The sequence below is a fragment of the Vombatus ursinus genome, unplaced genomic scaffold (assembly GCF_900497805.2).
Source record: "Vombatus ursinus unplaced genomic scaffold, bare-nosed wombat genome assembly UNPS02007344.1, whole genome shotgun sequence".
Lineage (NCBI taxonomy): Eukaryota > Metazoa > Chordata > Mammalia > Diprotodontia > Vombatidae > Vombatus > Vombatus ursinus.
This window is the reverse complement of record NW_020947122.1, coordinates 5,852,850-5,997,028: the sequence shown is the minus strand read 5'-3', so window position 1 is coordinate 5,997,028 and position 144,179 is coordinate 5,852,850. Positions and strand designations below refer to the sequence as shown.

The following is a 144,179-nucleotide window of genomic DNA, read 5'->3' as shown; positions in this document are numbered from 1 at the left end:
TTATTTATTTATTTATTATTAATTTTTTTACGCAATTGGGGTTAAGGGACTTGCCCAGGGTCACGCAGCTAGTAAGTATTATGTGTCTGAGGCCGAATTTGAACTCAGGTCCTCCTGACTTCAGGGTTGGTGCTCTATCCACTGTGCCACCTAGCTGCCCCCTTTTTACTTTTTTTCTCCCTCCCTCTCACCCCACCCTAGAGAAGGCTACTATTAGACACAAATATGTATTTATGCAAAACTATACTATATATATTTATATTTTTCAGTTCTTTCTCTGGATGTGGATAGTATCTTCCTTCTAAGGAGGATATGTCCTTTGTAGTTGATTTGAATATTTATAATACTCAAAATGACATAGTCATTCAAAATTGTTCTTATAACAGCATTGCTGTTACTATATACAACATTCTCTTGGTTCTGTTTATTTCACTCTTTATTATTTCATGCAAGTCTTTCCATGTTTTTCTAAAAATCAACCAGTTCATCACTTCTTATAGCATGGTAATATTCCATCACAATCATGTCCCAAAACTTGTTTAGCCATTCCCCAATTGAGAGGCATCCTTTCAATTTCCAGTTTTTTGCCACCACAAAGAGAGATGCTATAAATATTTTAGAACATATAAATTCTTTTCCTTTCCCCAATACCTTGAGAAACAGACCAAATAGTGGTATTGCTGTGTTAAAGGGTATACACAGTTCTATAATACTTTGGGCATAATTTGAGATTGCTTTCAAAGTGGTTGGATCAGTTCACAGTTCCACCAATAGTGACTTAGGGTCTTAATTTTTCCACATCCCCTCCAACATTTGTCAACTTTCCTCTTCTATCAGTTTAGACAATCTGATATGTGTAAGATGATGTTTCAAAGTTGTTTTAATTTGCATTTCTCTGATCAACAGTGATTTAGAGCATTCTTCATATGACTACATACAGTTTTGATCTCTTCATCAAAAACTACCTGTTCATATCCTTTGACTATTTATCAACCAAGGAATGACCCATATTTTAATGAATTTGACAAGTTCTTTATATATTTGAGACATGAGACTTTAATTTGAGAAACTACAAAATTTTCTATTTTTCTTCTAATCTTGGCTACATTGGTTTTATTTGTACAAAACCTTTTTAATGTAATGTAATTGAAATTATCCATTTTAGACTTCATGATGCTCTCTATCTCTTATTTCTTCATAAATTTTTCTCCTATGCAGAAATCTAATAGGTAATATGTTCTAGTTCTTCTAAATATCTCTCTTTATATTCAGTCATGGATCCATTTTTACTTTATCTTGGTAAATGGTGTAAGATATTGGTCTATGTCCAATTTCTGCTAGACTGTTTTCCAGTTTTCTCAACAATTTTTACTAAATAATGAATTCTTATCCCCAGACCTTAAATCTTTACGTTTGTCAAACACAAAGTTACTATAATCATTTGCTATTGTGTATTGTATGTCTACTCTATTCCACTGACCTATCTTTCTATTTCTTAGGCAGTACTAGAGAGTTTTGATAATTACTGCCTTATAGTATAGTTTAATATCTGGTATTGCTAAACCGTCTTCCTTTACATTTTTTTCCTTACATTAAATCCTTTGATATTTTTGACTTTTTGTTCTTCCAAATTAATTTTGTCATTTTTTTCTAGCTCAGTAAAATTATTTTTTGGTAAGTTAATTGGGATAGCATTGGATAAATAAATTAGTTTAGGTAAAATTATTGTTCTTATTTTATCGACTCTGCTTACCCATGAATAACTAATATTTCTCCAATTATTTAAATTTTATTTTATTTGTATACAAAGTGTTTTATAATTATGTTCATATAGTTCCTGAGTTTGTTTTGGTAGGTATATACCGAACATTTAAAGAACAATTAATTCCAATACTGTATAAATTGTTTGAAAAAAATAGGTAAAGAAGGAGTTCTACAAAATTCTCTCTATGACACAAACATAACTTTGATACCTAAACCTGGGAGAGCAAAAACAGAGAAAGAAAACTATCTACCAGTTTCCTTAATTAATATTGATGAAATTTTTAAAAATAAAATGCTAGCAAGGAGACCACAGTAATATGTCACAAAGATCATATATTATGACCAGGTGGGTCATAGCTGAGTTATACCAGAAATTCATTGTACTAGAAATGCATGTCTGTTTTAAAATTGGGAAAAAATGTAAGCATAATTGATCGTATCAATAAAAAAAACAACAAAAATCATATGATTATATCAATATATGAAGAAAAAACTTATCACAAAATTCAATACCCATTCCTATTAAAAATACTAGAAAGGATAGGAAAAATGGAGCTTTTCTTAAAATCATAAGTAGTATCTATCTAAAACTAAGATCAAACATTAGTTGTAATGAGGATAAAATAGAAACCTTCTCAATGAGATCAGAGTTCATGAAGCAAGGATGTTCATTATCACTGCTATTATTCAATTGTACTAAAAATGGTAGCTATAGCAATAGGACAGAAAAGAAATTGCAGGAATTAGAATAGACAACAAGGAAATAAAACTATCACTCTTTGCATACAATATAATGGTACACTTAGAGAACCCTAGAGAATAAACTAAAAAACTAGTTGAAACATTAACAACTTCAGCAAAGTTGCGGGATATAAAACAAACCCACATAAATCATCAGCAACTGACAAAATTCAACAGGAAAAGATAAAAAGAGAAATGTCATTTAAAATAACTGTAGACAATATAAAATACTTGAGAGTGCCAAGAAGAACCCAAGAACTATATGAACACAATTACAAAACACTTTTCATACAGATAAAGATATATCCAAACAAATGGAGCAATATTCATTGCTGAAGGGTAGGCCAAGCCAATACAATAAGTTATAATTCTACCTAAATCAATTTACTTATTCGGTGCTATACCATCAAACTACAAAAAAAAACATTTTATAGAGCCAGAAAGAATCATAACAAAGTTCATCGGGAAGAACAAAAGGTCAAGAATAGCAAGACAATCAATAAAAAAAATGAAGGTAGGTGGCCTAGCAGCACCAGATTTCAAATCATATTATAAAGTGGTAATCATGAAAACAGTCTGGAACTGTCTAAGAAATAGAGTGATGGATCAGTGATATAGATTAGATACACGATATATAGTAGTAAATGACAATACTAATTTAGTGTTTGATAAACCCGAAGGTCTAAGCTTTAGGGGCAAGAAATCACTATTTGACAAAAATTTCTGGGAAAAATGGAAAGCAGCCTGACAAAAACTAGACATAAACCAACGTCACATCACATCACATACCAAGATAAGGTCAGAAAGGGTACATGATTTAGACATAAAAAGTGATATCACAAGCAAATTAGAGAAGCACGGAAAAATTTATCTGTCAAATCTATGGATAAAGAAAGATTTTGTGACCAAACAAAAGATAGAAAGGATCATGGGAAGTAAAATGGATAATTTTGATTACTTGAAATTAAAAAGATTTTGCATACACACACACCAAAAAAAAAAACCCAAAAAACAATGCAGCCAATATTAGAAGGAAAGCAGGAAACTGGGTGGGAATTTTTACAGTAAGTTTCTCTGATACAGGCCCTACTTTTCAGATATATAGGGCACTGACCTAAATTTATAAAAATATGAGCTATTCCCCAATTGATAAATGATCAAAGGATGTGAACAGGCAGTTTTCAGAAGAAAAAACCAAAGCTATCAATTGTCATATAAAAATGCTCAATCACTAATGATTAGAGAAATGTAAATTAGAACAATTCTGATGTATCACCTCACACTTATCAGATTGACTAATGTGACAGAAAAGAAAAATGACAAATGCTGGAGGGTGTGTGGAAAAATAAGAATACTAAAGCACTGTTGGTGGAGTCGTAAACTGGTCCAACCATTCTGGAAAGCCCCTTAGAATTATATAGTCAAAGGGCTACAAAAAAGTGCATACCCTTTAACCCAACGATACCACTACCAGGTCTGTATCCCAAAGAAATCAAAGAAAAAGGAAAAGTACTTACGTGTACAAAAATATTTATAGCAGCTCTTTCTGTGGTGGCAAAGCATTAGAAATTAAGGAGATGCCCATCAACTGAGGGATGGCTGATTGTGATGGAATACTATTGTGTTATGAGAAATAATGAGGGGGATGGCTTCAGAAAAACCTGGGAAAATATATGAATTGATGCAAAGTGAAGCGAGTAGAAGCAGGAACACTGTACACATTGACAATATTGTAATGATGATCAATAGTGAAAGACTAAACTTTTCTAATCAATACAATGATCTGACAGTTCCAAAGTACTCATGATAAGAAATGCCATCCACCTCTAGGAAAAAAAAAAAACCCAACAACTTTGAATAAAGATTGAAGCATATTGTTTTTCATTTTCTTTATTTTTCTAGCTTTTTTTCCCCTTGCAATATGGCTAATATGGACATAGGTTTTGAATGACTTCATAATGAGTGTCATATTCTTGCCTTCTCAATGGGCGGGGAAAGGGTTAGAAGGAGGAAGAGAATTTTGAGTTCCAATTTTTTTTTAAATGAACATTAAAAATAAATTAAAAAAAAAGCAAAGCCTGGATGACCACTTGTTAGCTGTGCTCCAGTGGGAATATTTGTTTGGGGATAAGTTGGGCTAGAATCCCCAACTCAGAGACTCTGAGTGAAGAAGTGTCAGACACAATTAAGAAGTTGAAATCAGAAGAAGCAGCTGATCTTGATCATGTAGACAAAATCTTGCTGAATATAGTATAATGTTAAAGGCACTTAGGGATTCAGTTTTAAGATACATCTAAAGGATTTCAAGAGAAGGAAAAAAATTATAAACAGCGCACACCTTGGAGGGGAGAAGAAGAAAGACAATTGAAATTATTTCAGCAACTGCTGACTAATATGAAATTTTTTCAGTGCTCATAAAATCTTTATGAGAATGGTCTATGAGGGTATTTTGGTGAAAATAGTGATGATTATCTCTAGCATTTTTATCAATGACTTAAATAAGAACATGGATGACATGCTTTATTAAATTTTCAGATGACACAAAGATAGGAAGGAAAGTCAACACAGTGAATGACAAAGTCAGGATACAAAAATATTTTGAGTGGCTAGAATACTGAATCAAATTTTTCAATTTTATTTTTTAACTTATGTTTATATGACACTCAAAATGCTTTAAAATATTATCTCATTTAAATTTCATTCCTTCTTCCAAAAACAACAATATAAGGTAGATATTTAGAGATGAAATGATTAAAATTTGAGAGTGTAAGTGACTTATCCATGGTTACACACAGCTAGCAGTTGTCAGAAGTGAGCTTTGAACGTCTGTTTTCCTGGTCTACCATTCTATTTGAGGGTCTGACACCTGGCCCACACTACTTGAAATTTCAGCAGAACCAGATTAAAATGGAATTGAGAAATAGTTAACAAAATATATAATGATACAATAAAACATAATGTTAACATGTGATTTACTAAGTCAAGGCACACCTGCAGGGCTCCTTATATATGTTTTAGTAGGCTCATTTCTTTTGAGTTTACCTCTACACTATGTCACACCACCAAAACAAAGAAGGCATTTAATAAGGATATATGTAAATTCTTATACTTGAGTTCAAACTGTAACTTTCACAAATATAAAAATGAGGAAGAATGGCTAGATGGAAGTTCATCTGAAAAAGATCTAGCGTTTTTATTGGACCATCTCAATATGAGCCAGAGTGTGACATGACATCTAAGAAAGCTAACATAATCTCAGGACACTTTAAGAGAAGTGTAGTATCCAGGACTAGGGAGGGTGATTATTCCCTCAATTGAGTAACCCCTTGTCAGATGAGGTCAAAAGTAGGACTACCTCTTCATGTGTGACTGAGGTAAAGTGAAGATGTACATCATGGCAGAGCTTTATGAAATAGGAAGTCAAGGTATTCCAGGGTATATCAGTATGCATATTGAAGTCTTCAAATTGGTGGGCAGAGGTAGCGATTAAGAGGAAAACTGTGAGCCAGAAAGTACATTCCTCAAAAAAAGATGGAGAATTACCTGGAAGCCAGGATGTTACAATAACAAGGATATGGACATGCCGATAAAGACTGAGTGAACCTTGAAGAGGAGAATATAAGCTGTCAGGGGTAGGGCTGATGTGGCTAGGGATGAGTATAAAGAGTGTGCTGGGACTGATATCTACCATGATCCTCTTTCCTCTATGTGAGTTAGGCTAGTTTTCCCTAAAAGGTGACAAAGCTCTCCCTGGGACTGGATTGGTCCATCGTTTACATGGCTTCTTGGTAACCCTGGCTGTATTGTCATAGCTTCCTGATCATCTAAAAGCATAAAAAGGCCTACTCTTGTGAAGTCTAAGCCCTTCAGACTTGGTTATGTCCCAGGTCCAAGGGAATCACATCACACCTTGCTCGGCTGACCAGACTTCCATAAAGAAGTAAGGCTGGGGTGAGGACAATGGGGAGGGCAGCTGCATCTCCCCAAGCCAAAAGGCATCAACCTTTCTATTGCTATAGCTCAGTTAACTGGTCAGTGACCTACAAGGGCCTCATTTACTCCCAGCATTGAACCTGAACTCGCAGGGTGCTAGCCTGAGTCAGGCCCACCCTTAACAAAAGGAGGGAGAAGATTTTTGTCTCCATATCTGGAGACTGAATCATGGGAACAAGGGAAAGAGGAAGTGAGAATTTAAGCACTATTGGATAGGAGAAGAAGCAGTCAATGCAGGCATCCTAGAATGGCTTATCACAGCATTAGCTGTAGAGGTCAGCAGTGTCAGCTTACTGAGACTCTTGCTGCAAACACTGAGCAGCTTGGGCTGTGAATGGCAGGCAGAAGTAACAGGGAATTTGGCCAGGTGTCCAGATCAGTCAATAATTGATGAGCAGGTCCTGGACAGATCTTACATTTTATGCTCACTTGATCGCCTATCCCAATATAGTTAGGAATGTGCCACACACAGAAGATAACCCATAAGTGTAGCAAACATTTCTTCTGATCTCAAATTTCCCAGAAACACAAACCCTCTGGTGCTTTGGGCTTCGTGAGGCTCAGAATAACTTATAGTTTGTAGGATCATTGATTTCAAGTTGGAGGGAACCTCAGGACTTTTCTAACCCAATACCATTTTACAGATAAGGAAACTGAGGCAAACAGGATTAAGTGAGTTGCCCAGGGTCACACAGGATATAAGTATCATAACTAGGAGGTGGACTCAGGTCCTCTAACTCAGCGTGGTACAGTAGAAAAAAACACTGATCTCGGAGTCAGAGGATCTGGGTTTGAATCCTAGTTCTATTAATTACCTACCTGTATGACTTTGAGCAAGTCACTTGCCTTCTATGAACTTTAGTTTTCCTAATAGGCTAAATGAGAGGGTTGGACTACATTATGGGTATCAAACTCAAATAAAAACAGAGGCTACTAATCCATAAGGATTCCCGCAGGCTGCAAATTAACTTAGAAAACCACATATTAACATTATCTATATTCTAGTGCATTTTCATCTATGTTGTTAACTATTTCCCAGTTTTAACTGGGTGGGGGCAGTACTTGACACCTCTGGATTAAATGACCTCTGAGGTCCCTTCAGATCTGACTCTATAATGCTATGACTCTAAATCTGGCACTGGATGAGCACTCTAGTGAATGAAACCCTGGAAGTTTCATTGACTTCCACTTGGTACTAGATTCATAGCCTCATCTCAAGATGGTGGAGGACAATGTACAGCAAGAACTTCGATGTCTTAAAGATTCACTGTATCACATTCCCCTTAAATTTTCTTTTTCAGGCTAAATATCTCTAGACCATTCCACTGATCCTAGTACGACATAGATTCCAGTTCTTGTACCATTCTGGTTGATTTCCTCTTGATGAGCCCCAGTCCTTCCTGGCCTGTTTTTCCATGTCCTTTCAGCTCTTAGGTACTTACTGCTTCCTGATAATTACTTCTATATCTTGGTCTCTCTGGGCAGCTTGGAAGCAGGAAGAATCATCTTCCTGAGTTCAAATCTGGTTTCACACACTTACTGACCGTGTGACCCTGGGCAAGTTACTTAACCCTATTTGCCTCAGTTTCCTTATCTGTCAAATGAGCTGGAGAAGGACATGGAAAACCACTCTAGTATCTTTGCCAAGAAAACCATAATTGGGGTTGGGTACAACTGAAAAATGACTGAACTGAACTTGGTTCCCCTCTGTTCTTTGGTATTTTGTTCTCTCAGCTCTTGTCTTTTTGGTTAATTTCTGATCTGTTGCTTGCTCCAACCCTTACTTCTCATGGATGTTCTGGACCTCCTTACTGGTTGCAGCTCCCCTCCCTGATATCCGTAACCCTTGCTATCTATAGCCCTGAGCACAGACCCACAGTGGGCCCTCTGATACAGCCGGGTCAGGAGCTTGGGATGCTGAAGAGTTGTAGATGAACAGGGACAGAGCTGCTGTTCACAGTGGTAAAGGGTCAGTTTACTCCATAGTTTTCACTGCCATGGTAGCAGCTAAAGAAGGCTGTGACTGATTGTAGTTTGGTGGCATATCTTGAAGTGCCAGAAAGAAGTAAAACCTTCAGTATATGGAAGTTGCTGTAATGGGGGTCTGCAACATGTACAGTATACCTCAGATGGTATCTATCCATGAGGAGCAGTTAAGTGAGCTTGTTTTAGAGACAATTGCAATAATGAGGAATGAAGTGCCTTGAAGACACTATGGATATACATGGACATTTTGTCATGGCTTCTGGCCAGCTTACCATGTTTTGAAGAGGAAGCTCTTTGATTGGCTGCAAAGGTTATTAGCCTTCAGCCAAAGGCCTATCAGTGTTATAATCATGTCTTCTTTGCCTCTGTCAGTGACTCACCCACCTATGGCATCTGGCAGATCATGCTATAGGGGGAGGGACTGTGGGACCTTCTCTCTTCTGAGTGCAATATACATGCTTGACATACATGTTTGTTCCTTTCCCTTTTAGGAGAAGGAGATTGTACCTCTGTGTAAAGTTTGGAAGGTTCAGAGAGAATTCCAGCACCCTAGAATTCCAGAGTCTGGGTTCCAGAGACAGTGTAGCATTGATACCCCAAGAAGGCATATCAGAACCTTCAGAACCCTAGCCCAGTAGTAGCTATGAAAAGGATTCATCCAGCAGTGATGCCACCTGTGGATGTGAACTTGATGGGACCAATGCCATGTAAGAACTGAGCTAAGTGTTGAACCTATTCCCCTCCAGAGAATGGGGTAGTCTAGGGTTGAGAATACCTTGAAATATTGGGGGAAATTTTTGTGTGTTTGTTCTTGTTATATCTTTGAAATAAATATCCCTGGGGGGCAGAGCCAAGATGGCTGAGTAAAAGCAGTGACTTGCTTGAGCTCTCCCCCAAACCCCTCCAAATACCTATAAAAATGGCTCTAAACAAATTGTAAAGCAGCAGAACCCACAAAAAGACAGAGTGAAACAAATTTCCAGCCTAAGATAACCTAAGATGGTTGATCGGAAAGGTATGTCACACCAGGCGGGAAAGGAGTACAGTTTGGCGTGGGCGTGCAGGCCACAGGGAACCTGGAGCAAGCCTCAGAGGACTGAATCGCTGGCAGCTGTGTTGGTTTCCAGACTTCTCAACCCATGAATGCCAAAAACAACTTAGATGGTCAGTGAGAAAAGTCTGTTTCTGCAGTGGTGAAAGAGAAGCACGGTGGGGTTCTAGCCCTAGTCCCCAAGCTCAGCCCCGGGGCGACGGCTGCCTCCTGAGCTTCAACCCCACAGACTGAGGGGGAATTGAGTGACTGATCAGAGGGGGATTGCAGGGATCTCTCTGATGGTGCAGGATTCTCTTGCTTTGTCCTTGCTTGGATCTGGGTCACAGTTCTGGGTGACTGTCCTGGGATAAGAAGGAGTGCTGGTGTGGTGGGGCTTGTAGTGGCTGTGGAGAGGAAATCCTCCTCACAGTTCCAAGACAGAAAAGAGTGCTTGTGGTCACTCATAGACCACAGCACAGGCCAGGAAAGGAGTAATCACCTTGCCCTTGATCATAGCACCTTGGAAGAACTGAAAATTTACAGGTCCCTAGAAGTATCTCTGAAAACAGCTGCACAAAACCCCTGAAGCTTGGGACAATACATTCTCCACACTGGAAACAGACCCCTACCTTAACAAAGAGTTTATAACTCAAGTAATTGGCCAGGATCATGAGCAAGCAGTGCAAAAAGAGTCAGACTATATTATCTTACTTTGGTGACAAAGAAGATCAAAATACACAATCAGAAGAAGATAACGAAGCCAAAGCTCCTACATCCAAAGCCTCCAAGAAAAATATGAATTGGTCCCAGGACATGGAAGAGCTTGAGAAGCAAGTAAGAAAAGTAGAGGAAAAACTGAGAGTGATTCTAAAGGAGATCCCCTAAAATACTGAAGAAGATAACACCTTAAAAATAGCCTAACCCAAATAGCAAAAGAGGTCCAAAAAGCCAACGAGGAGAAGAATGCCCTAAAAAGCAAAATTGGCCAAATGGAAAAGGAAGTCCAAAAGCTTACTGAAGAAAATACTTCCTTAGAAATTAGAATGGAGAAATTGGAAGATAGGGACAATTTGAGAAATCAAGGCACTGTAACACTAATCCAAAAGAATGAAAAAATAGAAGAGAATGTGAAATATCTCACTGGAAAAACAACTGACCTGGAAAATAGATCCGAGAGAGAACTTAAAAATTATTGGACTCTCTGAAAGCCATGATCAAAAAAAGAGCCTAGACAAGAAATGATCAAGGAAAACTGCCCTGATATTTTAGAACCAGAGGGCAAAATAAAAATTGAAAGAATCCATCAATCACTTCCTGAAAGAGATCTCCAAAGGAAAACTCGTAGGAATATTGTAGCCAAATTCCAGAATTCCCAGGTCAAGGAGAAAATATTGTAAGCAGCCAGAAAGAAACAACCAATCAGGATAACACAAGATTTAGCAGCTTCTACATTAAGGGACCAGAGGGCATGGAGTATGATATTCCAGAAGGCAAAGGAGATAGGACTACAACCAAGAATCACCTACCCAGCAAAACTGAGTATAATCCTTCAGGGTGAAAAATGGTCATTCAATGAAATAGGGGACTTTCAAGCATACCTGAGGAAAAGAACAGAGCTTGAACAGAAAATTTGACTTTCAAATACAAGACTCAAGTGAAACATGGAAGAGGTAAACAGGAAAGAGAAATCAAAAGAGACTTATTAAGGTTGAACTATTTACATTCCTGCAGGGAAAGATGATATTTGTAACTCATGAGTCCTTTGTCAGTATTAGGGTAGTGGGAGGGAAAAAAATTATGTGTGTGCATAGATAGGGGGCACAGGGTCAGTTGAAGATGAAGGGGTGATATCTGGAAAATAAAATTAAGGGGTGAGAGAGGATTATACTGGGAGAAGGAGAAAGGGAGAAGTAGAATGGGGTAAATTATCTCACATGAAACAGGCAAGAAAAGGCTTTTACAGTGGAGGGGAAATGGGGGAAGGTAAGAGGGAATGAGTGAATCTTATTCTCATAGGATTTGGCTTAAGGAGGGAATAACATACACAATTGGGTATGGAAATCTATCTTACCCTATAGGAAAATAAGAGGGGAAAGGGATAAGAGAGCAGGGGGATGATAAAGGGGAGGGCAGATTAGGGGAGGGGATAATCAGAAGCAAACACTTCTGAGGAGGGACAGGGTCAAAAGAGAGAATAGAATAAATGGGGGGTAGGATAGGATGAAGGGAAATATACTTAGTTTTTCACAACAGGACTACTATGGAAGTGTTTTGCATGACTACATATTTATAACCTGTATTGAGATGCTTGCCTTTTCAATGACGGTGGGTGAGGAGGGAGGAAGGGAGAAAATTTGTAACCCAAAGTTTTAAAAACATGTGTTAAAAATAAGAAAAAATTAAAAAAAAAATAAATGTCCCTTTGGAAAAACTAAGAGACATTAAGTGATTAAATGGAACTGAAGTGCTAATAGTTAGATTCTAACAATGGTGGGAGGACATAGTCATGGTAGGGGGGCTCAAACCAATGGTAGTATAAAAGGGACATCCCATATCCCCTTCGGGGTATTCTTGAACCTTGAAGGGCAGATATAGCATCATGGTTCTGGGAGAGAGAATCAAAGCATATTTACTTCATTAGTAAAAGATATTGGCCTTATTGTGGAGAAAGCAGAGTGAGAGGGCAGAATGTGGTGAAAAGCATAGACTATAAACAAGTTGATTCTGTCATTACTTCTCAAAAGGGTGGGTCATGGTTTCCTTAATTTTCCAAATTAAAATACCCATTTCTAACTACAATTTGTATATACATGTTGTTTCTCCATATTTGAATAGAAATTCCTTGAGGTCAGGGACTGATTAACTTTTATATTGGTATTTTAGAACCTAGCACAATGTTGAGCAGAAAAAGTCTTCTTGTATGCTTCCATTCATTTATTCATTCATTCATTCATCATAGGGTATGAGGAGATTGAGTATAGAATAGTGGAAGAGGCTGACAGGTGCAACTCTCTGAGAGGTGGTAGTGGAGGCCCCTTGGCCTCGAGTTTCCTTCCCTGTTATGATATTTTTGGTGCCTGGGTTTTCACAATGTTGGTGCTGACCTGGGTTGTTCCCCACTCTGTCTACCAACACAGACCAGTGCAAGAAATAAGTGAGAATGACATTGCAGTCACAGATCAGTCTAACATAGTTAATCTAAACTGCATTAGCCAAGTGTGCTCCAAGTTCCTGTTCCCAGAGAAGCAATGTCATCCCCATTGGGCAGCCAAACAGCTGGCTTGCACGGATGGTGCATGAGGAAACTGGGGAGGTAATAGCTGACATTTATAGCTGACATTTCTGTTGTGTTTTGTCATCCTCCTGCTCCCTTTGGCCTGCTCCTCTCTGGTTATGGCTTTCATCAAAGGCAGTGGAACAGAAGAAGAGGGGGAGTGGCAGAGTTTGGGAAATCTGGTGCTAAGAGGTAATGTCAATGAGAAAGGGGAGAGGAACGGAGATGTCACTCTGTGCCAGCCCAATGCTTGGCCTGGCCCTGCTTGAAGAGTTATACGGTGCCCCTCCCAATCCCCCAGAATAATAAAAAGAATCGCTGGCATTTCTATGGCACCTTAAGGTTTGTATAAGCTCACTTGAACACTGAAATAAATTAGTGGGAGCCTTCAAATAGCAACCATGGTGGACCCTCTATGATTCATGGCTCATTAGACATTCCTGAAAGAAATGGTCTAAGTCAACTCCCTCCACTTCCTTCCCACTCAATTTCTTTTTCCCTGAGATAATCTGGTTTGTCCTTCATTGCACTCCTTAACCTGTTCTCTCTAAGAGATCATCAATGAAATCCTTATCTTCAAATCCAGTGGCATTTTCTCCATTCAAATTTTTTTGACCATTCTGTAGCATTTAACACTACTGACCTATACTTTCCTTATTAAAATTGTCCTCTCCCTTAGTTCAGAGGCAACTAGGCGGTATAGTAGATAGAGTGCTAAGTCTAGAGTTCAGGGCTAAGAACAGTTCAACTCTGGTCTTATATACTTACAAGTTGTGTGACCCTGGACTAGTCACTTAATCTCTGTCTGCCTCAGTTTTCTCAAACTGTAAAAGGTTTGGCAGTGAAGGGAAGGAAAAAGATGAGCTAGTAGGTACATAGGTAGAAGGCTTAAGCCTTTTTTATGATTAGGGAGGCCTTTTCTAATCCCACCTCCCACCTCACCCTCTACTGCTAATCTCTTCTGTCTAAGACTATCTTTTATTTACTCTGTATAGACTTTGTATGTTATTTGCATGTTATCACCCTCATTAGAAGATGAGCTCCTTGAAGAAAAGGACCATATTTTTTCCTTTCTCTGTATCCTCAATCCTTAGCACAGTGTCTGGCATACAGTAGGTGCTTAATAAATGCTTATTTTCTTCCTCTTTGCTCATTGTTGCTTGACTAACCAAGCCAGACTTATCTGTAGACAAATAGGCAGAAGTATAGAAAAAGAGATTGAAGACACATGAGAAAGAAGTGGTTACATTGGAGCAAAGTCTTGGAGGAGGCAGGAGGAATGGGAACGAGGACACAGTATAGAAGGATTAGTTTTAGGAAAGAATTGAGATACCTCTCCTTTGAGAAAGCTGGGCTTTGAAATATTTATACAATTTGAATGCAGTGATGTCAAACTCAAATAAAAATGGAGGCCACTAAATGGTACAAAAGGATCCCTGTGGCCACATCCTGATCCACATGTTAACTTTAGCTATGTTTTATTTTATTTTTATTTGTTTTGTTAAATATTTCCCAATTACATTTTAATCTGGTTCAGGCCACATTCAGGAGTATTATGAGCTACATGCAGCCAGAAGAAAGTGCATTTGACACCTTTGGTCCATAGCATCTTTGTTTTCCTTTTGTTTGTTTTTTTAAATTAGCTAAGAGTTTTTCTAGTTTATTAGTCTTTTCAAAAGACCAGCTTCTCTGTTTGTTTCTTAACTCAACTTTTGTTTTCAATTTTGTTTATTTCTTCTTTGATTTTTCAGAATTTATGTTTATCTGTTTATTCTGTTTATTGTCAGAGGTTTTTTTGTTTTGTTTTGTGTTTTGAACGTGATAGGTGAATGGAAAAAGAACTAATATTGATTCACTCTTCCAAACATCTTCTCTTTACTGCTTCCGTGTTGATTTACTTACTTTCCTGTTTTCTGACAGTCTGGTCCTTGAGGCTGTGCTAGCAATTTAGGAAAAGACATGTTTTTTTAAAATTCTGTATAAAAATTGTGGGCTTTGTAAGTAAGCCAGCAGCTACCCCTCTCTCCCTTCTAGAAGCATCATTACAAATTATCCAAGTATCCTTATCTTAAATATACCACCTCATAAAAAAGGGAGGCAAAAACAATCATCTCAGAGGAGGTTCTCAGGGGTCCCCTCTATAGAAGGAGTCAGGTTCTCGAAGAAAATGGAATTTATGTCAAAGAAGCCCACATTATAACAGACACTGATTGGCTCTCTTCCAGAGAAAGGTGCTTCCAAGAAGGAAGAAGACTGGAACAAGACTATTCTGTCATCTTTAGAAATGTTCCCCCTCCCTTCACATCAAACAGAGGGTTTCATGAGAGGCTTCCCAGAACATCCATCACAGACTGAAAGGGACCTCAAGAAGTCACTTAGTCCTTTCTTAGGGAAGGCTCTGAATTATCCCAAACCAATAACTGTTTTTAATCTTTTACCCTGCCCCCTCAGCCCCCATCCTAAACTCCTAGAGAAGGAGTTCCACTGTCCTTCCAAACATAAAAGTTCCTCCCCAAACTTCCAGGAACGAAGTACATTAAAATTCATCTTATTATTTTGCATGCAACAGACTTATTTGCACCACACAGTCCAACCTCCTGCCTGCATTGTCAAATAGGGCTTAGTGGCAAGGTGGCATTTGGGGTTGGTGAATGAGATGTCCTACTGCGTGGAAATGGACAAGTTCCTCCTAAGCTGTTTCTCAAGCTTCTATCAACCAGGGAAGAATGAAGGAATAAAGTGAGGTTGTCTTAGAAAAGAGGGATATCTTGCTCTCGTCCTCAGACATAGCATTTTCTCTACTCTTTTTTTTTTTTGTGAGGCAATAGGGGTTAAGTGACTTGCCCAGGGTCACACAGTCAGCTAGGAAGTGACAAGTGTCTGAGGTCAGATTTGAACTTGGGTCCTCCTGACTCCAGGGCTAGTGCTCTATCTACTGCGCCACCTAGCTACCTCATTCTCTAGTCTTTCTTACCCTGGCCCCTCACATCCAATCAATTACCAAGACCCCATTAAGTCTTCTTTTATGATATCTCTTCTACCCATCTCTTTCTTAAGATTCTGGTGGTTACCTCCCTCATCTACTCCATGCAAATATTACTGCTCTTAATTGATCTCACCTTCTTCAATCCCTTTCTTTTCAGTCTGCCCTCCTTAAATACTTGATCATACATTCCCCTATTCAAAAACTTTTAATGGCTCCCCATTGCCTACAAGATCAAGTTTGAATTGTCAAGGCCATCTAAGATCTAAATCCAATATATTTTTTCCATCCTTATATCCTGCTAACCATTGCTCCTCTCCCTAACTCCCTTACCCTCTTCCACTTCAGCTGGACCAGTCTACTCACAATCTTCCAGATGTGGCATGAAAATTCCTGCTCCCATGCCTTTACACAATACATTGCTTTCATCTAGAATTTCTCTCTCTTCTTCATTCATTTTCCAAGGATCAAATGAGGAGCAAATAAGATAGTATTCGTAAAGTGCTTAGCACAGTGTCTGACACACGGTAGGTGCTTAATAAATGCTTCTTCTCTTCCTTTCCCTTCCCTTCTTAGCTTCTCCCTAGAGTTCTCCTTGATCATCTCAGCCCACAAGGAGCTTTTCTTCCTTTGAAGTCCTAGAGTGCTTATTGCTTACATTCTTCATTTACCACAACATATTGTTAGCTCTCTTTCTATGCGCATATTCTTGCAACTAGATTGTGGGCAACTGAAAAGCAGGCCTGCACCCACCTGATTTCATATTTCCTTGTGTTCTCTTCTGTACCTAACCTTTAATATAAGGGGCTCAGAAGAAGTGTTTGTTTATTGTTTGTTGATTGCAGTGTATATGCAGTAGATGCTTAATAAATGTTTGTCAAGCTGAATTAAGTTAAATTGAATTGAGTTCATCCTGAGGACCTAATAAGCATTTTAGTAAAGGAGACCCACCTTTCCCTAAGAAATGATCCTGGGCTGCAAGATGTAAGCCCAGGCCTGGCTTCCAGCATCTGAGATAGCAATTGAAAACATATGGTGCTTTGGGAGCGGTCATTTCTTTTTCCTTCTTGCTAAGAAGACCTTTAAAGCCCTACTAAATATGTCAAGAAGCAGCAATGAAAATGTCAAGGAATTGTAATAGTGCTTATTGCAAAAAAAAAATCTCATGTTGACAAAGCCCTAAATTAAAAAGAAAAAAAGAAAAGAAAAACCACCAAGGGCTAATTTTAGATTTGTTTTTTTTTCCCTTTTAGTTAAAATAAGAAAAAATAAAAACACCACTGAAACCCTACTGTGCAAAACCTCTTAGTCATAGCTCCTAGGCAATTTTGGAAATTGTTGTTTTTTGGTTTTTTTTTTTTCCTGTAGAAGCAATTCTAACTTTTAAGTGACTGCATCTCAACAGCCTGGTTGAATCAGAAGGCAGAGAGAGCCCAGTGGATTGGATTGGATGGGACCAGGTGGGACAGGATGGAGAAAAGATAGGGACAGGGAATGCAGATCACAATGGGGAAAGAATTAGGGTTCGCTATTGGGAGGAGGGATTAGGTCTGACTTTCTCCTCGGACTAAATGCTTCTTCTTTCTCAAATCTCTCCAAAGTCACTGTTTTTCCACGCTGCTAAGAAGGTGAATGGCCATTCCTGGGCTGTCTCTAGCTCCCCACCTACTAGAATGCCTGGTCTTTGACATCAGAACCATATTCAAAGCAATCAGAGATGACTCAGAAAATGCAGCCCAGAGACTGCACTTGGGAAATCATTCACAGGCCTAAATGAATTCTGAAAAATAAAGACTGTACTTTCCTCAGTACTCAGGGTAACAGCTCAATTCTCCAAGGGGAGGGCAGGAAAAAAAGAGGGAAGGAGAGAGGGTAATTGTTTATTACCTTTTTCTTCTCAGGAGAAATCTATAGCCGTTTCAGCCCCCAGGAGCCACTCTAGGAACTGAGCCCCCTTCCATACCCCCACCAGTTATGAAGCCTCTCAAAGGCTTCACCTCCAGAATTCTCTCCCTTTGAAAAGCTGTTCTCCTGTGTCCCTATTTGCTGAATACCAAAAGTGCTTTGGCCCTCGAGCAATAAAAACCCTCTAGAAGGATACATACATGGATATCTTGTGAGAAACCTTTTTGTCATTGTTGTCATTGTATGCCAAGCTAAAGAAAATGGATTTCCCCTGCTGAGTCTTCATTGAGAATTAAACCACAACGAGACTTTCTTATAACAGTCATAACGCAGAAATCTATAGCACTGTAAGGGTTACAAAACTCTTCCCTCAGAACAATCCTATGAGCTGGGCAGTACCAAAAATATCAGACCCATTTAATAGATGAGAAAACTAAAGCTCAGAGAGGTTTGCCTCTCTGATTTGCCCACAGGCACATAGTTAATAAGTGATAGATGAGGGGTTCAGAATAAGGTCCTGGGGCTCCAAGTCCAGAGCTCTTTCCACTAAATCATGACACCTCTCCCATGCCGATCTTATCTTTCCTTCAACACCCAGTTCAAATTCCTTTTCTTCCATGAAGGCTGCCTTGGCTACTTTAACCTATAGTATGCTCTCTATTCTCTAAACTTCCATAGCAATTACTATCTTTTCATTTCTCATGTATCATACGCTGTCTGGTATTGTTAGTTTGTTTTTCATATGGGCATTTCTTGGCTTCCCAAAGGGATTTTAAGCTCCTTTGGGTCAGTGACCATATCTTCTACATCAATGTATCCCCCATGGCATCTAGCTGAATGCCCTGCCCAAAGCAGGCTCTCAGTACATAATTATAGGAGATATTTTTTTTAAAGGCTCCTTTGGCTACTGTAGTCATCTAATAAGACAACAAAAATAATTCCTCTCTTGGCAGCTCAAAGCTAACCCAGTTCTTATTCTGTGGCTACAGAGTTATAACAGAAAGTGCACAAATATATAATTATCATATAGATATCATATATAATATATATTATCATATATAGATATATGATATCATCATTAGCTTCTGACACCATTCTCCTCCAAACTGGACAGTCATATTATGGGAATGTTAGGCTGGATAGGCGCTTAGAAGATACTGAATGGAACTCCTTCATTGAGGAAACTCAGGCCAGAATAACTCACCCAAGGTCATCGAGCTACTTGTATAGCAAAGTTAGGATTTAAATTTGGGCTTTCAGATAGCCAATCCTATTCTTTTCCATTCTACCAGGCAGTAGTTTGACCTCCTCTATCCTTTGAGAAGGCATGAAACTGGTGGTTTACAGTTTTAAGAAAAGGCCAGTTACACACCATTAGAAGAAAAAAGGGAAAATAATTGTCATCATACAAGTAAAAAAAGCTCTCAAGAATGGTTCACCAGAAAAGTCCATTAGAGTCCTGATTCACATGAATGACTAACCAGGGTTTCTTCCGCATGTCCATGATTGAACTATCACAGTGAAGGCCTTGAAGGGGATGGCGAACAGTATCAGGACTCTTCTGGAGGGTTTATTTCATTCCATTGCTTAGGAGCCAATTTGTTTCTCTGTTATTTTCCTGTGCAGTGAAGGATAGGCAGGGGTAAAAGGAAGGAAGAGTCAGAAACCATCCTTTAAATACCTGCCCTTACCTCTTGCTACTTGCATAGAACCAGTATGGCAAAATCGAGAGTCAGTCAATAAATATTTTTTACGCACTTACTCTGTGCAAGGCCTCTGGGGATTACTTGTTGTTCAGTCATGTCCAACTCTAGATACTGTAGCGGTTTACCATTGCCTTCTCCAGCTCATTTTACAGATGAGGAAACTGAGGTAAACAGGGTTAAGTGACTTGCCCAGGGTCATACAGCTAGTAAGTGTCTGAGGTCAAATTTGAACTCAGGTCTTCCTGATTCCAGGCCCACATGCCATCCATGGTACCACTGAGCTGGGGATTACAAAGAAAGGAAAAAGAGAGTCCCTGTTCTTTAGGCTGTGGCAAACTAATGGGGGAGACAATGTTTGAATAAGTATGTACAAATAAATCATAAAGAGAAAAAAATCGTAAATCATTAACTGAGGGATCAGAAAAGGCTTCCTGTAGAAGGTGGGATTTTAGCTGAGACTTGGAGTTAGAGGACCTGGGTTTGATCTCTGTAGTATCTCTGTAAGGATCTCTGATACTATTTGTGTCACCTTAGAGGAGTCATTTAACTTGTCCTTGTTTTTCTTTTATCTGTAAAATGATAAACGTTATATTAGATGATCTCTAAGGTCCCTCCCCACCATAACTCAGTGTGGTACGGTGGAAACAGCACTGATGATAGAGCCAAACAGCCAGGATTAAACTCCTCCCTCTGTGGTGGGTGACCTCAGGCAGGTCACTTAACTTCCCTAGGCCTCAGTTTCCTTATCTGTAAAATATGGGAGTTGAACTCAGTTGCTTCTGAGGTTCCTTCTACCTCTAGCAATAAGTCTCTATTCCTCTCCATTTTTTCCATACTTCAAACCCTGAGGCAGCATGCATTTTTAGTATTTTCCCAGTGGCTGTTGAGATAGCTTTGGTGATTTCTTATTGGGGTGAATTTGATCTTCATCTCCATATTCTCCCTTTTGACTCCAACCGATGTCAATACTGACTCATATTTCTATAGTGTTTTAAAATTTAAAGAACCATATTCTCTTAATGAACCTGTAAGATAGATTGTTCAAAGATTATTGACCATTAAACAGATAAGAGAACTTAGTCTCATAGACATGAAGGTCATGTCCAAGGTCATACAGCTTGAAAGTGTCAGAGCCAGGATCTGTATCTGAGTATCCTGGTACTTGGTCCTGCATTTTTAGCACTATACCATGCTGTTCATGGTATGATTGTACCAGTCTTTGACAGCTCCATCCCTAAAAATTCTACCCCAGAAATCTTACCTCCTGCTCTCCATTTCTATAGGCTACTCTTGTGGTGATTTCTTAGGCCTACTAATCAGTGATAGCTTCACCTTAACAAGTATAGGGGATAGAATGCTAGGCCTAAAGTCAGGAAGACTCATCTTCCTGAGTTCAAATCTGGCCTCAGAGACTTACTAGCTGTGTGATCCTGGGCAAGTCACTTAACCCTGTTTGCCTCAATTTCCTCATCTGTAAAATGAATTGGAGAAGGAAATGGCAAACCACCCTAGTATCTTTGCTAAGAAAACCTCAGATGGAGTCACAGAGAGTCAGACACTACTGAAACAATTCAACTAGCTGTGTGACCCTGGGCAAGTCACTTAACCCTGTTTGCCTCAGTTTCCTCATCTGTAGGATCTCTTTGATCCTAAGCATCTTTTCCACTTTCATCCAAGATGGGATATCCAGGCTAGATCACAAGGGGCTTGTTTTCAGCAGTAGCAGAAGCAACTTCAAGTCCTCCATGAATGATCTATGTGCTTGGCCCTGAACTGCTCATGTCTCTCCTGACTGAGACAGGCAGCAGACAGATGGTTGGACATGGCTGGACTTGGCATCCTGGGTGAACCTCAACAGCCTTGCCTGCCCCCAAGTGCCCAGAAAGTGCCATCTTATAGGTATGATGCCTCAACCATGTCAAAACCTCATCCCACTTTTTTTTTTTTAGGCAACTGGGGTTAAGTGACTTGCCCAGGGTCACACAGCTAGTAAGTGTAAAGTGTTTGGTCTGAGCCAGATTTGAACTCAGGTCCTCCTGACTTCAGGGCCGGCGCTCTATCCACTGCACCACCTAGCTGCCCAAATGAATTTATTTTTTTTTTTAGATTTTTATTCAATTGGGGTTAAGTGACTTGCTCGGGGTCACATAGCTAGTCTGTGTCAAGTGTTTGATCTGATGCTGAATTTGAACTCAGATCTTCTTGACTTCAGGGCCAGTGCTCTATCCACTACACCACCTAGCTGCCCTCCACTTTTGTTACATGAAGTATTCCAGGACCTTTTATTAAAAATGAGATGCTAAAGGCGAGGCTTATTAAGGGACAAGGGCATTGGAGCATGCAGAGGCTGTTGGTAAGGGAGGCAGCAAAAATCAGTGTCCACAGTGCCCAGCCTATGAATAAAAAGTCTGGATTCTGATTCTTGCTGGTCTCCATTTGCTCTTGATTCCTCCTTCTCCTCATTATTAGCTTTTGGCTATCTGCCTGTGGGTTATCAATCCCACCTAACAGACATTGACTGAACGCCCACTGTGTGCAAATTGCTTCATCAGTAGCAAATTTTAATTCCCTGTAGGCTTCCTCCTGCTCCGGGAGAGTTCTGGGTCTCCTTTTCCTTTGGCCATGAGGATGGTGTATCTTTGAGGAATGCAAATTTCAACATCATCCTCAACAAAATAAAACTAGGAATTTTTTTGCACATGCAAATACAAATAAGTTTTGAATAATCAAGTATTTGGGATTTGTATTACAAGTAGTATAAGTGTCACCTCGGTTTCACAGGTGAGGAAACTGAGGCTTGGAGAGAAAAAGTGCATTGCTGGGGAATCTCATAGCTACAGGGCATAGAACTGGGACTGGAACCTAGGGTTATCTACATTGCTGCCCTTTTTCATTAGACTGGTGGGGTACAACACATTCATCCACAAAATCCTAGTTAATTTTAATCAATTTAATTAATTTTTAGGTTAATTTTAACCTAAATTCACCAAGGGAAAGAACTGATGCATGCAAAGATAGAGAAACTTGTCCAGAGACACAAACTAAATCAGTGAGTGGGAAAGCAGACCCAGTTCTTTACTATGCCCCATGCCACTTCAGTATTTAGTAGTAGTTAGACTGATAATTATAGACTCTCAGAGGAGGAAGGGACCTTGGTGGCCCAATTCTCACCCAACCAGTACCTGAACAAGAATACCCTGAAGGAGATAAGCAACAACCGGTCACTCCAATTTTCCTGAAAGCCAACAGTGAGGGGGAGATCCACTACCACTTTCAAAGGCCCATTTCACTTTGAGATAGCTCCAATTATTAGAAAGTTTCTCTTTACTACAGGCTGAAATTTGCCCTTAAGCAACTTCCACCCATTGATATCAGTTCTGCCTTCAAAGACCAACAGAGCAAGTTTAATTACTCTTCCAAGTGACAACTCTTCAAACACTTTGAAGATGGCTTTGATGTGCCCCAAGTCTGTCCTCGAGGCTAAATACCACTAATTCCTTCCACTGACCCTCTTATGGTCTGAACTGGAGACCCTTAACCAATCTGCTGACTCTCCTCTGGACACTCTCCAGTTTAATGATGTCCTTCTTAAAAAAAAAGGCTGCCCATAAATGGACACACAACTCCAGATGTGTTCTAACCAGAGCAGAGCACAGGGAGACTATCTCTTCCTTATTCCTGGACACTTTGCCTATTCCAATGTAAGCCACAGTTGAATTAGCTTTTTAGTCAGTCATGTGGCATTGTTGCCTGGCATCACAGAAAAGAATTTATCTGGACTGACTTTAGCAAAGCTCATCTAGTCCTGCTAGATTCCTGGAGGTCAAGGTCAATTTATGGGAAAACTATGTTGATTGGTATTGACATTTAGTGACTTCCTGATGGCAAATTATGATGAGAAAAGTTTTGTCCATTTTGCTGTGGCTTGTTAAAAACACAAGTGCTAAGGATAACATATAGTGCTCAATATAAAATGCACATGAGAAATATGGACAGAACCCTTTAGAAGATCAGTAATGTTTATAATGTATCCAGTCTCTTCTTGAAGATCCTGAGTGGTGGAAAACTCACTATCTCCCAAACTAGCTCATTCCACTTTTAGATAGCTCTTAACACTTAGAAAACTCTTCCTTACATCCAAATGAAATCTGTGTGTGTATAAGCCATGATCCTAGTACTTCCCTTTGCAGAACAAATTTGTTTTTTAGAGTAGCCTGGGAGTCACCTTGAATTCTCATGTAGGCATTTTAGGGTTGCTCTGGGTTACCAACACACCCCTTTAGGGCTCAAAGGGCCAAAACCAGAGAAAAGTAATGGAGCAAGACCAGGAAGAAGGCTCTTGGCGTTGAAAATAAAGAGGAAACAGTCTGTTTTTAACATCATTGTTGCTGCTATTCGCTAAATCTTTTGCACCTGTTGTGGTGTTGAGGTTCACTTTGCTGGGCTCTTGTACATATTAGTTAGTCTTTCCCCTCTTGCCTAGATCATATTCCCCAGACTCTTTCAGAACATCAACATGTCATGTTGACCCCCCCACAGCAAAAGGCATCTGTGAAGTGATGATTTCAATCAATAGGAAGATATGGTGATACGTTATTAAAACTATAATTCATGTAGAAATCTGCAGAACACATCAATTCATAAGGCAAGTTATGCCTGCACAAAGTATCAAGATTAGCACAAGTGCAATAAAGGAGTGAGAAATTATATAATAAAGGTAAAATGCTAATGCTCCCAGATGTTTCATTCAGCCTGAATACACCTGTTAGTAGAACACTATGTGCTGTTTTTGTCCATTTCTCATGAGTTAAAGAAAACCAGCTATGGAGTTCAAAAAACAATTTTACACTTAAAAGTCGAGGGAAGTCCGGCTAAATAACAGTTCAAATGATATTGAAAAGCTGGAGAGTGTCAATCTATCGAACAATTAAAAAGTATTTATTAAGCATCTACTTTGTGTTCCAAAAAGCTGTAACATGTGTAGCAGCTACACCCCAGTAAAACTGTCTTTGCAGAAGGGCTAAATCAGATTGAGGGCAATCAACAGGCCTCAGACCCATTGGTGAGATAAGGAGATGTCTACCCCAAGCATATGAAGACACCCGACCCCGCACCCCACCTCAGGGAATGGGAGGATGAGCACAATTTGTTCCAACTGCCATGAAGGTGGCTGAAGCAGATGCTGTGGAGTGTTTAGAACTTGATCAGACATGGGAGATGCCAAGGCCATCCTCTGTATCCCAGGCCATTACTGGTTGTCTTTACTTTTGTTTTGCCACTGGACTTTGGGGACTCAGGAAGAGAGTGAGGCTGATAACTGTGCAACTCTGCCTCACTTAAATCCAATTTTCTCATAAGTCAAAACATCATCCATGATGTCATTGGTCTCTTTGAAATGAAGGACGAACAACAATTCTGTTCCAGGCACTGTGCTAGCTAATGTTTACACAAAGACAAAAATGAAACAGTCTCTGATTTCAAGGAACTCACAGTTGTTTAGGGGAAGCAACATGTACACATATAAGTATATTATATAAGTTGCATATTATCTTGTATTACCATATACACATATGCATAGTAATAGAAGATAATTTTGGAGGGGAGGGCAATAGTGATTGTCCACAGAAAGGCAACCAGAATGATGAAAGACCTTGAGATAATGACCTATAACAATTTACTGAAGAATGGACTTAGATTGAACAAGAGAAGGTAAAGGGGGAACATGACAGGTGTCTTCAGGTATCTGGAGGACTATTTATGTGAAAGAGAGATTAGACTTTGGTTCCAAAGAGCCGAAATAAGGGCTACAGGTAGAAGTTGCAGAGAGGAAGATTTTGTTCCAATTAGAGTGGTCCAAAATGGAAAGGGTTGCCTTCCAAGGAAATAGGTTCCCCTTCTCCATAATCTTCATGTGAAGGCTAGATGACCACTTGTTGGGTAAGAAGTCTTCTCAGATACTGTTTGGACTAGATATCCTCTGAGGTCCTTTCTCACTCCAAGAGTCTGTGATTTTGTATTCTTTTATACTATACTTATTATACTATACTATATACTATACTATACTATACTATACTACACTATACTATACTATACATTTGTCATATTCCTCATATAAGACTCTGAGCTCTACATGGGCAGGAACTGTGCCTTATTTTAACTTAACTCCTCTCCCAGCAGAGAGGCAGCTTGGTGTAATGGACAGAGAGCTGGCCTTGGACCCTGGAAGACATGGGTTCGTGTTCCACGTCTGACACACGTTGACTATGTGACCCTGTGTGACAAGTCGGTTGACCCCTCGGGGCTCTAGGCATCTCTCTAAGTCTATAATTGCCAATTTGCTTTGGTAGAGAGAGTTTTTTTACCCAGGATTCCCCATGTCAGTGAAATCACAGGTTCTCTTCCTATCCCTATCTTCTTCAGCAACTAGAACAATGTTCTATTCACAGCAGATACCTAAGAGGGATTTGTTGAATTGAATAAAGGAAAATAGAGGATTTCTTAGCTAATAAATTGTGATTTGTCACCAAAAGACGTTAATCTGGCTCTCTATTCTTCCTATCTCCTCCACTTTCCCCATCCTTAATTTTGAATACTTGATGATATAAATCCTTCAGGCTGATTGTTCAGTCTGACAAAAGGAAGATGCACTAAGGCATGATGTTCTCTGTCTGGGGGCGGTCTGATTGCCTTTAGCAAAGTCTGCAGCACTAATACCACTAAGTGCTCAGCAACCAGCAGAGGGCTTTGAACTCCCCTATCTCCTGTGTCCAACCCAGGCCTTAAAATAAACTCAAATTACACCAGAGTGACTGATGGATTCTTAAGAGCATGACTCACCATCCTCTATCCTCAGCTCTCCTCAGCTAGAATTATAATAAGAAGTCTTAAGTACTGCTGTTTTTCTCAGTCATTAGTTCTATGTCCCTTGGTTTTCAGGTTTCTTTATTTCATAGAAGCTCAGGGACCATTTTTTGTTCCCTTTTTGGTAAAGCATGTTATTCCTTGATTATTAGCATGTATACTGCCCCAGATCCCAATCACCATCTCCATCTTCATGGCCTACAGGGCTTTCAATCTCAAGCTCACCCCTTTCCTATAGAGTCTGTTCTTCCATAAATGTTTTCATGCCCACAGCATGACTGCAGTGTCCCTAGTTTATCCCCTTTCTGACACCTCAACAGATGTTAAAAATATAGGAACTAGGAGCGAAGTATATTTATATATGTAGTATGTTATCTTGCATGACTATATACTTTATATGCATAGTAACAGAAGATAATTTTGGAGGGGAAGGCATTAGTAGTTGTCCACAGGAAGGCAACCAGAATGATGACAGACCTCAAGATAATGCCCTATAACAATTAATTGAAGAATGGACTTAGACTAGACAAGAGAAGGCTAAGGAGGAACAGGCTATAGGTAGAAGTTTCAGAGAGGAAGATTTTGTACTAATTAGAGTGGTCCAAAAATGGAATGGGTTGCTTTGAGAAGAAACGAAGGTGAAGATGGTGGTAGGAAGCCTTAACTCATATCACCTCTCACCAAATTTATTTGCCATATTTAAAGCCCTCTACAGTCTGGCTTTCATCTACCTTTCCAGTCAAATTTTATATTACTCCCCATCATGCTCTCTCCATTCCAGTCCAACTGATCTGCTAACTGTGCCCCTATAATCTTCCCTCTCCCACTAATATCTCTGCAGTAATGGTCTTCTGGGCCTGGAACGTACTCCCTCCTCACCTCTGGCTTATAGAATGCCTCCCTAACCTTCAAAGGCCTGCTCAGGGGTCACCTCCCACAGAAGGCCTTTCCTGATCCTCTCAGTTAATAGCACTCTCTCTCCCTTGAAATTCCTTTGTGTAGACTTTGCATTTATTTACCTGTGCACCATTATATGCTCTCCTCTCCTAGAATGTAAACTCCTGGAGGCCAGAGACTTTAGTAACAATAGCTAGCACTTATATAGCACTTTAAGGCTTGCAAAGCACTTTATCTCATGTGATCTTTACTACAACCTGGGGAGGTAGATGCCATCATTAGTCCCACTTTACAGATGAAGAAAACTGAGGCAAATAGTGGTTAAATGACTGTGCAAGGTTACACAATTAGTAAGTGTCTGAGGCAGAATTTGAACTCAGGTATTCCTGACTCCACTCTTTATCCACTGAGCTACTTTTGGCATTATGCAAAAATGTCTCACACCCTGCTCTTAACTAATGTTCATTGAATTGAACTGCTGAATTGAAAGGAACGGGCCCAACAGACAAATAAGGTGGATAGATCCAGTTGTTCACTGCTATTCCACTTGGCTCACTGCCTCAGTATCTTCTGCTTTTGAGAAATACCATTCTCCACTTACTTGGTCTGTTTCTCCCTTATCTCCGTATTTAAAAAAAAAATATGACTTGCCTTTTTGCCCTCTTTCCTTTATTTCTCACATTTTACTAATCCTGACTATAAACAGCTGTGATGGGGTGGAGGAAAGGACCATTTCTGCAACGTGTATTGCTAAATGTCAGAACGATTCAATGAACTACCCAATTTGGGGATCCTGCAAATTGATACCCCCATTTGCATTTCAAATGATAACATACAATGAACAACTTAAAAATTTATATGGAATTGCTGGGTCTTGCCTACCACAATAGTAAGAAATGAAATCTATTTCTCCTTTTAGAAGCGATGACCATATTGGCAAACACAATGAACCCAACACTTCATACAAAAAGTGCCAATTATTGTCTGGATGACCTTAGGCCAATTATTTAACCTCTACGAGCTTCAGTTTCCTCATCTATAAAATGAAGATCATAATTACCATTCTACCTACTTCACAGGGTTGTGATGATTAAATGAAGTACCCCCCCAAACTATTGTCCTATATCTCTCCTCCCCTTCACTGCTAAACTTTTAGGAGTAGCGTATTCACGCTGCCTTCACTTCCTAACCACCCACTCACTTCTCAAGCTCCTAAAAGCCTGATTTCTGTCCCTACCACTCTCCTGAAACTGCTCTCTCAAAGGTCAGCGATGACCTCTTATTATTTGCCACATCCAATGGGTCTTTCTTAAGCCTCATCTTCCTAGACCTTCCTTGATCTTTTTGTAGCACTCGGCATTTTTTAATTACATAATTTCAGGGGTAGGGGGACCTCAGAGACCATCTCATCCAACCTATATTCTCAGTCCAACCCAATTCTCAGAAGACCCTTCTAACTACACCACAATAGAGGTTATTCAATCTCTGCTTAACGACCTTCATTTTTGGGGAAGTTTATTGGAGCCAGCTCATTGGGCTGAGATTCTTAAATTTTGAGTGTGAGTAGGTACACCTTGGAAATCAGCAAATACTCCAAATCAGGACTTGATTTATTATTTTGTCTATTTGCTTTGCCTATGAGCATTATGTCATTTAAATATTTGATAAGTATGCCATTTATGTCTTCAGGTCATTGATCAAAATGATAAGTAATATAGAGCTAAGGACAGAGTCTTTGGGCATTCACAAAACCTCTATTCCAACTGACATTGAATGACTAACGAAGTTCCATTGGGGTCCATTCATTCAACTAATCCTTAATTTATCTCATTATGCCATCTATCCTCAAGCCTGTGTAACTCTTCATCTTCTCCAAAATGCTATCGTTGGACACTTTACCTACACTCTAAAAAAAAAAAAATCTAGGTAGCATACATCTATAACAATCTGTCAGGTAAGTAATCCTGCCACGAAAGGAAATGGTGTTAGTGCCTCATTTCTATCTTCTGGCTTCCCTAGCTTCTTTCCAGTCCCAACTAAAATGTTATCTTCCACAGGAGGTGTCTCTGGATCCTTCTTAAAGCTAACACCTTCCCTCTATTGATTATCCTCAATTTATCCTGTCTATAGTTTATTTGTACATAGTTGTTTGCATATTGTGTCCCCCATTAGACTGTGAGCTCCTTGAGGGAAGGAGCTATCTTTTGCTTTTCTTTGTATCCCTAGTACTTAACACATTGTGCCTGGCACAAACTAGGTCCTTAATAAATATTTATTGACTGACTGACTATTGGTCTGGCATAATCTACTCCTGATGAACTCATTCTGGCTCATACTAATAAAAAACCCATTAATTTAATTAATAATTCAAAAATTTTCCTGAAATTGAAGTTAAATTCACCACTCTATAACTTGAAAAAAAATCTATCCTCTTCTTTCACCCTGGGGACAGCAAGTTGCTTATCTCTAATACTGCAGCACTTTTTCTATCCTCCACCATTTTTTAAAGATCTTGGACTGTAGGTAGCAATTCTTTCAGAAACCTGAGATATAATATCGTTAGGCCTGGTGACTCATTCCCCTACAGTGTTTTAAATTAATCAGTTTCAGATTGTCCTAGTCTCTGTGTCTGTGAGCCTACAGAATTTATTTGACTCAGATCTTCTACTGAATTTCCATTCCTTTGACAGAGGCCTCCCTCATCCCAGGACCCTCCTCTATGCCATAAGCTTCAGTTTTTGTCCCTCCTGCTTCAATCAAGAGTGTGTGCTCTATGTGGGGGATATCAGCAGCAGAGGCCCCTTCATACCAACAGTCTGTTCTAATTAGAACCTGGAGACCTACTGACTCTGCCAGCTTCTCCACATACTTTTTCTCCTCAATGTCTAACAAATTCCTACCTCCTGTTCCTCTAATCCCTGTGCTCAGGAATATCCACTTGTCTTAAAAATTTCTCTCCCCTGGTTGTTCCTGTTCAGTTATGTCTGACTCTTCATGACCCTATTTGGGGCTTTCTTGGCAAAGATGCTGGTTTGCCATTTCCTTCTCCAGTGGATTAATGCAAACAGAGGTTAAGTGACTTGCCCAGGGTCACGCAGCTAGTGAGTACTGGTGTCACATTTGAACTCAGCTCTTCCTGACTCCAGGCCTGGCGCTCTATCCACTGAACCACCTAGCTGCCTCCTAATAGTGACTTCCAACTTTTTTTTCCTCCCCTCAGGCTTTCAGTTCTACCCGTAACCCCCTCTTTCAGCAAATAACTTTGTCTACTTACTAAGAGGATCAAGTCACCCATCATGAGCTTATTCACCTCTTCTCTTCTACATCTAAAAACCTCTCTATGTCTTTATATATCCCCTTTTCCTTTTCTTCTTTCTCTGTGGAAGAGTTGGTCAAGACTAATCCTTCTATTTGTGTCTTCGGTGCTATTCTCTCCTATTGCTTGTGGGCTTTTGCAGTTTAGATCATTCTCTCTCTCTCTCTCTCTGTCTCTCTCTTTCTCATTCTCCCTCCACTGTCTTCTTCAATTTCTCCCCATCTAATGGTTCATTCATTGTTGCCTACATTCTTGAGTCTTTTCTATTCTTAAAATAACCTTCCTTTGACCCTGCCATACATTCAAACTATTGTCTCCTCTCTATCCTCCATTTCACCAATAAACTCATAGAAAGATTGATCTGTGCTGTTTTCCACATTCTTATCAACCTTTCACTCCTTAACCTCTTGCAGTCTAACTTCCAACCTCACTACTGTACCGAAACTTCCCTGAAACTTCAAATAATTCTTATTTGCTAAATCTGATGACCTTTTCTCAGCCTTTCCCTTCTTTGAAGTTTTGGCACCTCCTGACACTAACTGACCCCCTTCTCATTCCTCTCCCTTACACGTCCTCCCCCCTACATACACTGCTTGGCTTTTCTCACACTGCTGTGTCTTGGTTCTCCTTTTTCTGCCCACTTCTTCTCAATATCCTCCCTTCAGTATACATTCTTTCTCCCTAAGTGTGGCCACCTTTCAAAGTGCTATCCTAGACCTCCTCTCTTTGAACATTTCTTCTTGGTTGATCTTATCTGTTCACATTTTCATTCCTATGCAGGTAACTCCTCTTATCTACCATCTAGTTCCCATCTCTCCCCTGACATCCTCACCTTCATTTGTCAAGCTATTGTCCATCTATCTCTACCGAGATGTCCTGCAAGCCTCTCATATTCAACATGTCTGAACTTACACTCTTTCCTACAAAATCCCCCAACCCAACTTCTGCTTTCCCTTTTATGGCACTACCATTCTTCCATCACCCTTGCTTAAAACTCAAGTCATCTTTGTCTCTTTCCTCTTGTTCTCCTTCTTTCTCATTTTCCATCTGATCAGTCACCAAATCTGAATGGTATGACTTCTACAATATCTCTTCACTCATACTGTCACCACCTTAGTTCAAGCCCTCATCGCTTCTCATCTGAACCACTGTGACATAGACTTCTAGCTGGTTTCCTTGCCTTTACTTTCACCCAAGAGTGGGCTGGTAAATGCTTAACAACCAGTTTTGCCCTACCACTCCCCACCCCCACAATGTACCCATTATGCACTTTTTAAACTTAACCTACATTAAGTATATTAAATTCTATGTTAAGTAATCTATATTTTCTCTAACACTTTCTTAAGTCTAGATATTTGACAAAAAAATAAATAAATCAAGCCCTGATTTGTTTGTCCTGTCGTGGTTTTCAATTTTTGAGATATAAATGCTCACACTGAAAATTTAACAATCAGCTCTCCCTAGCCAGTATGAACTGGCTCTGCCTTTGCAAGTCTCACCCCTCTACAAGAGAGCTGCCAAAATAATATTCTGAATGCAAAAGTCTGATTGTTTCATTCCTATGCTCGTGCTTCACTAGCTCCTCATTACCTCATTACCAGGGGATCAAAATATGAACTCTTATGTCTAACATTGAAACCCTTCCAGGACTGACTAACCCACCCTTCCAGGATGATTTCCCCAACTCCACTTCCCATGTGCTACATTTTATCCAAATTGAACTAGGAGCTGGTGTTCCCATGTTGTCCTGTGCTCTTTCCCCTTCCTCCATTCCCGTAGCCTCTCTTCCTTACCTGGGGTGCACCTTCTCTTCATTTCTCCATCTTGACATCTTTCCCTTAGAGGGCCAGCTCAGGTGCCACTTTCTCCATGAAGTTGTCTCAGACATCCCCACAGCTAAAAGAAGCCTCTTCCTCCTCAAAACTCTTAAATCATTTGGACCAGAAATCACTTTTCCTCCTATAATATGCGGCCTCATTTACATATTTCTGTATGTGGTATTCCCTCCTCACATTAAACTCACTCTTTGACAGAAAATGGCAGGGCATGGGGCAGCTAGGTGGTGCAGTGGATAGAGCTCTGGCCTTGGAGCCAGGAAAACCTGAGTTCAAATCCAGCCTTAGACACTTGGCACTTACTAGCTGTGTGACCCTGGGCAAGTCACTTAACCCCAATTGCCTCACTAAAAAAAAAAAAAAAAAAGGAAAAGAAAATGGGGCAGGGACTGGATTTGTAATTTCATTGGTATAGGGAGTTCCCCTTACTAATGAGGTCTGCAAATTCTCTGCAACTTATAGATTTGGAGAATTGCCTAGATCCCTGAGAAGTTAAATGACTTGGCCAAGGTCATTCGGGATGTGTCAGAAATGGGACTTGAACCCAGGTTTTTCTAATTTCAAGGCCAGCTCTCTCTCCACTGTGCCAAGCTGCCTCTCCTCTAATAGAAGGCAGTATGCAACTTTTTACCTTTACATTTCAATGCCTAAAGCAGTTCCATGCACAGAGTAGGTGCTTAATAAGTCCTTGTTGGGTTAAAAATGAATATACATGAAAGTACCTTGTGAACAAGAAAGTTCTATAGAAATATAATTTATTAATACTTAGGTTCTAAAACATGGGGAAATAAGAGACACAGTCTCTGCCCTCTGAAGGGCTGTCTGAATGCAGAGCACATGGAGAAAAGATGTGATTCTTCCTTCAATGTCACATTCCTGGAGCCCCACCCCACCTAAATTCCTTAATTTCAAGCACTGTTGAGAAGCTGCTTGGCTAGATGCCCTGGAGAGAAGAAAAGCTGAACTTGCCCCCTCACTTAGTTCTGCCCTATCTCCCTGCGTGAACATGTCTGAGTCAATAGACTTCTTTGCTTTCCTTAGTTTCATAATATTTAAAATGGGGCTAATAATACTCAACCTCCACTGGCCTCAAAGAAAGGTTAAGAATTAATGAGTCTGAGGAAAGGCTTTGAGCTCATGGGATGAAAGGTGAGGTGTGGTTATCAAGAAACAAGCGGCAGCACCACTGCATTTTTTTTTTCAACTTTTTGCCATATCTGTGGTAAAGGAGATGTCTCAAAACCTTATTCAAAATGATTAGTTTAAAAGTTCAAAATTCAGGCAATTGAGTTATTTGATGATATGTACATTTTAAAAAAAATCTGGTAGTTTGTTTATATTCAACTTTTCATTTATTTTTTTTAAATTATTAGGATGCCCCAAAAAAGATGAGTTATGAAGAATACAGCCATAATACAGCCAAACTATAGATGGAACTGACAAGATATACTCACCCCTTCCCATATACTCACCCCTTCCCACTGGTATTAAAAGGAAAGGCCACTTTTTGAAGGAAAGGGTAGCTCAGCTGTGGAAAGCCAAGTACACCAATATACTGTGGATATAGCCATGCCTTTGTCCCAATGTGTTCTGTGAAGTTTGGATTCAGTCAAAGGACCACACTTGGAGGACCTAGATGGCCACATGGAGCCTTGAGGCGAAGGTTCCCCACCCCTGAATCATTGTGGAAAGCAATTTGAAAGCATGCTTAAAAAGTAATGAAAAAGTTTACACCCTTTAACCCAGAAATTCCACTGAAAGGAGGTTGGAAAAATCCCAAAATATTTACAGCAATATTTGGGGGTGGGGTGAGGGGGTGGGTGGGTGTGGTATCAGTGAACAAAGAAGGCTCCAATAGATTCTCTAATGAATAAACTAAAATTGTGGTACATGAAAGTAATGGAATATGATTGTACCATAAGAAACAATTAACACAAAGAACTCAGAGAAGCATACCTGGAAAGACTTATATAAAGTGACGTAAAGTGAAATAAGGAGAACTGGGAAAACAATAAACATGATGACTCCAGCAATGTAAACAAAAACAATAAACAACAACAACACATAGAAACATGCACTGTGTAATCGTCATGACCAAGTTATCTCCAAAGGAGAAATGACAAAAAAAATTTTTGTAGCAGTAGGGGAATATGTGTATGGAATATTGAACATACTTTCTGACTCTGTAGTTCAGTTTTGCAAAACTGTTTTTTTTTTCTTTCTTATTTATTTGTTGTTACAAGAGATGGCATTGTGGATAGGGAAGGGAGAAGACATATTTGGAAATAAAGAAAATCCCAAAACAAAAGATAACAATACATTTAAAAATAAATCTACACGGATTGGTGAGGTCCCTATGTATCCACATCAGTCTCTTCAGCCAGCACCTTCTTTTCATCTTCAATTAAAATATTTCTCTTCTTATCTGCAGAATTTCATTCTTGAGAACAGTCTATCTCTCCAAGTTTCCTCTGTAGAACTTTAGGCTATAGAATCCTACCACACCATAATCAGGGATGCATGTCAGACTCTGGCGAGCTTTCCTTTTCTCCTCTATGGCAAATTCTAAGATGGAGTGGTCGTTTACCCACAAGGCTCATCTCATTTAGACCCAAATATCCACTTCCTTCTTATTGGTGAGAATCAGGCCTAGCATAGAAGTTCCCTTTGTTGGTTTTTCCACCTTTCAAAGAGTGACATAATCATTAAGGCAAGTCAGGAAATTATTAACTGTCCTGTTTTTAGTAGAGTTCTAGCAGATATCTAGATAACTGAAATCCCCTCTCACTATCCTCTCATAGCTCCATGATGGGGTTGTGATCTGTTTCCCAAACATCCCAACTATCTCCTCTTTCTGTCCAGGTGATCTACAATCTGATCTTGTTTCTGTTTCTACCTCTGATCTTAAACTGAATAGCCTTTACTATGCTTTCCCTGCTCTGGTACATGGATTTCCTTTGTGACTATTTATCTTCTTAATATACAGTTCTTCTCTGTACTTGACCTCCCCTGACACTCACTACCTTTTACCTTTCTTATTCGTTTTGAATAAGGTACCTACTTGAATTGATATTTCCAATTCAATCCAACAACAAATTCAATTCAACAAATGCTGAATTTACTGAGAGGGCCACATATAGCCTCGAGGCGGAAGGTTTCCCCACCCCAGAATTATTCTGGAAAGCAATTTGAAAGAATGTTTAAAAAGAAATGAAAAGGTTTATACCCTTTAACCCAGAAATTCCACTGAAAGGAAGTTGGAAAAATCCCAAAATATTTACAGCAATATTTGGGGGTGGGGTGAGGGGGTGGGTGGGTATTATTGTGTATTATTTATTTTGTGTATTATTGATTTTGAACATTATATGAAAGAACTATACTCAGATCTGGGAATACAGACAGAAACAAAAACAAAAATCCCTACCCCTAATGATCTTACATTTGATTAAGGGATACAACAGGAAAACAGAGAAGAAAATACAAGATAATTTGAGTAGGAAGGGTGTATCCATAACTGAAGGGTTCAGGGAATCCTTTGCATAGGATCTGAACTGGGAAACAAAAGAAGCTACTGTTATATTATCTTCACAACTACCTTGGGGAGGTAGGTGCTATTAGTTTTATAGTTAGGGAAACAGAGGTTAGGTGACTAGCTCAGGATCACACAAATAGTAAGTGTCTGAAGCTGGATTTGAATTCAAGATTCTAGAGCTGCAGGTGAGAAAGAAGCACACTTCAGGTAGAGAAGATAACTTATGGAGGGACAAAGAAGCAAAAGATGGAATGTTGAGGTCAGGTAAAAATAGAAAGTAGGCCAGTCTGGTGGAATGAAGAAGGGAAATAATGTAAAGTGAGTCTGAAAAACTCAGCTGGAGCCAGATTAGGAAGGGCTTTAAATTTTAGACTGAGAGAGCTTTGAAGATTTTTGAGCAGGGGAGTGACACGTTTAAATCTAAGATTTAGAAAGATTGTTTTGGCAGGATAGATTAAAGAGGGGAGATGTTGAGAACTAGAAGACTAATCACAATACCTATTGCAATAATTCAAGTAAGACGGGATGGGATATGGGGTAGGGAGAGAGAGGAAGATAGTAAGTTCTGTTTTGGACACAATCATAGAATCTCAGAACTAAGATGGCCTTGTTTGTGAATCTCTCTGTGTGAAGAGGGCAGAGAGCAGGAAAGGACCTCAGCAGGCTTGCTAGATCACCATTTATACAGTTTATATAGGTCTCCAGAGTTAGTGAAAGCAATGTCTCTATGCAAAAAAAAATCTCTACACTAAATGCCCTCTTGGTGTCTTTCCTCTCTAACTCCAGCCAGCTCTCTTCCCACTTCCCTCCATATGCCCAGATTCTGTCTCCTAGAGTCAGGACCAATCTCTTCTACCTTCATGAAATCCTGTAGCATTTGTTATTCAGTTGGTCAATAGTGTCTGACTCTTCATGACTCCATGGATCATAGCATGCCAATACTGTCCATGTGTTTTTTGTTTTTTGTTTTTTTGGCAACTCAACTCTCAACTGGCTCCAGGAAGATATAGCATGGCACAGTGGCCACACCTCAGAAAACCATCTCAGCAGATGGGCTCAATTAGGGTGAAGGTAACCGATGGGCCACAAACCTGTTGCTAAGTTAGAGGGGTGTCTACCTCAAGCATGTGAAAATTTCCCTCCATAGAGGACAGATGAGAACAATTTGTTCCAATGGCCATAAAGGTAGCTGAAGCAGGCTCTATCAAACATTTAGAGCTTGGTCACACATCAAAGACACCAAGATCTTCCTAGGCCATCACCAGCTGTCTTGACTCTTTTCTTGCCACTGGACTTTAATGACTCTGGAAGAGAGAGTAAGGCTGACAACTTTGTGAAATTCTGCCTCACTTAAATCCAATTTACACATGGGTCAAGACATCATTAGTCCTCTTTGAAAATGGAGGACAAATGGAGGATCTTCATCACTACCATTGAAAAGAAGGGAAGGTCTTCTGAAGAGAGAGATAGATTTAGGAAGTGTACAGCTCATAGCTCCTGGACAAGCAGAACTCAAAGGGTTAGGTTAAGAGGAAGAAGAAATTAGAAAGAAGAGCTTTCCATAAACAAGGGGCAGCCAGGGGAAATGCCTGAAGTTAAGAGATGGAGTGTTTAGAAGAGTGTGTGGTGGGAAGTAAGGTCTAAGAAGCCTAGTTAAGGTAGGAAGTTAAGGAAGGAAAAGGCCAAATAATGAAGAGCTTTAAAAGTCAAACAGGGTCCTGGAGGTAATAGGGTAATCGGAGTTTATCAAATAAAATGATAACATAGTCAGATTGGCACTTTAAGAGGATCATTCTGATAGTTGAGTGAGGAATGAAGAGAGACTTGAGGCAGGGAGATCAAACAGAAGGCTACTGAGATAGTCTAGGAGTGAGGGGGTGAGGACCTATACCATTGTGATTCCAGTGTGAGAGGAGAAAAAGGGGGACATAGGTGAGACATAGCAAAGATGGAATCAACAGGACTTGGGGGCAGGGGAAAGAGAGAAGTGGAGAATGACACCTAGGTTGTGAGCCTAAGTGACTGGTAGGATGATGGTGCTCTCTACAGTAACAGGGTAGTTAGGAAGAAAGGACATGGTGGGAAAGATAATGAGCTCAGTCTGGGACATGTTAAGTTTACGATATCTATGAGATCTACTGTTCAAGATGTAAGATCTGAAGTTGCTGTTCAAGAACCAAGAGATGTTGTAGATACCACCAGAACTGTTGTCAATGAAAAGAGATTCTGTTAGGAAATTCTGGTACCTTCCCAGCTCCTCAGTCTTCATCTCCTAAAGTGACTGCTAACTGGTCAAGTATCTACCATTGGAAGCAGCAGACAGAGCATCAAACCACAGAGATCTCTCCACCTTTCTACAGATACCCACAGAGATCTCTCATTCATCAAAGAGGGAGAAAACAGGATGAATATCTCATTGTCTATTTTAAATGAATTATACAAGTGAGTCACCCTATCTTAGGTAGGACCAAAGAACTAGGCCCTGCCAGTTGAACCAAGTTAGTCAAAACATCTTAATAGATGCCTAAGTGGTCCTTCTGTGTGTTAACTGGATAGAATGTTAACCAACAAAAGAGGGAAATTGTGTTAACTAGTCCAAAGGCACATTGACCCAGGCTATGTCTTTGCAGGAGATGTAACACTATCCTGAAGAAGGGGAAAAAGATGGCAGTAGCAGCTGTGCACAAAAGCAATAGGCATCAGACAAAGGACAAAAATACTCTGTAGAGCAATGTCAGTGGCACCACGATGGAGGAGTTCTACTTCAAGCCAGGAACCATGCCAACCATAACCAAGGAGCATCAAGGCACAAACTCACTGTGGGGAAGAGGAAACTCAGATCTTGTCCCTCAGTGGTACTATTCAGTTCAGTGCAGAACCAGGGAATAGGTAATGATTTTTTAGTGATCCAGAGTGCTTTTCCTGCTTAAGTGGGGTCCTCAACCTCATGGGGCAGCTAGGTGGCACAGCGGATAGAAGACAGGGCTTGGAATTAGGAAGACTCATCTTCATGAATTCAAATGTAGCCTCAGACATTTATTGGCTGTATGACCCTGGGCAAGTCATTTAACCCTGTTTGTCTAATTTCCTCATCTGTAAAATGAGCTGGAGAAGGAAATGACAAACCACTCCAGTATTTTTGCCAAGAAACCCCAAATGGGGTCATAAGGAGTTGGACATGACTGAAAAGTGACTGACCAACAAACTCATGGTGGTTCTATAAGTCTGGAACAACTGTGTGGGTCCCTGGGGAATGTGGATGACACTAAAGAACATTTTCTTGATTGTCTATTAACTCAAGTCCATCCTAAATTCTTTGTTGTGTGTTCATAAAACTTGGTCTATGCCCCATGTCTTTGCACCCTCAGTTGATTTCAAGATAAACTGAATACCCCTAGGGAGAAGCTAGAAATTAGTCAAATTCAGACATTCCCAGAGATGAGGGCAACCATGAATCCAAGAGTATTAATTATTGAGGAACCTCTAAGATATGAACTTGGATCCATGTAAATCAAGAACTTTGGTAATTGTCTACATTGCCAAAGGATCCATGATTTCACAGATGTGAGTACTCCCTCCAATTATACTAAGTATAGCCCATCAGCTTCTTCTTATCCTGTTCATTTCTTATCTATGTCATCCTCCCAAAATCATCCACTAGCTCCACTTAATGCACTAGAAGATTTCTTCCAGGTCTTCTAACATTTCATGAGTACCGATGGGTTATCTGTCACTCTCAATATGTGACCAACCCGACCTTTCCAATCATACTTTCCCCGACTGACACGCCTTATTCTCCTCCTCGCATGCAAGCGATCATTGGTTATGTGCTTCAGCCTATGTGGTCCTATTTCCACCTCTCATAAATCTCTTCATTACCTACCATGTGTCTCTGGACTGCACTGGGAAAATTGTGCAGCACTTGTGACAAACCCAAGCTGCTGTCTGACAGAAATGTTCTTCCAGTGATATCATTTGCCTCTGAGTCATGTAATTCCCCCAGCCTCTAAAGAACTAAGATTGTAGAGAACCCAAAGAAACCTATGAAAAGGCATAAGTTGTAGCATATTACTAGTAATGAATTAAATTATCTACTTAATAGTTCAGGGAAGGAAAAAAAAAATTGTTGGTCTTTCGTATGGTCTATCCTGAAGAGTCAGTTCTAACCAGGAAGCTTGGTGGACTTACAAGAAACTTGGGGAAAAAACTGTAGTAAGTAACTGGGTAAACAGCCCAGCCTTTAGATTCCCATTCAGGTGACTGGGGCTTGGCTAGAGGGGTGACATTTACACATTATCCAGTAGCAGTTTTGTATATGGGAAGACAAATGAATGACTTTCATTTTGTCCCCTTCCCCATCCTATTGCCTTAGACCCTCATTTAGGGAGATAAGCATTTCACATTCTATTGATACCTACCCCTCCTCTATCCACCCACTCCCTCACCTGGGTTCCTCAACTCCACTCCCAAGGGCCCAGGAGGCAGGGTGCTGTTAATGGAAAGAGCACTGAGTCACAAGACCTAGCTTCAAGTTCTTGCTCTGACAATGACCCTGGGCAAGTTGCTTAATCTTTCTGATTCTCAGTTTCTTCATCTGTAAAACAGTGATAATGGTAATTCTTGTATTACTCCCCTCCCAAGAATGTTTTCGGGAAAAGAGTTTTGTCAACTGAAAAGTGCTATAGAAGCACAGGCTATTATTACCCAAATCACTAAGTGTGAATCGGTTTGGGGGGGGGGGGGAAGGGTCATCCAGGGAAGGTCTCAGCCAGTCTTGGCTGAGATTTTGGAGGGGGCAGTCTCATGTGGCTTGCAGAGACATACATAGCAGAACGTGAGGCACACCATTAACTATTTCAGGATTTTCTAGCATCATACTGTGAAATACCATAATGGTCAGCTCTCATTGAGATTGCGACCTTTTTTTTTTTGAAGACTTCATAAAGCATAGAGCAATTTAATGGGCATAAAGAGATTCACAAAATGTTAATAAAACTAATGCAAATTCCAGCATAGCTTTTCTCTTACCACCATAAACATTTAGAACGGAGAAGAATTCTAACAAACTTTACCACAGCAAAAAATAACTACTATAGATAACTGTATGTCTTACTCAAGTTTATACTCTAGGACCTTTTATGTAATGGATAGGTAACGAACAATACGGCAATACTTTCCCAGAGATCTCAGGACATTCAATCAAACGCGATTCGGTAGCTACGTTCCTGCTCCTTGCGACGACTCTCGAAAACCTTTGATACCTCTTCCACCTTCTGCTGCAACAAGACTGAATTTTGATCAATCCACTGAAGCGAATCCATATGTGCATTCAAAATTCTGCAGATCTGTTGCAGCGGGTCATTGGTGTCAGGAGGCCCTCCAGACATATTCAGGTGCTCGGTGATGTCCTTGAGGTCTTGGGCCATGCTCTTCAGTTGGGCATCTATATTCTCTGCTAGTTTATAAGTTTTCTCTCGCTCCTCATCTGCATGCTGAAGATAGATGGTCCCACTCTGCTCCTTCATGGCCTCCTCCAGAGGGGCCAGCAGGTCCTCCAGTTCTTTCTGCTGTGACAGGATGAAGTCTAATTCTTGGTCCAACCTTTTCTGATCCAGCTTCACTTTCTCTGCTTCTCTGTGCAAAGAAGTGATCTTCTCACCATTCTCAATTAATGTCCGGTCCCACGCATTCACCTGGGTGGCCTGCTGAAGGAAGTGTTTCTCCTGGTCCTCCAGTTCGAGACTCCATTTGTTGATCAAACTTTCCAGCTGAGCATAAGTCGTCACGGGGGTATGGGATGAAGGAGTCTCTTGATCCATGGTGAGCTTGGAATTGTGGTAGTGGAGGGCTCTAAGCAGCACAGGTGGTAGGGACGACGGCAATGCCAGGTATTGTCAGTGGCTTTAGATTCAAGGCAAAGCCCAAGGTGGAAGCTGAAGTGGTAGCAGTGGTAATGGAACTGGCTACACTTGTTGAGCCAGGATGTTTTAGTCTGTGAAATACTTTCAGAATTTCCTAGCACTATACTGGGAAGTACTATAATATTCAACTGTCACTGAGATTCCAGCCTTTCCTCAAACTCCATGCACATCCCCAAGTAGAGAAACTTTTCTTCACTCAAAAATTGCCCAAAGTTCACCCCTTCTGCAAAGGAGCTGCCACTCAGTACAGAAGCACAGAGACCAAAGAAGAGAGAAAAGACTGGCCAGGGCCACATTCGAATTCATGTGGCAAGATTCCAAACATCTGTTCCATGGCTGGCACTCACCACTTATTTTGCATGGGGAACAGAGTCCATATGTAGGTCATTTTTTTCCTTTAAGTACCCAGGCCTGGAGAAGATGCAGTCTATTTGTCCCTATTGAATTTCAAAACTCTTCTTGATCCACTTACAGTGAGTCATATTCTGGCTCCAAAGAACTTCGTAAGACAGCACCCCTGACTTAAACAGAGTGGGAGAAAAATCTAGCTAATTAACATAGATTTCATGGCATTCTAGGCATGGACCTGCTACACTGAATTTAACAAACATTTATTGAGTGCCTACCAGACTCAAGGTGATGCCTTGGAGGAAAAAATAAGAGAACTGACACCCATTTTTCCCAAACCTTTCTCCAAGGGTTAGTCCAAGTTTAAAGCCAAGATTCTAGTAGCCTGATGTATTTTCCACTCCGTCCCTGTCCATTCTCAGTTTCCCCTTGGAGCTAAAAGCGTAGGCAGGCTGACAGGCAGCTCTTCTTACAAGGCTCCCTCTCCTTCCTCGAAGACAGACTCAGAAGAAGTTGGCTTGGTAACCAAGTATCTGAAGGTATCAAATGAAAGAATTTATTACCAGTTTGCAATTAGGCATGCAAATGGGGAGGGCAATGGAGGAGGGAAAGTTGGAAGATGAAGACAGAGCTGGGTGGGGCCTAAGATAAAGGAATTCCAGAGATAATCCCAAAATCTAATTTTAGCAGACAGTCATCCCTTCCCCTTTCTCCCAGAGGTCTTTTATTGAAATTGATGAAGAGTGGAACTGACTGCTTGGGGATTAACTTACTCTTTTATCTGGATTCCCTTCTGGTGACTGGTTGTTGTTCAGTTGTGTCCAAATCTTCATAACCCTATTTGGGGTTTTCGTGGCAAAGATGCTGGAGTGGTCTCCCATTTCCTTCTCCAACTCATTATACAGATGAGGAAACTGAGGCAAACAGCATTAAGTGACTTGCTCAGGGTCACACAGGAAGATGAGTCTTCCAGACTTCAAGCCTGGTACTCTATCCACTGTCACCAAGCTGCCCAACAGCAACAACAAAGCTGAAAGAAAAAGGAAAAACAAATTAGCAACAGTAATAATCCTTAATAAGATGGACGGTCTCTGAATGATTAGGAATAAACTCTCTTAATAATATAATAATAATCGGGCAGCTAGGTGGTATAGCGGGTAGAAAGCTGGGCTTGGAGTCAGGAAGACTCATCTTCTGAGTTCAAATCTGGTCTCAGACATTACTAGCCGTGTGACGCTGGAGTCGTACACGACTGAAATGACTGAACAACAACATTCAATGTTGTTGTTTGTCCTTTGTTCTTGAAGGGGACCATGACATCAGGGAAGTGATCAGAACCAGGAGAATACAAGCTCCATGAAGACAAGGATTTTGTTCTGTCATTGTTTTCCAAGCACATAGCAGACACTTAATAACTACTTATATGAATTGTACTGAAATGAACCTTTTCACATTCAAGATGTCTCACTATCTTCCTTAAACTTCAATTTTCTCCCAACTTCACCTACCTCACTCTAGGGCCTGAACCCAGTTTATCAGCCATTTCATCAATAAACTCTTTACCACCCTGAAATCTCATCCTGTTCTGACTCTGACACTTCTACTAATGACTTTGTCCTTGGTTTTCTGGCTTTATAGCACAGGCAATAACTTCAGCAGGGCAGCTGGGTGGTACAGTGAATAGAACTAGAACAGTAACTAGAGTCAGGAAGACTCATCCTTCTCAATTCAAATGTGGCCTCAGACGCTTATTAGCTGTGTGATCCTGGACAAGTCACTTCACCCTGTTTGCCTCAATTTCCTCTTCTGTAAAATGAGCTGGAGAAAGAAAAGGGAAACCACTCCAGTACCTCTGCCAAGAAAACCCCAAATGGGGTCATGAAGAGTCAGGCACAGCTGAAAAACAACTCAACAACATTAACAACAAAACTAACTTTAGTGATAAGCTCTGGTGTTCTTTTTTACATAAACGATATTTAAGCTAATAAAAATTTTTTATTGTTTAAAGCAACCATTTATGTCTGTTACATTTTCACACGAACATGCTGGTTTGGTTTACACCAATCCCTAAATGTGGATCACCCGCAGAGTCTGTGGGAGCTGAACGTTACTGGAGAATGTCATTCTATTGATGGCATCCCGGGTTCACAACGTTGAGATCATTCTTGACTCTTCCCACATCCTCAATTCCCACATCAAGTCATAGGATCATTGATTTAGAGATGGAGGGAACCTCTGAGGTCATCTCATCCAAGCCCCTCAGTTTTACAGAGGAGTAAACTGGAGCCCAGAGTGGTTAGTTGACTTGTGCAAAGTCACACAGGCCTTAAGTGATGAAGGCAGGATCAGACTTTTGGAGGCTTCTAACTCCAGAACCACCCATAGCCTTTCCCCTCTCTGGATCACACTGCCTCTCAGGAGATAGCCATGTCTTGTTGGCTCTACCTGTACACAACACCTCTCACATACGTCCTCTTCCCTCCATTAAAATAACCTTCACCCTCCTTCAGGACTCTAACCTGGACTATTTACAAAAAATTAATTGGTCTCCCTAACTCCAAACTCTTTTGTCTCCAATCCATCGTTCACATAGCTGCCAAATTCTTATTCACAAAACACACATTTGACCATATGTTCTATGAAGCCTGAACGTGAGACGAGGACCCTGCAGGGAGTGGCACAGAGTTCATCTGTCAGCTTTTGCTTTCTACCAGTGGGTTTGTAATACCATGCTTCCCCATGGTAGGTATGGCTTCTGACAAATTAAATCCTAGCCCGGCTTATGCTTTAAGGAAGGAGACCACAAGGGGCTTCCTGGGCAGGTCAGGGTAAACAAGCCCAGTCCTTTGGATACTCGCTGGGAAAGAGCACGCTGGCAGCAAGTGCGGAACAATGCATCAATCACGCTTTAATAAGGCACAGAGAGTATAGAGGCAGACTGCTCGGGGACAGAGTAGGGAATGGGCTGGGAGACAGAGGTAGACAGCAAGGGAAATAGATGGGGGAGTGAGAGGGCCACATAACTTCAGAGAAGCCTTGGGAGCCATCTGGCAGCATGGATCCACAGCACTTAGAGGAGTGCTCAAGGGGCAGGGTTTTGGGGGTTCTAGTCTTATAGGGTTCCAGGAGGGGGGGCAACTAAGACTTAGCCGCATCACCTCAAAGTTGCCTCATGAATATATCTTTTTTTAAGTTTTACTGGGCATGTCTATAGCTTATTTATAGCTTGCAGGCTGAGGGTCTTTTTATGGGGGCCAGTTTCTCTTTATTTAGCACATATAGTTTCTGGATACGGCCTTAATTAATTTAGGAAGCAGCTTTGATCACTTGCTTCTCTGTTTTCTCCTTACACTCTTAATTACTATTTCCTATTTATTGTTACTTTATACTAGCTCTTACATACTCATTTCCCATATTACTGGTGGAGTGGTGGTGGGACCACAATAGACACAATTTCAATGCACTACAAGGTCATAGATTTCGAGCTGAAAGGGATCTTAGAAGTAATCTAGTCCAATCCTCTCATTTTACAAACGATGAAACTGAGGCCTGGGGAGGCTAAATAACTCTAGGGTCATACAGTCCAAGGTCACACAGGTAGTAAATATTTTAAACCAAGGTCCTCTGATTCCATAGGCAATGCTTTATCTACTATAACATACTATCTCCCAATGCTATACTCCCACTAAAAAATCTTCAATGGCCCCTCGTTGTCTTTAGGACAAAATACAAAATCTTCAGCCAGACATTTAAAGCCATTGACTAACTCTCCCCCACTTCTATTTCCAATTTTTTCCTATTATACTACTTTATACACTGTACATTCCAGTCAAACAGGTATTCCATCTCCATTTCTATGGTTTTGCATGTGGTCCCCATTTGTGGAATTCACTGTCTCCTTACGCCTGCTTTGTAGAGGCCTTTGTTTCCTTCAAAGCTCCATACCACTTCCTGTGTGAGGCCTTTCTTGATGCCCCCTATTATTAGTATTCTCTCCCTCTTGAAATTGCTCTGCAGTATTTTGAATATACTTTCTTGTGTATACATTATTTCCCCCAAACATAACCTTTTTTTTTGGCTTGTTTTTGGTGAGGCAATTGGGGTTAAGTGACTTGCCCAGGGTCACACAGCTAGTAAGTGTTATGTGTGAGGCCGGATTTGAACTCATGTCCTCCAGACTCCAGGGCTGGAGCTCTATCCACTGCGTCACCTAGCTGCCCCCAAAACATAACCTTTCTGAGGAGTGAAATTATTTTGTTTTGTCTCTGTTTCTCCAGCACAGTAACCTGTAAGCACTTAATTCACTTAATGGTGAACTGAATTCATGACACCAATTTGGATTCACAGATTTTTCTTCCTTTGCACCCACATCTATTCGGCTGCTAAGTCCTGTAGCTTCTTCCTTCAAGATACCTTCTGGGTACAAGGAGCTGCCATAATATAGTAGAAAGAAACAATAAAAAGAGAGCTCTCTGCTTCTCTTGAAATATCAGTTTCATATCTTCCCTTCCATTCCCACTGCCACCAAGCTAGTCCAGGCACTCATCGCCTCAACCCTCAACTTCAGCAACAGCCTCCAAATGAATATTCTTCTCTCTACACGATTGGTTTTTAACCTGGCATACATGAAGTTTGTTTGTTTGTTTTATGTTTTGATGACTATATTTCTGTATAACTTATTTTCTTCTTAATCTTATGGATTTTGTTTTGTATATTTAAAAGCATTATTATGAGAAGTGGTCCACAGGCTTCACCAGACTGCCAAAGGTGTCTTTTTTTTTTTTTTTTTTTTGCTTTTTAGTGAGGCTAAATCGAGGTTAAGTGACTTGCCCAGGGTCACACAGCTAGTAAGTGTCATGTATCTGAGGTCATATTGAACTCAGGTCCTCCTCACTCCAAGGCCGGAACTCTATCTACTGTGCCACCTAGCTGCCCCCAAATGTGTCTTTGACACAAAAAGTTTAAGAATACCTGCTCTACACAAGCTTGTGATCTGATTTATTCTTCATACCACAGCCAGAGTGACTTTCTCTATTTAAAAAAAAATAGTGGTTTCTTACTGTCTACTAAGAGTACAGACTCTTTAGTTGGATTCAGGACTTTCCATCATCTGACTACAATTCACCTTTCCAACTTTATCTCCTACTATTGCTCTCTTAAAAAATTTTGACTTTCGCCAGTTTAGTATAGTCACTGTACTCCAAATGTGCTTTGTATATTCTTGATTTGGGGCCTTTTCACACCCTGGTTCTCTCATCTATATAAATGTAACTTATTCTTCAAAAACCAACTCATGTCCTGCCATGTCCATGAATCACTTCCAGAAAACCCATGGTTAGTCAGCTTTATAGTATGGTTACTGATTCTAATCAATCAAGTGTTTATTTAGCATCTACTATGCGCTGGGTACTTTTCTAGGTTCTGAGGCTACAAAGACAAAGGTGAGAGTCCCTGCCCTCAAGGAGCTTACATTCTAGCCAAAGGAGACAACATGTCCACAGACAGACATGTACAAAATAGATATAACATAATCTTGTAAGGAAGGCACTAGCAACTGACAGGTAATAGGAAAGACTTCATGTAGAAAGTGGTACTGAGCTAACTCCTGAAGGAAGATGGAGATTGCAAAAGGGTGATTTGAAGAGAGAGTGCATTCTAGGCATGAGGGAGAGCCAGTGCAAAAAGCATGAAGAGAAAGGACAGAGTGTCACATATGAGGAATAGTTAGAAGGCCAGCTTGGCTATACTGGACCATTCATGGAGGGGAGTAAAATGATAATAAACTTAGAAAGTTAGGTTGGAGTCAGGTTGTGAAGGGCTATAAATGCCGAACAGTTTATATTTAATCCTAAACTACTGGAGTTGATTGAACTGGGGGGGGGGGGTGACATGGTCAGACCTGAGCATTAAGATAATCACTTTGGCAGCTATGTACAAGATGGATTGGAATAGAGAGAGTTACCACAAGGGCATCAATGAGGAGGCTATAGCAACAGTCTAGGTGACAGATGACTGGGATCTGGACTAAGGTGGTGGCTATGTGAGTAATGAGGATACATATATGAGAGATGTTGTCAGGGTAGAAAGGGCAAGGTTTGGCAACTGCTTGCCTATATGGGTGAATAAGAGTGCAGAATCAAGGATGACACCGAGGTTTCCAATCACAGAAATAGGGTAATTGGAAAGAGGCAAAATTTTGGAGCGAAATGAGTTCTGTTTGGGGCATGTTGAGTTTGAGAAGCCTATGGGACATTCATTTGGAAATGTTTGACAAATAGCTGGTGACACAGTACTGGAAGAGAGGAGACAGTGTAAGGCAGGATAAATAGATTTGGGATACCATACTATAAATGCAGTATGAATGAACTGGAATTCAGAGGGTTCTGTTAACCACAGTCCACAAAGCCCTTCCTCACTCAGTTCATTGCCTTTTACAAGTCAGCAGGCTAAATCACTGCCTTTGCAAAAGCGAGAGATTTTAAAACTGATTTAGTCACAAAAAAATAAACTAGCAGGTGACTCTCATTTTTTCCTCTGCATCCTCTGGTGTGAACGAAGAAGCTTCCAGATTATACATGCCTCTTCGAGAATGAAGGGCAAATAACAACACCCAGGGACAGATGGAAAATAGGGTCCCTGCCCTGTAGGAACTTACAGTCTAAGGAAATAAATGAAGCCTTCAGAAACATTTCTAGTCTTATTTCAAATGATGCCTTCTAGGTCAAGACTAAGGGATCTGGTTTCTTTTCTCATTTTTACTGAGCTGAAAAGATCTCCAGGGTGCCTTCTGCACTCTTCCATGGCAGAATTCTAAGACCTGGGGTATATGAAGACTGACAGTCCTCTGGTTTTAAAAGCCAGGTGATGGAAAGGAGACTCGGGATTGCTAGATTGCTAACTCTGATCATCTTAGATCAGTGCAATCAAAACCTCCAATTACACCTGGGTGATTTAATCAACTCCCTGTCAAACACTGGCTGCAAGTCCTCTGATACTGTACAAATATAATAATTACTGTGCCAGCTTGCAAGAAGATATCATTTCACCGAGTTAGAAAAACACATTCTGTTGTCAATTACCAGCAACCAATTTATAAGCCCCGAAACAAGCAATATTTTTTAATTGCTGCCTTTGTGTGATTATTACAAAATTACTTCCGTTATGAGGTATTAAATCATCTCAGTGGCATGGATGGAGAGATGGGGAAGTTTTTAGTGTGCCCTTTTCTGATAAAGCAGGAGTCAGAGCAGATTCTGCAGAGCTGGATTTTTTAAAAAACATCTCTCTCTCTCTCTCTCTATATATATACACACATATATATATATACATATATATATGTATATATATATATTTTAAAGCACAACAAGGTTCTCAACTATGTAGAAACAACTTCAGACCAGCATGAACTGATCAGTTCCAGGGCTTTAGGTGGCCGAAGCAACGTAGATTTATTTCAGGCACGTTACTTTATAAGAGATCAACTCATTCAAGTTTGCTGGGATCTTTCCAATGCTCTGCTTCCCAAATTCAACTTCTGATGAATTGGAATTTGCCATTTTTCCAAAACCATTTAGGGAAGGTATTTAGACCACATTTGGGTTTGTCTGCTTCAGCTGACGCTGTCCACTCATGTCACTGAGGCTTTGTCTTTGAACATCTGAAAACTCCCTGCCCACATTCCCCAGTCCTGGTTCCTTGTCCATACAGCAGCAATCTGGCACCCTGGCATCCTCTGGCCTGCTTGAGATTCTTCTTCCCTGGATGTGAAGGGATTGTGGGATCTCCCTGGTGGCATTTTCTTTGAGCACCTCCTGGGGAGAGGCAAGCTTATTGATACCAGGCTCCAAGTCCCTAAGCAAGACCCTATTTCCATGATACACCCCACCCCCAGTACTCCAGGTGACTTTTCCCTCTCTTTTGACCCTCCTTATCAAAATCTGATCTCAGAGGCCTCTTTCATGCTCAGATATAAATAATTACTAGCCCCTCCCCCAGGAATATCTGCATTTTAATAGGAACCAAAGCCTTAAATTAATGGGATTAACTTACAGCCATATTTTTGGCATCTGGTCTGAATATTTTAGGGGTTGGAGTGGGGAGTCATCATAGCTGAATAGGATCATAGATTTAGAGCCATAAGGGACCTCATAGATCACCTAGTCTAATCCTTTCATGTTGCAAATGAGGAAACTGAGGCCAAGATTGGTTGAGTGACTTGCCAAGTGGCACATCAGTAGTGTCAGAGCAAAGATTTGAACCCATGTTCTTTGACTCCAAACCTGGTGTTCTTTCAGTTGTCCCTGTGGGATAGTGAAAAAAACATTGGCATTAGAGTCATAGAGGCTTATCAGTTACAACCAGTGTGATCTTGAGGTCTTCAGTGCCTCCTCTTAGTCACGGCAAGTCTTTATAAAGCAAAGCAGTTGAAATAGATAATATACAAAGTCCTTTCCCATAGGAACATGGTATAAGTCACTGATCCATCTGAGAGATACTGGGACATTAATCAGTGGCATCCTCTAACATTAAAAGGTAACTTGGCGGAGTTGATAAGAGTACTGGGCTTAGAATTAGTAAAATCCTGCCTTAAACACTTATTAGCTGCAGGACTCTAGGCAAGTAATTTAATTTCTTTCAGATTCAATTTCCTTATCTAGAAAATGGAGATAAAAACATTATCAGCCTCACAGGACTGGTGAAGGAATCAAATGAAATAATATATTTTAAGCATCTTGCAATCTTAAAACACTATACACATTATTATATTATTTTTAATAGAATGACAGTTAGTCTGGTACAATCGAGAGAGAACTGACCTTAGAGTCAGGAAGACCTGGGTTGAACCCCCTCCTCTGACACATCCTGGCTGTGTGATATGGATCAAGTCACTTGAATTTTCAGTGATCTGGGAAATTCTGCCTATATGTTGAAGAGAAGGTGCCTATCTGTACTGGTAGAGGGAGTTTTCTCTTCCAGGGACTACCTCTATCAATTACATTATGGGTCCTGGTTCTATTTCTATATTAATGTTATTGTTCTTTTGTTGTTTCTGTTAATATTATAAGAGCAGCCCCAAAGGGCTACTACCAGGGATGGACAGTACGTGGCTACTGTGATCTAAACCCCACCAACTACAGCCACCCATCCCAGGTCACACTATCTCTCCTTCAAAAGAGCTGGTAAAGATGTCCCAAAAATATCATTTAGGGTCTTCTCTCCCTCTTTAAACAAGGTCATTAGTGGATGTTGCCCCAGTAAACTAAATCTCTTTAAAATACAAGAAATGTCATTCATTCACGAAACCATTTGCTAAGTGCTTATTGTGTATGAAGTACTATGCTAGCCCCAGGGAAGGGTGCCCAACATAGCGCCTTCTCATTCTTTCAGCAGAAGGAGGAGATGAAGGTCACTTCTATCACTGGCAGAAGTAAATTCAGTCTTCCTGGTTTAAAAGTCAGAAGACAAGCTGGAGGGATGCGAAATTCTCCCTGGCCATCTGACACTCTGCTGGAACCTTACCTTTGATCTTCCTTTGATGGCATGCGCTATTTGACCTCAACCTTAAATTGCTGTTTACATGAACTATTCATGAGCTCCTTCTGCTTCTGGGCCCTGGGACTCTATTTTGTTAACTCAGTACCAACCTTATCATTATACTTTGAACAAGTTTATTGCTCTTCTCCCTAAATATTCCACTAGTTCCTGACCTAAGATTCTGTTAGAATGTAAACTCTTTGACAAAATGGCTTATTTTATTCTTTGTATCCCAGGGCCTTGCACACAGTAGGTGTTTAATAAACACTGGCTGATTGATTACACCCAGAGAAGCTTCAACCTCCTGTGTCATGAAACCTAACTCTTCACTTTCTTGGTAACTCATTGCAGTCATGGAGGATTCCCAGGTGCCTTGTGCTACAAGCTTGGCTTATGTAACAATAGTTCAGCTGGGTTAGAGTCAAAGGTAACTAAGGCATAAATTCTACTCATGACTTTATAATCTAGAGCCCAAGTCAAGACATCACCCTCGTAATATCATTGGTACTCTTTGAGAATGAAGGATGAACAACAACAATCTCGAAAGATAAACACAATGCACACATAAGTTCTGCACTTCTAACTATTATCAATGATCAGTTCCTTAATTTCGTCTGGTTGTAGCCCCAGACTTGAGTAAAACACCTCTTTCCTACTACAGCATTATTTGGTTGTTCATGATTTTTCTATGGGAGTGGCGTCAAATTCAAATAGAAATGGGAGCCACTGAACTATACATAAGAATCCCTGTGGACCACACACTGACTTAGAAAACTGCATATTTTTTTTTGTTGTCATTGTTAATACATCAATAATTATGATCAGATAGGAACTATATTTTTATCTGGCTTTGGCAGCACTTGGGAGTGTCATGGACAGTTTGCAACTGGGGCTGCAGGTTTGACATCTCTAGTCTAAGGTATCAAAAGCACTAATTAAAGATAAATCATTGTCATTACTTCTGACTCCTCTGTTTTCACTGTTAGTATAATAGAATGAGGAGTAATAATGACAATGATAATAAGAATAATTAACATATAGTGCTTTAAAGTTTGCAAAATGTCTTACATGCATTATCTCATGGGAACTTCATAAGAAATCTTAAATTACCTTAATGTTGAACTAGACTAGTCCAAAGTTGGACTAGAAGTGATTCAGACTAATAAGGAGGGTCCAGTTATTGAAGTAGAAATGATTGGAGGCTTGGAAGGAATGGCCACTACTAAATTTTGTCATTTCTACTTACGCATCTCTGGCATCCAATCCTTTTTCCCTACTCACACCATGACTACCTCATAACTCATAACTTTTCTCCTAGATATTGCAAAAGCCTCCTAACTGGTCTCTCTGCTTCAGGTCTTTCTGCACTCCAGTCCATCATACACACTGCTGCCAACCTAATTTTTCTTAAGCAGATATGACCAAGTCACTTTCCTACTCAATCAATTCCAGTGGCTCCCAATTGCCTTGAGAACAAAATAAAACCTCCTCCATTGTTTTTCAAGTCTTTCACAGCCATACCTCCCACCTACCTTTTCAGTCTCATTGTATCCTCTTAGATCAAACCAAATTGGCCTTTTCTCTATTCTTTATTCTATTTCTTGTCTACATGACTTCGCACTGGCCATCCCCCAAAGCCTCGAATGTACTCCCTCCTTATCTCTGCCTCACAGAATCTCTCTTTTCCTTAAAAAGACAGCTGTAGCATCACCTTTCACATGAAACCTTTTCTGATCTACCTCCTCCCCAACTGCTACTACCCATCCTCTCAAACAACTTTGTATTCAACAGCTTTGGATTTCCATTTTTACTATGTTAAATTTACTCTGAATGTTCTTATATTTGTACTTCTTGTCTCTCCAATTAGTATGTAAGTTCCCTGAAGTAGGAATTGTTTCATTCTTCATATTTATATTCCCAGAAGCTAGCAGAGTGCCTAGTACATAGTAGGGGCTTAAAAATGCTTTTTAAAAAATGGATTGATTGATAAGCTGGGGAACACTGAACATAGTTTGACACAGACCCCCAAAGATTAAAAGACAAGATTGCAAAGAGTTCAGAGAAATTTTTGGTATATTACCATGGTCAAAGACTCTATAGGCAAAGACACCTCAAAAGAGAGTGGATGAACTTAAGAAATAAATTCTGATACATCTACATTCTGGTCAGGAGAGGGGATTGTCAAAAATGACTGGTGTGGATAATAGAAGCTAGATCTGCCAATCCAAAACTTTTTAAAGACATGCCCCAAACATAAAAACAAAGGATGAATACCAAAAAAGTATCATTAGGATTAGGTCAAGAGCATAAAAGCTCTGAAAGGGGCAAGGCTTGAGGAAGATAGCATAGGACTTTTTTAATGCATTTGGAGGGCAAAAGGAAGAACAGAGAAAAGGAATGGCCCTGATCTGAGGGCAAATGGAATAACAGATGAGAGAGAAAAGGTAGAATCCCTCAACTCACATTTTATTTCTCTCTGTTCAGGAAAAAGATCTTCAGACTGGAGGTTTTAGAACAAAAAATGGACAACAGGGAATTGAAACTCCAGATCAGAGAGGAAATCACCTCACTTGCCTCAATGAATTCACATCACCAGGCCCAGGACAACTAAACCCCAGAATACTCAAAGAATTGTGGATGTCAGGACAGATTTATGAAAGGGATGGTTTGTGAGTCCTCAGAAAGGGTGACAGTGATCATTAAGAGATGGTATGGATTTAGGAGCAAGTCAGAAAAACTTGATTTTCTTTTTGAAAGGATTACTACACTGGCAGAGGTAGCTCAGTCTGTTTTGCTACAACACTCGTTTTGAAAATTCAAATTTGTTCCAAAATCATTGACATATCAAAGGAAAATTTGAGCATAACCTGAATTGTGTTTTTTATGTGAGATTTCTTCTGTAAGAAAACAGTGATAATACAGAAAACTGCATCACTTCACAATAACTTCCAAGCACATCTCTTCCAATGTCCACTTCTGTAAATAAGCTTCAAGTTTTTTTTTCAATGTAAAGTGTCACATTTATTGTATATTTTCTGGTGCAGTAGGAGCTTTTGGCAAAGGAGGACAAGTCTGCACTTGCCTTCCACCCCCTTCAACCTTCCACCATGGCTATGGCTACACTGCACATTCCTAGAGTTGCAGACCATCAAGGAGGTGACATCACCATAATTTATTGTAGTATTTATGTATTTCTTAACAATTTAGCAGGTATAAAATTATGCTATCATTTTTATTGGGTTCCTCAAAGTTTTTGAGCGCTGTGTCCCTAACCCCATTTTCCCATAAGCCCTATGATTTCTATTGCAAAATTTTGCATAACCTGGTGATTTTTAGTAATACATGTAGTGATATATAGCAGAACTGACTGTAAAATGAGGATGCCATAGATATTATGTTCCTGTATTTATGCAAGGTATTTTTTAAAGTCTCATAATATCTTTACGGATAAAGTAGAAAGATATGAGGCAAATGATAATATAGGTAGGTAGATCTGGAGCAGGTTAATTGACCAAATATAAAGAGTGGTGATTAACAGTTTGATGCAAACCTTAAGGGAAGCTTCTACTGAAAGATCCCCAATACTCTGACCTTAGTCCTATTTTTAAAATCAGTGACTTGGATACAGTCAGCAAAATAATGTTTACCATATTGGCAGATGGTTCAGGGAAGGAAGGGACAGTTGGGTGAAAGAATAAAATTCTAAAATGATTCATCAGCTTAAAATCTAATTAGATGAAGTCTAATAGGAATAAATGCAAATAAAGTCCAATACTTGGGTTCAAAAAATAAATTTCATAAGTAGATGATGAGGGGAAACCATGGGTATTTTTGGACTGTCAGCTCAATATGAGTAAGTACTGTAATGTCGAAGCCAAAAAATACCACTGAAACCTTAAGTTGCATGAATAGAAAGACAGTGTCCAGGCAAAGGGCAATGGTGCTCCATTGGGCTCTACTCTACTTAGACCACAGATAGAGAACCATATTCAGTTCTGAGCATCATGTTTTAGAAAGAATATTGACTAGCTAGAATATGTCCAGAAGAGGATGGCCAAGATATAGAAGGTACTGGAAATGATGGCATAAGAGGATCAATTGAAGAAACTAGGGCTACTTAATGATGGAGAATAGGATGTTCCAGGAGGACATGATAGCTATCTTCAAGTATTTAGAGGATTATCATATGGTCCAAACAAGAGGCTAGATGTCCATTTGCTAAAAATGTCAAATTATTAGGTACTCTTGTTTCAGGTATTTGCTAGTCTAGATAGTCGCAGGAACTTTCTAGCTCTTAAGATTTTAAGAATTCCCCAAGGCATTGCTTATTTTAAAATATTTGGACTCCCTTGACAGATCTCAGTTTTAATTTGAAAATCAACTTTTTAATAAAAGATAGCTTAAAAATATACTTTGGGGGTAAGAAAAAAATCCCAGCAACTTAGTTAAAATAGCCTGGCAACACTACTTGAGGCTATAAGCAGCCCCGGCAAATTTGTGAAATTGGCACTGCTTCTCTCTCGCCCCCTCCCCCACACTTCCCTTTTGAGAGAGGCAGCATGGTGTGGTACAAAGTACATTGGGAGCCAGAAGACTTGATTGCAAGGCCCAGTTCCAGAATTCCATCCTTGTGTGATCCTGTGTGAGTAGCCTTTCTCAGGCAATAATGGCTTTCCATAGGGCCCCACTATCCCGGGGAACACGTTTGCATTTTAACAGGGGTCTTCGTGATTTAACCCAAAGATAAAACTAATGGTGAGGATTCCAGGCTCCTGGAAGGTCCATTATTCAATTCAATCATACAAGCATTCATTAATCACCACCTATCTCCCTGGTACTGGGGATGCAGAAGCAAAATTTCACTCAAGGAGCTTAGACTTTTCTGGGGGGAAAGGAAAGAATATAGTTAAGTAAATGCAAAATATATGCAAAATCAATACAAAGTAATTTGGAATGCAAGTAAGGATAAGAGCATGGCCCTTGTAGGGGGGTGGTACTTGAATCTAGCCTTGAAGGAAGCTGGGGGATAGAGATACATGTGAGTAGAAGAAGAGAGGGGCTTGGGAGACTCTGAAATCATACTAGGCAGGCACCTGCCCACTCAGCCTGGGTTTAGGTCTGGTTCTGACTGACTTGACCATCAGGTAAGAGTTCTGAATTTCCACAGGGCACATTCTATATTACCTCAGCACAGCTGGCTTATTTTCTGTTTGAACCAGCAGCCATTAAAGTAGAAAATGAACATGTCATAATGAGCATCCTCTGCCTACTCCCATTCCTGTCATCTCAGTGTGTTGCTCTTAGGACCATTTGTGCAAACAGCAGGACCCACTGGCTGGGCTGAAGCTGCACTGACTGGACAAGTCTCCCTCTGAGTAAAGACCTCCATCCTGTGCCCCGGGCTAATGGAAGCAGCTGCTCTGAGGGTGGCTCAGGGCCAGTGCTCGGGATAATGCCCTTGAAAGTCCTCCTCCTCCCTGTGGAGAAGGAATGAGAGGGAACGAAAATAAATTGCCCTTGGTGGACTAATAAAACTTGACAAAAAGTCTTCCCAACATCATAGCATATTTGATGATTCATGGGGCTTGAAAAGCATTACTAGATTAAAACAAGCCCTGTTGCTCCAGGCCCCACGGTGTTCATGCTGAGGTGGTAATGGAATCCTAGAGATGGAGAGGAAGGGATCTCTGAGGTCACTGAATCCCTCCCCCTGTCCTCTGGAAGGATAGCACTTCCCAGCAGGATAGATCAAGACGATTACTCTTATCTTGTTCTTAAAGACAATGAAATATGGAGAGGCTTAAAGTCTCAAGAATTAATGCTAGAAGGGAACTTAGAGGCCATTTAGTATAAGCCTGTTATTTTACAGATAAAGAAAATGAGGCCCAGATGGGTTAAGCATTTTTACCAAAGATCATATAATAAGTAATAAGTAATAAGGTAATAAGTGGCAGGGTTGGCAGCTGAGATTTAAGACCATCAGGTATTCCGACTCTAAATCTAGTGGAAATGTATGTGTCTATATACAGACATATGTGTGCATATATATGGTAAATGTCTATATGTGTGAGTGTATATGTATGTGTGTGTGTGTGTATATATATATATATATATATATATAAAGAGAGAGAAAGAGAGAAGCAGCATATACATATATACTCTATGTTGAAAGAAAGAGAGAGAGAGAGAAAATGGAAGGAAAACCAGTCCAGACTATCTATCTACCTATCTATCCATCCAACAATATCTATCTATCTATACTTTACAGACCATATATACAGTCTGGTGCTGCTCACATTGCACTTGTCCAGCATACATTTTAGAGAGCTGCCTGGAGGTAATGAGAGCCTTTATCTAGTAGCCTTACTCCAATGCCGGAGGATTTTTCTCCCTTATGCTACACCACCTCCTCTTCTTTCACCTATATTAGCCTCTCTGAAACTTAGTCTTACCCACGCTTACTTCATATTTCTCATCCTGAAAATTAAGGCTTTTTTTCCTCCTCTATTCATCGATGGGAAAGTGAAATCACTGATCCTCATCCTATTTATTCTAACCCTTCACATCCCTTGAGACCCTCACAATACAGCAATTTTCACTGTATATATAATTTGAATTTAACCCTATTTCCCAGGCAACTGAAATTCACAGTATTTTTTACTAAGGTCACACAACAAGTCTGTACATTGCTGGGCAACGTGACAACTTGTCCACATACAAGTTGCTATTGAACTTAATTAGCAAGTGTGAAAAAATGTCCCCTTGTAAATCCAGTTCACTGCACTAATCCATTTTCTGAGGTGGGGGATTAAGCTGTCCCCAAAGCCTCATCAAGCAACTGTAGGGACATTTATTGCTCCAAGGTGCCTGGGGTGGGAATGAGGAAGACAGTAGTAACAGTAGCTAATATCTCTTAAAAGCCTACTGGCTGTTGAACTCCTGATACAAAGAAGTATAAAAAAGTCTTTGCCTTCAAGGGGCTGATATTCTGGTTAGAAGATGGGGAAGAGGAGGGAGGGCTCAGTATGGCACAGGAAAGCATAATAGAGAGAGTTATCTATAAAACATTCCTCTACCACTCAGACCTCTAAATATCAAAGTCCCCTAGCATATTTTGAATATAAGTTGATTTTTAAACATTTAACCTAGATGAAGCTCAAGAGCCCAGTGGGCAGAACACAACTGGAGAGATTCCTTGATCAGAAATCAAGAGGCCTGGGTTCTAGCTCTGCTTTTTCCATTAACTAACTTTCCATCTGATTTCCTCTGGGGCTCACTCTCCATCTGTAGCATGAGGCCCCAGCTCTCTCTAGGATCAAATATAAACGTCTCTGTTTGACATTTGAAGTCTTTTACAACCTGGATCCATCCTACCTTTCTGCACATTACTCTTCTCCATGCACTCTACAATCCAGTCAGATTGGCTTTCTAACTATTCCTTATGTACAGAACTCCATTTCCTTCTCCTGCCTTGTTCCTAGCTGTGCTCCATCCCTGGAATGCACTCCTCTCCTCCTCCTCCTCGTAGTCCTAGTCTCCAAGACTCATCTCAAGCTGGCCTTCTGCATGAGACCTTCCCTCATTCCCCCAGCCATATTTGTGTGTGCGTACATACATCTATACGTACACACTTATCTCCCCCATTAGAATGTAAGCTCCTTGAGGACAGGGATTCACGTCTGCCTTTGTATCTCTAGTGCCTGGCACCCAGGTGGTGCTAAATAAATGCTTGTTGATGGATAGATTGACTGAGTAACTCAACGATCTTGTGTTAAAATTTCTATGATTTTCTGTGTTTTTTTATCCTCTTGTAGTTCACTGTAGATAAATAATATAGAAAGGAAGAGCACCAACCAGCTGGCACGGTACAGCAGAAAGGGTGATGAATTGGGGGTGTGAGGAACTGAGTTCAATTCCCAGCTCTAAAACTTACTACATAGGTGTGACTTTGGACAAATCATTTCATTTCTCTAATATTCCATTTTCTCATTTGTAAAATGAGGGGCTTTAATTGGATGACTGACATTCAAGGTCCTCTCCAGCCCTAAATCTGGCATTCTGAGAACATCCATTTCACTAGTCCAGCCTAATCCTGCTTTGGGTAGTTACCGGCTGAGTGATCCTGAGCAAATCACTGTCACAACTCTGAATCTCAGTTTCCTCATCTGTAAAAGCAGTGGGTTGTACTTGATGACTTCTAAGGTTCCACACAACTCTAAATTTATCACCCTATGATCCTACGGTCCATCTTTCACATGCCATAAATCAGTACCTGGCCCATTCATCTGACAAGTATTCAAATGAATATTTTGATGACAGTAGGAGTGGGGAGACAGGAGAAGGAAGGGAGTAAGAGGACACAGTAAGTCTGGCTGGGTTCAGGATAAAAAAGTTCTATTCATCACCAAAAAAAACGTGGGCAATTGGAAGAAGGGAGAGAAACAATGTCTTGTTGTTTGTGCAGAGCTGTTTGCAAATGTTATAGGAAAGGGTCAGATTCACATGCCTTGTAACCTTGAAGGACAGCTCCCAAGGGGTTCCATATGAAAGAAAACTGGTCAGAAACGTTGGGTGTTTTTCCCTCTAGTTTTTCAACCCTATGAGATGAGCAGATGAACAATTAGAAAACAGTAGGAGGGTGTAGTTATTAAGCCTGGAAGTGACACGTTGAACTGAGAGGCCCAAACTAGATTCATCTACAATTCCCTGGATATTTATAGCTTCCTTTCTAGGACTCTGGAATCTGCAAGAGGGTCCAGATCCAATTTCAGTGAGGTGTTTAAGAGCTAGGCACAAATCCCGGAAATGTGCACATGTCTCTCTGTATCCAGCTTCAACCCTCAAGGCCATAAGGCTGGTTCTATTTGGTGTCCTGCTTTTAGGGGGTTCAAGCTGGGACATGTGAAGAATTTTAGCACAACAACCCAGCTGGGGATGGGTGGGCAGTTCCTAATTAGTAACAAATTCTTTCAATCACAGGCATCATGTCCCTTAGCGACCACACATCTAACTGCTAACTCCTAATAGTCAAGGGGCCCTCGGCACATGGCATATGGTGGTAAGATTAATGTCTGGTATCCTAAGCTTTTCTTTCATAATTCAGATAGATTGCTAGGTTTAGACACTGGGAGACTTTGTTTCAAATGCTACTTCTGTTGCTTGCTAGCTGCCAACAGGTTACTTAACCTCTATAAGTCTCAGTTTTCTCATCTTTAAAATGGAGATAATAATATCTATAATAGTTACATTCTAGGGTTGTTGAAAGGCTCAAATGAGATAATAGATGTAAAACACTTTGCACATTTTAAAATTATAAAAATATTAGTAGTTATTTTTTGGCATGGTATTAGGTGGCTTCTCAGGAAAGGGTTTTATAAACTCTTTTGTGCAGGGGTCATGAAGTGAAGTTTGGATTCAGTCAAAAGGCTGCTCTTGAGGACCTAGAGGGCCTCATGTGGCCTCCAAGCTGCAGGTTCCCCACCCCTGGCACTCATGTGTCACTTCTACTAAAAATCTTTCCTTACCCCCTCTTCTTAGTTATTTCCCTTATCAAATTATCAAGTCTATTTTCATTTGTCTTTGTTGTTGTTCAGTGGTGTCTCTTTGTGAACCCATTTGGGGTTTTCCTGGCAAAGACACTGGAATGGTTTGCCATTTCCTTCTCCAGCTCATTTTACAGATGAGGAAACTGAGGCAAACAGGGTAAAGTGACTTAACCAAGGTCATATAGGTAGTAAGTGTCTGTGGCTGGATTTGAAGTTAGGAAGATGAGTCTTCCTCACTCTAGACCCAGCACTCTTAGCCACTGAATTTTGTAGTTGAATGTAAGCTCCTTAAGGAAAAGAATTCTTTTTAATTGTCTTTCCCCTCCCCTCCCATTGCTTATGGCACCATGCCTGGCACACGATAGATGCTTAATAAATATTTGTTGATTCAATTGGACTGGAACTAGATGATCTCTAAAGCCCCTAATAGTTCTAACACTAGAGGGAGATTGGCAACATGCTGGATGCAGCAAAAAAATCTTCTTGACCTAGAGTCAAGAAGACCTGAGATCAAATCCTGCCTGACATCACTGAGTAATACTAGGCTAGGCAAGTAATTTAACCTCTCTCAGTCTTAGTCAAGAAACATTCATTAAGCACCTACTATATGCTAGGCACTGTGCAAAGTGCTAGGGAAACAAGATAACTGAAAACAGTCCCTGCCCTCCAAGAGCTTACATTCTACCATAAACCTTAGTTTCCTCATCTATAAAATGGGGCTAATAATGGTACCTACCTTATATGGGTGTTGTGTGCATCAAATGAAGTAATATATGTAAAAATGGTTTGCAATCTTTAAAGCTCTATATGAATGCCTGCTATTATTATGGCTTTCTTAGGAAGAGTAAGTTAACACCCACCTTCATTTCTGGGCCATCTCTAAGCCACACTGCCTGTACTCTGGCCCTCTCCCACTGGAACTCAGACTCCTATTCTTGAGATTCTGGGCTCGGATTGGTGAGCTTTCACCTTATCTAGCCAGTTTCCTGGTCCATTTGGGGATGTATTTCTAGGGCACCCCAAAGCCAGGCTGTTCCATCCATAATCTCTCACCCTTCCTTTCTACCCTGCTTTTTATGCTAGCTCCCTTTACAGATTATGTTCCCCCTCCCCCACCTCAGTTCTCATCTTTCTTGATCTCTCTGCAGCCTTGGACACAGCTGATTATCTTCTCCTGGACATTCTCTCCTTTCTTGGGGCTCATGACATTGCACCATTCCACATTCTCCTTTGGTGAATCTTCATCCATGTCACACACACTGCCCATAGGTATCCTAAAGGCTCTGTCCTGGGTCCTCTTCTCTTCTCCTATATTATTTCACTTGGTGATCTACACACACACACACACACACACACACACACACACACACCATGGATTCAATTATCATGTCAATGCAGATAATTCTCAGATCTGTTTATCGGGCCCTAACCTCTCTCTATAACTGGAGTCCCACATCATCAGCTCCCTCCTTAGAGGTCTCCACACATCTCCAGCTAGATATCCTTTAGGCATCATAAACAACATGCTCATTCTCTCCCCCCTCCCCCCCATCCATCCTACATAGAATCATTATTTTGGATGAAGGCACCACCATCCTTCTAATCAACCAGGTTTGCAATTTCATTGTAGCATAGGGCTTTTTCTCTTTCCCTCATTTGCCATATGCATTCACTTGTTGAATCTTATGAATTCTTTACAATTTTCCTCTCATTTTCCCATTTCCTCCAATCACTCAAACACTACCCTGATTCAAGTCCTCATCACCTCTCACCTGGATTATCTCTCGAATACCCTCCTTTCTCTCCTCTGATACTGCCACCATTCTAGTGCAGGCCTTATCATGTCACACCTACTGCTACAGCCTGCTGGTGGGTCTGCCTATCTCAAGTCTCTCCCCACTCTAATACATCCTCCATTCAGCCACTAAAGTGACTTTTCTAAATCACATGCCTGACCATGTCACCCCCCACCCCCAACACGCACACTCAATAAACTCCCATCACTTCTAGGATCAAATACAAAATGTTCTGTTTGGCATTTTCAAACCCCTTCATAACCTAGTCTCCTTCTACCTTTCCAGCATTCTTTGACTTTATTCCCTACCACATACTCTTTGATCCAGTGACATAGGTCTCTTGGCTATCCCATTAAGAAGGCATTCCACCTTCTGGCTCTGGAAATTTCCTCTGGCTGACCCCCATGCTTGGAACACTCACCCTCCTTATCTCTGCCTACTGAATTCCCTAGCTTCCTTTAAGGCTCAGCTAAAATCCCTACTTTTACGGGAAGTCTTCCCAACTCCTCTTAATCGTAGTGCCTTCCTTCCCTCTGTTAATTATTTGCTGTTTGCTGTATCTATAGCTTGTTTGTATACATTTGCTTGCAAGTATCTCTCCCATCAGACTGTGAGCTCCTTGAGGGCAGGGACTGTTCTTTGCCTCCTTTTATATCCTCAGCACTTAGCACAATAGATGGTACATAATCGGTACTTAAAATATGTGGATTGGGGGCAGCTAGGTGGCTCAGTGGATAGAGCACCGGCCCTGAAGTCAGGAGTACCTGAGTTCAAATCTGACATCAGACCAACACTTGACACTTACTAGCTGTGTGACCCTGGGCAAGTTACTTAATCCCCATTGCCTTAAAAAACAAAACAAAACAAAACCAAAAAAAAAATGTTGATTGATTGACTGATTAACAGCCTTCCAAATGGACCCCCTGGTTAGTTTCTGTCCTCTCCAATCCATCCTGCACAAGGCCACCAAAATCTTCCTCCTAAAGCACAGGCTCAATCATGTCACTCTCCTCCTCAAGGACCTAGGTACCTCTTGTCTCTTGGGTAAAATACACATTCAACAGCTTGGCATATACAGCACTTCACACGCTGGCTCCAGCCCACTGTAACAGGTGTAACAGGGCTCTGGCCAATGAAATCGCAGTCCTCAGGAGGATGCAAAGCTATACTCTATCTGGTGCGGTTTGCCATATGAACTTTGGGGCATGAATAGGCCCCCACTAACCACATGATAAAAAGGGAGCTTTTTGTTTAGCTTCTTAGTAACATGTGTTCATAGGATCATATATAGATTCAGGGCTAGAAGGAATCTGAGAGGTCACTGAGCCCAATACTTTCATTTTATAGGTGAGGAAACTGAGGACCAGAGAATTTAAGTGACTTGCCCAGGGTCACACAGCTAGCAAGGATCTGAGGTGGGATTTGAACCCAGGTTTTCCTGACTCTGAGTTCTGTGTTATTTTGGATAGATTTTAGTTGTGTCTGATTCTTAATGACCCCATTTGGGGTTTTCTTGGCAAAGATACTGGAGTGGTTTGCCATTTCCTTCTCCAGCTTATTTTACAGATAAGGAAACTGAGGCAAATAGGGGTAAGTGACTCATCTAGGGTCACCCAGCTAATAAGTGTCTGAGGCCATATTTGAACTCAGGAAGATGAGTCTTCCGGACTCCAGGCCTGGCACTCTATCCACTACACCAGTTAGCTGCCCTTAATTCACAGTTTCATAGTACTTTAAGGTCAACAGAAAGCTCTCCTCACAACAACCCTGTGGAATAAGTGGTATGAGGATTTCTATCCTGATTCTAAGGATGAGGAAACTGAGTCTCAGAGAAGCAAAATTCATAGGATCGCCAGCCAGGATTTGAAAGTGACCTCAGAGACCACCTCGTCCAATCTTCTCATTTTATAGATGAGGAATCCAAGGGCCGGGAAGGCTATGACTCACCCAAGGTCACAAAGGTAGTGAGTGTCCAAGCTGGGATTCCAACCTAACTTTATCGATGTTAAGGTCAGTCCTTCTCCCACCATACCTCACTGCCTCAGAAAACCCTGTCCATTTGCTTTGGGGGGGTTCTGTCTCACAACCATTGCTGTAGTGAAAAAAGAAAGTGGTTCACAGATGCCTACTTCGTCTTCTGCATGCTGCAGGAGTCCTGCACATTTGGCTTGGATTCTGCTACATTCAGGCACCAAAAGAGACAGCCACTTTTGAAATCCCATTTTCAATCTGTCCTACCCTGGGTGGTATCATTAAACAGGCATAAATCTCTTGTTGCAAAACAGTCATGTCTGCTCTTCAAGCCTTTTAATAACTTCTGTCTTTGGAAAGTAACCCAGTTACAGATTGACAACGCTATTGACAAAAACCTAAAGAGGATTCTCTGCCTCCACCTCTAACTTTTATTTTTCTTAAGTCCTCACAAGCCTCTTGGAACTATATGGTGTAACACTAGGACAAGATGATTTTTGTGTTCCTAAGGCATAAAACAAACAAGGTCTTAAGTTGCCAAATGCTTAGAAGCTTCAGACTTTAAAATAGGCACTGCCAGTCTGATTTATCCACTGTATGCTGCTTTAACTGACCCTCTGCGATTTTCTTCCTTCCTAAGTTGGCATATTTTCTTCCAAAGCCTGTCATTTTTATGAGTCAGGGAGTCATGTAAAACTCACTCATTCCGATCCAAGACTCCACCTAAACAGTTACTTAACTGCTCTGTAGACTTACAGGTCTTGGATTCTGGAAAGGCCACTTCCCACTCCCATTTTATAGATGAGGAAAAAGAAGTCCAGATAAGCTTGTCTAAGGTCACAGTCCATTATGAGCAAAATGAAAATTAGAACCTGGTCTCCTTCTCAGCTTGGCGCATCACTTACCCTGTGCCCAACACTGACAACTTCCATTGGTAATCAGTCAGTCTGCTACCGACGCTCCTACTTCCTTTTAGGAGAAAAGCAGAAGCTTTGAAAAAAATTCATTGTATAGGACAGAAGCTTTACAAAGGTGTAAACCGTTTGAAAGGACTCTGGACAGTCCACACTCATCATACTGAAATATCAATTATTATTATTATTTCAATTATTTTCAGTTACAACTAACTGGCCGATCATCCTGCGTTGCCAATCATTCACGTGTTGGCTCAACTCAGGGTTGGTATGCTGTTCTTCTGGGACACCAAGGGAGCAGCTAAGCAGTACACTGGATAGAGTGCTGGGCCTTGGAGTCAGGGACACCTGAGTTCAAATCTAGCCTCATACACTTACTATCTGGGTGACCCTGGGCAAGTCACTTAACTTCTGATTTCCTCTGTTCCCTCATCTGTAAAATGGAGATGATAATGATAACATCTACCACCCAGCATTGTTGTGAGTATCATACGAGTTAATCATGTAAGTAGCACTTACCATAATACTTTGGCCACATAATGAGAAGACAGAACTCATTGGAAAAGACCCTGATGTTGGGAAAGATTGAAGGCAAAAGGAGAAGGGGACAGCAGAGGGTGAGATGGATAGATACTGTCATGGAAGCAATGAACATGAGCTTGGACTGACTTCAAGAGATAGGACAGAAGGGCCTGCCATGCTATAATCCACGGGGGTCACAAAGAGTCAGATACAATGAATGACTGAACAACAAAAAGAACACAGCACAGGGCCTGACACATAGTAGGTGCTAATAAATACTTATTCTTTTCCTCTTCTCTCCTTTTCCCCTTTTTATTTACAATGTAGAATTCACATGTGATTTCTTTATTTTTACTTTCGGTTCCAAATTCTCTCTCTCCCTCTATTCTCTCTCTCTTACCCATTGAGAAGGCATGAAATCTAATATCTTCTGCATCATATATGATTTCTGAATTGGCTTCCCCATACCATATTCCTTAGGTTGATGCTGGTTCTTGGCACTGCAGGATCATTTTGCTATCTTTCATCATTTTGACTCACTTGATTCTTACCTACTCCAATTGAATTCCCACTTATAATAACAATGACAATAATCAGTTATACAGTGCCTTAAAGTTTATGAAGCATCCTACATATGTCACCTCATTTGATCTTCACAACAATTCTGTGACGTAGGTGCTCTCACCCTCATTTTACAGAAAAGAAAATTGAAGCATAGAGAGATGAGGGGCTTGCCCAAAGTCATAAAGCTACTGAGTGTCTGATACAGGATTTGAACTCAAGTCTTCTTGACTCTCGGTCCTGACTGCACTCTCTCTACTGTACCACATAATGCGAATTTGGGACCTGTTTAAAGAAAAACCAAACCAAGTCACTGTAAAATTCACTGGCTTCAGATATTTAGGAGAAAGTAGGCCCTTTTTTTCTAACCAGTTTCCAGGCCACTCCCTGGAAGTAGATTAGGCAATTTAATTAAATTCAACTCAATTAATTTAATAATTTATACAAGTTGCCAGGCATTTATTAAGCACTTACTATGTACCAAGGGCTCTGGTAGGCACTGGGAATAAAAAATAAAACCAAAATAGTCCCTGCCCTCAGGGAGCTTAAATTTGACTGGGAGATACAACACATACGCACAAATTAAAAGTCAATACAAAGTAATTTTATTGGGAGTGGAAGGAGATGCTAACTATTGTGGAAATCAAGAACAGCTTCATGTAGTAGATAGTAATTAAAATTAACTGAAAATAGCATATGGCTTTTACATGGTAGGCACTGAGCATATGGCTTTTACATGGTAGGCATGCCATAGCTATTTGTTGATTATGTTGGATTCGATAAAGAAATGTGACAATAATATGCCAAAGGGATCTCCTGTCAATTTGGGATTCTTTCCCACTAACCAATCTTATCACCAAGGAGTGACCCAGGGTTTACATGAAGATAAAAGAACCGTTTTTTAAAAATGTAAATGTTGATCATGGATGCTATTTTGTTTGAACTGAATGGAATCTTGTTTTTTTCTTTCAAACGTATTTAAGTAGGTATGAATCCCTCCTCTGTGAAACCCCTAATTTCTCTTTTAGGTAAACTTGTTCTTAGGAAAAAGGTTGGGCACTTCTCTAAAGATGCCCCAAATTTGTGGGGCACTAGAGAAGTATTTAGTGCAAGAAAGAAGTCATTTCACAACTGGTCCTGTTGAATGCACCTTCCAAAGGAACAGCTTCCAAAAAGTTGATCAGTGGATTAGACCAGGTAAGTAAAACTCAGAAGCAACAATAAACCCAAGGACACCAACTACTGGAATAAGGACTACAATAATAATAAGTCAACAAAAACTGAGACAGTATTTTATCAAAAATTAGGTTTAGACTAACATCTTTCATCATATATTGCAATCAAATCCAAACGAAAATGCGCTCCACAATAAATATAAAGTTCACACAAAAAAAAAATAAAGGAGAAAGAAAGGAAGTATCTGAATAATTATGGATGTGGAAGAATTCTTAATTAAAGAAGAGGTGACCACTGAAAATAAAGTGGATGGTTTTGATTACTTAAAATTGACAATCTTTTGCAGAAACAAAATAAATGCAGCTAGAAGGAAAACAGATAATTGGGAAAATCTTTACAAAAATATATCTTACAAAAGTCTGATATACAAGATATAATAGGGAATTGACACAAATATGTAAGAACAATTTGCTGTTATTGTTGTTCAGTTGTGTCAGACTCTTCCTGACCCTATTTGGGGTTTTCATGGTAAAGAGACTGGAGTGGTTTGCCATTTCCTTCTCCAATTCATTTTACAGATGAGGAACTGAGTAAACAGGGTTAAGTGACCTGCCCAGAGTCACACAGCTACTAAGTGTCTTGAGGTTAGATTTGAACTCAGGTCTTCCTGAGTCCAGGACTGCCACTCTATCTAGTGCACCATCTAGCTACCCTATAAGAACAATATTCATTCACTAATGGATGAGGGGTTAGATAATATGAATACACAGTTTTCCAAAGAAGAAATTCAAGGAACTTACATGCATCTGAAAGAATGTGCCAGATCAATAATAATAATAATAATAAAATAAATTAAAATAAAACAACTTTAAAATCTGATGATATAGCCAGACTGGCAAAGTTGACAAAAGTAAAAAATGAAAAACATTAGGCTTCTGGTGCCAAGATGGTGGAGTGAGGAAGGAGCTCCTTGGAGCCTTCCCAAATTCCCCTGAAAACCACTGCAGAACTGACGGAGGAGCAGGAAGGCAGCTTACCAGCACGGCAGGAAAGGTCTGTCTCACTGGGGTGGGAGGGGAGAGAGGTCCAAGAGCAGCAGCAGCAGCAGCCTCGGAGCAGGGGCCTGCAGCAGGGCTCCCAGCCTGGGGCAATCCACCAGCAAGGCCCTGCCCTCCTGCAAACCAGCGGCCCCCTAGGCAAGCCAGCGATCTCTGCAGCACTGCAAGGCCCTGCCCCAGCAGATCCGCCCCCAGCACAGGCCACGGGCCAGGCCTGACCCCACTGCTGACCCAGAGGAGAGTCAACGGTGAGACCCTGCCCCTGGGATCTGCCAGCAGCGAGACCGAGACCGCAGCCCTGGAGCCCTCCAACAGAAAGGCCCTGTTTCCATAGCAACCCAGCAGCAGGGCCTAGTTCCCGGAGCAGATCGACAACAAGATTCCTTCCTATGCCTGCCAGAAGAAAGACTCTGTTTCCATAGCAACCCAGTAGCAAGGCTCCTCCTCTGGGGCAGGCCAGCAACAAGATCCCTCCTCCAGAGCCAGCCGGCAGAAAGACTCTGTTACCATAGCAACCTAGCAGCGAGGCCCCAATCTTGGAGCAGGCCCGCAGCTAAACCCCACACCCAAGAAAGGCGAATAAGGAGGCTCCGCCTCCCCGTGCAATCCCGGAAGGGAAGTCTAGCCACCGTTGCAAACGAGCAGCTAAACCCTGCAACTCGGTGAGACCCTGCCGCAGGCCCCAGAGTCCAAGCACAAAAGCCTGGGACAGTGCAGGACCAGAGCCCACTTCTCACATAAAAACACAAAGTTACAAAATAGGCAGGGGAAAAAAAAAAAAGAATTTGATTGTACTCTGACAGAGAGGTCAAGGTACAAACTTAGAAGAGGACAATCGTGTCAAAATGGCTACACATGAAGCCTCAAAGAAAAATGTAATTTTATCTTAGGCCCATAAAGAACTCCTAGAAAAGCTTTAAAAGGATTTTAAAAACCAAATTAGAGAAGTAGAAGAAAAAATGGAAAAAGAAATGAGAGTAATGTAAAAGAATCATGAAAAATGAGTCAACAGCATGGAAAAAGACATGCAAAAATTAATGGAAGAAAATAACTCCCTAAAAATTAGAATTGGCCAAGAGGAAAAGGAAGTACAAAAGCTCACTGAAGAAATAATTCCTTAAAAATTATTTTTGGGCAAGTGGAAGCTAATGACTCTATGAGACGTCAAGATATGATAAAACAAAATAAAATAAGTAAAAGAAAATGTGAAATTTCTCATTGGAAAAACAACTGACCTAGAAAATAGATCTAGGAGAAATAAGTTAAGAATTATTGGACTACCTAAAAGTCATGATCAGGAAAAAAAAAATCAAAAAACCTGGACAATATCTTTAAAGAAATTAGCAAAGAAAAATGCCCTGATATACTAGAACCAGAGGACAAAATAGAAATTGAAAACATTCACTAATCACAGCCTGAAAGAGATCCCGAAATGAAAACTCCCAGGAACATCATAGCCAAATTCCAGAGCTCACAGAGCAAGGAGAAAGTACTGTAAGCAGCTAAAAAAGAAATAATTAAATATAATGGAGCTACAATCAGGATTACACAGGATTTAGCAGCTTCTACATCAAAGAACCTGAGGGCTTAGAATATGTTATAATGGAGGCAAAGAAGTTAGGATTGCAACCAAGAATCACCTATCCAGCAAAACTGAATATAATCTTTTTTTGGGGGGGGGGGATAGTTAATGAAATAGAGGACTTTCAAGGATTCCTAACTAAAACATCATAGATTAATAAAAAATTTCACCTCCAAATATAAGACTCAAGAGAAACATAAAAGGCAAAAAAGAAGCAAGAAAGAGAAAACTGTAAGAGATTCAATAAGGTTAAAGTGTTTATATTTCTATATAGCAAGATAATATTTGTAACTCAAGAATATAATTAATATGAGGGCAATTAGAAGGAATGTGCATAGAGGGTATGGATATAAGGTGACTTTGATGGGATGATACCCCAACAACAAAATAAAAGGGTGTGAAAGAAGATTGCAGTGAAGAACAGGGAGGAGTAAATAAAATAGTGCCAAAGAGATTACAGCAATATATCACAAGGATCATACACTTTGACCAGGTGGAATTTATACCAGGAATGCAGAACTGGTTCAATATTAGGGACACTATCAGCATAACTGATCATATCAATAACAAAACCAACAAATATCATATGATTATCTCAATAGATTCAGAAAAAGCCTTTGACAAAATAAAATACCTATTCCTATTAAAAACATTAGAGAACAAAGGAATAAAGGGAGCCTTTCTTAAAATAAGTAATATTTATCTAAAATCAGCAGCAAGCATTATCTGTAATGGGGGTAAGCTAGAAGCCTTCCCAATATATTCAGGGGTGAAGCAAGTATGCCCATTACCACCTCTATTATTCAATATTATACTAGAAAGGTCAGTTATAGCAATAAGAGAAGAAAAGGAAATTGAAGGAACTAGAATAGGCAATGAGGAAACAAAACTATCACTCTTTGCAGGTGATACGCTATACTTAGAGAATCTACTAAAAATACTTTAAATAATTAACCACTTACGCAAAGTTGTAGGATACAAAATAAATACACATCAATCATCAGCATTTATATATACACATATATGTATATATTTATACACATGTATTATATAATTATGTTATATGTAATACATATATTTATGTATATATATATATTACCAATAAAGTCCAGCAGCAAGAGATAGAAAGAGAAATTCCATTTAAAATAACTGCAGACAATATAAAATACTTGGGAGTCTACCTGCCAAGACAAACTCAAGAACTATATGAACACAACTATAAAACACTTTTCACACAAATAAAGTCAATTCTAAATAATTAGAAAAATATTAATTGCTCATGGGTAGGCAAGGCCAGTAAAATAAAAGTGACCATTTAACCTAAATTAATCTATTTATTCAGTGCCATACCAATCAAACTATCGAAAATAATTTTATAGAGATAGAAAAAGTATTAACAAAATTCATCTGGAAGAACAAAAGGTCAAGGATATCAAGAGAATCAATAAAAAACAATTCGAAGAAAGGTGGTTTAGCCAGACCAGATCTCAAATTGTATTATAATGTGGTAATCATCAATACAATCTGGTACTGGCTAAGAAATAAAGTGGTGGATCAATGGAATAGTTAAGGTAAGTAAGACACAGTAGTAAATGACTACAGCTGTCTACTGTTCGATAAACCCAAAGACCCCAGCTTCTGGGATAATAACTCAATATTTGACAAAAACTGCTGGGAAAACTGGAAAATAGTATGACAGAAACTAGTTACAAACCAACATCTCACACATATATCAGGATAAGGTCAAAATGGGTACATAATTTACACATAAAGGATAATACCATAAGCACATTAGGAGAGCATGGAATAGTTGGTCAGATCTAGGGATAAGGGAAGAATTTAGGACCAAAGAAAATATAGAGAGCATTACAAAATGTAAAATAAATCATTTTGATTATATAAAATTAAAAAAAGGTTTTATATAAACAACCAGTGCAACCAAGATTAGAAGGAAAGTAGAAAACTGGAGGGAAAATTTTGCAACAAGTATCTTTGATAAAGGCCTTATTTCTCAAATGTATAGAGAGCTGAGTCAAATTTACAAGAATACAAGTCATTCTTCAATTGATAAATGGTCAAAGGTTATGAAGAGGCAGTTTTTAGACAAAGAAATCAAAACTATAGTCATATGAAAAAATGCTCTAAATCGCTACTCATTAGAGAAATGCAAATTAAAACAACTTTGAGGTACCACCTCACGCCTGTCAGATTAGCTAATATGACAAAAATGGAAAATGATGCATATTAGAAGGGATGTGGGAAAACTGGGACACTAATGCACCGCTGGTGGAGTGGTGAACTGATCCAACCATTTTGGAGAACAATTTGGAACTATGCCCAAAGGGCAATCAAACTGTGTACACCCTTTGATCCAGCAATACTTCACTGCTAAGTCTATATCCCAAAGATATATTTTTTAAAAAGGAGGGGGAAGGACCTATTTGTACAAAATTATTTATAGCAGCTCTTTTTGTGGTGGCAAAGAATTGAAAATTGAGGAGATACCCATCAACTGGGGAAAGGCTAAACATGCTATGGTATGTGATTACTATGGAATATTATTGTGCTATGAAGTTCATCTTGACTCCAAGCCCACTGCTCTATCCACTGTGTCATCTAGCTGCCTCTAAAGCAGTAAGAGTTACAGTTCCCATTTCCTTGACAAGCAGATCTCCAATATCCACTTTGAAGACCAATCAATCAACAATCATTTATTAAAAGCCTACAATGTTCCAGGCATTGTTCTAGTCACCAAAGATATAGATACAAAAAAAAAATTCAACAATCCCATTCTTAAGGAGTTTACATTCTAGTGAGGGAGACAATATGTGCCTATATAGGTACCAGAACAAATACATATAGGATAAATACAAAATAAATGCAAGGTGGTTAAATATGAGGGAGAGAGGGAAGGCAGTGACAGTTGTTGGGGGAGATTGGGAGAAGCTTCATGTAGATGGTGGTGCTTTTGCCTTCTGGTGGAGTAGGAACAATATTTGCCAGGTATGCTGGTCTAATTTTTCCCTAAAACGTATTGACATTGTCCTTGAGACTTATTTGTCATAGGGCACTAAGGCTTGGCTGCTGATGTAGCTTCATGGTAGCCTAAGTACAAAAGCAAGCTCAGGAGAGAAGAGAAAAAAAAGCATTAGTTTAGTATTTACCACAAGCCAGGCACTGTGCTAAGTGTTTTATAAATATCATCTCACTTGATTCTCACAACTACCCTGGGAGGAAGGTGATATTATCGTCCCCATTTTACAGTTGAAGCAACTGAGGCAAACAAAAGTTAAGCGATTTGCCCAGTCATGCAACTAATAAGTAGCTGAGGCTGGATTTGAACTCAGGTCTCCCTGATTCCAAGTCTACCACTCTATCCCAGCACTGTTATCTAGCTCCTAGGCTTGGAAAAAGAAGATAAGAGTTCTGTGTGTGAGGAACAGAGAGAAGGATAGTTTGACGAGTTACACAGTGTAGAAAATGGGGTAATATGTAATTAATGTGCAAAGATAAGTTTAGGGCAAATTATAAAGGGCTTTAAAAGCCAAAAATAGAAGTTAATATTTTATCTTAGAGGCAATAGGGAGCCATGGAAGTTTGTTGAATGGGAGAGTGGCGTAGTTAGATCTGCTCTTGAAGAAAATAATTTTGGAAGCTTGTTGGAATTATTCTGATACTTCACTAACACTGTGCTTTCCCTGACATGCACACTCCCTCTACCAGCGCAGATCACAACTTATCTGTGCCTTCTCAACCTGTGCGATTTTCTATGTGTGTATATATGTGGATGTGTGTATGCACAGATACATATATATGTGTCTATATGTATATGCGTGTATATTTATATGCATATATAAATATATATGCATGTGTATATGGGCAGGAGTGGATGCATGATTTCATCTATATTGTTGTTGTTTAGTTGTTTTCAGTCATGTCTAACTCTTCATGACCGCATTGGGGATTTTCTTGGCAAGAATACTGGAGTGGTTTGCTATTTCCTTCTCTAGCTCTTTTTACAGATGAAGAAACTGAGGCAAACAGGGTTAAGTGACTTGCCCAGGGTCACATAGCTGGTAAGTGTCTGAGGCCAGATTTGAAATCAGGTCTCCCTGATTCCAGGCCCGGCACTCCAGCCACTGTGCCACCTAGCTGCCTCCCTTAATCTATATAGAGAACTCTTAGTAGGAAAATGCTCTTCACCAATGCAAATTGGCACCTGCCCTGCAACTTAAGAGTCCTAGAGAGTTGCCAGCAGCATTAAGTGGCTTGCCCAGGGCCACATAACTAGTATGTGTCAGAGCCCTGACTTTAACCTGACTCTGAGGCCAGATCTGTCACCATTACTCCATACTACCTCTTGGACAGAGGAACTTTAGGTGAGGTTACTATTCAGTCATGTTCTGTACTGGGTAGCAACTAGAGCAAGGGTGAAGAACCTGTGGCCTGGAGGCCACATGTGGCCCTCTAGGTCCTTAAGTGTGGCTCTTTGACTGAATTTAAACTTCACAGAACAAATTCCATTAATAAAAGAATTTTTTTCTGTAAAACTTGGACTTAGTCAAAAGGCCACACTTGAACACCTAGAAGGCCACATGTGGCCTCCAGGCCACAGGTTCCCCACCCCTGAACTACAGAAAAGTTACCTCATCGTTATCTAAAAACGCTTGGCAAATACACTGGGAGAAGCTAACAGGTTGGGTGTTGGGTGGTAAGGGGAGGGATATTGAGAAGAAGCATCAGGGAAAGGAAGGTGAGAAATCAGAAGGAACAGGTGTCCACCACAGTCTGTAAGATATGGAGTCAGTCCATCCAGTTCTTCTGTGGGCTCCTTTCCTGACAGCTGCCATGGAAGGTAGTGGCAGCTGCAGCCTTACAGGCCTGAGATTGCTCTCCATGTTGTTTTTCAAAGCCTAGTGCTTTCTCCATTGACTAGGAAGAGCATTCCTCAGAGCCAGGGTGTGTTGCATGCTATGCTATCTTGTTTGCAGCTGATCATTTCCCTCAGAACAGATGATATTTAGAAAGATGGGGAATAGAGGGAAGGTAGGGTTCCATGTGAAAGATTCACTAGGAAAATGGCCCTGGCAGAGAAACAGTATGAGGGGATAGAGATGACAAAGCTAGCTGGTAATATGGTAACCTGGAGATCCCAAGTTGAAACAGATTCTTCTGATGGAGTCATTCATTGTGTCCTCAGTCCTGGAACTGAAGTAAGAAGCCCAAAAATGGTAAGGAGATTGTTTTCCTTAAACAAGGGCTGCTATAAATAGAGAGGCCTCTGGAGAGAGCACAGGAGAGAGAGTAAGAGCGGCAGAGGCCAACTTTGGCTGTAGTCAGAGTCCAGCTGAGACGAAGGCAGCTTCCTGAGTATTGAAGAGATGGGCATAGGCCATGAAAAGCCTGATGACTGGCCTGGTCATTTCAAAGTCTCTGTGATTTCTTCCTTGTGGGGAACCAAGTTTATAATCACAGATTTCTATAAAGTTCCTTAATCTTATTAATTCTTACAACCTCTACTTCTACTTATATTTCATAAAGGACATTTACAAAGTACTTCAAATGCATTTTAGAAGCACAGGATTCAGAACAGAAAGGCACTTTGGAAATCATCTAGTCAAAGTCAAACTCAAATAGAAGCAAGGCCCCCAGTCCATACAAAGGATTCCTCAGGGTGGCATATTGATACAGTCTTTAAAGATGCAATATTATCTACATTTTATTGTATTTTTTATTCTGTTAAATATTTCCCAGTCACATTTTAATCTAGTCTAGCCACACTCGGAAGTGTTGTGGGTAGGCCACATGTTTGACACTTATGATCTAGTACAATGTTTTCATTTTATAAAAGACAAATTGAAATTTAGAGAGAGGAAGTGACTTGCTCAAGGTTACACAGGAAATAAGTGGGAGAGGTGAGATGCAAACTGAAACCTAAACTGAAATCTGGATTGGAAATCCAGATATTTTTCTCCTATACCACACTGCTTTCACACTGAGGGTGGTTACACCTTAGACCTTCCCATCATTTAAAATTAATCTCTATCCAAACTTAACTGTAAAATTCCCCTCTCTGATATGAGATTAATATATTATCATCCCCAAATTATCCCCACCCACCATGGTCTAAAGCTATTCTGGGTCCATTCACTGTATGCTGTCCCTTTTCTTTAAAGTTTGCTCTAGTTACTCAACCTAAGAAGAGAAGGGAGAGAGAGGATAGGTCTTGCCAGATTTATTTATAAAGTAGAAAAATTCTTTATGTACATCTGTGGGTATTGTCTTAGCCCTCCCCAATTACATTCTCATGCTGGCCACTATTTCCTAGGGCCCCCAATCTGATGTTCTAAGGAGCCTACCTTCTCTGGCTAGTGACCCATGTTTCTAAATTTACCTGACTTTTCTTCCTCCTATCAAACCTTACTTCTTATCCTATTCCTTTAAGGCCTAATTAGAGATAAACTAATTCATACTAAAGTATTACTAAATGATGATGGCTTAATGTGTTATTCCTCCAAAATAAAAAATATATGTATTTTATCAGAAAGAGACCTCTAATTCCTATACTCAGAGGAATAAAAGTAATGGAAATATTTCAGGCACCTTGGCAAACTACTAGCTACAAACACACACACACACACACACACTATATATATATATGTATACATGTATGTAGGTGTATGTGTATATACACATCAGACATACACATATATACATATACATACATGGGTATATATGTATTAAATGTTATATATGCATATATATCTCATACACACACCTCTCACCTAGTGCAGACAAAATATAAATATACATACCTATGTGTAAATATATATGTAAATGTAAATATATACATATACATACCTATGTATAAATGTGTATATATATATATGTACATATGCAAAAATACATGTGTGTCAGATAGACCCTTCAGTGCCCCTCAAATCATACCATGTAAGTAAATGTTATTTTTGTATACTCATAAATAACATAAATAAGCTCCCTTTATGCTCTAATCAAGTAATTCTTAGGCATTTTGCAATGAAATATCCCTTCACTTTAACTATAACTTCAGCAAAGCCCTTATAGTTAAGTCAGTTAATTTGGTAATTTGGTTTTGTTCTTTGTTTTGAAAATCAAATTAGCTAATGGTTCATCTATTTTGTTTGTTCATTTTTTTAAAAAAAAAGCTCAATTTTATCAGCTCAATAGGATTTTGTTTTCAATTTTGTTTGTCTCATTTTTATATTTAAATTGTCTACATTTTTTTGTTTTTAGGGGATAATTAATGGGTTGATTTTCTAGTTTTATTTTTAGTTAAATGCTCAACTTCTCTCTTTTGTTAATATGTTTTCATAATTATAAGTTTTCCTTCAAGGATTTCTTTTAGTTCTATCCCACAAATTTTGGTATGTTGTCATAATATTATCAATTTCTATTAATATAATATTAATTATAATTGTAATAATTAATATAACATCACATTATATATTAATACAATATTATGTAGTATAATAATATAATATTAATTTCTATTAATATAATATATAATATAATATAATTATTTGTTGTTTCCATAAATAATTCTTTGACCAATTATTTCCTTACGATAAAATTACTTATTCTCTATTTAAATCTGTTTCCTTCTTAATTATGCATTTTTAAATACTTATTGTCTGTAAAGGCTATATTTGATATTTCTGCCCTTCTGAATTCATGAGTTTTATATATTCTAGAATGTGATCAATTTTTGTAAAGGTGCTGTTGATTCTGAAAATAGGTATAATCCTTAAGATTCTCATTAAATTATTGCCAAAATTCTATTTTTTCTAGCTTTTTAAACATTCTGTTCAGTTTCAATTTCTTTCTTATATATTTTTCTATAAGATTTGTCTAATTCTAATAGAAATATATCGAAGTCACCTAGAATTATGTTACTAAGTCTTCTTATGATTCAGTTAATTTTTCCATTTAGTAATTAGATACTAAGCCATTCAGTATATATATATTACACATATATACTATATATACATATATAGTATATATGTGTAATATATATACATATATATATAGTATATACTGAAAGATACACACATGATTAAATTAACACTATAAAAACCAGATGCACCAATTGACTCAAAAATTTATTATGATTTTACTTTAATATAACATTTTTGATCTTAGATCTATTTTCTGTCAACTTTCAACTGATCCAGCTTGATACTTCAAGGTATTATTAAATTGCAGTCCTGCTATAGAATTTCCCTCCTTATCTCTCTTGACTATAACTATTTTTGCTATTTCCTTGTCTGAAATCAGTTACCACTTCTCCTTATTGGGTCCAACTAAGGTTTCTTAAATTCTAGTCTAAGTTTTCATTTTGTATGCATCAATCTTTATGTTTTAAATGTTTATCTCATGTACAAAAAGTTTTGGGGGCTCATTTTTTAATCTGTTCTGTCACCTTCCTCCATTTTGTCAAGTAGTTCATCCCATTCACATTCAGGGTTATGATTATGGTTTTTCTCTCCATTGAAGCATGTTAAAATAATAGTTTCTTTTCTAAAAAATCAGTATGAAGGACCTGTAATTTGTATTGCTTAGAACAATCAAACTTCAGTCTCTTCCCTTCTTTCTCCCCTCCTAGCTGGGATCCAAATCACTGATTATGAGAGACAATTATCTTTTCTACTCCTTTCAGACTGCAAGAGATGAATCAATAGCTAGTCATTTTGAAAACAAAAATCATGCTTAAGTTTTTGAAGTTTCTTTTGTCTTTTGTGTTTATATCAATGCAAAAGATCCTTAATGAAACATTAAAAAGTAGAGAAGAGAGCAGAAAGAAGTTCAGAAGAAAATAGAGACAGAGAAATGTTGTTACCACTGTGTTCAATTCAATATGCACTTAAAAAAAACAACCAAAGTTTATATAACAGAAATTCATAGTTTTATGTTCAAACCTTTTTAAATTCTTCTTTGGGTAGTATATTAAATTTTCATGTTTGTTGATTTTTATTAAGTTCATAAATTTAAAAAAAACTAGAAGAAAAAGTAAAATAGTCAAAGTGGGCAAGGATCAGAGAAAAGGGTATAAAGGTTGGGCTTGAAGCAGACTGTGAAAAAAGGAGGGAGGAATACAAGAGGAGCAGCCAGATGAAAGAATAGTAGCAGGCACCCAGCTAGAACAAGAGAAGAGAAATTTGAGCTGTTGCAAAAGATCTTTGCTGTGTATGCAATTTTGAATTCCAGTTTCAGCCCCCAAGGTTGAAGGCTGCAGATAGCTCAAGGGAGCAGAGGGGGCAGCAACTTCTCTCCTAACTCTCATTTCTGGCTTTAAACTTGGGGGCTCTATTGGCAAAAGGCTGGGGATAGAGTAAGGATTCAGGATTGAAGTCTCTATTGTTTGAAGGCAAAGTCTCTATTGTTTCTATTGGGGTCCTCTCCCTAGAAACTCAGCCAAGTCCTTCATGGCTGAGTTCAGGCCCCTGCCTGGGGCTCTGTGCCTGGAAATAGTTTTGACAAAAATAGGCAGTGGAGCTGTAAGGAGATGGCAGGTTCCCAGACACCAGCTGCCACAGCTCACATGCCCCCCAGATGGGGCGAAAGATGCAGCATAACTTGGCAAATGGATCCTGGAACAGACAGCAAAGCAGATTGGGTTTGCTGTGTATGCGTGTCCATCATTTCAAGATTCTTCTTAAAAAGACCCTTTAGATCAGTTGTGTCAAATTCAAATAGAAATAGAGGCCACTAATTCATACATAAGGATCCCTAAGGGTTGCATACTGACTTAGCTTTAAAATATAACATTATCTATTTTTATTGATTGTTAAATATTTTTCTGTTACATTTTAATCTGGTTCCTGCCATAGTCAGGAGTATTAGGACCATATGTTTGACATCTTGTCTTTAGACAACTCTGTGCCCTGGTCCACAGAACACAGTTTTAAAAATCACAGAATCATTGAATCCCAGCATCTCAGAATAGGAAAGGACCTCATGACCCACATCCAGTCAGTTGACAAGTCTTTTTGTCTCTATCTCCACAATATCTCACATCTCCTTCTCTACACTCACATGGCTGCCATTCTATTTCATGCCTTCATTATTTCTTGCCTAGATCAGTGGTCCCCAAAGTGAGGGCCTCAGTTCCCTGGGGTGCCCATGGCACACCTTCCCCCCCCCCAAAAAAAACAATTGTACAAGTCTGAAATGGAGAAGACATTTATGTGATATAATCTATGTGGAAAAGCTTGGCATGTACATTTAACCAATCAGATGATAGGAAGATAAGTCACATCCTACCTTCCATAAAAAACCAAATATGGGACCAGTGTTCAATATAATCAAAATTCTTGTTGGGTTGAATTGGATTCTTTATCTAATCTAAACAGGGAAGCATATATCAGGATTATAATCTCCCTCATCCTGGAACCTATGATTCCATTAACACAGCCTAAAATCTTACTAGCTTTTTAGGCTGTTTTATAATAACACTCAAAATGAATTTGTAAGTTCACTAAAACCCTCAGTTCTTTTCACATAAACTTAACCATGTAGACCTCTAGATCCTGTACTTAGCTGTTTGAATCTTAGTATAGGACTTTACATTTTATCCCTACAAAATTTCATCTAACTAGTTGCTGCAGGTGGGTTGGGCCAGATTTGGTCATTGGGTTGTAGTTTGCTAACCCCCTCTCCCTCCCCCTTGCTCCAGTCCATTGAAATTATTCTGGATCCAGATTCTACCATCCAATCTGTCAGTTATCCTTCTCAGCTTCATGTCACTGAGAATTTGATAGGCATGCCTCTTATACCTTCATCCAGGTCATTTATAACAATGTCAAATAACCAAGGTCAATGAAAGAGCCCTATTGGGTTCCACTGGAGCCTTCCTCCAGGATGACATCAGCTTATTCATCACTGAATCTAGCCATTCGACCAGATCTGAGTTCATCTAACTACTCAAATCTAGCCCATGTCCTAGAATCATAGATGAAGAGAGGTAAGGAGCATCTGGGGCCATCTGGACCAACCCCTCATTTTACAGATAAAGAAAGTGAGATAAAGGGAGGTTAAATACCTTACCTTGTCCACAGGGATATCAAGAGAGATGCTGTCAAATCCCTTGCTGAAATCTTAGTATACTACTGTATCTCTACTTGATCTGGTAACCTTGGTAACGAAAAGAAAATGAAGATAGTCTGACATGACTGTTTTGTGATGAACTCCTACCTTGCTAAGCACTCACAAACCATCTTTGTTAGAATGAATTCTAGAATGTTGTCAGAAATAAAAATAAAGAATACTGGCCTACTGTTTGAATAATGTATCTTCATATAATTAGAATGAGAAATGTGGTGGGCAGCAACTACACTGCATTGATATCCATAAAATGTTAAAAGACTTGGAGGAGGACCTCCTATCCTATCACATTGGCCAAATCCTCTCAGAGCATTTAGAAGAGGAAATGGACAAAGGTGAAATCAGAAGATAAGCATGGGCAGTTTACAATCTGCACCACTGGAGAGAATGCCCTCATCAGTGAAGATACAGATCTATTGAAGTAAGTAATTAAGTGTAGTACCATTCAGAGCATGCTGAACTTGGAGTCTGGAAATCTGGGTTCAAATGCTGACTCAAATATCAATTCCTGCAAATGAGAAAGTGCCATAACCTCTCCAATGGTCATCTGTGAAATGTGGATGATAAAACTTATACCACCTAATTCAGAGGTTGTATTGTGAGGAAAGCAATTTACAAACAAGAAGGATGTAAGTTATTACTATATCCCATTCATGATCCATGTCCTGACAAGTTGTGGCAATGCCAAAAATGACAAGTTTACCTTTTGCTTCTATCTAGTTCACTCAATTTAACACACTTGCTTATGTTATTTGTATTGTAGATACATGTTAAAAACTCTCCACTTTAATTCAACTGAAAATATTAGGAAATAATATATTTTCTAGCCTAAAACTTTTCCCAGACTTTCTCTATAGAAAAGTGGTTAGAACAAAAGCTAAGGCTTTCTTAGGGAAATGGATTAAAGGTGACAGCTAAACTTAACTCTTGTCTAGATAAAATCATTGCTTCCCCACCCGCCTGAAATGATTAGTGCCACAACCCACCTAAGGGAAGTACCTTCTCCTATTACTCAGAAGAGACTTCAATATTGTTCATATTGATGGATGTAAAAAGGTCTTTCAATCCTCAAGGGGGAAGTGGTCAAGGAAGGAAGTGATTATTCTAGAATGATCATTCAAATCTCTACTCTCACACATCATGATCATTTCCTTGTTTGAGATTCTTACATATTACCTGAAATAAATGTAAATAAGTTTTACCTTATAAATGATACCTTGGGGTAGGGAAAAATGTTGGAGGTCATGGAGGAACTCTACCAGTATAGACTCTCTCTCTCTCTCTCTCTCTCTCTCTCTCTCTCTTTCTCTCTCTCTCCTCTTCCTTTCTCCTCTCAGCTAGAAATACCTTAAATGTAAAATAGTGATATATTAAATAAAATTGTTTCTGGCAGATGTGCATAAGTGCAGAGCAAAATATTAATATTTTTTCAACAATGTATAGTCATCTAAGGCCATGAGTTGTATTACAGCTCCCTCTTCTTGGCTATTACTTCTGTGAATCACTGGGCCTTTTCTTCCTATATTACACCTGCTGCCTCTACAACATCAGGCTTAACACAAAAATATAGGTAGTTTTCCATTCATTTTTACCTGAAAATCCTTTGGATCAAATCTGCAAGTTTCCAGACAATTATTTTCTTTTCAGCCCTCATTAGATACTCCCTTTCCCATTCCTGGCCAAGTGACTATCATTTTTGTAACAGAAACCCTGGTCCAAAAATCCAAACACTTCCCTAGTTCATTGTAACACATTCTTATCACATAAGATGTCTTGTGTGGTGCCCATGCTAAGCAGACAGGATATTAAACCCAGCAGCAGTACAGCTCTACTCCTGTCATAACTCTGAAGTTAGATATGGGAAGGAAGGGTTGATGGGCAAGGATGGTATAGTTTCTTAATCCTTTTTTGTGTCACCAGCAGTCTGGTGACATCTATGCCCCCCTTCTCAGGATATCTTTAAAGGCATAAAAATATGGGAATATAAAGGAAACCAGTTCTATTGAAAAACAGTTATTAAACCATCAAAAAATACATTCCCAGTCCTCCTAAAATCTCTCTGTGGACTCCTCCATTTATCTGTGGACTTCATGTTAAGAACCCCTTGGTATACTGAATATAAATAGAGCTCAAGAAACTTGACTCCTTGCCCATTTTCTTCCCCAGCATCCAACTCATCCTTTCCTTCCATGTCTCTGACACCTCCTGCTTTGAAATGAGAGGAATCAGATTTTTCTTTCTGTGGAAATGGGAGAAAGGATAGCTTGTCTTGTGCTCACTACACAGATTGGGAACCTTATGTCTTTGTGCTGGCTGGCTCCCATGCCTGGATTGCATTCCCTCTTCACCTCTGCCTCTTGGAATCCCTCACTTTCTTCAAGATTCAGCTCAAATACCACTTTCCACATGAAACCTCTCCCAACCACCCCCCTCTCCTCCAGCTCCTAATGCTTGCTTTCTCCAAGGTACCATGGATTTTTTTTTTTGTATTCTGTGTATATCTACATAAGTACATGCTGTCTCTTCCAATAGCATGTAAACTTCTCAAGGACACGGATTGTTCTGGGAATCTTTGTATCTCCAGCACCTAGCATTGTGGCTTGTACATGAATGATAATAATAATTATAATAATAATAATAAGCATTTATGTAGAGCTTTAAGATTTGCAAAGCACTTTACAAATATTATTTTATCCTCACAAAAACTCTGGGGGCTAGAAGCTATTGTTATCCCCAATGGATAGAACACTGAGCCTTGAATCAGGAAAACCTGAGTTTAAATCCAGCCTTAGATACTTACCAGCTGTGTAACTTTGGGAAAGCCACTTAATCTCTGTTTGCCTCAATTCTCTCATTAGTACAATGAGGATAATCACAGTACCTACCTCCCAGGGTTGTTGTGAAGATAAAATGAGATAGTATTTAGAAAGCACATGCCTGGTATAGCAGACAATATACAAATATTTGCTCTATTATTATTTTATAGATGAGGAAACTGAGGTACAGATAAGTTAAGTGATTTACCCAAGGTCACACAGCTAATAAGTATCTGAGGAAGTATTTGAACTCGGGTCTTCCTGATTCCAGGACCAACATGCTATCCACTGCACCACTTAGCTACAATGCTTGTTGATTGATTGGTCTTCTATTATATTCATCCTCCCTGTATAGCCTTGGCTCCCTAAAAAATATACCTTCCTTAAGTGGGTGTTGATACTCCGACTGGGTATTCGAAAGAAAAATCGTTGTCCTGTATACAAAAGTCACATGGTTACTGAGGAGGTTTCTGGGAGGGCCTAGGTGTATCCAGGGTAGCAGGAACACCACGTTGCTAAGCCTCCAGGGTAGGACAGGGCAGAGATGCTCACCTGGGAAACCATGTGTGGCTTTGCTACAACCAAGAAGCTTTGTTCACAGAGATCCCACAAATCAACATGAAGTACAGGCAGGATTTGGGGAAGTAGGTGGTTTTATCAGTTGCCCTGAACATAGATTGTCCCAAGGTGTCCTATATAATTATTAAGCAGTGAAAACCCTTTATAAATTTTTCCAAAGCAGTGTCTGTTAAAAAAAAAGACCCTTTTAACTCACCAGAGGGCAAGAGACCAATGCCTTGTTAGCAGACAAATATCACAGGTGGGAAAAGATTATAAAACTGGGTTTCATTTGGCACATTCTGATGGCTTTTCATCTTCAAAGTACTTTATAAACATTTATCTAATAGAAAAGTTTACAATTTGGTTTTGCCTGGTTGTAATTTTTACCCACTAGATTTGTCCATTTCAAATACTTCATCATTAATATGACTTGAATTACTAATATTAATAAACAATCCAGTGATGGTTGATTAGTTATGAGTATGACATATTTAATAAGGCCATAAAATGCTCTATCTACTCTATCCACTCTATCCATTTTCCATCACTACCCTCTATGTCAAGCCTGCCTTACTTACCACCACCACTACCACTACCACTTCTCCCTCCATTAATAATTAAAGAGACCAAACACAGTTTTCTACCCTAGGGACCTAAAAGGTAGATTTTGAACAGCATACCTAACAGTAAAGGCAGCCTGGTGTGATTAAAAGAGCGATCAACACGGGGGTCAGAAAAATGTGATTTAGAATGCTGGTTCTAACATTTACGGTGTGACCTTAGGCAAGTCATGACCACTCTGTTCCTTAGTGTTTCCATCTGTAAAATAGGATTATAATGTCACCTGAACTAGTTCTCAAGATTAAGAAGAGAATGTTTTGTAAACTGTAAGGTGCTATGTAAATGTAAGACATTGTAAAGAAGATAGGTTTTGTTCACTGAGTCAAAAAATAAACCAAAGCAATCAGGTTTTGCTACCCTCCAGCTGGGTATCTTCATCCTCCTCCCACACTCTTTTCAGTTTCATGTTATGTATTGTCTTTTCTTGAGGACAGGGCCTGTCCTTCCTTCTGCTAATCCTTATATTCCCAGAGCTTTACACAATGACTGGTACATTTTTTGTCATTGTTGTTGTTCAGTCGTTTCAATCATGTCTGACTCTTTGTGACCCCATCTGGAATTTTCTTGGCAAAGATACTGTATGGTATATTTGATATGGTTTACCATATCCTCCTGCAGCTTATTCTGCAGATGAAGAAACTGAGGCAAACGGGGTTAAGTGTTTTGCTCAGAGTCACACAGCTAGGAAGTATCTGAGGTCATGAAACTCAGGAAGATGAGTCTTCCTGATTCCAAGCCTGGTGCTCTATCCACTGTGCCACCTAGCTGCCCATAGTAGGTGCTTAATAAATGATTGTTGGCTGACTAGCTGACTGCCCATGTCATCTCTTTATTCAGTAAACTCCACCGGGTCCTTATCACCTCCAAAATCAGATATAAAAACCCATGTTTGGCTTTTCAAGCTCCTCATAAGCTCCCTTTCCACTGTTCTTACACTAATTCCCCTCCACATACTCTGAAATTCAGTGGCAATGGCCTCCTTTTTGGTCCTCTCACAAGACACTGCATCTCTCCGCTCCCACCATTTTCCCCAGGTCCGGAGTGCTCTCTCTCCTCATTTCCTTCTCCTGGTTTCACTAAAGTCTCAGCTAAAATCCTGCCTTCTATGAGAAGCCTTTCCCAATCAGCCTCAGTGCTGGTGCCTTCCCTCTGGGATTATCTCCAGTTGTTTGCCAAGCATCTCCCCCACTAGAACTCAAGCTCCTTGTGGGTAGTCACTGTTTTGGCCTTTCTTTGTAACCCCAGCACCAAGCATATCGTAGTCACTTAATAAATATTTGTTGACTTGTTGCCTAGACTTTACTCCCTCAGGCATACCAATGAATCATCCAGGCTATCCATTTTTTCTCTTTCTCACTCTTATTAGGTAATTGGTTCACCTACTTTTCTATAATTTTGACCTCAATAATGCAGTTCATATCACTCCTTTCTTTTACCTCACAAATGGCTTAAAAGGAAGGGTGGTCTAAATTCTACTTTTTAAAAGTTTCCCCTTTTTCCACCTCTCCCTCTTCTAGAAATTCTGCCTGGGTTTTCTTCAGTTGTTGATAGAGTTGGGGTGGTGGCAGTGGTGATGGTGGTGGTTGTGGTTAGGAAATAACAACTATATAACTGTATTTTTAAAAAAAGACTGAATACCTATTTATTATCTACAGAGATTTTCTGAGAAATTACAGGTAGAAATCAGGTCTGAAAGGTGTCAAGTAGCCCTTTCCCATGATACCATGGGTCCAAGGCCAAAGAAACTAAACAGTTTTAAGGGGAGCTGAGTGACTTTACCCATGATGACAATGGTCTGATGCACATGAGCAGATAGGGGGAAAAAGGGCTTCTTTTTCAGCAGCAGAAGCTGGTATCTGTAAGGGCAGGAGCAGTAATAGTGCTGAAGAGGTACTAGACCAAGTCAGGAACTTCGGGACCAAGAACAGCTATGGTACTGTGCTCAAGTTGTTGGGTGCTGGAATAGAGGCAGCCAACAGTTGAGCAGTGAAGCAAGTTGATTCAAGATGGAGAAAGGGGACAAACATTTATTAAGTATCTACAATGTGCCAGATTGTGTGCTAAGGCAACAACCCTGGTAGGGAAGTGCTATTATCCTTATTTTACAGCTGAGGAAACTGAGGCAGACAGCGGTTAAGTGATTTACGTAGGATCACACAGCTAGTAAGTGTCTGAAACCACATTTGAACTCAATTCTTCCTGGCTCCAAGCCTAGCACTCTATCCACTGTGCCATCTAGCTGCCTCTAGGTGGTGCAGTAGACAGCTGGTGAGCAGCAAGAGCACAGACTTCGGAGAGAAGGGCAGCTGGCATTGGACCAGACTCAGCACCGTGGATGAGGCAGTGACTCCTGTGACTGAACCCCTGAGAGTGAGCAAAGAATGAAAGAATGAAAATCTTCAGAAGGTGTGCTATACTGGAAAGACTTAAATGAACTGATGCAAAGTGAAGTGAGCAGAACCAGGAAAGGAATGTACACAGTATTAGCAATATTGTATGATGATCATCTGTGAATGACTTAGCTATTCTCAGCAATACAAAGATCAAAGACAATTCTAAAGGACTCATGATGAAAAATGCTATCTACCCCCAGAGAAAGAACTGATGGAGTCTGAATGGAGATCAAAGCATACTATTTTTCATTTTCTTTATTTTTCATGTTTTTATGGTCTGTATTCTCTTTCACAACATGACTAATATGGAAATATGTTTTGCATGATTGCACATGCATAACCTATATCAAATTGCTTGCCATCTGGGGGGGGAGGGGAAGGAAGGAGGGAGGGAGGGAGGGAGAGAATTTGGAACTCTAAATTTAAAAAAATGCTAAAAATTATTTTTATGTGTAATTGGGAAAAAATAAAAAATTTCAAAGGTGTGCTATAACTGTTGCTAACTGGACAGGAATGTGACTCCCATTTCTGATATTTACATACTTTTTAATAAACCTGTTTTGTGTTGAAATGCCAATTAATAGCCTGATACTTGTAGAAGAACAGAAGACTTTCTAGTTTTGAGTCAAATTCATATGTTCCCAACACCTGAGCCTTGGGTTAGGGTGAGATATTATTAAGATCTGTTCAAGAATGACTCCAGGGGAAGGAAGGAAGGAAGGAAGGAAGGAAGGAAGGAAGGAAGGAAGGAAGAAAGGAAGGAAAGAAGGAAGGAAGGAAGGAAAGAAGGAAGAGATGCCATACAGGGTGTCTCAAAAGCCTACCTTAAAACTGTTGTAATATTTCTGGGACACCTTGTACATATCAAAATATTTATAGCAGGCTTTTCAAAGAAACAAAATGGACATCCATCAATTGAGGAATGACTGAACAAAGTGTGGTATATGAAAATGATTAAATACTATTGCATCACCAGCTGCACCACCAGGAAATAACAAATAAGAAAGTTAGAAAAACTTCGGAAGCCTGAATGGAAGCAAAACGCACAGTAGGCAAAAATTATAACAGTAGGTACAATGACTACAGCTATATAAATAAAATAAAACTAAAAGGCAGCCAAATTCAAATTAATTACAGTGGTTACACTTGCTCCTACAATACAATAAACATTAATTAAGTACCTACTGTGTGGTAAGTGTTATGCTAAGCAGTAGGGAGACAAATAAGAAAAAGAAACTCTCTGCCCTCAAAGAGCTCACAATCTAATGGGGGAAGACCACACATAAAAAGAAGCTGAAAAGGAGGAGGTAGGGGAGAAGGTTCCCAGACTGGGGGCATGGTGATGATGGACTTCATGGAGTGCAGCTAGTGGGAAATGAAGACTTGGCTGGGCTTCTCAGCCCTCTTTATATAGAAGCCTCCAATTAAAGGGGCAGAGGCTACTGAGGGTCCTGATGAGATGTGAGCACTGAAGCTGACGCAATCTCAGTGTTGATGTTTCCTGTAATGATGAGTTTCCTTTTGGGCGTGGTGTCGGCAGGGTGGAAGTACATGATGATGGAGCTGAATCCAAGGAGTGCAGCTGGGGAAATGAAGGTGAGAGAACAGGTGAGGAAATACTTTCTTCCTTGGTGGAGAAGTAAGGAACTATGAACACTGAATGTCTGATAATCATTTTGTCCATCACTTTTGCTTAAGTGCTATTCTTTGCTGGGAAAGGGGAGAAGAACTATATATCAGGAAATAATGATTGTGTCCTAAAAAACAAAAGATGTCAATAAAACAAAAACAACCAGAAAAATGAACATGGTCTCTATGACTGTAGAGCTGCCGTTCTGGGCTGTAAGCTTTGCATACATGCACCAGTGTCTCACCAGTTTATTCTGAGAACGCTTCCTAGCTAGGTGACCCTGGGCAAGTCAGTTGATCTCTGTTTGCCTCAGTTTCTTCATCTATAACATGGAATAATAGCACCTACCTCACAGGGTTGTTGTGGGGATCAAATGAGATAGTACTTGTAAAGCACTTAGCACAGTGCCTGGCACTTAGTGCTATATATATGCTGGCTATTATTATTATTGTTATCATCATTATTATTATGAGACAGGGAAGTGACTGAGGTGGAATTTAGCCAAACTAGGAATCAGTGGACCTGGGTTCAGTTCTCAGATCTTCCCCAGGCTTACTCTGTAACTTTAAGCAAGTCACCTAATTGCTCTGTGCCTCAGTTTTCCCACCTGTAAAACCAGGATAATAATACTCACCTCACAGGTTAAAAAAAAAAAAGTAATTAGACAAAAGCTTTGAGGTCCTTTCAGAAGGTGCAACTTCAAGGTCTCATTATTACCATTAAGAAGATGGCAGCCTTTTCCTAAGGCTGGGAAGCCTGTTTCCAGTGGCAGAATTGGTGAGTTAGTGAGGAAGATGACCATGTGTGCAATTTAAAAAGCCAAGAGATCCGAGAAGCCGTACCAATAAAATGTGATTGATTGCTCAATGAGAGATGTACCCGCCCTACACATGGGGCATAAATACCCTGGCGCCTACATATGCCTCCCTCCTATTGCTAGGAATTCAAACATGGAAACCAGTCAGGTCAGTGACACAGCTACTCATTTGTGATTCTGATTTCAGAACTCACAGATGACTGTTGCTGGCCCTTCCAGGCTCCAGATGCAGCAGTAATAAGCAGCCATTATTGGAGTCCTACCCTCCCTCTATCTCCTCTTGTTAACCCCACCCCCATATACGTTCTAGGTCCCTGGCACCCCTATTGCCTCATGAATCTCAGGGCAGTGTCAGTGAGGTAACAACTTCATTGGTCCGACAAGTCTCGAAGGCAGTGGCCAGAATCAATATAGTCATTCTGTTCAAGGAAGGCAGGCGGCAGAGGCTGTCAGAAACATTTTTTGCCAGCTGACTAATTACTGTGTGACAGGATGAACACCTCTGCTCACACCCGCTGTAATGTCTCTGAGCCACATCCTTAGGGCTCTAAGAGGGAGGGAGTAAGGGGAATTGCAGCCTTGCTCTTGGACACAGCTGTTTATACTTACTCACAGCCTTCCTGCCTGCAAACCCAGGGAATTTCCAGGCCCAAAGCTAAGAGGTAACCAAGTTCTGGGGCCGTACCCAATCAGATTACTGGAAGGAGGCTCATGGGCCAGTGGAAAGGAAAGCTAAGGGACAAGGCCAAGGACCTGAGGGTGCTGGCAGGAAGTCAGACCCTGCAATCCAAATGGGACTGAGATTGAAAAGGTCACTGGAGACAATCTGATATACTTGGTTATTGAAGGGGGCTTGGATTTCAGTGGCTGCTGGATTTATAGCTTTCCCGCCTACCCACAACCAATGCTCTTGAGCAGTAATGGCAACTGAGAACAATGCTTTTTTGTCCTGAATTAGATAGTGTTCTATAAAACTATACAATAAAGGCTGTTTATTAGTACTGCATCTGGAGGAGGCTGTTGTATTTTTCTATTGATATATATGTATGTATGTGTATCTATGTGTATATGTGTATGTGTGTGTGTGTGTGTGTTCCTGACCATCCTACCCCCTTGGACTTAGAGACTTGGGGCTCCTTGGCCAGAGTGGATCTCACTTTCACCCTTTCTCAATACCTGTGCTCCGACTGGCCTGGCCAGTAACTGAAACAGATCCTGTTTTGTCCTTAAAGGGCAATTTACCATCTATTGCCTTTGGGCAAGTTATTTCACCTCCCTGTAAAATTTGGGGTTTTGATGCCTTCCTCCTATTTTGTGACTGGCTTAGAAATATCACCTCCCTGATATTGATTTATTCAGGACAGTGATTCTGGTCTGAGGTACACCTCTCATTAATCTTGGGCAATCAGCTTAACTTATCTGAGCATCTGTTTCCTCTTCTGTAAAATGGGTATGATAATAGCTTCTCCATCTACCTCACAGGGCTGATTTGACACTCAAATGAGATGATGTATGTCAAAGATATCAAACTCAAGGACCAAAGACCCTGCTAAATGTAATAAGATAAATAAAAACACAATACCACATAAATAATATTAATTTATGGTTTTCTTTCAGTTTAACAATACTGATATATATGATAGCACAAGATAATGGCAAAGTATAAATTAAGTGTAAGGGATTATAATTATTAAAGAGATTTATTTGTAAGTCTAGATTTGGTTTTACTTTTCTCATTGCTGAGCTTTTCCTAACTCTGTGTCTTCTACTCTCCTCTCATTCCCATAGAATTTTCCACTCCCTCTTAGTTCAAATGCAGACTAGAAATGCTACTTCTCTGTTCTTCCACTCCAACTGGCATTGCCCTGAGATTCATGAGGCGACAGGGATGCCAGGGACCACGTGTGTGTAGGGCGGGGTGTAGGGATGGGGGTAGGGAGAGGTGATGGGGAAGGCGAGACTCCAAGAAAGGCTGTTTATTACTGCTGCATCTCCAGGGCAACTGTTGTAATTTCCTCTTGATATAGGTAGATCAATGACAGATAGATTGATGATAGATAGATAGATAGATATACACACATATACATATAAATATATATATATCTAGATCTAGATCTACATCTATCTACAGTTATGCCTTCTGCATCACAGGCGTGAGGGGCTCTGCGCCCCCACACTATGGAAAATCTGTAAAATTTTTTGGCTCTCCCTTCATACCAGAGAAGGTCTGAATTTTTTCTTTTTCTTTTACGGAGTGTTTATAGTACCTTATTGTAAAATTTGGGTTAAGTATTTGGTCATAGGCTCTGTATCATCTGCCAGCCTTCTTGTGTCATCTGCAGCTTCTGCAAAACTCCACAAAAATTCCCATTTAGTTCCTTATGCCAGCCCATAATATATTGAAAACAAGATAAGGAAAGTAGTGATGTAGAAAGGATAACATTTAAATCTACCTATATCTACGTCTATCACCTCTCTGACCATCCTACCACCTTGGACTTAGAGATTTGGGTCTCCTTAGCCAAAGTGGACTTCCTTTTCAATCTTCCTCAAGACCTGTGCTTTGTTGGGCTGTGCTAGGAGTGAAATTAGAACTCCACTAAATGGCATCAGGCCCATATGGGACAGATGTTCATGGAATTAGAATGAATGGGAGGCAAGTGTGGTTAAGCACCAGCTCTCAAATTAGAGGACCTGGGTTTCAATCCTGTCTCTGATATTTATTACTTTTATGATTTTGGAAAAGTCACAACTTCCGGGGGCCTCATGTTTCTTATAAAAATGAAGGGATCAAATCTCTGATGTCCCTTTCAGCCCTAGCTCAGTGATCTTACAAATGAAATCATCTTCCCTTTCTAGGGTCATAGGACTCCAGACCTGGAAGAGATCTTAGAGATCGCCCATTAACCAACTTTATCATTTGAGAAATGAGCAAACTTATATATCTTCAAGGAAGGATAAGAGAGAAAACATGTCTAGTTTCCCAAAGCTACTTAGTTCCCTGAAGATTTCTAGCCCTCCATCTCTGGTCTTAGCATTATACTCCCTGAGTATCTAAGTTAAGAACTTAAAAATTGCTCCTGAAAACTCTTCACCAACACATCTTGCTGGCTGGTGCAGAGAGCAAGACGACTTCTCTTCAACAAGCATTGATTAAGCAACTGCCATGTGCCTAGCGCATTCTGTGACTGTACGTACACAAAAGAAATCTACATCTATATAAATGGGAATACTATATGCTAGTGCTTTAGGACCCATGGAAGGGATGAAAGGCAATGAAGTAAATTGGAAGAAGTGCTGAATTTGGAGTCAAGTTAGACTTAACGTTGGAAGTGACCTTAGGGACATTTAGTCTGTGAGGTCCAGAGAGAGTGACTTGACAAAGGTCATACATACCAGTAGGAAGCAGAGCCAGGTGGTTAAGCCCAGACCCTCCGAGTCTAAACCCAGTGTTCCTTCCACTGAACTACACTTCCTACCCGGTAGAAAACCTGGATTTAAATCCTGGCCATCTTCTTTACTACTTGGATAACAATGGACGAATCGTTTCCCCTCTTCAGATCTCAGTTTCCTCATCTATAAAATGAAGAGGATGTACTAGATGGTCACTAAAAATCCTGTTTCTAAATCTATGGGGAAGACACTAAACCTCTCTCCACTTAATTTTCCTTATCTTTAAAACAGTAGCAAGGTAGTACAGTGGATAGAGTGCTTAGGACTGGAGTTAGGAAGACCTGAGTTCAAATGCAGCCTCAGACACTTACTAGCTGTGTGACCCTTGGGCAAATTGTTTAACCCTGTTTGCCTCAGTTTCCTCATCTGTAAAATGAGCTGAAGAAGGAAAGGACAAACCAAATCAGTATTTTTTGCCACAAAAACCCCAAATGGAGTCACACCTGAAATGACAGCAGCAGCAGCCAACAACAACAACAAAAACTACAACAGCACCAAACTAACAAGGTTGTTGTGGAGATCAAATGAGATAATGCACGTAAAGTACTTTGCAAACCTTAAAACACTATATCAACGTCAGTTATAAATATTAGGTAGTCGTTGTAGTGGCATTAACCATCCCAATGCTATTCCTAAAATGTGGAACTTCAAATTAAACGCCATTTCCCAGCTGTAGTCTGGTCAGAGGGACTATCAGATCCAATGCTGGGCACACTAAACTTTTTTTAATGTAGCCTAAGTTTGCATATTTTCTTTGGTTCTCTCACTGTACTGTTGGCTCATATTGAGTTCGTAGTCCACAAAACCCTACGTTGTTGTTATGAACTGCTGTCTAGCTACTTCCCTCATTATTATACCTGTGAAGTTATTCTTTGAGTCCATATAGGAGTTAACATTTGTTGTTACTAAATTTCATCTTTTTAAATGTGGCCCATTATTGTAACCTGTCAAGGTCTTGTTTGGAATCAAGGTCGGTCATCCAACAGAGTAGGTCTCCCTCAAAGCTTTGTGTCATCAGCAGACTTGAGATACATGCCATCCACTGAGGTCTTTACACACGTCATTGATAAAGAATGTCAATTGACAGTGCCAAACACAGATCTCTTGGGCACTCTGATGGAGGATTCTTTCCTAGGTGACATTGAATCATTAAAGTCTTCTCTTTGAGTTCAGCCATTCAACCAATTCCAAATCCTCCTAACTGCACTATTTTCTATCTAAGTCTAGGTAAACCACATCTGAAAAGTCCTTTCTAGTACTGTTTGTCTTGAGAGACATTCATCCTGGAATATTCCCGGGGGCAAGCAATGACATGTTCTTGCTTGCAGTCCTAACAGTCTCTCCAAATGGGTCAGGCAGAAATAAGTCTCAGAATTATAGAAACAGAATCTCAGGGAATAAGCAGCTATCTGGTACAACCCAGGCCTGAAAAGGAATTCCCGTTAAAATATACCTAATAAGTGATCATCCAGACTCTGTTTGGACACCTCCAATGAAGGGGAACCTCCTGCAGAAACATCAAAATATAGAATGTTAGCAAAAAGGAATTATGATGTATAACATACTTTACATGAGGAAACTTCTTTACAAGAATTAAGAAAAATATAGTGTTACCTGGATGCCTCCTAGAATGCAAATGAAATAGTATGTTTCAATACTTCTGAGAGCTGTGAATTTACCAGCATGGGTGCTCAGATGAGGATTGGAATCCCTTTACACAGTAGTTGTAGTAGTAGTAAGTAGAAGTAGTGGTAATAATAATAGCTAACACTTATATAATGCTACAAGGTTTGCAAAGTTCTTTGCAAATATGATCTCATTTAATTCTTATAACATCTTTGAGAGGTGTGTGCTATTATTGCTTCCATTTTTATGGATGAAGAAACTCAGGCAAACAGAGGTTAAATGATTTGCCCAAGGTTAGTAGTAGACAGTAGTTGTGAGTTGTTGTGACCAAAACCCAAAAAAAAAAATCATCTGGTGTCCAGCCTCTGGCGATAAGCTTGCCTAAATTTAGCTAGGCTGATTTCAGACAGCAGCTACACTGGCCATCGTTAGACTCATATTTCAAGTCTTTCCTGCTCAACAGAACCTGTCAGAATTTTCCCTCTACTACCACAGACTCTGAGAACCCACAATTGTTTTTACTTTATGAGTAGGTATCAGAATAGAACTTCAGTGGGAGTGGGGAAATGGGGGAGGGAACAGTAGTCATGTACAAAATAGCATTAAATGCCAACTAAAATTTCAACTGGAATGTCTGTAAGCCTCAAATATGCATCTAAGAACCTTGGGTAGGGGCAAGGTAAGAGACAGAGAAGATGAGGGAAGAGGGACAATTTGTGCTCAGGTAAAGGAGAGTGAATAGGGCCATTCTAGGACCATTCAAAACAAACACAACACGTCATTTGAAGATCTATTGAAAAAAACTGGAACATATCTGGTCACAATTGTGATCTTTAAATACTTGAAACTTGAAATTGAAGTTGATGAGATTAATCTTATTCTATTCATCTCCAGAAGGCAGAACTAGAATCAATAGGTAGAAGTTAAAAAGCATTAGATTTTGACTCAACATAAGGTGGAATTTCCTAACCAAAAGAGGGGTTCAAAACTGGAATGAGTTGTCTTAATAGGGTGAATTCCCTGTCATAGGAGGTACTTAAGCAGAGACTGGATAACAGTTGTCAGAAAGGTTACAAAAAGAGTTCCTGTATTTGATGGAAGGTTTCATTAAAGTACTATAGTACCTTCCCATTATGAAATGCTGGAATGGTGCCTAGACCCTACCCCCCTTTATTGCAACAACAGGAATAGAAGAATTTCCATAATTCCTCATAGCAACAACCATCTCATGAGTAAAGCGGCAACTTTATTGATGCTAAGAACACTAACCCAGTAGCAGAGCAAGTAGAAAAATCACCATACTCTCTTACATCACCTAAGGTTTTTGTGTAATGGAATGGGAGATAGAGATCCTCATCAGCCCCAAAGTATTAAAACCTGAGATCTGAAATAGAGTGAGTTAGTCTTTCCCCCTAGCTCCAGTGCCACATAACCAAATGCCTATGAGATATTTCTAACCGGATGTCTCATAGGAATCTTAAATTTAAAATGACCAAAACCAAAATATTATCTCTGCCCCCCCCTCCAATTCCATCCTTCCTCCTAATATCCCTATATTTGTCCAGGGTACCACTATCTTCCCACTCACCTAGGTTTGTAACCTCGAGTTCATGCTTAAATTTTCCCTCTCCTTCACCCTTCTCATCTGATCACTTGCCAACTCTTGTCAACTCTACCTCCATAATATCTCTCACCATCATCCCCTTGCCTCTATTGACATGGTTGCCATCCTAGCTCAAGATCTTATTTTCTCTTGACTAGATGATTACAATAGCCTCCTAATTCATCTTGCTGCCCCAAGTCTCTCTCTTCTCCAACCCATCTTCCACTAAAGGACTAAAATGATATTTCTAAAGCACATGTCTGACCATATCACTCTTCTCCTCAACAATCAATCAATTAACAAGCATTTATTTATTAAGTGCTACTACTCTATGCCAGGTAGGTAGCTAGGTGGTACAGTGGATAGAGTGCCAGGCCTGGAGTCAGAAAGACTCATCTTTCTGAGTTCAAATCCAGTCTCAAACACTTAACTAGCTGTGTGACCCTGGGCAAGTCACTTACCTCTTTTCCCCTCAGTTTCATATCTGTAAAATGATCTGGAGAAGGAAATGGCAAACCATTCCGGTATCTTTGCCCAAGAAAACCCCAAACGGGGTCACAAAGACTCAGACATGACTGAAATGACCGAACAACAACAACAATGATGTGCCAGGCACTATGCTAAGTGTTAGGGATACAAAGAAAGGCAAAAAACACTATTCTGGCCTTCAAGGAGCTCACATTCTAACAGAGGAGACAGTATGTAAATAACTAGGTTCACACAAGATATAAACATTATAACTGGGATGTAATCTCAGAGGGAAGGAATTAATATCAAGGGAGACTGGAAAAGCCCCCTCCTGAAAGTTGGATCTGAATTGAGTTTTGAAGGAAGCTAAAGGGAAAAAATGAGGAATGAGACCATTCCAGGCATTGGTCCCCATTGTCTCTGGGTTAAAATAGCAACTCCTCTTGTTGACATTTAGACCCATCACAATCCTACTCCAGCCTGTCTTTCTAGCTTTCTTATACTTTATTTCCCTTCACACACTCCGCATTCGGTCCACTTACTGCTCTTCATATACATTCCTCTATTTTCATCTTGGTCCTTTTGCACAGGCCGTTTCTCTGTGCCAGAATGCACTTCCTCCTCATTTCTGCCTCTTGGAATGCCTAGTTCCCTTCTAAGTTCATTTCAAGGACCACTTCCTATATTAGACTTTTCCTGATTTCCCCAGCTGCTAATGCCCCCATGAAATTATTTAGTATTCCCATGAAATTACTTTTGCACATACTGTATTTTATAGTTACTTATATACGTACATCTTGTTTCCCCAAGGGAATGTAAGCCCCTTAAGGGTAGGAACTGTTTTATTTGTCTTTATATGTCTAGCACTTAGGACAGAGGCTGACACATAGTAAATACTAAATGCTTGTTTATTTATATTCCAACATAAAAATTGGGGGTATTGAAAAGCCAATAATGGTAAAATGGAGTCAAATGAAGTTTATGGCCCACAGTCTGAATTTCACTATATGAGCTCAACATTACTCTTAGCTTATTTTGACTCTCAGTATATTCCCCAAGTTCAATTAATGTCTCTTCCCATGTTATGAGAGCCCTCTGCTTCCTTGGAGGATGTCCATTCCATTTCATTGCTTTTGAAGCCAATTGTACATAAGTTTCTTGGGAACAGTTACACTTTTATCTTTATCTTTGTATTTCTAGTTCCTAAAATAGCATTTGGCATAGTTACCTCATTGAACCTAATTGAAATGAAAGCCATAGGTGTGGGTAAAGCTCTGTTCCTGAAGCCATGGGGAGACATAACGGATAAATTAGATGGGATCCTTGTAGATAGGATAGACACATACACCAACTATAAAAGAGGTCCCAGAAGTCATCACCAGGTCAGTTAGGGAGAAACAGTAATGATGGGGACAACAAGGTCTTCTCAGCCCTGGCATAGAGGATAAAGGCACCAAGTAAGTAGGTAGCCAGCCAGAGACAAACCAATACAGACAGATGTGAACTAACCCATGACAGGGCCAGAGAAACTTGATCCCAAAGAGACAGAGACAAGGTCAATGAAATGCAAAGGTCAAGCTGGGAAACAGGTCAGGAGGAATTTAGTAATATGGAGAAGAGCACATTAACTGGGGTGGGATGAGGATGGGAGAGGGGGTTGGACTGGGAGAGGTAGAAGCTGTGGCTTAAGAGAAGGCAGGAGGTTCATAGTGGGAGCAGAAAAGAACTCAACTCAAAAGAGTGTGTGGGAGGAACACTAGAGAATGAGAGAGTGGAGGAGGTGAAGGTGATGACAGAGATTTGACCTTCTGATAAGATGTGAATAACAAGACAGGGTACATATTTTCCTGACCCCGGTTTCCCTAGCTGCTAGTGATGATTCCTGTCAAGCTAAAGGCAGCCTGCTTTGTTCTGTCACCCACCTTTCCTTTAGTCCTACACCAAGACCTGGGTATAGGCCACAGAATCATCCAGCCTCCCTGGTGGGGTAGAGGGGAAGTCACTTCCTTGGTACTATCTAGCCTATCTTCACTCTCTAAGATGTTCAGACAAGCAGAACGGTGACAACTACACAAATATTAATAAGCACTGGTGTTGAGATGAGCCACTCGAGGGCCCATCCCTGAGAGCTCATCCAATAAGACACTTTGATTCTTCAGCATATCATCTCATTGGGATGACATACCAACACATACTCCATAAGGAATCCACCCAAAACATAAGGAATCTGCCCAAAGAACCACAATCCTTCCTCTAGGTCTTATAACATTACATAACCCAGAGCAGCGCTGGACATCTATCTGTTATCCTTCCTTTTTGCTCTGTCAATTGGCAGGGATTAAACATTTTTAGATATCTACTGGGTGCGAGGTTCTGGGTATAAGGGATAAGGATAGAAATTAAGAAACTCCCACATGAAGAAACTCCCTCTACTAATGCAGATCAGCATCTTTTCTGTAATCTATATCAGTTTCAGTTGCCTAGGGCATGTAAAGTAAATTGCCCAGCATCACACAACCAGTATATTTCAGAAGCTAAAATTCTGTTTTGATAAAAAGACCAAAAAAAAATCCTTATTCTCAAGGAGTTTACATTCTTTCTGAGGGGAAACAACTTGTACACATGCATGGCCCACCAATTTCATTTTCCAGTCTTAGCTCTCTTGGATGCCATCTTTTTCGATACTTCTGTCACATAAGTCATTGTTGGTAATAACCATACACTCTCCATTGCTCTTTGGGTGACCCACAGTTTTGACTCTTCAGAGCTTGTGGTGTTCCATGACTTGTAGCATCACTAGGAGAATATTAAGGAATACTGGTATAACCCTTTGTCCATTATCTTAGATCTAGGCTCACACTGACTGGAACCAATTTAAGAACTTTCCTCTAATTATGTTGTGACACCCACCCAAGATTTCCCTGGGAAACTTCAGAATTTGTTCTGTGTCTAGGTCTCTTAAAAAAGAAAAATTAGAGAACTTTGATTCCCATGCAAGCACTCAGACTAACAAGACATTAAATTTAGGACAGATTTTAACTCAGCTGAGGTAAAGGATCATTATCCAAGTTCAGAAAAAGTCAAAACAACTCCTTTTTCCTACCCATTTGGCCTAGACGGTCCAATATAAATGTTCTAGATCAGGGGTAGGGACCCTGCAGCCTTGAGGCCTTCTAGATCCTTGGCTGTGGCCTTTTGACTGAGTCCAAGTTTTACAGAACAAATCCTTTTATTAAGGGACCCTCTATACTGAGAGAAATTATCATTATTATACTATTATATTAATAACCATTTATTAAATTGGGATTCAGGCCTTTCTTCTTATATTTCCTCATTAAGGCCCAGCTCTTGTTAAAGTCAGTCTCTGAAGGACATGACTGATTCATGGGATTACTCCTAACCCTCAATCAACATGCTCTTCAATCTGGAGCAGGACCCCACCCAACTAGGAGACCTAACTTCTGTTTAGAGTATAAACAGAATCCAGTCTGGGTGAGTCCTGGGGAAAGGAGCCCCTGTCTTTAGACTGCTCCATAAGAGTTTAGGGTGACCCAGCTCATGAAGGAGAAAGCCAGCCAGAAAGATCTGGATGGAGATGGATTCCCCTGTCCAGACTGCTGGAGGCTGCTGAGACTTAAGATCCCCGTTCTTAGCAGTAGGAGCTGAAAACATCTAGCACACTTCCTCATTAAATGTCCACCAACGAGGGTTGATTTTCACTTGTCAGGGGCATTCCCTTTTAGAAAGATATTTAAGGCTCTCAGGGTCTTTATTGGGGGGGTCTTTGGTTATTGAGAAACCATTGACCATCAATTTATTGATTGCCAGCTAGCCTAACTAATAAATTGATTATTAATTACCCAGAAACTCTGTCTCTTGTGGTTTTTCATTTGTTTCAATACTCTACAGTTCATATAACTCATAGGCCTAGTGAAGTGGAAGGTCTCAGTTTGTTCCTGTTCATCTTGGCTTTGGGCTTCATTGTACACCAGTCCTGGCTCCCCAAACTCCCGACTTGAACCAGGTCTTAGATTTGGCTTAGAAACTCCTTGTTCCTCCACTGTTGCTGCTCTTCCCATCATCCACAGCCTCCACGTGCTGCCGCCACCACAGCCACTGCTACCTGGAAAAAGAGTCACAGCTCTTTTAGACTGAGTCATTCCAGGACAATCTATCCAGATGACTTCTTAATTAACACATCTAGTCTTCACCTTTCTCCTGAGCTCTAATTCCACATTTCAATTGTCTTATGGTCATTTCCACCAGATATTCCACAGACATGTCAAATTCAATATGTCCAAAATAGCATTCATTACCTTCTCCCCTCATCCCCAGCCCCATCTGATATCTCTATTTCTGTTGAGTGCATCATTATTCTTCTGATTACCTGATCTCACAACCTAGAATCTCTTCTCTATTCTTCAGTTTCACTTGGCCCCCACCATATCCAATCAATTGCCATCTCTTGTTGATTCTACTGTCTCAGCATCTTTCACCTCTGTTCACCCCTTTCCTTCCCATTTCTCTACTCACACCACAACCAGCTCAATTCAGGACCTTGATACCTCTTGCTTGAACTATAATAGTCTAAATGGTCTCCTCGCCTCCATCCAGACTCTTCTGCTTCAGTCCGTCCTTCACATCACTGCCAGGTTGATATTCCTAAAGCACCAAGAATGGCCATGGCACTCCCCTGCTCAGGAAGCCCCAGCAGGCTAAAATACAAACTCCTCTGTTTGGCATTTAAAGTCCTTACAAATCTGACTCCAACCTACCTTTCCAGGCTAATTACACATTTCCTCTCCTTTCACTCCTCCCAAAGCTCTATATTCCAATCAAACTGTCCCACTTGCAGTTTTCCATACACAACCATTCTATCACCTTCTTAGCTCTATGCATCCCTCCCCCCTCCCCCACCAATGTGTCTTTTCTCTCTCTAGATGTCCCTGTCTTCATTCAAGGATCACATCAAATGCCTCTTCCTTCAAAGACCCTTTCTTAACTCCCCCAGTTGTTAGTGCCCTACCACTCCCACAACCCTCACCACCTAGTATTTATTTTTTTTACATATCTTTTATTTATTTATCTGCACACTAGTTGCATCCCTCTGGTAGAATGTAAGCTCCTTGAGGTCTTTTGTCTTTGTATTCCTGGCATCTAGCACAGTACCTGGCACTTAGTGCTTATTGATTATTGATTAACAAGAGTCCCACAAGACAGGCATATTTGAATGGGTTGCCCCCATCTGCATTTTTGGAGGAGATGCCCACACTCAAGACATCCAACTACTTATTTCAGCAATTCTGCAGCTTTTAGCCCAGTATCTTGAAAGTAGTAGACATTTAATAAATGTGTGTTGAATTGAATTGTGATAACAGAGGGCTATAGAAATTTCAAGTAAAAGGACTGAAACAAGGTAAATGGGATGAAAAGTGAAATTTGAGAAACAAATGTCTAGGGTAGGAGGAGAGAAGAGTTAGTAGTGAGGGGAAGGGGACAGAAAAATGGCCAATGAGCTCAATTAGCTTATAAATGGCTTAGGCTCAAACTCTGACCTTCTGACTCAATCCAGGCCCAGTGTTCTGTCCAACACAGGCCAAGAGGGCTTTCACTGGGAGGAGACAGCCAGCCTGAAGTTCAGAGTGAAGGCTTTTTTAGGGTCAGAAACTGAGTATGTGTCTTAGAGAATCTGGGCAGGATTCAAGTCAACAGATAACCACATCCATTGTTGGACTAGAAAGGCTGCTTCTGAAGTCAGTGCCTAGAAACAGCTCCCGCCCTGCCTTGTTTACATGAGTAATCTGCTTAGCAAACCCTTTTCTTCACGGACTAAGCAAGGGCAAACAACCCACATGATTGCAGCTTTCAGATTAGTGAGCTCTATTGATAGTGTACTACAGTTAAGTCAACTCCTCCCTCTTGTGCCTAGTTAGTAACTGGGCCGGCACCAAAGGAGAGCTCATGCACTCTCCCCTTCTGTTTCAGTATGGCAACCCCAGATACATTTCCCTATTCACTCAGAACCCTTCTCAGTACCTTGGGGCCTACTATCCTTCACCTCCTAGGTAAAATTCTGGCTATGCTTTTCCTTTCTTCTCTCACTTTCCATGGCTTCTTTTCCCCTTGATAGACACTCACAGATACTCCACTTTTGGTTAAGCAAATCTTTCTCACTGAAAAATTTTCAATTAATTAATTATCATCATCATCATCACCACCACCACCACCATCCCATGCTCTCTCTCCAAGGCATTCTCTTCTCTGCCTCTCACTTCCTTTCTGGGTCTCAATTCCTCTGAGTGGTCTGAGAGGCTCTCAGTGGTCACTGAGAAGATTCTTTAATTGTTAACTACTTCTTTTTCACTATTCCTGTGAAACATCCATCAACTGCCCCTACCCTACTTTTATCCCCTGGAAGTGTTCTATTGCAAGTCAAAGATTTTCAACTTGCTTTCAAAGGAAATTCTGGGCCTGGGAGGTTCCCTCTCCTATCTGCTTAGTAGAGGGGCACTGTAACCTTGGGGACTGGGGAGGAGGAGGAAGATAAGAAAGAAGTAGAGAGATCTGTGTGTAGGAGGGGAAGAAAAAAGGGAGGGAGGAGAGAAAAGAGGACAGGGGCTACCCTACTGATGATACACTATTCTCAGCTGTGCAGTAAGGTATACTGGGGGATTTCCTAGAGTCAGAGAAAGTTAGATGTAGAAAAAATTCCAGCAAGCCTTTCCTTCAAACTCCAATTTAAAAATAAAAAAATACACCCCCAAAAATAAAGTAACTTGCCAAAAGTCACAAAGTAAATGAAGCCTGATTCTTAATTTAGTGATTTTTCTACTGTGCTCCACTGCCTTTCCCAAAGAAGGCCTCTCTGACCCCCCAAATACTACAGTGTCCAAAATTCTATCCTAGAAAGTTCAGTTCTTCAAAATAAGACTTTGCACCTTGTCCAAACATGAAGTCACTTGGGTGGTGCAGTGCTGGACCTGGAATCAAAAAGACCTGAGTTCAAATCTGGCCTCAGTCACTTACTAGCTATGTGACTTGGGCCAAGTCTCTCAAACCATCTGAAATTTTCTCACCTGTCAAATGAAGGGTTTGAACTAAGATTGCTTCTGAGGGCTTTTTCAATGTTAGATCTAGGATACTATATGACTCAAACGTAGATTTTCTGGCTCCAAATCTAGTATTTTTCCCAGCTCTAGACTTTGCATTCACCACTGTGTTAGGCTTGCAAGGGGACATGAAAGAGAGAGAAAAAAAGAAAAAAAATAATAATTTCATGGGGGTTAGGGAAGTGACACTGTCTAAATAGCTGTTGATGCATAGGAAAGTAAGTTATCACCCAAATTAGATTTTTAAAAGATGTGTACAAAAGATGTCAGGCAGTCAGCCAATAAGCACTTATTAAGTGCCTACTATGTGTCAGACACTGCTAAGCAATGGGGATACAAAGAGGCAAAAGACATTCTGTGCCCTCAAGGGGCCCACAATCTATGATGTTAGCTGACAGTCAGTCAACAAATGTTTATTGAGCACTTACTATGTATCAGACCTTGTGAGAAGTGCTAGAAACTCAAAGAAAGGTAAAACAGTCCCTGCCCTCAAGAAGCTCACATTCTAGAAAGAGACACAAAATGAGAAAACTTGGCACATGCAAGGTATATATCGAATGGATGAAGAACTATGTCATAGGGAAAAAGACCAGCAGCTGGGGGACTGGGAAAGACCTTCTGAAGAACTCAGACTTTGAGGTGAGTCTTGGGAAGTAAGAATGGGCTTCCTTCTTGAAGGAAGAAGTGAGGAGGGAAGAGTGTTCCAGGTATGGGAGATAGGAGAGCCAGTGCAAATGCACCAAGCAGGTTGGATTAATGGGGTGAATGAACAGGAGGAGTTAGGGAGGGTGTTGAAGCTTTGAAGCTGAGTGACTAGAAGGAGGAGAATTCTGATAGGGGATAAATATATGAGATGATTCTATAAAAATTAGATGAGATAACAGGCTGACTTCAGAAAAACCTGGAAAGACTTGCATGAACTGATGCTGAGTGAAGTGAGCAGAACCAGGAGAACGTTGTACACAGTAACAGCCACGTTGTGAGACTATCAGCTTTGATAGACTTGACTCTTCTCAGCAATACAATGATCAAAGACCATTCCAAAAGACTCATGACGGAAAATGCTATCCACATTCAGAGTAAGAGCTATGGAGTCTGAATGCAGATAAAAGAATACTATTTTCTTCTTTTTTTCCGCTTTCTCATGGTCTTCCCCTTTTATTCTGATCCTTCTTTTACAACATGACAATGTGGAAATATGTTTAATATGATTGTACAATGTATAGCCTATATCAGATTGCTCGCCATCTTGGAGGTGGGGAAAGGAAGGGAAGAGAAAAAAATGGAACTCAAAATCTTATAAAAGTGAATGTTGAAAATTATCTTTACATGTAATTGGAAAAAATAAAATACCATTAAGTAGGGGGAAAATTATGTGAGGAGAGAAGTGCTCAAGCTCATAATAAGTCGAGGTCAGCAAGGAAAACTAAGGAAAACAAAAGTATGTTGGAGGGGCAAAAAAGAGAATCAAAGAATGTAGAATCTCTCCTGGGGATATATCAAATGGTGATACTGAATGACAACAGGAAGGCAGAATTACTCAAGTGTTGTTCTGCTTCTGATTTCTTTGCTAAAGAGAACTCTCTTTGGATTGAAAAGACCAAAAGAAAAATAGCTAACAGTGAATTAAAACCAGGATTTGCATGGAGAGAGTAACAGATCAAGTAGCTAAGTTTGATGAGGCAGAGTCACAGGGCCCAGACATGCTACAACTCTAAGTCAAGTAAATAAGTTTTTGTTAAGCATTTACTAGGTGCCAAATGATACCAGGCACTTGGGTTACTGATGATGATTTCTCAGTCCTTATCCATGAACTCTGTGTAGTTATTTGACTCTAGTGACCATCCTGTCTTTCTAGATACTCTCTACTTTCTGGGGTTTTGTGACACTGTACTCTACTGTACTGACCTACTCTCCTCCCTTACCTGTCTGACCTCTCCTTGGTGTCCCATGCTGAAGCATCATTCATGAGCTGCATGTGTCCTAAACTAAGCTCCCTCCTGTACCCTCTTCCTTTCTTTCCCTTCACTCTCTTGGTGATATTATCAGTTCTCATGGGTTCAATTGTCTCTATGAAAATAATTATCAAATCCAGTCTTCATCTCCAAACTGTGTTACAGCCCCACATCAGCAACTTTCTTTTAGATAACTACATCTTGATATTTCAGAAGCATCTTAAGCTCAATCTGTCTAAAATTGAGCCTATCACTTCATCTCTTTTTCTGTCAAAACAACATTATTTAACCTATAGTATCTACTTTGTGACATTGTAGGAAGCACTTTACAAATATTATCTCATTTGATCCTCACAACAATCTTCACAACAAAATAGCACAATAGGTGCTATTGTTATTCCCATTTCACAGATGAGGAAACAGAACTTTCAAGTGACTTGCCCGAAGTTATACAGCTAGTAACTGTCTGAGGTCAGATTTGAACTCAGGTCTTCCAGACTGACTCAGAATACTGTGCACTGCACCAACCTACCTGCCTCTTCAAAACACACACACAACACACACACACACACACACACACACACACACACCATCTTTCTAACTTCCTTCTATTTATCAAAGGTACCACCATTCTTACAGTACAGATTTGTAATATCAGAGGCACACAAAACTCTTCCCTGTTCATCCCTATGTCCCATCATTGGCAAGGTCTTATCAATTCTATCTCTACAATATCTCTCTCATTTGTCCTCTTTTTTCCACTCACATGGCCACTACCCTAGTTCAAGTCCTCATCACCTCTGGCTTGGACTATTTTAAAACATATTTTCTTGATGCCTTTTGTCATTATATCACCGTTATTTCTGGAAGAACAAATCCCTATCCCCCTCCAGAATGAACCATTCCTTGCAACAAAGACAGTTAAATAAAAACATATGATACACCGACCATATATAACAATGTGTATAACATTCCACCCAAGAATTCCCCTACTTCTCTCTGTGATGAAGGGGGTATGTATGTCTCATCTGCTCACCAGGACCACCACTGGTTTCCTAATTACTCAAAGTCCAGCTTGCTTTTATTAATCTTTTCACTTATACCATTTCAATCATTATGAGTAATTTTGAACATTATTCTTACTTCATTCTGCATCAGTTCATAAATATTTTCCCATAATACTCCGAATTTCTCATATTTATCATTTTTATTACACAATAGTATTCTATTATATTCGTGCACTACAATTTCAGCTTTTTCAATTAATACGCATCAAATTTTTAGTCCTGTGATACCACAAAGAACACTGCTTTGAATATTTGGGTGTGTAGTAAAACTTTCCATCTTTGACTTCTTTGGGGTATAATAATCCATTGATAGCATCACTGAGGTTGAGTCACTTTTCTTTCAAAATTACAAATGGATATCCAAAACTTGTTGCAGCAATTCACAGCTACACAAAAAGTGTGTTATAGTGTCTCTTTTCCTGCAGTTTCTCCCCCTCCCCCCAAAATAGACTATTCATAGGGTTGGGTTGGGGTTTTTTTTGGTGTTTGTTATTATCTCGACCATTTCACAGAATGTGAATTGAAATCATAGAGTGAAATCATCACTCTTGCTATTAATAATTCAGAGTGCTTTCCAGATAGTCATCTACAGTTTGTCATTCTTTTGAAAACTTTGTGCATATCCTTCCTCTATCTATAATGGCTATTGATGATATATGTGTGTGTGTGCACATTTATGTATATATATGTATGTATTCATAATTTTTATTTTTATCCTTTAATCATCTAAATTTCCCATAGTGTTATATATTTGATCCAATTCCCTATATATCTTAGATATCAGACTCCTGTAAATAATATTCAAATGTATTTCCCACTTAATAGTTTCTCTTCTTATCCTTATCTTTTATTGATTTTGCTTATGCAAAAACTTTTTAATTGTATATGTAACCCCAATCCCAAAGTACATTGATATGGGACTCTCTCCTTACTGGTAAAGAGCAATGCCCTGTGCATGTATAGGGTCAGGGTGCAGTAGGCAAGAACATGAGAGCCCCAGCCTTTCTCAGTCTTCTTTGGGGACTCTTCAAGCTTCAAAACTGTTTGAGGCTCTGCAGTCATCTGGGCACTTCTGGCTTCTAGGTTTGGGAGGGGAGATGGAAGAGGTCAACCCCTCTTCAGGATGTTGAAGGAAAAGACTCTGGGAAGACATGGGAGGAGCTGGCAGTTTCCATCATGTCCCTATTCCCAGACTGTTGCAATAGAGACTTCAGGGAATTTCCCCTTGGGTGTGATCTAGGACTCTCTTTCTTGGTAGAACTAAATTACTTCACTCCCAATGGGAGAACTCCTTCACTCTGTATTGTCTGGTATATATTCTCCTGTGTACACTTTTTGTGATTTTTGTTTTACTATGATTTGGATAAATGTGCTTCTTGGCTACTCATTATGTATGTGCGCTGTGGAACTGGTATTAGGTGGGAAAGGGGGTCAAGCCTTGTGTATAGAGCTTTGGGTCCCACTTCCCCTCAATAATGATGCAGTGATCAGAAGTTAGACTGAGTTTGAAAAGCATCTTCTAGACTAATAATATTTAAGGGAGAGAATAGATATAATTCTAGCCCAGTGTTCCCTTCTCTCTGAAGACAGCAAAGTGGTGGTCTTTAGCCCCAACTTCCTGCTTTCCCTCCTGGCAAAAATTAAAGCATCCCTTGGAGAAGGGTGGGTGGGAATCCCTTTGAGTTATACAATGACAACCGCATGCAACATGTGGACTTTGCTACACATGGGACCTTGTTACATATATAATAGAAATTGTCTCTTTTGTCTTTTAAGATCTCTCCCTTAACAATTTTCCCATTAATTATAATTGTGAAAGGTACCTCCTGACTTCCTCTAATTTTTTTTTATTATATGACCTTTTATATCCTGGTCATATATCTATTTTTATTATAGCATGCCCTATGTCGCATATTATATGTTGCTATATTCCTAATTTCTGCCAAACTGCTTTCAGATTTCCTAAAAAGTCTCATAAAAAGGGAGTCCTTCCCCAATAACTTATGTTCTTGAATTTTCAAACATTGGTTTTCTGTTTTAAATTGCTTTTGTATCTTATTTACCTAATTTATTTATTGATCTCTTTTGCTGGCTTTAACCAGTACCAAATTATATTTATGTCTATTCTTTAAAAATAAAATTTTTGAGACAAACACCATCCATAATTTCATCTCCAAGGAATTTTATAGGTGATGAAACTGGTTAAGAGAAATAAAATGACTAGTCTAAGGTCACACAGTAAATTAGTTACTGGGGCTAGAAACCAGGTCTCAGTCTTGCTACACTTCCACAATACTAGGTAACATTTCAAGTCTTTATCAAGGACAGTTTGACTGTCTCTAATTCTTCTGCAGCAAAGACAAAGTCCCATTAGTGCTTCCTTTTTTTTTCTTTTGCAAAGATTTTTACTACTGCAGGGAAAGGTATGGGTGTGTCCTTTTCATCCATCCAAAACATATTACATAATAGTTAATACCAGACCTCCCTTGCAGTTTTAATGGCTTCTAGTGTATATGCCCTGTGTTTCCAATAAAATTGTTAAGTTTCTTAAGTAACTTACAAGGAGATTTCATATCCTTTTCTTATGAAAGATATTTGTTGTTTATTTGAATTCACTCTTTAAAATTGTGTCACCCACAATTTTACACAGTTCAGCACACCTACTAGGTGCTCTCTGGAGTTGAATTACATTGAGTTGAATTAAACATTAGCATATCAAGAGTCACTTAAAAATGCCCCTGCTTTCCCATCAACCTCAATTTGTACAACTTGGTTTCCCAAATACTAATGTCTTTAAAAAAAATCTCTTGGGGTGCAACATTCTGCCTTATTCGTATGCATGAATGCATTTCCACTGGCTTTAGCAAAAGCTACAAGTTCATGCAAAGGCAAAATTTGTCTGGGGGGAGATGCAGTGGGCCAGGCTTTCTGCTCCTAAAATCAGCTGTGGCCCAGAGGATTACCTGAGGATTAATGAGGGGTTGTGAGAAGCTGACTGTCAGAGCCAACCATTAATCTCTAAGAAATAAACTGCACTCTATTTTTCACTCCCGGTGTAGCCCTGAAAGAAGGTGACAGAGGTGGTAGGGAACAACAGAATGGGTTTGGGAATTCACAACAAATGGAGGCTGTATATTTTTTTCCTGTGTTGTTTGTGTAATTCGGGGTGCAAGGGATCAGAATACATTTGTAAAGCACTGACCAGTTCAAATGTCTGGGAATATTGACTCCAGAGGTAGGCTGAAAGACAGGCTCAGTTTCTCAGGTACCATAAACACCATAGAGTGTTTGCGTGTGGATGTGCCTAACTCTACAATTTATTTTAACCATTAAGTATAATGATTCTTCTGAGTCAGAAAGAGTTTTCACTGAGAAATCTTTCTTTACAGGAGAAAAGTCTTATTTCTTTACAGAAATCAGAATATATGTGTAGTCAAGTTCTGATTCTTGTCTTCAGATTGTCTGCCTTATGGATTATCTAACAACTCAAGGCAATGGGCTGCTCCCTTTCTACCCAGTTGGTCCCATATCTAACTTTCTCTGGACAAACCTTAGGAGTGTGCTCCTGTTCCTTTTGGACAATGTTGATGTGTTTGCTTTGTCTGTCCCTCTTCTGTCTTAACTTTATAAGGCCATTCTTTCCCTTGAGGGTGTCAAGGTCTGTGGAAGGAAAAAAAGGAGATGGAGAGAGGCAGTGGTGGGGACTGTTCCTCTTAAACTCCTACTTGATGGTCTTTAAAAGCATATAGTGATTTAATTTGGAGGCTTTTATCGAGTTCACCTTATCATTTCTCTACCACTTTATCCTTAGCAACCAATGTTAGGGCATAAGTTATAATTATTTTCATGGTGGTCTTTTTGCAAATACTTGTCACTAGTACTATAATTCATGATGACCAAATATGCCATGAAATAATGGTTTTTTTGTTACCATTGGATACTTTGCCAACTCCTTTCTTTGTCCCTCCAAAGAGTGTCTCTGAGCTATACTTCTGTTTAACTATAATTTGTTTCTTCTGGTTTTGCTTGTCATAAACTTTATAGCAAGAATCTCAAGACTGATATGACTCAGCTTCTCCAGCAGTATGTCCACTCATTGGTTACTGGACAAGTACCAATGGAAAGTACCAATAGTCAGATTAAAGTTAACAACATTGCAGTTAAAATAGCATTTATATTATATAGACTCTCCTTAAAGAGGCTGATCTTAGGATTTGGTTGGTCCAAAGGACTAAGAGTACAAAAATTCTGCTTGTTGGCTATAAAAATGTACATACTCTTTGACTCAGCAATAGCACTTCTAGGGCTGTATCCCAAAGAGATCATAAAAATAGGAAAAGGACCCACATGCACAAAAATATTTATAGCAGCTTTTTCTGTGGTGGCAAAGAACTGGAAATTGAGGGGATGCCCATCAATTGGGGAATGGCTGAACAAGTTGTGATATATGAATGTAGTGGAACACTATTGTGTTATAAGAAATGATGAGCAAACAGATTTCAGAAAAACCTGGAAAGACGTGTATAGACTGATGCTGAGTGAAGAGAGCAGAACCAGGACAACATTGTACATAGTAATAACCACATTGTTTGATGACTAACTTTGATACACTTAGCCTTTCTCAGCAATGCAAGGATCTAAGACATCTTCAAAAGTCTCATGATGGAAAATGCTATCCACATCCAGAGCAAGAACTATGGAGTTTGAATGCAGATGGAAGCTTACTATTTGCTCTTTTTTTGTTCTGTTTTATTTTGTTTCTTCTTTCTCGTGGTTCTTCCTATTGGTTCTAATTCTTTTTTACAACATGACTAATGTGAAAATATGTTTAATAGGAATGTAAATGTAGAGCCTGTATCAGATGGCACACCGTCTTGGAGAGGGAGGTGGGGAGGGAGGGGGAGAAAACTTAAAACTCAAAAGCTTATGGAAGTGATTGTTGACAACTATAAATAGATATATTAATTTTTAAAATTCTGCTTGTAGGGAGTTGGTGTCCCTGAGATTTGGAAGAGATCCCATTGTCCTACAGGACATCTTTCTGCTGAGGTGGAGTATCTGTTTTTAGTAATTATGTTCTTTTAATTCTTTTAAGTAAAGTCATTTGTATAGCATTTTATGTTCCATGAGTTTTTAATGGTTTTTCAATCCTAAGCCTGAATCACTGGACTGGCTTGAGTTAGGCCTGGCCCAGAATATCAATACAAAAACTATAATATTTTTAAAATCTTTTGCCACCTTGCCCACCATTCTGCCACTATCACTGAAGAAGGGGAAGGGTGCCACAGACTAGTGAGAACCATTTTTATTCTTTGTTTTTTGGGTTGCCAAAAAACAAAACAGCCCAAAAATGCTATTACCAGGTAGACTACCACCTGCTGATATGCCTCTATATGGTTGTCTAGATTTGCTCCTTGGAAAACAGACTCAGTCTGTTGACAAGGCTACTCTTAAGTCCCCTTCCAGCTTAGGAGAAATTACCATAGTTTATGCTGACACAGACTTCAAGAACTAGGTGAATTGCCCTCCATGACATAGGATCAGCACAGGACTTTGTGGAAGCTTTTTGTTTGTTTGTTTGTTTAAGTTTGTTTGCTTGTGACTTGAGATTTCATCAGAGTAGCAAACTCCCAGTGACTTCTACCAGTGCGGATGGGCTTGCTCTGTTTCTAGAGCACTGAAAGGTGAAGTGGTTTTCCCAGGGTCACACAGGCACTTTGGGTCAGAGGCAAGATTTGAATTCAGGTCTTCTAGACTCAAAGGCCAGTTCTCTTTCCACTACGCTACTCTGTTTCTTTCTTGACTAAAAATTTAAAAAAAGGAATGGAGATAATTGTTAAAGATGAAAATAATAAATTCAATATATGAAATATAAAAGCTTCGGCATGATCAAATGGAATGCAACTAGGATAAGAAGGGAAGCAGTCAACTGAGGAAAAATCTTTGTATCAAAAATCTCTAGGGGCAGCTGGGTGGCGCAGTGGATAGAGCTCTGGCCTTGAAGTCAGGAGGACCTGAGTTCAAATCTGATCTCAGACACACAACACACAACACGTAGTAGCTATGTGACCCTGGACAAGTCACTTAGCCCCAATTGCCTAGCAAAAAAGAAAAAAAAATCTCTGATAATGGTCTGAGACATCTTAGATATATTGATAACTAACAGAAATATATGACTAAAAGTCTTTCCATAATAGATAAGTGGTCAAAAGACATGAACAAAAAGCAGAATTACTCAAAATTACCAATAATAAGAGAAATGAAAACCAAAACAACCTTGAGGTTTGACCTTACACCCAACAAAATGGCAAAGATGAAAAACAGAGAAATAGTCAATGTTGGAAGGATTGTGGAAATATGGTCACACTAAAGCATTACTGCTAGAGTATGATTCTGGAAAGCAATTTGAAATAACAAAAAGAAAAATTATTAAAATTCATATTCTTTGATTCAGAGATTCTATTGCTAGACATGCACCCCAAAGAGGTAATAGACAAAAAGAAAGGTCCCTAAAATACCAAAATATTTATAGCAACACTTTTTGTGTTAGCAAAGAAAACTAGAAACAAGGTAGACATCTACAAAAGTGGAATGACTAAATAAATCATAGTGTATGAAGATAATAGAATATTACTATACTACAAAAATTATGAGCTTGAACACAAATAAGCATGGAAAGATATTGATAATTTTTTTTAAAAAGTTAAGTAAGCAGAACAAGGAAAACAATATACATGAGAGGCAGCATAGCTCAGTGGGTGGAGATCAGGTCTCAGATTCAGAAAGCCCCTGAGTTCAAGTACTGCCTCTGACGTACAGCAGATGTGTGACCCTGGAAAAGTGACTTGACCCTTCAATGCTCAGGCAACTGTGTAAGTAGCAATGCTGGTACAAACCTGCAGTGGAAGGGGGACACTCCTCACTATGGATTTTCTATAGCAATGAAATAAAGTATGTGTGTGAGAGAGAGAGAGAGAGAGAGAGACAGACAGACAGACAGACAGACAGAACAATACAGACAATGACTTAAATCATGTAAATGGAAAGAACAACAAAACAGTCAAACTGAACACTGAAAAATTATAGTGACCATTATGAAGACTCTCCCCCCCTCTTCCCAGACTCCCGCTGGTTTTTTTGAAGTGGTAGGTAACTATGCAAGTGGAAAACTTCATGTGACATCAGAATGTTTAAATATGTTAATTACATTTGTAGAAAAAAAAAGTCTTTCTCCCTCTTTTTTTTAAGGCAATTGGGGTTAAATGACTTGCCCAGGATCACATAGCTAGTAAGTGTCAAGTGTTTGGTCTGAGGCCAGACTTGAACTCATGTCCTCCTGACTTCAGGGCCGGTGCTCTATCCACTGCCCCACTTTCTCCCTCTCTAAAAAAAATTCTTTATAAAGGTCGTCTATCTGGAAAGGACAGGATGAGGGACACAGTGGGAAAGGTAGGTGATATTAAAAAAATAATAATATTTATTTTTTAAAAGAAATTTAAAAACCAGAAAATAAAATTTAAAATGGACAACAAAAATCATATTGACACTAACTATAGTAATTTTATACAGAAATTTAATCAATGTAAATTACTTGTCACAGAAAGGCAACCAAAAGAGCCCAGAAAACATCTTGGAAAACATCTGACTTACTTGCCAGAGTTGAAATGGCGGTCAAAAGGCAACACCAAGGAAGACAATAAAGTCATTAGTAAATTCTTATAAAGATGGATAACAAGCAGTATTTACATATAAATATATAAATATTATATATAAATATATATATAAATAGCATTTATAAAGCATAGGAAGGTAGTAGAGAGTAAAAACCAATTTAAAGAAAGCTTGTCAAGATATCTAAGTAAGAAAATTCAAGGATAAAAATGGAAGGAATACAAACAGAAGAAAAATAGAAAAGATCTGAGAAACTAACTGGAAAAAAAAACTGTTTTATTTTTCCTTTCAAGGATAGTAGAAACAGAGCACTTGGATCCTAACATGATAATCCCAGAGGAGGCAGAAATGGCACTAGAGAGAACAAAGACTAGAAAAGCAGCTGGACTGGACCGAGCGCTTACAGAGAAGATCCATACTGTAAGCAACAAGACTGTGAAGGCATTGAGGAATTAATACTCAAAAGTATATGAAGAAAGAAAAGATGCCAAAGGCCTGGAAAAAATCTTGGACATTTTCAATACTGAAAAAAGCAACCAAAAGATTAATAAGTATTAATCTATATGCCTATACTTCCATCTACATAAAGTCTCTATGAGTGTCATATATACATGAATCAAGGATATCCTGGATAGAATATTAGTAGGGAACAAGAAGGCCTTTGCATGTGATTTTCTACAATGGACCATATCTTTACTAGTTCACAATTATCTGAAAGATACAAGGAAAATAAAATTCCATTGTGTTTATTGTTATCAACTATGAAAAAGTATGTTGGTAGAACTAAACATGACCTCACAGTCTAATTTTTACAAGTTGTTTCCTAGACACCTATCAAAATCATTCAAGATTCCATGGAAGATATAATAGAAATAACCCTGTTCAATGAGTCTTCTGCAAGTAAACTTCAGGCCACTTTTAAACAGGGAGATGTAGACTCATAAAAGAGTTCACCACCATGATGGAGGTGATCCAATAGTCAAAAAGAGGAATTCCCTGTAGATGATGAGATTCTCCAGATGCACCTATTTGCAGATGATATTTTTCTGACTGCACCATGCTCTGAGCATTGCAGGGCCTCCTGGAAGAGATCTGAAATAACTTGGGCAAATGTAAGGCATCTCCATCCCACTTCCATTTAACCACTAATAGTTGGATTAGTTTCTACAAAGAAATTTTTACTTCAAAGTATAAAACAATTATATAAATATCTTACACCACAACACATGGGAGGTAGAATTCCCCCAACCCCTTGTATCATTGAAATCTTTTGGGGAGGGGAAGGAGATTTAGGTTCCTAGCACAGGCTCAGTTCCAAATCCCAAACCCCCTCCAGAATTAAGTCCCAAGCCCCTTGGCTTCTTAGGTCTCCCCTGATGAGCTGGTTGGCTGCAATGTCCCACCAGAATCCTGACTCCTAGGTTCTTCAAGGCTTGAACTTTTGGTTAGGTCCAGGAGGACCTGAAACTGGGAAGGACATGTAGCACAAAACAGAAACAAATACCCCTAGGCACCACATTTCTCAGAGCCCCAGAGAAGAAAAGGAACACAGGGGAAGGAAGTATTTCCACTCTCACTACTTCAGTTGGGGGCACCCACTCTTGAATCTTCACCCTCTGGACACAGCAGGAAGGAGCATTTCAAAAAGAATATTTAGGAAAGAGAGTGAGCCAGAAAGGGCAACTAGCCTTTTTGAAAAGACACAACCTGTTCTGTACTCAACCAATCAAAGGAAGATCCCCTCATCCATATGGTAGGGGATGAAGAACACTTCCACATTAGGTAATTTGGACAGCTCCAAAGGCCCCTAAGAACTCCTCCATGTTAGATGATTGAGTATGTTCAGACAAGCCCATTAACAATAGGAAGAGAAGAGAATATGGGGGCATGAATGAGGGCCGACAGATGGACAGCCAGAGTGCTTCATTGTTTGTTGTTGTTCAATCATTTCAGTCGTGTCTGGGTCTTTGTGACCCCATTTGGGGTTTCCTTGGCAAGGATGCTGGAGTGGTTTGCCTTTTCCTTCTGAGGCTCATTTTATAGATGAGGAAGCTGAAGCAAACATGGATAAGTGACTTGCCCAGGGTCACACAGCTAGTAAGTGTCTGAGGCCAGATTTGAACTTGGGAAGATGAGTCTTCCTGACCCCAGCCCCAGCACTCTATCCATTGCTTTTGCAGCTTGGTATCCTTACAATTTAAGGAGAAATCAGAAATGGAATCCAGCATGTTAGACTTTTCATGGTGAACTTATGGGAAGACATGGGCAAATGATGGACAGACATGAGTAGGTTGCAATATTTCATCACTGATGGGAACTCCCAATCAATGAGATAATAGATCCATTTGTTTATTGAACAAGCATTTGTTAAACGCCTACTGTATGCCAAATTTTGTGCTAGGCACTGGGAAGCAAAGACAAAAAACAAACAAATAGAAACAGTTCCTGCCATAGAGAAGCTTATTTCTGTTGGAGGGAAACAACCCGAACATAGATGGGTAAGTATAAAATATGTACAAAGCAAACATACAACCCAGTTTTAGGGGGAGGGCACTAGCAACCAGGAGGATAAGGATAGATTTCATGAAAGAGGTGGTACTTCAACTGAGACTTTCAGGAAGAAAGAGACTCAAAGCAACAATGAAGAGGAAATGCATTCCAGGCATAGGGGATGACTTGTACAAAAGCACAGAGAAAGGAGACAGAATGTTGGCTGGGTAGTAGAGTGGGTAAAGCACTGGACTTGAAGTCAAGAAGGCCAGCTTCAGAAACTTACTGCCTGTGTGACCCTGGACAAGTTACTTAACCTCTTTGTACCTCAGTTTCCTCATCTGTAAAATGGAAATAATAATGATACCTACCTTCTAGGGGTATTGTGAGGATAAAATGAGACAGTATCTATAAAGCACTTTGCAAATTTTGAAGTGTAATATAAATGCTAATTTGGTGATGATGATGTCATTTGTGTGGGAGACAGCAATAAGGCAGTTGTGTTACAACCTGACATCTGTGATAGGTGCTAATTTAGAACACGGCTAAAAGGGTTCTATTAGCCACACTGTTGCCTGGTGAGCTGCTACACATGTACCCCTTCAAGGCACAAAAATGTGTTAGTCACAATAAAGTAAATTCGACTTTTGGTTTGATTTAGGAAGAATATTATCAAAGAAGTATACTTTCTAAATGAAAGAATGCATCATGGTGTGCCAAATTATAAAGTACAGTGCTGCCACACTGTTTAAGAGAAGATTGTTTGAAGTTATGGGAATTCTGTAAGGGGCAATATTTCATAGCAATAATAAAAATGTATATAAAACTGAATTACAGCTCACACAAACTGACAAATGCTGGCTTAGTTAAAGACATTTTAGGGTTGTAAAAATTTAGTAATAAACAAAATTTACCCATGTTAAATTAGACAGTAGATTTCTTTTTTTCCTTAAAACACATACATACACATACGTATACACATACATGCACACACACACATACACACACAGACTGAGGTTCACAGCTTTAACTGCCCATGTCACAAAATGAGCAGGTAAGAACAAAGAATGCATCATAAACCTCCACTTTCAGGCAATTTATAAGTTGCCATATTCATTGTTCATATCTCAGGATTTCCCCAAATAATCATAATATTGTCCTAATGAACACGTGATTTCCTCATCATTGCCTTCCTTCCCTTCCCAAACCTTTGAACTTTTCACAAAACAAAACTCTCAACCCAACAAATTCAGAACAAACTTATTTTTTAGGCCATTTTAATAAAATTGTGAACATTTTAACTCTAGTCCCCTACCCATACCACCCCCCAGTATAATTTTGAAGTAATGGACCACTGTGACATATGCCAGAAATATAATTTTTTAAAGTACTACAGAGGAAAATAAAATTGTATCTGGAGTCAGAAAACCTGAATTCAAATCCTGCCTCTGATTCATAGCACTGTATTTGTCACCATGGGAAAGTCACTGCTTTCCTGGCCGTTGGTTTCTTCATCTATAAAATGAGTGGATTTAACTAGATGGCCTTTGAGAATTCTCATAGTCCTATATACCCATAACCTATAGTCTTCCAAGCCTTTCAGATACTGACCAATTGATCTAACAGTTTCCTAAGATTTTGCTGTCTTTAATGAAAGAAAACTTTGGGGCAGCTAGATGGTGCAGTGGATAGAGCATTGGCCCTAAAGTCAGGAGGACCTGAGTTCAAATCCAGCCTCAGACCAAACACCTGACACTAGCTGTGTGACCCTGGGCAAGTCACTTAACCCCAATTGCTAAAAAAATTTAAAAAAGAGAGAGAAAAAAATTTTAATAAAAGAAAGAAAACTTCATTTTTTTCCCTCTGAAATATGAAGTAACTCACAATCTTCTGTAGAAAAGATTCTCTCCTGGAAGGCTGTTTGTTTTGACAAATGGGTCATATGAATAGAAATCATTGAGGCCTAAGTCTAATGTGATTTAAGGAGTGAATTTCAGGAGTAGAGAAGAACATGGAAGCAGGAGTCATGTACCATGCTCTATCACCTCAGTGATAAAATGGATGTATGAAGTGTTGATAACTGAAATGGATGGCTACTTACATGTACAATGCAGCCAAAATGATTGGTATGTGAGCTGAAGACCTCTCTAATACTGTCTTTGTTTTTTAGTTCCCTCTACAAAGAAAAATTATTTTCAGGCTGGGAAAAGACAAAGATGAAAATGTCTAAATTAGAACAAAATTTCAAAGTAACTAAAGAAATTGTAAGAGAGGATCTAGCTATCCTTGATGAGTATAAATGGCCAGGGCCAAATGACTCACCTATCAGGGCACTGAAAGAACAGACAGATATGATTGTGGAACTGCCATCTGGGATCTCTAAACAACTCTGAAAAAGGGGACAGGTGCTGTAAGAGTAAAGATGGTCATACTGTTCTGATTTTCAAAACAAAGAAAATTAAGTCTTCAGACTGTACTGTGATGAGATTGACTTCCCAGCAAAGCTTTTGATAGGTAAAATATTACATCAAACCTTCAGCTAAAATGGTAGGTTGATCAGGAAGGAAGGAAATAAGCATTTATTAAGCACCTAATATTTACTATGGGCAAAGCATTGTGCTAATATCTCATTTGATCCTCATGGCAACCCTGAAAGGCAGGTGCTATTATTCCACTTTTACAGTTGAGGAAACTCAGGCAGAAAGAGGTAAAATGACTCACCCAAGGCCATATAATTAGAAAGTATTTGAGGCTGAATTTGAACTCAGGTCTTCTTGACCCCAGCCATAGCTCTCTGTATTGTACCACCTAGCTGCCTCTACTAAGAAGGAACAGAATAGCTCTTCTGTCTGCAACTATTCCTGAGGGGATGAAAAGGAGCTTACCCAGGAAAATAGCTTACCCTGTACTATAATTCTACAGGGGTGAGGGAAATTGACTTTTAATAAACTAAAGGATTTCTAAACATTCCTGATGAAAAGATCAGAGTTGAAGAGATACTTTGGAAGGCAAATACAGGAGTCAAGAGAAACATTAAAAAGATGAACAAATTTGATCTATTGGAAGAAACTATGTGATAACGAAGTGTTTGCATTCTAGTAGAGGGAGAAGAAACAAGTGACCCTCAGAACTCTAATGTCTTTAAAACCCATATTGGGAGTGAAGTAAGACAAAGAGCTTGGGACTAGTTTTGCTGCATTTTGATGATGATTTTGAAGAGAAGAAAAAGAAGAGAGAGGGAAAGGAATATACTGTAGAAGAAGAGTGGGGCAATTTGCCATCTCACAAAACTGGGGTGCACAAAAAGATAGGGAGGTATGTCATAAAACAAATTCCAGCTTTAAAGGGTAAATCATAAAGCTCAGATTCAAAGGAAAGAAATAAAAGGTAAGAATTTCTGATTGGAGTCTGAATAAGGAAAAGAAAAGAACAGCAGCAGAACAGAATCAGGTTGCATCAATTATAGATCACATGTATTGAACACATTCCTCTCTCATAATTCTTTTCTTCCTTTGAAAAGGCCAGGGAGGCAAAGAGAAGACATGATGTAGGGAAACAGAGAATTACTAATCATAGCTGTGAATGCAAATGGAATGAAATCACCCATCAAACAAAATAGAATTAGAAAACAAAAGCTAAAAATACGCTATTTGTAAGAAACACATCTGAAAAATATTCACATAGAGATAAAATAGGGGACAGGAACAAAATCTATTATGCTCCAGGTGAACTCCAAAAAGAAAAGTAGAAATTATGATCTTAGACAAGGCAACAGAAAAAAACATAACAGACTTGATTAAAAGAGATAAACAGGGAAACATCACTACACTTAAAGGTACAATAGATAACTAATTAATATTAGTACATATTGTATACTCACCAAATGGTCCAGTACCTAAATAGACAGTAAAACTGTCATAATTGGAGACCTCAATATATTTCACAGGTATTCAGGAAGCTTTGAAAAAACTGACCGTGTACCAGTGTATAAAAACCATACTGACAAATGAAGAGAAACAGAAATATTAAGCACACCCTTTACTGACCTCAGCACAAGAAAAACTAGATTCAATTCAAGTCTTTGGACAAAAGATTAAAATTAATTTTACATGAAATAATTTAATCCTAAAGAATTGGTTGATCAAAGAGGCAATAAAATAAAATTTTTTAACAAAGAAAATGAGACAACATTCCAAAACTTTTGGGATGCAGCCAAAATAGTTCTAAGGGTAAAATTTATTTCTCTAAATGCTTTTAGCAATAAAAGAGAGAAAGAATAGATCAATGCCCTGGTCATGCAACTAAAGAAACTATAAAGCCAACAAATGAAAAATCCCCAAGCAAATACCAAAACATAAATTCTGAAAGATGAAAGAAGAAATGAATATAATTGAAAGCAAATTCCATCAAATTGATAAACAAAAATAAAAGTTGTTTTAAAATACATAAAAGGGAGAAATTATTAGCTAGTCTAATTTTTTTAAAAAAAGAGAAGAAAATAAAATTGCCAATATCAAAAATGTAAAAAAAAAAGAAGAATTAACAACAAATGAAGATAAAATAAAGGAAATTATTGGAAAATAGTTTGCCTAACTATATACTAAGAAACTGACAATTCAATAAAATGGATGGATATTTGCAAAAATATTTAAAAGGCTAACAAACAGAATAAGAAATAGAATGTTTAGATAATCTATCAGAAAAAGTAGCTGAAAAGCCATAAATGAATTCCTCCCCTAAAAAAATGAATCAGGGAGCGGAGCCAAGATGGCTGAGGGAAAGCAGTGACTTGCTTGAGCTCTCCCCCAAACCCCTCCAAATACCTGTTAAAAAATGGCTCTAAACAAATTCTAAAGCAGCAGAACCCACAAAAAGACAGAGTGAAACAAATTTCCAGCCAAAGACAGCCTGGATGTTTGATCGGAAAGGTATATTGCGCCAGGTAGGGAGAGGAGCACAATGCGGCATGGGCATGCAGGCAAGGCAGGCCTTAGCAAACCTGGAGCAGGCCTCAGAGGACAGAATCGTGGGCAGCTGTGGCGGCTTTCAGACTTCTCAACCCACGAACGCCAAAGATAACTTAGAAGGTCAGTGGGAAAAGTCTGTGACTGCGGTGACAGAAGGAGCTAGGTCTCAGGTGCAAGTTCTGAGCGCGGCCTCTGGGGCAGTGGCTGCCTCCTGAGCTTCTGGCCCACAGACTGAGGGGGAATCGAGTGGCTGATCAGAGGGGGACTGCAGTGATCTCTTTGCCAGAGCTGAGGCAGGAATCTCATGCTCTGCCCATGCTTGGATCTGGGTCACAGTTCTGAGGGGCAGTCCTGGGGTGAGGAGGAGCACTGGTGTGGTGGAGCTTGTTGTGGCAGTGGAGAGGAAACACCTCGCCTCTTATCATACCACCTTGGAAGAACTGACGCTTTTCAGGTCCCTAGAAGTACCTCTGAAAACAGCTGTACAAACCCCCGAAGCTTGGGGCAACACATTCTCCACATTGGAAGCAGACTCTTACCTTAACAAAGAGTTTAAAACTCAAGTAATTGGCCGGGATCATGAGTAAGCAGTGCAAAAAGAGTCAGACTACATTATCTTACTTTGGTGACAAAGAAGATCAAAACATACAACCAGAAGAAGACAACAAAGTCAAAGCTCCTACATCCAAAACCTCAAGAAAAATATGAATCAGTCCCAGGCCTTGGAAGAGCTCAAAAGGAATTTTGAGAAGGAAGTAAGAGAAGTACAGGAAAAACTGGGAAGAGAAATGAGAGTGATGAAAGAAAATCATGAAAGGCAAGTTAACAGCTTGCTAAAGGAGACCCAAAAAATACTGAAGAAAATAACACCTTAAAAAATAGCCTAACCCAAATGGCAAACGAGGTCCAAAAAGCCAATGAAGAAAAGAATGCCCTAAAGAGCAAAATTGGACAAATGGAAAAGGAAGTCCAAAAGATTACTGAAGAAAATACTTCCTTAAAAATTAGAATAGAGCAATTGGAAGCTAGTGACTTTAAGAGAAATCAAGATACTGTAAAACAAATCCAAAAGAATGGAAAATTAGAAAACAATGTGAAATATCTCATTGGAAAAACAACTGACCTAGAAAATAGGACCAGAAGAGAGAATTTTAAAATTATTGGACTATCTGAAAGCCATGATCAAAAAAGAGCTTAGACATCATTTTTCAAGAAATTATCCAGGAAAACTGCCCTGATATTTTAGAACCAGAGGGCAAAATAGAAATTGAAAGAATCCAATGATCTCCTCCTGAAAGAGATCCCCAAAGGAAAACTCCTAGGAATATTGTAGCAAAATTCCAGAGTTCCCAGGTCAAGGAGAAAATATTGCAAGCAGTCAGAAAGAAACAGTCAAATATTGTGGAAACACAATCAGGATAACACAAGATTTAGCAGCTTCTACATTAAGGGACTGAAGGGCATGGAATATAATATTCTGGAGGGCAAAGGAGATAGAATTACAACCAAGAATCACCTACCCAGCAAAACTGAGTATAATCCTTCAGGGGAAAAAATGGTCATTCAGTGAAATAAAGGATTTTCAAGCATTCTTGATGAAAAGACCACAGCTGAATAGAAAATTTGACTTTCCAATACAAGACTCAAGTGGAACATGAAGAGGTAAACAGGAAAGAGAATTCATAAGAGACTTATTAATGTTGAACTGTTTACATTCTTCATGAGACCTTTCTCAGTATTAGCGTAGTTGGAGGGAAAAAAATTGTAAGTATGTAAAAAAATAAAGGAATCAATAGATTTACAAGTGAATTCTATGAAGTTCTCAAATAACAACAAAATCCATTCCTATGTAAACTCTTGGCAAAAATACGAAAAGAACAGACCCTACCAAATACTTTCTATGCTATAAATATGGTCTTAATACCTAAACTATAGAGATAAAAAGCAATAAAAGACAATTATAGATCAATATTGCTAATAATTATAGACACAAAATTTTAAAATAAAATATTAGCAAAGAGGCTGCAACAACATACCAAAAAATATTAAATACTATGACTGGGTTGCATTTATAGCAAGAATGCTGGGTTAGTTTAGTATTGGGAAAATTATAAGACTCATATAACTATAATAGATGGAGAAAGAGTTTTTGACAAAATACAATGCATTTCTGTTAAAACATTTTAAAAAAGGAATAAATGGACTTAATATGGCAAATAATATCCATCTAAAGCAAAGTTGCAACATTATAAATAATGGAGAGATAAAATAGAGGCCTTTCCAAAAAGACAGGGTAAATTAAAGATGACCATTTCACCATTGTTTGACACAGTGCTAGAAATGCTAGCTATAGTAATAAAAAAAAAAAGAAAAAGAAAAAGACATTGAGAGGTTATGCATAGGTAAAGAGTAAACAAACTTACTGCTTTTTGCAGAGTGACAATTAAAATTAAGTGAAACAATAACTACAGCAAAATAGTAGGATATAAAAGAAGCCCACACAAATCATCAACCTTCCCATATATTACCCAAAAAACCCATCCAGAAGAAATAGAAGCAGAAATTTTGTTTAAAAAAAAACTAAAGGATTTCTAAAATATTTGTTAATCTACCTACCAAAGAATATGCAGAAATTGTATAAATACAACTACAAAACACTTTTTATGGAAATAAAGTACTAAGCAATTGAGGACATGTTAATTGCTCATGGATGAGTCATACCAATATAAGAGAAATAATAATACTACCTGAATTAATTTACTTATTCAGAACAACATCAATCAATCTACCAAAGGATTACTTTATAGAGAAAGAAAAACATAATAACAAAATTCATCTAGAGGAACAGAAGGGAAATAATGAAAATACATGAGTGGGAAGGGGATCTAGCAATATCAGATCTCAAACTATACCACAAAGTAGTAATCACTTAGTATTAGTTAAAACACAGAAAAGTCAATTAGTGGAAGACTTTAGGTACACATCATTATTGTTCAGTCATTTGCAGTCATGTCCAATTCTTCCTGACTCCTTTGGGGGTTTTCTTGGCAAAGATACTGGAATGGTTTGCCATTTCCTTCTCCAACTCATTTTATAGATGAGAAAACTGAGGCTAATGAGGTTAAGTGACTTCTCACCAGGACAATGAATGGCAAAAAGACTTCTCACTTGTCAAATAAAAATAAAATACATTACTAAAGTTGGGGGACTGCTGCTAACAGATTTATACAATAATTACAAGAACGCTGACCAGGTAGATGGTGGGCTATGACCTTGCCTCTTTTGCTAGTGGTTTTTGTTGGTGGTGGGTTTTTTTCTGGATCAAATCCATTTTCATGCCAAGCTAAAGGTCTTTTAGGAATTTTCAACCTTAAGTAACACAATTTTTCTGAGAGAAAGGAGTGTGTCAACTCCAGACAGTGTAAGGTAAGGAAAATATTTGAAGTTAGCCTAGGAACACTGCCTGATCTTTGTTCCATCAGTCTTCTTTTTTGCATTGGTATGTATACAATCTAAGTTCACTGTGCCAGTACAACTTGAGGGAGCATTCCTACTAACCTTTGACCAGAGCACACTCTAGTCGTGCCTTGCTCTATGTGGCTAATAGCCACTGGCCATGATTAAAGAACTGCCAGGCTGCCCTTATAAAGGAGAGGCCTTCTGGTCTCTGCACCCAAAGCAGATGGGAGCCTAGATAACTGATAGGTGGCCCTGAAGAGATAAAGCCCAGAAGCAAGTACCAGTGCTCAGCACTGACCATCAGATCAAGGAGTCTGTGGAGACCAAGCCCAGTGGAGAGCAGAGAAGCCCAGGATAAAAAAAGAAGTGGGGGGAACAGAGACATATCATCCAAAAGGGAAAAGGCCCAGAAAGAGAAATATGATGACATCACCAGAAAACATTAACACCCCTGCATCATCAGAGGCATAAAGTGCCCTTTCATATGTATTCCCTTGCCTCACATGTTCTCTAGGTATGTTCTACTTCATGATATAGGTGTATGGGTATATGTAAGGGTGATCAGGAAGGACTAGTACCTCTGAGGAGAGGGCTTGCTAAGCCCTTTTTTAGGACTGTTCATCCACTTTTGGTGTCCACCCATCACCCAATTCTCACCCATGGCTCCATGTAGCTGTAGCATGTGCAGTGGCCACTGGTAAACCGTCTCGGCTGATGGGCCAAACCAGGTTGAGAGTATCTGACAAGCTTCAAACCTCTTGGTTAGTTTTGAGGATACCTACCCCAAGCACAAGATTTTTCCCAGCAGAACGGGCAGACCAAAACAATTAATTCCAATGGCCATGAAGGTGGCTGAAGCAAATGCTGTGGAGTGCTGAGAGCTTGCCTTAATATCATGATGTCTTTGGTCTTCTTTGAAAACAAAAGGCAAACAACAAGCACTCCATGATGTTCCCTGGTCATACGTATGCCCTGTGTGTGTGTCCCCAAGCATGAATTCTATGTATCACACTCTTCCCACTGATGATTGATTTATTTGATGAAGCATATGCCTAGGGTTATGAATGCAATGCTCTATTAATAGTCTGTGACCTTTTATTCTTTTCTACCTGTACATAATGAGTCATAAGCCACATTTTCTTAGACCAGCCTAAGAAATCTACCTTTATTATGGCAGGAGGAATCTCAGGTTACATACTAGATATAAGTAAGTAAATTATAGGGATGCGGCATAGTCACAGAGTTCACTTTTGTTCAGTTTGGAAGTTAACCCTACAGATTTCCTTGGCTCTGAATCTTTCTTACCTTCCTTCTTTCCCCATCTCAACTCTAGGTTTCTTCTACACCCAGGTCTTTTGCTACCTGGATACTTAGGAAATCTGTCTTCTTCCCTCACTCTCACTGTCTTAATTTTTTGTTGTTGTTTCGGTCATGTCACACTCTTTGTGACCCTATTTGGAGTTTTCTTGGCAAAGATACTGGAAAGGTTTGCTATTTCCTTCTCTAGTTTGTTTTACAGAGGAGGAAAATGAAGCAAAAAGAGTTAGGTGATTTGTTCACAGTCACACAGCTAGTAAGTACCTGAGGCTGGATTTGAACTCAGGCAGATGAGTGTTCCTGACTCCAGGCCTAGTACTCTATCCACTGCACCACCTAGCTGCCCAGAAAAGAGAGGTAGGGGGTAACAAAGATGTGCCATCTAATAGGGAGAAGGCCCTCTGTTTTTTACCCTCCTCAAAACCATAGTTTCAAGAGTCTCTGAGGAGACTCTCAGAGACTCCTTTCTTCTCCTGTCTCTTCTCCTCTACCCCCCTTTTTTTCCTCTGTTTCTTAAGCTAAATTTATTGGTGGGATATTTTGGGGGTATGGTCAAAGTGGTATTGCAGAAGCAACACTGAATTTGAAGTCACACTTATTCCTTCCTCCAGAACTTTGGAATAGCACGTCTATCATCAACAGTTATTTCCTAACCATCCATCTCCTAGTTTCCAGCTAGTTCATTCATTTTAGATTTACACTTTCAATCCTACCCATTTACACTGAATACACCAGAAAGAAGAGCTATTTGTAGCAAAAAGGGATATACACAATAAAAATATATTGGGGAAGAACCTATATGACACCGTAACCAAGCTACTACCTTGGGAGAGATTCAAAAAATGATCCACACAACCCTAGGAGGCCTTGAAGTTCTTCTATATAGCCTCAATTTAATGACCTCGAAATGGACAGGTTTGTAAAATATCAAATTGTGCGTCTTACTTTACTTTTATTGATATCTTTCTTTTATATCATCTGCATCTATCCCATCTGCCCACTTGGCTATTTCTTATAACAAAGACTTTAAAATACTAGTAATAGCAGTATTTATATAGCAATTTAGGGTTTAAGAATAAAAAAGCATTTCAGCAAAACCAACAAACTCATCAACTGATTCTTCCAATGTATATAATATTCCACACCCATAGGCCCCTTCCCCTTCTTCTACCTTTTCATAGATGGGAAAGAGGTATAAAATGGACTTTTAAAAGTATATATTTTTCACTCTAAATTTGAATACACTTTAAAAAGCACAAAGGGAAACATTTAAAGTCTGCAGACATAATAATAGATTGTTGCTCCAGCAATTTTCAGTGGCAAAGAGGAAAATGTAAGCTAGATGGGCCTCTTTGTAAGCTGAAAAGCATGAGGCCCACTACAGCACCAAAACGATCAGCTCCAATGACTTGATCATTCAAGTCAGCTTTTGGTGACCTGGATGCACATAGTCAAAAGCATTTGGAGTGTGGGATAGTGTTTGAGAGCTCGCTCTGACAATAATCTGGGGTAAATCATTTAACCCTCGGCCCCAGTTTCCTCATCTGTAAAATGGCAACAATAGTACATATGCTATTTACATCACAGGTTATTGCAAGGGGAGTGCATGGTAGACCACGGAAAGCTAAATAAATACAAGCTCTTACTGTGACCTACTGCTAATTTCAAAGAAAATAAAACTTTTCCTCCAGCTCTCTGCTTTGCCAAAAGATCCCCTAACTGGGGGCACAGAAGTCTTCAGATACCATGAGACAGAGGGCAAAAGAGAAAGCCAAGATATCTTTTTTCCTGACCCTAGTCCAATTTGAGATATGAAGACAGATATGGAACAGGGGTAAAGAATGATATGGAATTACAGAGATCTTAAATTCTTGAGTTATTGCCAGAATGCTGGGAGCGAAAAAGAAACAAACAAAGGGGAGCTTATATGCAAAAAAAAAAATTCAAATAGAGTCTACTTTAGCTTTACAAAGCACAGGCAAGACTTGATGATCCATGGTAACAGGAGAAAGTATTAGTATAAATAGCCTTTTCCTAGCAAAATACTAACCTTTTTAGACAAAGGCCCATCATTAGTAAAGAATGCTTTTTGAAGTTTTGTTTTTGTTTCTTTTTTTCTTGTAGGAAGGACAGACATACAATTCACACTCTTTAGACCAGACTCCCTTGCATCAAGAACACAGTAATGGTCTAAGGTCTTTGAACAGCATTTGCCTGACACAAAACATTTCAGATAATATCCCTAACCTCTCCCTTTCTCCAGGCACTTTCAATTCTTCTGGTTATTTTAAGGAGAAAGTCCCAGTTAGACCCTCATCTGTGTCTATTCTTTCTGTTTCACACTTGATAATCTCTTAAACAAGAAAGGTGGGCCCCTGCTCAGGTCAAACAATAGCAGTCACAGAGGAACAGTGCAAAGAAGTTGGACCAGAGCAGCCCCGGGGAACTAGTGGTTACTAGACCCAAGTTACCTTGGGCACTATTAACTACCTCTGAGTCTGAGAATCTGGATGATGTCCTGTACCTTATTAGATTACTTATTTATGAAGAGTTTGGTGTTAAAGAAAGAGCACTGGACCAAGGATCATGAGACCTCCATTCAAGGAACATTACATGGCTGTCTGACTCTGACCTAAGGAAGTCACTTTACAAGCCTCAGTTTCGTCCTCTATGATGTGGAGGTCCTTAGCCCTCAGAGGATTGTTGTGATCAGTGTGGATCAAATCCTTGCTCTGGGAGTTCATGCCGGGATGCTGCTGGGGAGGCTGAGGCTGGTGGATCTTGAGCTTAATAGTTTTGAGTGACAGCAGGGCAAAACTGATCAAGTTTCCACTGTAAGGAGGGACAAACTGACCCCGGTTAGCAAAAGAGTAGGTCAAAGCTTCCACATGTATGACCTTGGGCAAGTCACTTAATCTCTGTTTGTCCCAGTTCCTTCATCTATAAAATAGGAATAATAATAGCACCTATCTCCCAAGCTTGTTGTGAGGATCAAATGAGATAATATTTGTAAAGCACTTGGTACAGTGTCTTGACACTTTATAAATGTAAAGCAGTAGTAGTGGGTAGAGTGCTAGGCATAGATTAGGGAAACTCTGCTTCCTGAGTTCAAATCTAGCCTCAGATACTAGCTGTATGATCTTGGGCAAATCACTTAACCCTGTTTGCCTCAGTTTCCTTATCTGTAAAATGAGCTGAAGAAGGAAATGGCAAACCACTCCAGTATCCTTGCCAAGAAAACCCCAAATGGGGTCACGAAGAATTGGACACAACTGAAAAATGACTCAACAACAGTAATAATAGTAGTAGCAGTAACAGAAGCAGCAACAGGAGTAACTGTGGAGCTGCTGCACTTCCAGCCTAGGTGAGACAGGAAGACCCATTAAAAAAAAATCAAACAAGAATGGATATCAAAATTACCTTTTAGAAAATATAAATCACTAATAAAACATGAGGCATTATTAACACATTAGGGCTATTATCAATTACTTGACAAGAGTCAGGAAGTTCGTTCAAGGCCTACCTGACCTATACTCACTGTCTCACCCTACACAAATCACTAACTAAACCTCACAGTGCCTTAGGCAACTCTATTAAACTTTAAGTTAAAGAGAAAGTGCTGACCTACATTGGTAGAAGGAGTTTCCTCATCTGAAAGTTCCCCAGGTCAGTGAAATCACAGGTGTAGTTCCCACCCCTATTATTAAAGCTTTAGGAATCATTCAATATTTCCCTAACAGTGATTTAACCCCTTTAGTTTAATTCAGGCTAACGCTGGTCGATGACTGAGGATTTGTCATTTAAATTGTGTGCAAATGTATCTGGAGATGTAGAGATGATAACTAGAATGATGATAGGTCCTTTGCCAAAAATTTTATTTTGTTCAGACTGAAGGAAAATCTGTGTCTTGGTTACCAGCAGAGTGTTCTAAAAGGAAAACAGTAATAATAAAAACAACTGACTGAGCAGTGTAGAATGTCAGAACTGAAAGGGACATTTGGGAATCAGTGAATTCAATCTTTTTTTGGGAAACTTTTAAGCCTATAAGAGTCAAGTGAGCTCATGGTCACACAGTTATTTCACAGCAGGCTATATTGCCTGATTCCTGTCCAGTGCTCTTTCTGGTATAAACTTTGTTTCCTTCTTATGACACTGAACCATCATTTACAAGGTAGTCAGTCTCTGGGTGCAGGCTCCAAGGGCAGCATTATAATGAGATACCACATACATATATGGTTCCATGTATATAAATGGAGTACAGAACTTACTAGAAGAACTGAGAATTGTGACTGGGGAAAACTAGATTTTGGAGGACTTTGCATAACAAGCTGAACTTGAACTTCAGCTTGAGGTCAGATAGGGAGCTATGGAAATTTCCTGAACAGGGAAGTTCTCTAATCAGATCGGCATTTTAGAATGTGACTTTTGTTATTGATTAGTTGGGACGACTTTATGAGAAAGCAGAGAGGAAGGTATGTACATGGTGGTTTCTAAAGCCCTCCCTTGGCTCTTGCCATATGAATAAAAACAACTCTGGAAACTATAGCTGTTTTCCCCCAATTAAAAGTCCTTCTCTGATGCCTCATCATGACATGGACGTGACCTGGGAATGTCAAAACTATTCTCATAGAGGGCTAGTTTTTTCAAGTTGGGAGGACTTCAGTTCCTGGCGAGAACTGTATGTCTCTGGTCCAAGGACCAGCCTAGTATAGTTCAGATGGGCCCATTGCCAAGGTGATGGTGGGTTCTCCCTCCTTGGGAATTTTTAAACAGAGAATGGATAACCATTCATCTAGTATGTTATAGTGGGGATTCCTTTGAGGTACAGATTGGACTAGATGGCTTCTAAGGTCCCTCATAACTCTGTGATTCTTTGATTTTGGCCTCTGGGTAATAATTCTTTTGGATACCAAAACTCACAAAAGTGAAGACACGGGGTATCTACATAGGGTCGGGAAGGCCCCAAACAAATAAAAGCAAGAATTCTGAAGTACTGAAGCATAATAATCGCTAACATTTCTAGAGTGCTTAACAAATATTAACTTATTTGATACTCCCAACGACCTTGAGAGGTAGGTGTTATTATTACCATCCCCCCCCCATTTATATTATATTATAGCTCTCTAAAAATTTGTAAAATCAGAGAACCAGAGAATCTCAAAGCTGGAAGGAGTCTCAGAACAGAAGCCATTGAGTCTAATACATCCCCGAAAGGAATCCTCACTATGACATACCTGAGAATTTGGTTTCTTCTTGAAGACCTCCGAAGAGTTATAACCCACCATCACCTTGGTGATGAGCCTCGACAAATCACTTAACTAGGCTTTTGGGTCCTTGGGATACAGACATAGAATCCTCTCTAGTTTGCCCTACAAAGGTTTATCCGGCTTACTGAAAGACTACCAGTAGAGCGTGTGGAGAGTTGGGGAGATAAAAAACACCTACTTCTAGACGCAGTCATTTACACTCTTGGATAGCTCTAATTTTAAGAAGCATTTTTTTTAATATTAGGAATATACTTGTCTCTTTACAACTTCTACATGTTATTCCTGGTTCTGTCTTCTGGGGCCAAGTAGACCGAGTCAAATCATATTTGCCACTTACCTGCCCTTTAAATACTTTATGACAGGTGTCACATTGTCCCTAGATCTGATCATCTCCAGGCTAAACATCCCCGGCTCTTTCAACTAATCCTCATGTGGCCTGTGTTCAAAGCCCTTTATCATCAATTACCTCTTCAGTTCATCAAAGTTCTTCCAAAAATGTGTTGTCATAACTAAGTGTAATACTTCAGATGTGGTCTGGCCAGGGGAGAGTACAATGGCACCATCCTCTCTCTTATTCCAGAAGCTGTGCCTCTCTTAATGCAATCTGAGATCACATTAGCTTTTGTTTTGGCTGCCATGTTGGATTGTTGCCTTAAATTGAGCTTGTGATCTTCCAAAACCCCCAGATCTTTTTTTTAGTAAGAAAAAATCTAGTCTATTCATGTGTCTCCTATCTTGTACTTATGAAATTGATTTTTTGAACACAAATGTGACTGTGCTTTTATCTCCTTTTAAAATTTTACGTTATTAAATTCAGTTCAATGTTCTATACTGCTAAGATCTGTTAGAGTCCTCACTCTGTCAAAGTTACCCCTCTCAGCTTTGTGTAAGCTACAACTTTGACAGGGCTGCTATGTGGGCCTTTATCTACATCACTAATGTAGAGAGGGCTAACCGCAACATGTAGCATGTAAAATGGAGGTATCACTGTATGGCTCAAAAGGAGACAGAATAGACATCTCTTGCTTCTTCTCTTTTCCTTCTCCATTGGAGACTTTAATTCCTGCCAGGAGGGGAAATAAGAGGTAAGGGCCAAAAGGTTAGTCACTATATTCTCCTCAAAGAAAGAGGGAACTGGGCTAGAATTATATCTTTCTGCTCCCTTAAATAGTACTCATCTTGGGGATATAGTTTTCAGGTTCAGACTAAACTTCTGATTTCTATTTATTTATTTATTTTTTTGTTTTAGGCATTTGGGGTTAAGTGACTTGCCCAGGGTCACACAGCTAGTAAGTGTCAAGTGTTTGGTCTGAGGCTGGATTTGAACGCGGGTCCTCCTGACGTCAGGGCCGGTGCTCTATACGCTGCGCCACCTAGCTGCCTCCTGATTTCTATTTATTAATGGGGAAGGGAGGACCCCAAGCTTTAAATTCAAGACTTGACCCCCTTTCCTACCAGATGCTAGTTCTTCAATGAACACATGTAGTAAGCAGCCAAAAAACAAAAACAAAACAACACATGATTGAAGTCAATAGCAAAAAAGAAATCAGAGAAAGTATACATTTGAGAATATATACCAGGCAATGCAGAGTGAAGGTACTTTCCCGTTGGAAGTGAGGTTAACTCAGCTTTATTAAATCCTAGATTTCACCCAAGGGAAATTTCTCCAAAGTCTATAGGGTAGGAAGCTAGAGTTAGGAGTGTGATGGAGACTACCAGTTCCTCTTCCATCAGCTTCTTCCCAGAGTCTTTTCCTTTAACAATTTGAAATGGGGATTGTCATCATTCATCTTCTTTCTTGAAACTGGAAGCCAGGAGCACCTGGAGTGGCTGCGGAGCCTGAAGAAACTCCAAGAAACTCAAAGCAGGTCCAAAGATTTGAGAGCTGGAAAACAGTGAATCTCTCTCCTCTTTCCCTCTCTGGACAACTCCACCTCACCCCTTGTGCAGGTGCAGAGTATTGATTTCCACCAACGAGGAGAGAGAGCCATACCAATGGACTTTGGGACTCAAGGTACACTAACAGAAATGTTAGCACAAACGCAGAGCCCAGCTGGAGCTTTCCAAGGAAGAATTAAACCACTAAGGACTACTCTTTGGGTCTTGCCCTTCAACTAGCTCTAAGTTCTCCTAATTGTAATATCATTCAGTCCATACCTCTACGCACAAGAATAGCGTGAGAGACTCTGCTAAAATCTAGGGAAAATGTAAATACAATACTGCCCTGATCTATTTAAGTGTAGTAGGATAGGGATGGGACCTGTGATTTTCTCAGTGGAAAGAAGCCCAAAGTGAGGAAATACCCTGTGCCTGTTTAAGTTGGCACCTTCTCTGCAATTTATGTTCTTAGAGAGTTTTCTGGAGTAGTAAGGGGCTAAGGAACTCACCCAGGGTCACATGATTTGTGTGTGTCAGAGGCTGGGCTCAAACCCAGGTCTTCCAGGCTTGCTTTCTATCTACTATACCATGCAGTCTCTCATTAGTCTGGTGACTGTCAAAAAAAGAAAATAAAATAATAGGAAATGAGGCATAACCTGTTCTTAATGAAGCCATACTGTTTTTTTTTTGGGGGGGGACATGATTTCACATCCTTTTCTATATACTAACCAACCATCCCTTCTACATTCTAGAATTTGATAGGAATTAAAGTCAAGATCACTGACCTATAGTCTGCAGACACTGTATTTTCAAAGCACTTCCCTCAGAACAACCCCTGTGGGGTGGCCCCTGCAAGGATTATTATCACCATTTCACTGATGTGGAATATGAATATCAGTGGCAAAATAATTGGATCAAGGTCACCCGGTTGTGTGAATATTAGAGTAAAGATTCAAACCCAGGTCTCTTCTGACTCCACATGAAGTGAAGAGGAAAATGACAGAAAAGGTTTATGAGAAGAAAGTGACTTTTGGAGCAAAGAAACTATTATTACATTTAGTAAGCATTTATTGAGTGCCTATTATATGCTCAACTTTGTGTTTAGCTTAAAGGGGAGATGGGTGAGAAAAAGAATAAATACAAGACTATAATGAAAGTTCCACTTTACAAATATACACTAGGCACTACCTGTGTGCAAAGCAATGGGAGAGAACATAGAAATACACAAAATTATATTCAGAAGACAAGGTGGCCAACATGTTAAAGAGGTTAGCTGCCAGTCCATTGTGCTCTGCACTTGTGGGTTCAGATCGCATCCTTTGTAAGTTCTATTTGATTCCCAGTTTTAAAGGTACTATTGTCTAATGGCTAGAGTACTGAACCTGGAACCATGAAGAATTGCTTGATCTCGCCAGAAATACCTACTAGCTATATGACTGGGCAAATCAGTCACTTAACCTCTTTAGGCCTCAGTTTCCTCATTTGTAAGTTGAAGGAGTTAGACTTGATAACCTTTAAAGTCACTTTCAACTTAATCTATAATCCTATGAATATATGTGTGTGTCTATATGTACATATGTACATATAAATATATATGTATATATACATGTTTGTGTGGATATATGTGCATGCTTGTGTATATGTGTACAGTTCCTGCCCACTAGGAACTCACAATCCGGTAGGGGAGATAGGACATGGATACAAATAGTTTGAATGCAAAATTGAATATGATTAATGCATTAGAAAGGTAAAAACAAAACTCTATGAGAGTGCTGGGGAAGGAAAAATCTCTTCCTACGGGGGAGATTAGGGAAAGCTTCCTGAAAAGGGTAATATTTGAGAAGGATCTTGAAATCTGTGTAAATAGACAGAGATAGATCATGGGAGGAGAGAACACATTTTGGGAAGAACATGAACCAAGACAAAGAGGCAGAGAAGTACAGGATATCTTTGGGGTATGATGAACAATTCAGCTTGGATGAAGTACAGTGTGGCTAAGAAACCAGCCTCCCCCTAAATTCTAGAGGTGCCATCTGGTTTATTCATTTTGGTAATAAGCAAGTCAATTCCTTGAGCCCTCCCTAAGCAAATTCTTCACTCTAGATCTATGAGCCTCCCCCAATCCTCTCCTATTCAGGATCTTATGCAACCTTGAGAATTATCCAAAGATATTTTTGGTCCCTATCAACGTCCTTGGCTTATTCTCAAGATTACATAACAAACCATCTCTACAAAAAAAAAAAGCATCTCTACTCATAACCTCAGTTCAAAAATATTTATTCTTTTCCCATATTCCACTAATTACATATTCATTTGGATTAACAAACTACTTTGAAAATACAAATACTATCTGAAAAGGGTAACCTTTCAGATACTCATACTCTAGTGTGAATTATTTCAGTCAGCTTCTCACATTCCTAAAGAACACTGGATCTGGAGTCAAATTCCATCTCTGATGCCTACTACTTGTGTGATCTTGGGCAAATAGCTTGACTCACCTAGACCTCACTTTTCTCATCTGTAAAATCAGTGGAGCACACTAGATGACTTTTAACATCCCTTCTAGATCTCCCTCCATGATCCTATTATCTACTACCTCTTTAAGATCTAGGACTGAAAAAAGCTAGAATTTCTGATTTGGAGAGCAGACACAAGAGATGATTTTGAAGTATAGGGTGCTTGAGTGAGGGCAGACCTAAAATGGGCAAAACAGTGGAGGACTTTGGACACTGAAAGACAACACCAAGTCATTATGTATATGGAGAACGAGAAAGACAAAGAGAACTAGAAAGTAGAAGAGGAGGGCAGAAAGGAAAGTGGGAAGGGACCAAAAGCAAATCTTGCTTCCTCTGACATTTTTTAATGTAAGTTCTTAGTTGTTGTTGTTTAGTTGTGTCCCACTCTTCATGACCCCATTTGGGGTTTTCTTGGCAAAGATACTGGAGTGGTTTGCCATTTCCTTCTCTAGCTCATTTTACAGATTAAGAAACTGAGGCATAAGGGTTAAGTGACTTACCCAGAGTCACACAGATAGTAAGTGTCTGAGGCCAGATTTGAACTGACAAAAATGAATCTTCCTGATTCCAGGCTTGGCACTCCATTCACTGCATTACCCAGCTGCAAGATCTTAGTAGTAATGGTATATTCCTGCACCTCACCTATCTTTTCACCCTCCCTAGACTAACAGTGTGATTTCCCTGCTTCCTCCTCCCACTTTGATCTATAATATTCCTCCTAAAACCTCCTTCCTTGCCTACCGGTAAGACCATACTCCTCAGAAAGACCAAATCTTTCTCCCATTTAAAATATCCTTGTAAGATCTTACATCTGTTATCTTATCTTTGATGACCCATTCACTGACCTGAAGAACTCCCTTCTGCTGAGGACTAGGAAAGAAAAATAAAGAGAGAATGAGGTCACGGTTCAGCAGTCTATATTTCTACTTCTTTTATCAGTAACGTGGATAGCATCCAAGTCTGCAAGTTAATTCAGTTCCCTTTTGAATCTAATAACTGTAGGTTTACCCATTTTGGCTTCCCTTTCTTCTTTGCCCTTCTTTGACATGTGAACACTTAATTGAGGAGACATTTGGTTTGGAAACATTGGTGCCTCACAAGATTTGCTCTCTCTAGCTTCATTGGCTTTCTTTGGCCCTCATACCACAAGACTCACCCTGTTTCCAAGGATTTCATAGCCTCCCACTGTAATGAAGATGGGCTGGGAGAGAAAGTAAGCATTGTTCTGTTGAATGTGGGAAGTGGTCCCATCAGAGCAGATTCCATTGTTTTAAGTCTCTGAGTTTTCACGGCAGTGATGGCTAGAGGGATATGCAATTACCTACCATGGGAAAGAGTCTTCTCATGTCTGGTGTCTTCTTTCCTGGAGACATGTTATGGGAGGGGAAAAGGAGGTAACCAGGTCTGTGGTCTAGGGAGGTGCAGAATGTTGGGTTCAGGGTTCCTGAGAGCCTGAAGGAACTCACTTTAGGATCCTCACTTATTCAGCTTCTGCCGAAACCAAAACCTCTTAATTCTGAGAACAATGGGCAAGCCCTGCAGTCAATAAGGGTTCAGGTTGGGCTGTCTGTCACTAAGGCTGAATGCTCTCTTGATGGGGAAAATCTGAGAGAATCCTTCATTCTCCCAAACACCCATTCTTCAGTTACCTTTTCAACCACTCTTTGGAGAGGTCCTGTGGACACAAATTTTCCTTCAATTCTTGGTTCCCCACTAGTAACATTTTCCCCCTTAAGCAACCATGTCCTGAGAAATCTAAAGAACTTAGGACCTTTGCTTTAGATGGAAATTCTCAACTTTAATGATTCTGGCATTTGGACGCAGAGTGAAACCTCATAGCAGGCTCAAATCTAGCAAGAACTTAGATGGGGTACCCACTTGTTTTGAATTTACAAACATGAGAGGCTGGGAAATATGGATTATATAGTGCAAGAAGGTCTGTGAAACTGAGATAAATGTAGCACGTGTCCCTGAAGGAGGACTGCCTGATGCTACAGTTGGGGGCTCTCTGTCCTGTGGCTTTATCTGCCTATTTATGTCTCCCTACTCCACTCCCTGAACCAATTCACTTTCTGAAATCAACAAGTGATTATGAAGCATCCACTCAAGATCAGAATTCTGGCTCTGTGGCTGAGCCTTGTTGACTGGTGACTTGAGTGGGTTCAATCTTACCTAGGCTACTGATTCTAGCAGCCCCCAGACCAGACCACGTTTCACATCCCTAAGTCATCAATACAGGCTCAGTAATCATATCAATATTATTAGTACTTCTGGAAAGGGACTATCAGATTACATTCCTATAGACCCATTCATCATCTTGGTAACTTCCCAGATCAAAATTCCCATCCCTGCCTACCATAAGCTGTCTCCCTTTATTTTGAATGTAAGCTCCTTGGGGAGCAGGACTATTTCACTTTTTGTGTCTGTAGTCCCAGGATTTAGCATAGCATAGGACACTAAGTAAGTTGCTTAATAATCCTTTTTTTATTTAAATGCTTCCAATCTACCCCAAGTCCTGACCTTTAAAATCCCTTCCAACTCTAAATTCTAAGGAATCTGATACTCAATAAATGTTTGTAGAACTTAATTGAGTTGCTAGGTCTTCCATTAAGTCCTCCCTCAAACTCCAGCCCAGTGGTGTCCCCTGCTTCCACCTCCCTTTAGAACTCACTGTCTAGGCCACTCACTTGACATGTTTATATGAGTATGCACACATATACATCTGGAGCATGTGCAAACATGTGTGTATTGTGTATGTGTACACATGTATGTCGTATATAGGTCAAGTATTTGTGTGTATATGTTGTGTGTAAGTATGTGTACACCTACATGTGTATTTATACATCCATGTGTATATCTGTATATGCATAAGTATAAGTATGTAGCTACACCTCTGTGTTTATGTATATGTATACCCATATTATGTGACTCTCCCACTCTCTTTTTCCTTTTCTCTTCTTCTCCTACTTTTCTTTCATTTGCCCTGACCATGCCTTAGTTCTGCTGAGGGGCACCCTGCCCCCAACCTTGTTCACTGGCTGCTGGAGCTAAAGAGCCTGCCAACTCCTATTTAAAACAAAACCCCCAGTCTCCAAGGATTCTGGGACATAGTTTTCTGTGGGGCGATGCAGTATGGGCTGCATTGACTTTTCCATGACCTCTACTCCTATTACCATGCTGTACAGTTCAGTCCTCCTTGACAGAATAGAAATATTCAGACTCCACCAGGGCAAGCTGGAGTGAGGCGTGTGATTTCCAACATGAACGTAGCAGTCTAAGGCTACCATCCTCAGGGACACCCGGTAACTTCAGCAGAGAGCTCCAAGCTCAATGAAAAACACCCCGCCATGGAGCAACAAAGAGTGACCAACAGTGCCAGAATCCAGGCAGTCTGGAGAGCTGGCTGTGGTGCCTCTGGGCAAAACACAGTCCTGGAAGGTAGCCAACAGGGCCTGCCCAGGGATGGCTCAGATGGGGTGAGGGAGGGAAGAGAGAGGGAAGGAGGAGTCCAATATGCCCAGGTCAATAAGAAATGGATCTGCCTTTAAAATAATAATAATATTAAATTATAAATCACACAAACAAAGCCTCGGCTCTGAGCCTGGCATCAGCTCAGCTTCAGATGATGGAATATAACAGGAAGGCGGAATCTGTGGTCAGGATATGGGATCTCTTTGGAAGAGCCAGTCACTAGAAAACATGCCCACACAATCTTTCTTTGTTGTGGGCTTTCTGACTTGGCCAGCTGAGAAAGGACTTTTGGACTCAGTAGCTGTCCTTCTCCAGCCTACTCACAAATTATAAATGCCACAGACTGTAAAAGTGTGGGAGTGGGCTTTTTTTTTTTTCTGGAGAGCTTTGTGGAAGGGAATGATAACCATTTCAGTGGAGGGATTTCAAGAGGCAGTGGGTTGGACAAGATGGACTATGACAGTCACATCCAACTCCTTTGGTTCTAGTTCTAGTCATGCAAGCATAAAGTCAGTTACAAATTGAGCGACCAGAGAATATTGGCCTGAGGAGGAATCTTCCAGGAGTAATCAGGAGGCCCACTGAGGACCAAGGCAAATGAGTGGGAAGGGAGGCCTCCTCACAGGGTTAAAAACAGCTTGTTGAGAATCCTTTGGGTACAGGACATTCATTACCTGGTGGGGGAAGGGAATATACAAAAGACTAGCTAGATTTTGACAGACAGCTGTACAACCAGGTCTAGCACTGGGACTGGTGTCAGGAAGACCTGAATCCGAATCCTGCCTGAGATACTAGGTATGTGACCCTGGGTACCTCACTTAACTTCTTTTTACCTCAGTTGCCTTGACTGTAAAATAGGGAAAAAACAGCATTTACACCCCAGGATTGTTGTGAGGATGCAATGAAAAAATATTTGTAAAGTGCTTAGAATGGTGCCTGGCAATAGTAGGAATTAATAAATTCTTGTGTCCATCCTGCAAAAGAAAGAGAAAGCATAGTTCCTGCCTACAAAGACCTTACCACTGAGCTGGGGAGATCTGGGTTGATCAGGGCCATCTGTATGAATTTGATAATTAGGGAACTCCAGGAAGTGTTAAGGCCCATGAAAATGGAGGACGCCTCTTTATCTTTCAGTACCGATGACCAACTGAGTTGCCAATCAATTGATTGAGTTCAGAGTAATCTCTGAGAACAAGGGCTATTTGGTTTTTTTTGTCTTTGAATATCTAGTGCCAGGCACATAGTAGGTGCTTCATAAATGTCTATTCAATTATTGTTCTATAAGAAATGATGAGCAGGTGGATGGAAAGACCTACATGAACTGATGCTGGGTGAAGTGAGCAGAATCAGGGGAACATCGAACACAGTAACAGCAACATTGTGCAAGGATCAGCTTGATAGATTTAGCTCTTCTCAGCAATACAATGATCTAAGACAATTCCAAAAGATGGAAAATGCTATCCACATCCAGAGAAGGAACTATGGAGTCTGAATGCAGACCAAAGAATACTATTTTCTCTCTTTTTTTTCTCATGGTTTTTCCCTTTTGTTCTGATTCTTCTTTCACAACATGACTAATGTGGAAGTATGTTTAATATGATTGTACATGTACAGCCTTTATCAGATTGCATGCCGTCTTGGGAGGAGGGGAGAGGAGGGAAGGGGAAAAATTTGGAGCTCAAAATCTTATAAACGTGAATGTTGAAAACTAAAAATAAATAAATAAAAATAAATGTCTATTCAGTGACTGAGGATGAAAGAATCTTCTCCATTAGACAGTTGGGTTTTTTTTTCTCTTATTTTCAACAGAGTAAACCCAAGAAAGTCTTGGTCAGTATCTAAGCATGCCAAGGATATAGTGATATTCTTGAAAGCTGGAGAAAGAGTAGATACTGCTGAATCTGGAAATAGCAGTTGACTTTCTCTCTTGCTACCTCACAAATCACTTGTCTGTCAAGGGGAAGGGTAGGGAGGGATGGTATATAATGAAAGTAGAGGAGAGTTCCAGCTGAGGCCTATTTGCTTAAATGAGACAATGGCTTCAAATTTTCACCAGTCACACAGCTAGCAAGTGCTTAAGGCAAGCCTTGAACCCAGGCCCTCCAGTTGCCAATTTCAGCACCCTATCTACTAAGCCATGCTGCCTCTCAAGAAAATTAGTTGTGCAAAAACCAGTGGAAAATGAAAGGTGGACCTCAAATCCTACATCTTCCTCAAAGAACAACAAAAAAAAAAATCCATAATCATTTGCTACAGCTTCTGTGGTCCAAGCAGTTGAATGTGTTGCAACACTAAAGCAGCTGACCTTGAGGCAAAGGTTACACCCTCAACTTATCTTTCAAATGCAGGCTCCATCTGCCTGGGTGGGAAAGGAGAGCACCTCCGGCAGCCACTGCCCTTGTTAACTGTAATTAGGTTGGCACATCAACCCTTAAAACATTTTTTTTTCTCTAAGCCAAAGTATTCTTGGAAATGACTGCTCAGACTCCTGTACCATCCCATGCCAAACAAGGTATGAGGTCAAGGCCTGAAGGGCAGCTTCTGTATGGTCTAGCCATCTCTGGTAGATAGCAGCTTGAGTAGGCATTAGGCTCCCGAGTTCTCTTTCTCCACTCCCATTCTGACTCTTCCTAACCCCTAACTACCCTCCCATGAGCTCACTACTCTGCTCATGTATGCCATTGCCAGGTAGACAGGCATTGTAGAAGAAGATCATGTACTGGTCCCTGAGGGGAGAAGGCAGGAAATGGAGTTAATTAAAGTTCTGCTGCTCCATAAAGAAAGAACTCATAATAATTAATATCAATAATGTGATCTGTGGATTTTTTTCATAGAGATTTCAGGGCTGGGCATGCCAAAAAATAAAACAAAAGTGGGTAATGAGCCTCTGAGGACACAACTCTGCAAGGTAGGATACATTGGAGCCTAGAGAGGTTTAAAACGAGGAATAAAGAAAGATGTTTTATTTAGAGAGAGCAGGCCCCAGTAGTGCAGTGCCCACTGTCTACCAGTTCCCTACCTTCGCTTCCACCACCCATGAACTCATGGAGGCCTGTTAGCCTTAGGAACCTCACCATGTTTCACCTCCACTTTACTTCTACCCTCCCTGCTCCCCCCCCCATATATCC

The 144,179-nt window shown here is 39.7% G+C and overlaps 2 protein-coding genes across 2 annotated transcripts; both read right to left on the bottom strand.

The window, feature by feature from the left end:
• Positions 1-40,767: 40,767 nt before the first annotated feature.
• On the bottom strand, positions 40,768-42,974 carry LOC114033756 (nuclear pore glycoprotein p62-like). The gene is made up of 2 exons (XM_027849407.1): positions 42,869-42,974; positions 40,768-42,628 (listed from the first exon to the last, which is right to left on the bottom strand). The coding sequence occupies exon 2, from the start codon at positions 41,643-41,645 to the stop codon at positions 41,022-41,024; it is 624 nt and encodes a 207-aa protein (XP_027705208.1). The 5' UTR covers positions 41,646-42,628; positions 42,869-42,974; the 3' UTR covers positions 40,768-41,021.
• Positions 42,975-43,085: 111 nt separating this feature from the next.
• On the bottom strand, positions 43,086-90,983 carry LOC114033737. The gene is made up of 8 exons (XM_027849383.1): positions 90,929-90,983; positions 89,731-89,869; positions 87,674-87,750; positions 85,091-85,146; positions 69,762-69,842; positions 69,152-69,725; positions 65,847-65,910; positions 43,086-43,125 (listed from the first exon to the last, which is right to left on the bottom strand). The coding sequence occupies exons 1-8, from the start codon at positions 90,981-90,983 to the stop codon at positions 43,086-43,088; spliced, it is 1,086 nt and encodes a 361-aa protein (XP_027705184.1).
• Positions 90,984-144,179: the final 53,196 nt, after the last annotated feature.

Coding starts and splice junctions, on each gene's coding strand:
- LOC114033756 (XM_027849407.1), bottom strand. CDS start 41,645: ATGGATCAAGAGACTCCTTCATCCCATACCCCCGTGACGACTTATGCT.
- LOC114033737 (XM_027849383.1), bottom strand. CDS start 90,983: ATGGCTGCTTATTACTGCTGCATCTGGAGCCTGGAAGGGCCAGCAACA. Junction 85,147..87,673: donor TCAGACCATTGTCATCATGG/GTAAAGTCACTC, acceptor TTTTGTATACAG/GACAACGATTTTTCTTTCGA. Junction 65,911..69,151: donor AGACCTTTCCTGCCGTGCTG/GTAAGCTGCCTT, acceptor TTCTCCTAAAAG/GAAGTAGGAGCGTCGGTAGC.